The sequence below is a fragment of the Halichoerus grypus genome, chromosome 1 (genome assembly GCF_964656455.1).
Source record: "Halichoerus grypus chromosome 1, mHalGry1.hap1.1, whole genome shotgun sequence".
NCBI lineage: Eukaryota > Metazoa > Chordata > Mammalia > Carnivora > Phocidae > Halichoerus > Halichoerus grypus.
This window is the reverse complement of record NC_135712.1, coordinates 35,327,557-35,471,735: the sequence shown is the minus strand read 5'-3', so window position 1 is coordinate 35,471,735 and position 144,179 is coordinate 35,327,557.

The following is a 144,179-nucleotide window of genomic DNA, read 5'->3' as shown; positions in this document are numbered from 1 at the left end:
ATTTAAAAGTGTGTGGTTATTTCTGAAGTATTTGGAGATTTCCATGTTATCTTTTATTGATTTCTAGTTAGAATTCATGTGGACAGACAACACAGTCTGTATGATATCAATATTTTAAATTATTGGTTATATGGCCCACAGTATGGTCTCTCTTGCAATACAAATACCTCAAAAGAATGTGCATTTTTCTATTGTTGGGTGTTCAAAAATATTGATTAGATACTATTATGATGATATTGAGATATCTAGCTGTAAATGTGGATTTGTGTATTTCTCATTTAGTTTTTACATCATGTCTTTTGAAGTTGTGTTGTTCAGTGCATATATATTTAGGATTGTTATGGGGAAATTCGCTCTTTTTCAACAATATATAATATCTCTTTCCATTTCTGGTAATTTTCTTTGCTCCACAGTCTACTTTATCTGATATTAATAAGGCCACTCCTGGTTTATTTTGGTGGTTTGCATGGAATGTAATTTCCCTTCTTTGACTTTTAACCTGGCTATGTCATTAAAAGTAAAGTGAGTTTCTTGCAGATAGCATTTCCTGCTTAGGATTTGTTCAGCTCTGAATCTGTAAATTCAAAACTTTTGCCAAACTCACGATCATGTTTTCAGTCACTATAATTTGTAGTAATTGTTCAGTCCCATTCTCTTTCTCCGCTCCTCCCAGAACTTCACTGACTCAAATGTGAGATCTTTAGCCGTAGTCCCACAAGTCTCTGAGACTCCATTTTTTTGTTTTGTTTTGTTTGTTGTTGTTGTTTGCTGCTCTGATTGGGTAATTTCCCCTGGTCTATTTCAAATTTATTATTTTTTCCAGTTCCCTCCATTCTCTTGTTCAGCACATCCATAGAGCTGTTTATCAATGTTGTATTTTTCAGCTCTGAAACTTTCATTCGGTTCTCCGTTATGTATTCTATGTATATTCTATCTCTTTGCTGAGAGTTTTTTTTTTTTTTTTTTTTCTGAGACAGGGTCTTTTATTTCCAAGCACATTCATAATTGGTGGTCAAAGCATTTTTTATTTTTAAAAATATCTTTGTCAGATAATTCTAACATCTCTATCATCTTGATATTGTAACTATCAATTGTCTTTCCATATTCAGTTAGGTCTTTCTGGTTCCTAGGATGAGGAGTGATTTTTTTCTTATTGAAACCTGGACATGTAGGTATAATAACGTGTGCCTCTGGATTTTATATAAACTTTCTATTTTAGATGGCTTTCTCTAACCCTGGTCAGGCAGGGAAAGGGAATAGCATCTAGTTGCTGCCCAGTGGCGATAGAAGCCCAACTTTCTCACTCAGCTACCACTGAGAGGAAGTCCTCAGCATTGCTGGGTGGGAATGGTATTTTCAGTTCCCCAGTAGCTCCTTCACTGATAGCCCCTGGCTTGGAGAGTCAGGAATGCCTTGTTAGTACTCCCCAGTGCAGCCTCCTCTGACAAATGTGAGGGAGAATGTTCCAGGTGGAGGGGAAAGTCCAGACTCCTTGTTCAGTCTTCTATGATACTATTCTTGGAGGATGGGAGGGTGGAGAGTAACTCTTGCCTAGGAAGAGTAGAAGTCTATGCTCCCCACTTAGGCACTGGTAGTTTGGGTGGCCTGCCATAGTTTTGTTTTGGTATTTGGTTGCAATGGAGTTGTTTTTCTAAAGGTTTTCTGTCTGGCTAAGTTTCTTATTTCTTGGCCCTTTGGCTATAAAGAAAATGCTTCTGTTGGGCCTTTTTTGGTCTGTATCTATTGGCATTTCCAGATAACTGGATTCTCCAGCATCCAATCAGGTTAAATAAGGGGGAAAAAAAGCTAGAAAATTCAAAACCATGTTGGTCTAGTGTCCAGAGGTCACTAGTTTTTCCATCTGCTTCTCTACAGGTTTCTGTGTCTTATGTTTGTTTTATATATAATATCCGGGCATATTGTACTAGCAGGCAAGGTTCTTTGTTTTACTAACAGGCAGAATAAAAAAAATGTATCTACTCCTTTTTGGAAGCAGTCAATAAATGGTATTTTTAAGTCAAAATGATTAAAACAGTGCAATTGTATTTAAATATAATTCACTCTTTTGAATGAAAAGTTCAATATCTTCATTTTATACGTGTTTGAAAGTCTCCAAAATCTTTAGGGTTATTCCAAATGCATATAATAAAAACTAACAATTCTGAAAAGTATTTCACTCTTTATGTGTTTGTGTGTATCTTTACAGAATATTTTAAAATTCTTTTATTTCTCTATGTACTTTACAAGAGAAAAAAGAAAACTTTTGTTTCCTTACTTGCACTGATATTGACAATGAGAATAAAGGATTTCATCAGCATTTGCTGGTCTAATTTAGAAGGTGAAGTACTCATCACTTCCATTTAGAATTATCTCACAACTAATCAGGTAAAAAATTGGAAATCCATTATGGAACTGAGCCAAATTCTTCTATTCATAGTTTTCTTCTGCTTGAGAACACATAAATCTTCTCCCTACTTTCTGCTTCCACTATTCAATTATAAGTGTAGTGACTTTCACCTTTTAAAATAAGAAATAAGGAAAACACTGCCACTTCAACAACAAGAAAAAATGTTACTGTTGCTTTAATTCAGCAACATGATATAAATAACAGGTGCATCTAATTTGATTCAATTCATAATAACTATAACATTAGAAAATAAATGGAAGTTTTAGAAATCAAATCCAAATGAAATGATAATATTATGTAAAAGTATTTTACCCTTCATATATGAACACATGATTTCCACTTTTGTTTGGTATTTATTTGATACTTCATTTCTTCGATCAGAACACAGAAATGTGTGTTTAACTTGATCATACATTTGAAAATCATTTCCAATTTGTTTTACGTGCAACTGGTAGAGTTTATTATGTACTTGTGAATGTAAATCAAAATCTTTAAAGCTAATAACTGTAATAACAATTATTATGCCTTTGACTTATCATAGTAATCATGGGTATTTTTGGCATTACCAGCACATAATATAGAGAAGAAAAAATGTACAAATGCATAAAGACCTACTGCAGTGAAACACGTAAACATCTAAAGCCTGGGCAGGAGTGTAAATCATACAAAACTCCATTTAGGCAAGATTTTCCCACCCCAGGTCCTTATCTGTAAAATATGTTTATGATTTACCACATCTATAAAACAAGTTAATGATCTACAGTGGTTTGTATATTTCTATTTAAGTTGAAAACTCTAAATTTAAGAGATAGTTTCTATTCCTATCACTATCCTAACTTGCTGTGTCACTACTGGGGCGGGGCAGAAGCTTTCTAGGACTCAAGAGTCCTCTGTAAATGAGAGTTTGATGTAACAGGTGATCTCTTCTTACTCTGCCTGTCAGTCTGTGATACCTATGGAACACGATGGAGGTAAGGATTTTTTTTTTCTCTCTCCACAGGTAGCACTTTCCTATCCTGTAAGACTTTTCACTCCCTTTGTATAACAAATATTTTGTAACATCCTTTTTCTATCCTGAAATAAAAGTCATAAATACCATAATCAAACTGAACAAATAATTTCAAAAAATCCACATCACTATAACACTGTGCCAATAAGATAAATATATAGAAGGAATGTAATTGAGAATAAAACAATATAAATTCTAATAAGCAACTGCTCAAACATACTACAATAGAAAATATAATGACACAGTGAAATGCTCACAACTAATGCTACAGGTACCAATGCAGACAGATGCGGTGTTCTGATGATTCAAATATCATGAACATAGTTTCTGTTATGACAGGACTCTACAAAATAGTGATAAACTCAGAACAAATTGAACAAAATCAAGTAGAAGCTACCCTTAATTTTAGCTGATTCTTGGAAAATTCCATTTATTAAAATATTACAAAAAATACTTGACTTTTAAGTAGGAAATATTGTTATTTTCTAGTCTTATTAAGCAACATCTTTACAGATGATTGATGGTTCTTTGTTAAGATAGTCTACCATGATCATTGCAAGGTGTCTAGCAATGTTGCCCTCCAAATGATAATCAGAAACATGCTCACAAATTCTAAAATATCCTTTAGGTAGTTGTCCTAGCTCCATTTGATGCTATTATTCTAAAAGGACACACAACCCTTGCAAGTCATAGAGATTCTGGGCAACATGTATAGAAAAGCAGAATAAAAAAATAAAATTTTCTAACTGAAGATTTATCTATTTGGGGGTGGGGAGAGGGCAGAGGGAGAGGATCTCAAGCAGCCTCCCTGCTGAGCACGGAGCCCAGTGCGGGGCTTGATCTCACAACCCTGAGATCATCACCTGAGCCTAAATCAAGAGTCAGACACTTAACCAACTGAGCCACCCTGGTGTCCCTAGTTAGAAAATTTTAAATGAGACTGCACATTCTGGTAAGCAGTGTTTTTATATTCCACCTTGTCTGGGTTATCCATTTTGGTGCGGACTTCCGTGCATCAGTATTTCCTAAATTGAATATTCTCAATCTTCACTACATATGGTAATTGCTTATATATTGTGTTGAATGATCCCCTGGCCATCCAAGTGTTCAAAGCCCTTATAGGATTTCTCCAAGCCACTGAGGACTCTTCTGCATTCATTACATTTCTAGGATGGAATTTTAAAAATCTTCTTATATCCAACTTATTGTTTATCATCCAACATAAAAGCAGCCTCTGCTTGGAAACACATGCTTGGGAAAAATTAAATAAGAGGAGGAGAAAATAAAGAAGGAGAAGAAAAGGGAGGAGGAAGAAGAGTTGTCATCAAAGAAGGAGGAGAAATAACATAATGTGTGCATGTGTATTTTGTATTACCGTTTTCAAAAAAAAAAAAAAAAACAAAAAACTGATAACAAAAGATTACTCTTCCCCATAAAGGCTTATGGACAAATAAGTTTAGGAAATACAGAATATTAAGTGTTACAGTTTACCAAGTTTATAATAATGAATCTGAAGACTGTCATACTCAACACACTCATACTTCTTTTCACCCTTACAATCTACTGGCTCTCTCCATTTTATGCATTCCTGTTTGCTGCAATGTAACACCCCACTATATGAGGTCAGGGAATTATGTTTTATATTCAGCAAGTACTTAATATATTCTAGATGTACAGTGATTCAGAAAATGTCAGATTCAGCATCTTCCACTTTGCTAAAAATGTAGAACACCTATGCCGACTCTTTCCTCTCACCATGTGCCCCACTGATTAATACAGGAGCTCTTGACAATGGCCAACATGAAAAATTACAATACCTTTGGGACCAACATATATGGTGAATGGAGCTCCTAATTTATGCAGTCTGCCTTTTTAAAAATATGTTTTTAATATTTTAATTAGATTAAGTTGCTTAACAAAGAGCTCATTAATCATAGTATGCCTATTTAAACAGAGCAGTTGAGGGACAGAGTAAGCAGATTTTAAAAAATCTATAAAGAGGAAACCATAGGAACAAGGTAGTGTGACATTTTAAATTCTCCATAGCAAACATTAGAAAATAGTGCATTTCAAAGAGACTGCAGATTTTCTAACATAGATACACAGATACGGGGCGCCTGGGTGGCTCAGTTGGTTAAGCGACTGCCTTCGGCTCAGGTCATGATCCTGGAGTCCCGGGATCGAGTCCCGCATCAGGCTCCCTGCTCAGCGGGGAGTCTGCTTCACCCTCTGACTGTCTCCCCTCTCATGCTCTCTCAAATAAATAAATAAAATCTTTAAAAAAAAAAAAACAAACAAAAAAAAAATTAAAAAAAATAGATACACAGATACTCTCAATAAGATGGTATGGTCTTAAACCTCATATGTTAATTTTTGTAACTGCATTATTCCTAATAGTCAAAAGGTAGAATCAATTCAAATGTCCATCAGCTGGATGGATAATCAAAATGTATATCCACACAATGGAATATTATTCAGTCATAAGAAGGAATGAAGTACTCACTCATGCTACAACATAGATGAGCTTTGAAAAGATTATGCTAAGTGAAAGAAACCAGTCACAAAGGACCACACAGGAATAACTCCATCTGTATGAACTGTTCAGAATAGGAAAATCTATACAGATTAAGTGGTTGCCTCAGAGCTGGGGTGGGGGTGCAGGGACAGTGGAGGAAATGGGGAGTGACTGCTAACAGGTTCAAGGTTTTAAGAGTGAAAGAAATACTAATAATATTGACCATACTAAAAACTATTGTATACTTTAAATGGGTAAATTGTGTGGTATATAAAATAGCTCTCAACCAAGCTGTTGTTTAAAAGAAGAAAAATGTGTGAGTCACTACCACCTGTTACAGAGTTACCAGGCTGCCTATAATAAGAATCCATCAGTATTAAAGAGGCACGTATTGAATGGAGCACTGGGTGTTATACGCAAACAATGAATCAGGGAACACTACATCAAAAACTAATGATATAATGTATGGTGATTAACATAACATAATAAAATAAAATTTAAAAAAATATTTACACCATAGATACAATAGATTTATCTCAAGAACTGAGATAATAATGTCATAAAATAATTAGAAAGTGAAAAAAAAAAAAAAAAAAAAAAAAAGAATCCATCAGAATCTTCCTCAGTGGGCAGGACCCAAGGATACATTTCCCCCAGAACACACTGAATGAAGTTCAAAGTTATGCAGCACCTTAGAAGACAGTGACTCAGAGCCTTGTAGTCCCCAGGCTTCCTGAGATAAATAAAATGGAAGGTTCGTAACTAACTCTGAGAGGGCAGTGGCCCAGGCATGGGTGTGTCCCCTCCCTGAGGTTCTTTATCAATAGCTTCTTTCCCTCAGTCTGGATTCATTAGAGTCAGATAAATCTGCCATCAGAGAGGGGAAGAAGGCATTGGGAAGAGAAGGGGAAGACTTCTCTCTTCCTTAGCATATTGCTGCTCACAGATGCTGCCGTGGGATGCTCTTGAAATGAGCTTTGTTTTTGTGTCTGCAACAGAAACATTTGCACTTCATTTACAGTTTTTCAAGAACCTGGGAGCTGAATGTTTGAACTATTTCTGGAGATCACTTATGTTCTCCTTTGATATCAGTAGGTAATGGAGTTGTGAGTCAGCATGTATTACCCCTGAGACCAGGAAGTTGGAACTAAGACATCCAGTTTGATGATCTAAGGATTGATTTATACTTGAACGTGCTGTTCTTCCTATTTGCATCATCACTGATGGAGGAATGAAGTGTAAACATGAAACCAAAATTTCACCTAGCCTAATGCTCAAGTGAAAGATTTTTCTGGGGTGGGTTTAGAAACTATTGGCTGAAATGGTGTTGGAGTTGTCTATGCACCTCATTTCTCAATGTTGTTAATAACTCAGAACCTTTCCACTTTCCCTCCACATTCTTACACATTTATATAATAGAGTCTACTGAGCTTGACTTGCAAGGATAAGTGGCTGAGAAGTAATAAGAAACTTGAAAGCACTTTCTGCTTTGTGTTGAAATTTCTTTCAGTAATTTTGCAACTCGAAGAAAACAAAAACTCTTGATTACAGAGAGAGATTTTCTTTCGGCAAGAACCTACTTTTTAACACATATTTTTGGTTTTGCTTTTTTGTCACACTTTTTCTTAAGGAACTCAAGATATTGTATAAAATATATAAGTAAGTCTAATAACATTCCTATTGGATATGTGGTAGGAGTGGTTGTGGTGGTGGTATATCTGTGTATGTGTATATTCAACATAGAAGATTTGGCCTTAGCCACATCGATTAAATATTACTAAGCAAATGATCCTATGTCTGTAAGTCTAAGACCTTCACAGAGGTGCCCACTTCATTAAATTGCCAAGGAAAGTCCATATGCCAGTGTGAAGAATTGGACTTTTTTTCCATGCTTCACTTCTCTTTCCATATTGATTTATTTATAGTATTGCTTGGGGAAAGCAAGATACTTGGGATCTAAAAAGCCTCTCAAATAGATGTCATCCCTTTTGCCAAATAAGCAAAATAAGAATCGATTTTTACTAATCATGTTGAAAGCCAAATTGGCATGTTACAAATTTTACTTGTTTTTTTTCCTCATATATTCTCCTTGTACAAGGATTCAAGTCTCTTGTCCTCTTTCTTAACAATATCCCCACTAATTCACACAGCTTTCTCAAGTAAATCTTCCTGTATGTGTTGCTGACTCATGTTTTCTAATTATAAATATAAATATTTTTATTTATTATGTCTATCCATCCTAGGGCAATTCACATGCTTTAATATAATAATAACCAAATAGAGAAAAGGATAAAGATATACACAAATTGTTTTAATGGCTATGTGAAAGCTCACAGAGTTACTCAGAATATAATTAAAAATGTGTTGTTACAACATGCATAAAATGTTGCAATGGGAGTCTGTAGGTTCTTTGATACTGGTTTTAAAGGCATAGCTTTATATGTCCCTCTAATCAAAGAAGTTTAGGAAATACAAAATACCAGTTTATCTGGTATCGATATTTTAAAAAAGCAGTTAATTAATTTGACAGACCTTATGACGTCACCTAAATGGAGTCTAGGGAATAGGTAGTAATTATATTGTATCATAATCAAGTATAAGTGGAAAAGAAAATCAGATATGGGTTGATCTGCATTATGTGTTCTTGACTTTGGTCTACTGCAGTAGGGAAAGGAATAAAGTTTCAGATAAGGCCTGGTGAAATTTGAATGTTTTTTCTTATGGTCCTAAGTGCCATTCCACTCCAAATAACAAAACAATATTTTCAAAACAGATTCACCCATAATTCAGAATTTCATTTGTGTGCACAACACATGTGAATGTGTGTGGTTTTCTTATCATTAATGTAGTGACTGCCCACCTTAATCTGACATCAGACTAGACACTTTAGTATATGTTTGATATAATATAAAACATGACACTCTCATAAAATATATGAAACTAACCTGAAAACTGTGGTCCTCCCTATTTTTTTTAGTAGTTGTATATAATCCATAACTATCCTAAATTATTATGATTATGAATAGAAAGTATTTTTAAATGGTTGAACCAGGTATAAGATAAAGGCTGCCTGATGACATAAAAACACAATGACAGTATGTATTACAGAGACTGAATTTACTAAACACAGAAAATATAAATGGATAATTTATATTTTCCCTTCCCTTATAGGTTAAGGGAAACCAAGACATAGTATATTTAATGTCATAAAGGAAACCCAGGTTCAGAGTGGATCTTTTCTTAAAATAGTCCCCATTGAGATCCCCTAACGCCAGCCAAGTGCCTTATACATTGAAGGTGCAATGTAAGTAGGAATGGATACAATCCATGATAGCACTTGGCATATTACTCATGCCCATACATAACTGCTTCAAGGCACAGGGCATGTTAACTTTGAATGCACTGTGAAGATTCAGAAAAGATTGGAATTTGAAATTCATGTTAAAGACTTTATTTTCAGGAAAAAGTAAGTGTTTGAACCCAAACCTAAAGGCATATAAAAAGTTGGGTTCTTCAAGCACAAACAAGAAAATTGCATGTGAATTGGCTTCCTACAGAGAATGATATACCTGAAGAAAATTTAGAGTATAGACTTTGGATCCGGTAAATGCTGTACCAGTTGTATTATTTAGATAAATAGAGGGCTAAGATAAATAGAACATAAGTGCACAAAGGAAATATTTGTATGCGTGTTAAGAATATCCTGCACAAACAGTTATAAAACCCCACTGAGTTGCATCTTCCAACACTGGCTAATTTAAAATACCCCGGGAGTCACAGGGATATCACCTAATCTACCAGTGGTCAGAACAATTTTCAATTCATTGATTCCTTGCCTAAGAAGAAAAAGTCAAAGTATCTACTTTCTTACGTAAAACAAAATAAAAATCAAAGAACTCTGTAGGGGGGAAACGTTTTATGTTGACAGTTCTAGGACATGCTTGATTTTCTTTCAACCTTTAATAAGAAGAGATCCCGTAATTTGAGACAGCTGTAACTCAGCTAATTAAATGATTTAATCCTACATCTCATAAATCAATATTCAGAAAATGTTAGATTTTATTTGAGAAATCTATTAATAAGGCCAACTGATATTTTGCTTGCAAACTAAATTTAACCAGTATTTCTTTTTTGTGTGTGTTGAAAAACTGCATGCTAAAAAAAATGATGTTTTACTCAAAATCATCAAAGGTAAGCACATCTAGATACTTTATTTTCTTGGCTAGTAGGAAGGTGAATTTATTTTGTCTGGAGAAGATTGAATAACTATTGTAATAGGTTATATAGAAATACTGAAAAACCCTAGACCAGGGGTCAGCAAACATCTTCTGCGAAGAGTCAGAGAGTCAACACTTTAGGCTTTGCAGGCCAAGATGGGTAAGTTGAAGCTATTTTATAGGCACTCACACAACAAGAGATAAACAAATTTATTTTTTTCCCCAACAATATAGAATATCTGTTTTTAGCTATTTTTTTCCTAGACTTAACTACCCAGTTTACAGTTCAAAATATGCATTTTTTGCATTGGCATTACTAGCTTTCCTATGTTTATACAGCTTATTTATTTCGAGAAATTAGCGTTTAGATTTTTTTTTTCTCTTTACCCCAATGGTATATATCCTCCCCCTCCCTTCCCCATATAATTGGGTTTTTGTGTACTCGAACATCATTCTGTGGTTTTTCTGTATACATTAGGACTAAAGAAATATATGTATGTTATATACATATATTTTAATTTACAGTTGATAACTATTTTTCCCCTAACTGTAGTTACTAGCGCCAGAGCTCCTTATGTCATGCTTCTGATAGACTACATCAGAGAAATCGTTACTGAAGTAAACGCTATTTTTTATTTATTTTTATTTTTTTTTTTTAAAGATTTTATTTATTTATTTGACAGAGAGAGAGACAGCGAGAGAGGGAACACAAGCAGGGGGAGTGGGAAAGGGAGAAGCAGGCTTCCTGCCGAGCCGGGAGCCCGATGTGGGACTCGATCCTGGGACTCCAGGATCGTGACCTGAGCCGAAGGCAGTTGCTTAACCAACTGAGCCACCCAGGCGCCCCTGAAGTAAACGCTATTTTAATGATAGACGTTATTAGTAGCTATCCTATGAAAAGGTTACAATAATTTCTTTAAAATTTATTTTTCAAAATATATTTTGGATCTCATCTGTATTAAAAAAAATAATAAGTAGACCACAGTAATGAAATGGGTATCTGCATTTGAATTGTTCAAATATTTTTGATATTTTGAAACCCAACAAATCTTTAAAGGTTAACATTTTATTGTGGTTGAAATGTGCAACACTTCTTATTCACTTAAGCCACATGGAATATTTGGAATGGATTTATTCTACGGCCCAAATTCTAAAATACTCAGATTTGCCAGTTGAATGATCTTCAAAGTTTTAACATGCTTTATTCCATGTAGTTGTCTCAATTACATTTGAAATTATACAGTAGGTGAAAAGATAAGTTCTTACAGCATTCAATTTATTTTTAAAAAAATGACATTGTGAGATTAATTGCTTGGCTACCATGGTGAACAATTAGCCTTCCTAAACAACAAGTTTTCTTTCCAGAAATATTTCAAATTACTGGAATAAACTTCCTGAAGCTTGGGATTGAAAATATGTAATTAAAGTTATAATTCAAAAAAAAAATTAAGTTTTTTGTGGTCAGACAAATGCAGAGCACAGTAGGGAAAAAAAGTGTTTATGACTAGGATTTTCCTAACTCAGAACCTCAGATGTTCTGTTTACCTTTAATAGTATGTGTCCTTTCTACCTTTTAAAATTTTTACACAATGTCTAGAACAATGCCTAACATACAGAGGTTGTTAAATGGACATGGGTAATTGCAAATAGAAATTATGAGCTGTTAAGGCCCCAGCGAGTGATTGTGATAATAAGTAATGATAATATTTACAAAGCTCCCCCCAAAATAAATATTTTTTTATTTAAGGCACAATTTAAAATATATTGCCTTTCCTTGAGTTTAAATTAATCTCCTCTCTTACAATTCCAAATATCTTTTATGCTTTTTATTAGACTGTAAGACCTAAAGACATGTGCATGTATTTTTCCTGTGCTTTGCTTGGCTTGCTAGGAAGTATAGTGCCTCATGCCTCCAGTCTTTTTATCCTTGGCATGTTAATGGGTCATTCTCAGAATTTCTGAAAAATCAGGCTTCTTGTTGGTGTCTGCACACCTAACCCCGCTAGGGTTTGTAGAGAAGATTGCAGAGCACATAGAAAGGGCTTAATAAATTATTTATTATGGGGCAGGGAGGCTAAATGAGTGAGTAAATGATAAAAAGTTAAATTTCAAAGTGAGGCAACAATAATGCAGAGAGGAGGCAGTATGTGGGAAAAACATAAATAAGATGTTGCTGCAGATCATACTATGTCATTTCTAGATTTATTCAGCCATTTTGGCATCTTTTCAGGGAAATAGGAAGGTGATAAAGATATAGATTGTCTTAACAGACTCCAGGGAGAGAAGCCTGCTGGGTGCACTGTGAATTCCTTCGCTCTCCAGGGCGTACTCCTTACCCAGCTCACACCTAAACCTCACTCACAGACTGAACTCCCGTCACAGACGGGCTTATGGAATTATACAGTCTACAGTAGGGACATTTGTAAGACTTCTTGGATATTTGGTTGTCTAGTTAGCATCTTCACTTGGATATACGAAAGGTATTTCAAATTTCACGTCATAAGAAATTCTCACTACCTCACATGGACAGCAAACTCACTCCTTCTTTGTTCTGCCATATCCCAGTTGCTAGCAACTCCATTTTCCAGTTGTCACATCAAAAACATTAGATATATCTTTGACAATGAATATCTATTCCATCAGCAAATCTTATGTTTGCTCTAATATTTTTTCCTGAATCTGACTACTTATCATTTCCTCCACTACCACCACGACCACCTAAGGCTATGATGTTACGTGCTGAACTATGTCCCTTCCAAAGTCGTATGTCCCTGTACCTCAGAATGTAACTGTATTTGGAAATAGGGCCTTTAAAGGTGTGATAGTTAAAATGAGACTATTAGGACGGGCCCAAATCCAATCTGAAGTGTGTCCTTACAAGAAGAGGAGATTAGGACACAGAGACACCAGGACCGTGCAAGCATGGGGTAAAGGCCATGTGAGGACACAGCTAGAAGGCAGCCATGTGCAAGCTAAGGGGAAAGGCTTCAGAAGAAACCAAGTCTGCTGACAACTTATGCTTAGACTTCTAGCTTTCAGAACTCAGAAAATGGGACGCCTGGGTGGCTCAGATGGTTAAGCATCTGCCTTCGGCTCCGGTCATGATCCCAGGGTCCTGGGATCGAGCCCCACATCGGGCTCTGTGCTCAGCAGGAAGCTTGCTTCTCCCTCTCCCTCTGCCTGTCTGCCTACTTGTGATCTCTCTCTCTCTCTGTCAAATAAATAAAATCTTTTAAAAAATAAAAATAAAATAAAAAAATAAAAAAGAACTCAGAAAATTACTTTTTTGTTTTTGAAGCTAGCCAGTCTGTAGTATTTTGTTATGGAAGCCCTAGCAAACTAAATACAGACACCATTATCTCCCACCTATACGGCTGCTTTTCTTTCCAAGTTTTTACTTAAATTCCAGTTAACATAAAGTGCAACATTAGTTTCAGGTGTAGAATCTAGTGATTCTTCACTTACATACAATACCTGGTGCTCTTCACTGCAGGTGCCCTCCTTAATTCCTGTCACCTATTTAACCCAACCCCCTCCCTTCCTCCAGCAACCCTCAGTTTGTTCTCTATAGTTAAGAGTCTCTCTTATGGTTTGCCTCTCTTTTTTTTCACCCCCTATGTTTATCTGTTTTGTTTCTTAAATTCCACAATGAGTGAAATCATATGATATTTGTGTTTGACTGACTTATTTTGCTTAGCATCATACTCTGTAGTTCCATCTGTGTTATTGCAAATGGCAAGATTTCATTCTTTGTAATGGCTCTGTAATATTCCATTGTACATATACACCACATCTTCTTTATCTATTCATCAGTTGATGAACATTTGGGCTCTTTCTATAATTTGGCTATTGTTGATAATGGTGCTATAAACATTGGGGTGCATGCATCCCTGAGAATCAGTATTTTTGTACCCTTCCACCCATACTCTTTCAATGTTGCCACCTGATTTTGTTTTTACCCGGACTGTCTGTATCTATTCACCACACAGTATCTAATATTATTCTTTCAAAACAAATGTTACTACATGACATTTTTTGCTCATGGGGAGTCCAACTATATCCTATCTCATTCAGAATAAACCACACAGTTTATTCCTTTGAACTGCTGGAGGGTACAATCTTTCCCAAAGCTACCTCTTCGACCTCCGATCATTCCACAAGCCACCTCCTCTCTCTATTCTAAGCACACTGGAGACCTAGCCGTTCAACATACCTAATGTGCTCCTGCCTCAGGGCCTTTGCACAAATGGTTCTAGCTGCTTTGAATTCTTTCTCCAAGGTTTTTCATGCCCTGAATATTAACCTTCAAATTCTTTCATATTTCTGTTCTAATAGAAACTTATCAGAGAGGCCTTTCCTGACAACTCTCTTTAAAATAATAAATCGCTCCCTATACCTTCTATGAGATATATATAAAGAAGTCTCTGCCCTCTTCCTGGCAAAGAGCTCCTGAAGTCCTTGTAATTTCCTGGGTGAACAATGTGTTTTTCTGCTCTACTGAGGCAACTCTGGGTGGGTTCCTGGATGAGCTAGTCATGGGAAAGACTAAGCCATATTTAGAAGCTTGAAATTTTCAACCCTTCCCCTCATTCCCTTGAGAGGGGTGAAGAGCTGGAAATGGAGTTAATGATTGATCCTGCCTATATGCTGAAGCCTCCATAAAATCCCAAAGGTATGGGTTTAGAGAGCTTCTGGGTTGGTGAGCTTGTAGAGATGCTGCGAGAGTGGTGTACCCGCAGAGGCTGGAAGCTCCACACCCCTTCCCATATGCCCTGTCCTCTTCCATCTGGAGGTCCATCTGTATTCTTAATCACATCCTTTATAAACTGATAAACTTAAGTGTTGCCCTGAGTTCTGTGAGACACTCTCACAAATTAATAAAAGCCAAGGAGGGGGTCTTTGAAACCACTGATCTAAAGCTGGTTGGTCAGAAGCACAAGTGATGGATGACCCGGGCTTGGAACCAGAAGCTGAAGTTGGGGGTGGGAGTAGGGGAAAAGGACGGTAGTCGTCTTGTGGGACTGAGCCCTTAACCTGTGGGATTGGTTGCTATCTCCAGGTAGAGAGTGTCAGAATTGAGTTCAATTGTAGGACACTCAGCTTGGGTCTGAGAGAATAGCTTGGTGTGGGGAAAATCCTCCACACATTTGGTGACCAGAAGTGTCAGAAGTGAAGTGTTCTGTGTAAGTAGTAAAGGAGACATTCAGGGAAGAACTGGGTTTCCCTACATATAAAGGAAAAAGCAAATCTAAAATACCTGAGGTTCTCCCATTTACCCATATAGTTCATATATCATACTCCTGCTTCATTTTCTTCAGAACATATATTATTTACATATTAACATATTTCTGGACTCTTTTCTATCACCAAAAAAGCTGTATAAGAGCAGGGATCCTGTTTATTTCACTTATACTGATTCCCAATGTTTAGAATAGTTCATAGCATATATTTGATAATAAACATTATTAAATGCACGGATTATCCAAAAAAGGTTTTTTAAAAATAAAATAGGTATCATTATAGATCACCTCATTTATCAATGGCTCAGCTTCATTTTCATTAATGTTTCCTGCCCTTTTCAGTCTGCTTAGGCAGCTTTTTTCCTTCTATTTCTCATCTACTTTGTATAGAACTGAGTTTCATGCTTTTGCCTAGGCTTTTTTTTTTCTTTTCTTTTTTGTGCTTCTGTCTCAATTTAGAATCTATTTCTGGTATGGCTCGTCTCCTCGGTTACAATTATTTGTAATTGTAAAATACAATTTTAATTCCTATCAAGTTAATCTAAAATTTATTTTGTGGCAATGTTCAATATCAATAAGTAGTTTTTCCTTTTTTTTTTCTTCTATTTTTGTTGCTGTCATTGTTGCCTGCTTGTTTTTTGTTTTCTGCAAAAAGACCAAAGTATTTGATTGGAAAGAAAATGTACAGAGACTGGAGATAGCTAACTAAAATACAATAAATATATCTTTTTTTTCCCCCCTCTTCATCCAATATAACCTATCTTTCAAACATTTCAATTTCCTCATGCTGTTTCCTAGCTCAAGATTGTTTCCAACATCCATCACTGTTGGCACACGTCTCCTCACTCATATTTAGTATCCTTAAAAGGAAATATAAAAGTGTTGCACATACAAAAGCTGTGTCTATTCCTAAGAAGAAATCAGAGAAGTGACTATTTAGCTTAAAGATAACAATTGTGAAATATCTGGTGTAAATAAGTATACTGTGCAATGTAGGTCTGACCCGAGGCTGACACCTTTTTCCTATTTACATTTCAATATCTCCTGAAATTGAGATTTTATTACAAAACAAAAGTGAAACTTGGGAATGTACTTTTGCTGCAAATTTAATTCTTAGCCTGTCGCAAGTAGCCAATATTTACTAGTATTACTATATGATCTCCTGCTTTCATAATAACAAATATGAATCATTTTTATCTAATTTATTTGGTTTCACATTTCAAATAATGTTGCATCATTGTAGCTACATTATATCACTGAGTTTTACATATAGATGAGAAGAAATAAAATCACCTCTACAAGCAGCATGTTCAAAATATCACCAAAGTTAAAATTTAAATTTTCAGAAAGTTCAGCAACATCAAACACTATATGACACATGAGTTTCATAATTAATCACCCACGAAATTATGACAACAGTAGCACCAAAATATCTATACCATTCCTAGGAAAATGACTCCTAAAGTAATGCGAGGCAAGGTTGATTTTATATATTGTGTTAGTTCCTACTGCTACTGCAACAAATTACCACAAACCTAATGACTTAAAATGACACAGATTTATTTTCTTACAGTTCTGAAGATCAGAAGTCTAAATTCTCCATGTCAGTAGGGCTGCATTCTTTCTAGAGGCTTCAGGAAAATATTCTTCGTTTTTTTCAGCTTTTAGAGGCCACCTGTATTCCTTTGCTCTTGGCTCCTTCCTCACTCCCTCCTGAGTCCTATCTCCTATTACTGACTGACCCTCCTGGCTCCCTCTTATAAGGACGCTTGTGATTACATTGAGCCCACCTGGATAATCCTGGAAAATCTCCTTATCGCAAATCCTTACCATAATCACACCTGCAAAATCCCTTTTACCTTGGTAAGGGAATATTCAGGCTTCAGGCAGTAGGATGAAGCTACTTTGGGCGGGGTGGGGGGGGGTATTTTCAGCCTACCACACATGTGAATAAAGTTTGAATATATATACATGCATGCATATGTGTAATTGTTTATATATATATATATATATATATATATATGTATCAAATTGCTCAAATAAAGTACCAGATAGATGCGATTGATTCAGTTGCACTATGTAGTACTAGTAGATAAAAATGCCAAACATAGACAATCTTTTTTGGGAGTGTACATCCTGTGCTGTTCTCAGAATTAGCCAGTCTGTAACTGATTTTCTCTTTTCCTCTTTTTGCCTCTGACAGCCACACTGACAATTTTCTTATTTGTGCTAGAAGAATTTTAGTGTTGCACGCTAGGCACATTGGGTAGTCAGACACATTGGTCACTTTCTGATATCGATTTAATTTCACTCTATCAAAACTCACAGTATATCTCAGCCCTTAGAGTTCAGCACATCACCATGTTAAAGCTACTTCAACAATCTTGTCATTTCAATTTTTCACACTTTTTCATTTGTTTGTTATTTTGACAATCATATATCACAACACATAGCAATAGTAATACCGTAGAAAAGTATGAAAAACTTCAGTATCAAAATTGTCAAACTTCTTGTCATAGGAAATTCACTTTAAAATAACATTGATCCAGGAATAATTCACACTCATATATTTAATAAACCTCTCTTAAACTACCATACTAACTTTCTACTACTTTTCCCAAATTTTTTTAATAAAGAAGGACACTTTAAACCCCAATAGTAACGTTTCTTCCTTCTAGTCCATCCTATGTTTATTTAAAAGTTCTATGGTTTGGCAACCTGCAGCCAGGCCAATTCTGCCCATGACCATTTATTTAAATATCGACTGTGACTAATTTTGTACTATAGTAACAGTGTTGAGTAGTTGTAACAGAGACTCTGTACCTAAAGCTGAAAACATTTACTCGCTGGTCCTTTACAGAAACGCTTCTGACTCTTGCTCAAAAGGACTGAATCTCATCAGTTAGTAGGCAGTGATATTTTTAAGGCACTTAAGCTGTATTTCTTATATATACACACATATGTGTACTTGTGAATCTCTATGTCTTATATTTGATGCCAAATTATAATTTATTAGTACAACCACTTGATACCAAGTAAGAAAAACAGTTTAATGTAGTTTAATATGGTCAGTCCAAGTTGTTCATCGAGGAAACTTGGGGCCAATTGTTACCTATTCTTGTGTGCACCACTGAATTCTATCGTCTTTTCGACTCTCAAGTTCTGCTCTGATTCACTAGGGGCTGACTGGGAAACAGACTTATTTTTAACATTTCTTTTTGTTTCACCTTCTATATCACCCACTCTGCTGATTCATCCAGTCATGTGTGATGTGTATATATATATATATATACATATACATATACATGTATATGTATATATATATATATATATATATATATATATTCTGCATTACTCTCCATTTCCATGGCCACCTCTCAGGTTTAAACCAACATTGTCTTTCAGTTGTACTATCGCCTATCCACTCAGTGCTCCTATCCTCTGATTGCTGCCATAGAAGGCCAATATAAACTTTGTAAAACTTACAAATTTGATGTGTTCTCTTCTGTTTGCTTAAAATTCTTCACTGGTTCTTCTTGTTCCTAGGATAAAATACAAAATTATTAGAATGACTTATAAGCCCCTGAATCTGAGAGCTGTTCATTCTGCCTCCTCACATTTCGCTTTCCCATGCTCACTATGGTGAAGGTAACACCACCCATCTATTATTTTCTAGAATGACCTAATATCTTTCCACTCCTGTGAGCCTTCCTTTTGCTAGTGCTTCGAGTCTCAGCTTAAATTTCAGTGAGGGAAAGGTGCTTTCTTTTATTCCCAAAATACATTAAATCATTCCATCGAGTTTTCTCATAATACTATGTTTTTTTCTTCAGAGCACTTAAAATAATTTTTACTATTATTTATATGTGTATGTTTCTTGAATGTGACTATTCCCCAGTAGAATATGGACTTAACAAGAAGAAATTAAGTCTGGTCTACTTTATCCCCCACTCCACGCCAAGACCTAGGATGAGGCACAACAGCTGGTAGACGTTCAAAATAATTGTTGAATATTCCTTTCACTTGTAGTAATTATCTAGTTCTCTTCTGGTTTTACTTTTATACATGACATTTTGGAAATTATTTGCAATTCTCAGCAAACCCAGCAAAATTCTTTATTATATTTTTAGAATTTGTCCTCTGCTCAGCTGCTAGCATGGCATTCTTATCCCCTGTGAACCACTGGCTACCTTGGAAACCCTTACCACTATTTGGTTTCCTGTGTCTATGTTTGTCAGGTGTCCTAGCACTAACTAGTTTGAAATAAATTTGTTCTGGCAGAAATATATGGTGGACTAAGATATATATTTCCACTCTCCTCTCATTGAAGCAAATGGAATCACACCTAAACAACACAACATAAATTATTTTTCAATTGACTTTTTTTTTAAAAAAAAAAAAGCAAACCAACAAAAAACAGGTCCCCCGGACCAGTGTAAAACAATTGCCTCTCTAATACTTGTAGGTATAGACCAGACACATATAGTAATTATATCGCTCCAAAGTAATTCACCCTCATTCACAAAGAAATCATAGATTTTTAAATGATCCACATAACAAGCTATGGAATTTTATGATTTATATTTATTTATTTATTTTATGCCAGAGAGCAAACCTTATTAGGCGAAGGTTTTTGTTTTGTGTACTATTATGTCTAAGGCCAATGGAACAATAACGGGCACAGAGTGGATACTCAGTAAATTTTTGTTGAGTTGTTGAATTAATGTTAATTTTGTCACATTTAGTATTTTGTCTCTTTCATAGGAGAAATCTTTTTTAGCCAGGAGAAAAATTAAGCCTCATAAAGGTCAATAAACACATTTATAAACTCCTTTTTTCACAACTCTTTCTATCACAGGTTTTTCTCATACAATTAATTACAATTTTAGGGCCTCTTAAAACAAATTGCAAATGTGATTTATGAGCCTGTGACACTTACAAAGGATTCCTTTGTTTCTACAAAGTAAAGATGCCTAAATCTATCTGTATGAATTAAAGATTCAATTATCTAAGAAGAGTGTCAACTTTTCTCAAAACTATGAACTTTGAGGAGTGGGTTGACTCCCCCTTTTTCACTGAGCTCTGATATCTTCTTCTAGATCGGGGGGACCTGAAGACAAAGAGGAGGCATTTTCACATCTCCTCTCCTTTTAAAATGCTTCCCCAAATCCCTGGAGCAATGGCATTTCAAGTGAAATTCTTACCCACACAAGCTCTATAAATAAACTATGCCTATAAAGTGCCAATATGACTTGATGAATAGTAAAAAGATGAATGTTTTGTTTGTATGACACCTATATCACCAATTTTGAAAAGTGGAAAAATAAATACTTTGCTGTCCTGAGATTCTATTAATTCTCTATTAATGACCCAGAAAGCATTCAAATGACAAGAATCCGTTAAAAACGGGGCCTTTTTTCGTTCACATGGAATAGGAGAGAGTTTTAGCAGTCAAACATGAACAAAGAAAATGTATTTTAAAATAACAGAAGATAACAATGTCCCAGATCTAAGAATAGGATGAGTATACTACAAGGAGTACACAGAGCAGGTATTCCTGAGTTCCTATCTCACCTCTCTGGCCTAACTCCTGGACAGCCAGAGAGACCCTCTTGGTTTCAGAGAGAAGCTTCAGGCCGTAATGCAGATACGGGTGTGGAAAAGTGGTAAAGTCCAAAGGGGTGGGTGAAGAACTAGGGTCTGCTATTCTATATTACTAGCAATTCTTAAAAACAAACAAACAAAAACAACAATAAATTTTAATGAGTGCACAATATTTCATGATTTGGTTAAACCAATGCCTTATTTTCTTTCATAAGACCAACAATATCTGTGAAAGTGTTAATGCTCAGTGTTGCCTAATAGGAAAAAAGCTTTCTATCAGAATTAATGAGTCAATATTTAAAAGAAACAGCATTCTTAAATCTTTTGAGATGCACTGCAAAATTGTCTTCCAGAATGTTTGTACCGAACAGTCCCTATACATGCAATCGTAACACATGAGAATATGGCTTTTCCAATGTACACAGTGGGCTATATATTTTATCCTTGCCAAACTGAGAAAATTTATCTGATCAATGTTTTAATTTGATTTCATTTGATTACTTGTGTCTCCTGTTGCGGCTGTAACAAATTGCCACAGATTTGAAAGCTTAAGATAGTAGAAAGTTATTATCTTATAATTCTGGCAGTCAGAAGTTTTGAAATAGGTCTCAACGGGCTTAAATCAAGATGCCAAAGGGCTGCACTCCTCTGGAGGCTCCAGGTAGAAGAGAATCGGTTTCTTTGCCTTTTCCAGTTCTAAACACGACCCACTTTGCTAGCCTCATGTACACTTCCACCCTCAAATCCTTTCAGTCTCTCGGAGAGCACATCACTCTGACTCTCTGCCTTTCTCTTTCGTCTTTTAAAGACCCTTACAATTACATTGGGTCCACTCACAGAACCCAGGGTAATCTTACTTTAAAGTCAGCTAATTAGGAACCTTAGCTTCTCCTTGCCATTGGAGTGGAGGCAAAACTTTACCTCTAACCTCTTAGCATCTTTGGCTGGGCCTGAGAATTAAGCTGACATAAGACTGGTTAATAGAAGAGAAGCATATACGTTATTCAGCATAAGTATTATGTAACATGAGAGCCTTCATAAGGAAACAAAAACTCAAAGAAGAAGCAGAACTAAGTGCTTATATATTAGGCTGAACAAAGAGAGGCAGTTGTGGAAAAACAAACATATGGAGAGACTAAAGGTACATAAAAGTTATTTTAACAAGGTGTGTTTGTGCAGAATTTTCTTGGTCATTTCTCCCCATCTCTGGTGATAATGTCTCTTTCCTCCTGGAATAGGGAGGCCATCTTTCACATGGTAGTTCTATATCCTGCTTTCGGGAAGAAGATGGGGGCTCAGAGTGCTCTCCTTGTACCTGCTGTTTTTGAAATAATCCTTATCCTAATATAGGGTACATTTTGAAATATACCTTGTTTTTGAAATAAATATTTCAAAATAAATATATATTTTGAAAAAAAAATACCTGTTTTTGAAATAAACCTTATCCTAATATAGGGTATATTTTAGAGTAACAAGGTGGATTGCTCTTCACCACACAACATAATGCACAGGCTCCAGCAATTATAATGTGGACACTGTGGGGGAGGACTGTGATTTTGCTCACCAAAACTAGTAAAGCTAAGTATTTAGCACACTTTCCTATCAATCTGAACATTTTTTTCTGTGAATGCTTTATTGATAGTTTTTGCTCTTTTGTTAGGGAGTTTATATTTTTTAATTGATTTCTAAATGTATCTTTACATTTCACATATATAGTAACCTTGTTAAATATCTTTTTCTCCAAATTTTGTATTTCCCTTTAAATTTTGTCCCATTTGCATTCTGATAAATATAATTCTTTATCTTAAAGCCCAGTGCTTTAAACCATACTTTTAGTCTTTACTTTTTCCTTTATTTTCATGCATAATATCACAATTCTTATTTCCATTTTACTTTTTCTATTGTTCCTTCTAACTTCTATTAATTCTATCTAGATAGTCTTAATCCAGGCCACAAATTTATCATATGTTTCCAGAGGTTGCACAACAATGTTTTCTCTACTGAATAAAGCATTTGTATCTGTAGATCATATTCATTTTAAGGATATATTGTTCTCGGTTTTTTTTTTTTTTTTTTTTTTTTTTTTTTTTAAAGATTTTATTTATTTATTTGACAGAGAGAGACACAGCGAGAGAGGGAACACAAGCAGGGGGAGTGGGAGAAGGAGAAGCAGGCTCCCTGCGGAGCAGAGAGCCCGATGTGGGGCTCGATCCCAGGACGCTGGGATCATGACCTGAGCCGAAGGCAGACGCTTAACGACTGAGCCACCCAGGCGCCCCAGCCACCCAGGCGCCCCTTGCTCCAATTTTTATTATGGTCATTTTGTCTGATACATAATTTTGTTCTCCTTTCATTTAGTTTGCAATTTCATTAAGGATATATAATGTTCTTCTATATTGTTTGTATTCCCTCTACTACTTGATAAACAGAGGTCACATAAAAAATTGTGTTGATAAATTGAAAAACATTAGCAGAGTCACAGAATTTCTTAGTTAAAATGTGGTAACGATTCTCACACCTACTGTTAAAAGTAATACCACATCACACAAACTATGTGGTGTGGTATCATTGTGTCTGTTGTGATTATGTAAACAAGACACAGTGAGAGTAAATTTAAATAACATTTATTTAAGGTTTAAGCTGAGAAATTGAAATGCAAATGAATTATACATTATCAAAAATAGGTGGTCTTTTGAAGTGAATATTGTCATTCTTAGTTAATTTTACTTTAATTTGAAATTAATGCAGTTCCATAAGAACTTATTTTAGGAATTATAACAACGAGCAAATTAATTTAATACATACACATTTGCAGTTAGAATTCGAGTTTTAGAAAGTAGTCTGTTGTACAAAGAGCAGTCATACTAAAACTACAACTTTATTGAGATCTCAACATTTTGCAAGCTCATGTGTTCTTAGTTTAGCTTTGTCCCTTTTGTTTCCAGTATGACTTGTAAATCCCATTCATTAAATGGTTCAGTTTCTCCTCATGGCTAGTAAAATTGGTCAAGAGTTTAAAGCTATACTAGCTATCCTCTACTTTTTAGCACTTTTTGAGTTCATTTTTAACTTTGTTAATCTCAGTATATTTGTTCTCTGTGTGGTTTAAGGGAATAGTTATAATTATCCTCTGACTTGAAAATGAGAGATGGGAGAATTATTTTCAGCCCAAAATAATAAATTTCAATGAGTACTGTGGCATGCTCAAAGCACAATCTATGTGATATTTATTTTTGGAATATGAAAATGGCAGATGTTTCAGAAAATGTCCCTGAATGAAAAGTTAAATGTGATTTTAACCAGATTTGTGTATGTGTGTGTGTGTGTGTGTGTGTATGCAAAAAAAAAAAAAATCTGTGTGTGGGTATAATGCATTTTCATGATAAATTTAAAATCATGAATGAATAAATGAATGAATAAATTCATTTAATAAAATTTTATTCATGCAACTGATGACATAGCTCATATTCTAGTGAAAAGAGCAACATAAATATTTAGAATATAATTTGGAAAATTAATGTTATGTACAAAATTCTATGAGTATGAGAACTGTTTTTTTTTTTAACTTATTATTGCAGGAATAAAAGCACATAGCATGAAATCTAACCTGTTGACAAATTTTCAAGTGTACAGCACAGTATTGTTAACTACATACATGTTTTACAGATCTCTAGACTTTTTCATCTTGCATGACTGAAAATTCTACAACCATTGAACCACAATCCTCCTCCTCCCAACTCTTACCAAGCACCCTTCTATTCTCTGCTTCTATGACTATTTTAGATACCTCACATGAATGGAATCATACAGTATTTATTTTTCTGTGATTGGCTTATTTCACTTAGAATAATGTCCTTCAGGTTTACTCATGTTTGATTTGGAAATCAAGAAAGGCTTTTGTGTCAGTCTGGGACCTCACAAAAGTAAATACCAAGATATAGTTAAGTTAGAAGCCCAAGAGTGTACTGGGGATAACACCGGTGAATGTTAAGGAGTAGAAGGAGCAGGAGTAGTCGGAGAGAGCTTCAGATACTGATGGTGATCTGACTTCTCTGAAAGCAGAGGAGAAAGAAAAGAATATTGGATGGGAGCGTTCATACTTTAGTGTAGCTCTGAGAAGGCTGCAACCAACCCCAAGAGGTTGCTCCAAGGCAAAGGTTGCCTATGCGTGTCCTGTAGTGGGCAAAATGTCCCGGCACTGGTATGTCCGCTGTGTGTCGTCATTGAGTAGAAAGCACTCAGGGAAGGGTGGTCTTACCTCAAGGGCTGTGGTAGATTCCTAAAGTACTACAGCTGGAGGCTCTTGGCTAATTTCAGTCCATGTGGCAGGTTATCTCTTGAAGGGAGTTTTGTGTGGTGCAGCTCTATGGCTGCCAGAACTTTATAGAAAATATGGAAAATATCTAATTTTAATATTTTTGCATCAGTAAATATTTGTTGAATGTCTGCAGTATGTCAGATAAGAGAACTCTTAAGTAGTTCTTCATCAGGTCTACAAGGGGCACAAAAGTGCTTACGAAGAGAAAGCATGTACATCATCAGTTTTACTGAAGGCCTTATATGCTATCATGTGGTCTATAATTTTGTGTGGCAGGAGGAAGCATGGGATAAGAAGTTATGAATGTAGTTTGGCTCTCGTAATCTAAGACAAGAGCTTTGTTTTTATATTGAAGGAAACAGTAAACCATTTCAAGAAAAGTATGACAAAATAGGGTTTGGTTTTAATGCTGTATTAGTGGCTGTCTGGAGAATTATACAGAGAGGACAAGGGTTGTTTGTGAATATCAGTTAAAGTTGTTATTCCAGGAACAAGATAAAACAGCGCACTCATAAGGGAATATCTGAGAAGAAGAAACGACACAGACTAGAGAAATATACAGGACTTAGTAAATGAAGAGATGGTAATACTGCTAATTAAAGAGAAGATCTAGAAGGAATGGCAGATCTGTTTTGAGTCTTCATCATTGTCAGTATCAGCATCTTCATCATCATCATTATCATCAATAATGTTTGACTGAGAAGTGGGCCAAATGGAGGAAATTAGTTTTTTGATGCACTGAGTTTGAATGATCAGCTAGACATTTAGGTGATGTTAATTAGGCAGGGGAAATACAGCCTGTGTCTTAAAGTAAGCATCCAATAATATATCTGGCAATGTTTTGAGTATAATTATAATTAAATAACACTTTGGAAATAAATATAATTAACTACGGAATCTAGGCAGAAGAAATGAGTGTTAGAAACAGAACTCTTTAGAATTCTTAAGTATGTAGAAATGCAAGATGGGGGTCATAGTGGAGGATAGCACCGGTGAGCTCTTTCAGAGCTCACTCTCCCCGGCATTGTAGGGAACATCAACAATTGACAGATTAGGTCCTGAACATCAACAGTTGTGAGATTCAGAGTGCAAAATCATGATCCTTTTTTGAAATTTTAACAAGAATAAAAAATTAAATAATGATAATTTGGTGTACACTGCTGTAGAGACAAAATTAAATGTAAGCATTATTATTATTATTAATTATGTTAGCAACCTGATAAAGAGGAATTAATGAAGAAGGACGGACTGTAGATACAAAAAAGAGGAATGACTAACAAATTAAGTTCCAAAGGAGACAACACTGAGGTGATCAAAATTTATTTTCCAGTTTCACAATTATAAATGAAATTTGTCCTCATGTTTTAAGCTTTTTTTTTCCAGTGATCATCTCACATGAAGAAAAGGTTTGGATTTCTGTTCTTGATAAAAACCAATATTAGAGCACGTACTGCATGGAGCACTGGGTGTTATACGCAAACAATGAATCATGGAACACTACATCAAAAACTAATGATGTAATGTATGGTGACTAACATAACATAATAAAATAAAATTAAAAAAAACTAAAAATAGATTATGTCAAAACATCTTGAAATTTTACTATGTGAGTTTATATGATAGCAATCTTTGTATAATAACAGGCATTGCTATGAAGAAACTGTTTCAGGTTCCTCAGGTACAAATTGGGCTAAGAATATAACACCAGATAAATTATTAAAATATCTTATAACTTTACTGTATACATATATATTAAATAATACATAACAAAGCATTGCTATTGGACACTGTGCCCCAGGCTATGTGAGGATTAAATGAATTAATACATATATAGAGATTAAAACAATGACTGGCACATAGCAAATAGCAGATAGTTTATTGCTGATTGTATTGACTAGTGTACTTAACATAGAATTCAACAGTTACTCTTCTAAGTATTTACCGAGAGAAATGAAAACACATGTCCACACAAAGTTTTGCACACAAATGTTCAGAGTAGATTTATTAATAAAATTCCCAAACTAAAATCAAAAGATAATGGGCAAACAAACGTAGCATAACCATCAGTGTAATACTGTTCAGCAACATAAAACAGCAAGTAGCAATGCACACAGTATGGATGAACCTCAAACACATTATACTGAACAAAAGAAGCTAGAAACAAAAGAGTACATCCACTATGGTTTCATGCTTATGACATTCTAGAAAATACAAATCCAGTCTTATAATGTAAGAAAGATCAGGGATAGCCTGGGGTAAGGTGAGAGCGTGGCTGAAGGAAATATTTTGGAAATACACCATCTCATTTATATAGTAGCATTACTGAGATATAATTCCCATCTTACACAATTTATGTATTCCAAGTGTATAATCCATTATTTTTTAGTATATTCACAGATATGTACAATCATGATAGTCATCTTTAGAACATTTCATCACATCAAAAGGCAACCATGTACACTTTAGCTATTGCTTGCTTCCCACCTTCTCATTCCTTTGACACCTGCCCCCTTCATCTCTACCTCGCAAGTCCTAGCAACTGCTAATCTACTATCTCTATATATTTGCCCATACCAGACATTTCATAAAAAATGAAATCAGATATGATCTTTTGTGACCACTTTGTTTCACCTAGCATAATGCTTTCAAAGTTCATTCATGTTGTAGCACATAATAGTGCTTCATCTCTTTTTTTATGGCTAAATATCACTGCTATGGACTGAATTGTCCGTATGTTTAACCTAATCCTCAATGTGACCATGCTTGGAGACAGGACTTTTCAGAGATAATTAAGGTTAACCGAGGTTATAAAAGTGGTATCCTAATCTGATAGGATTGGTAGTTCTATAAGAAGAGTAAAAGAGAGGGGTGCCTGGGGGGCTCAGTCGATTGGGTGTCTGCCTTCGGCTCACGTCATGATCCCGGAGTGCAGGGATTGAGCCCCGCATCCAGCCCATATCTGGCCCCACATCAGGTCCCCCACAGCCGGTCCCCACATCCCGTCCCCTGCATCCCCCTCATGGGCTCCCTGCTCAGCAGAGAGTCTGCTTCTTCCTCTCCATCTGTTCCTCCCTCCCCTTTGTACTCCCTCTCTCTCACTCTCTCAAATAAATAAATAAAATCTTAAAAAAATTAAGAGTAAAAGAGAGAGATTTCTCTCCAAGGGCATGCACAGAGGCCATTTGAACACACAGTAGGAGGGTGGTTGTCTGCAAGCTATATGTATATATATATATATATATATATATATATATATATATATATATATATGGCTGCCTAAGTAGGCTATGACACCCCCTTTTGTTTATCCATTCATCACTTGATGGAAATTGGATTGTTTCCACATTTAGCTGTTATGTGTAATGCTGCTGTACAAGTTTAGCACAGACATGTGTTTTAATATTTCTTAGGTATATACCTCAGAGTGGAATTGTTGGGATAACTTGTTGGGATAACCCTATGTTTGATTGCTTGAGGAATTGCCAGACTGTTTTCCAAAGTTGTCACTCCCTTTTATCTTGCCACCAGCAGTATATGAGTGTCCCAATTTCTCCATATCCTCACCAATGCTTGTCATTATCTGACTTTTCTTTTATCATAGTCATTCTAGTGATTGTGAAGTGGTACCTCACCATGGCTTTGATTCTCATTTCCCTGATAATTAATGATACTGAGTACGTTTTCTTGTGTTTATTATCTATTTGCATATTATCATTGGATAAGTGTCCACTAAAATTTATTAACCATTTTTTAATTGGGCTCTTCATCTTTTTATGGTTGAGTTGTAAACATTGCATATATATTCTGGATACAGGTCCCTTATTAGATATATAATTTGTAATTATTTTCCCTCATTCTGTGGGGTTGCTCTTTCATGTTCCTGATAGTGTCCTTTGAAGCACAAAAGATTTTAATTTTTATGAAGTCCCATTTATCTATTTTTTTTCTCATGCTTTTGGTGTTATATCTAAGAATCCATTGCCAAATTTGAGATCTTGAAGATTTATACTTGTTTTTTTTCTAAATGTTTTATACTTTTAGCTCTTACATTTACTCATGATACATTTTGAGGTATTTTTGTATATAGTATAAATTAAGGTCCAACTTTATCATTTTATTTATGGTTATCCAGTTGTTCCCATTACCATTTACTGAAAGCTCTATTGTTTCCTCATTGAATGATCTTGGTATGTTTGTTAAAAATCAGTTGACCATAAAGCCGAGAGTTATTTCTGGAGTCTCACTTCTATCCTGTTGATCAATCATGCCAATACCTCATGCCAATACCACACTGTTATAAATTACTGTTTTGTAGTGAGTTTTAACATCAGGAAGTGTCAGTCCTCCAAACTGTTCTTTTTCAAGATTGTTTTGGATATTCTGGGTCCCTTGCATTTCCATATAAATTTTAGGAACAGCTTGTCAATTTCTATAAAGAAGCCAGCTGGGATTCTGATAGGGATTGGGTTAAATACATAGATCAATTTGGGCATGTTGCCATCTTAAAAATATGTCTTCTCATCCATTACTGGTTTTTTAAATAAATTTAGGAAGATTTTCATTATTTTTCTTTCTTCTTTTTCTCTCTCCTCTCCTCTGGTATTCCCAATATGTATGTGTTGGTGTGCAAATGGTGTCCCATAATTTTCTGAGACTCTATTTATCTTTTCTTCATTCTTTTGTCTGTTCTTTGACCTCATGTGCCCTATTTACACATCTTCAAGTTTATGTCAAGGAGTCAAGTATAGAACCAGAATTTGTGGGGTTGAATTTTGTACAACTTGAGAGCATTCTTTAAGAAAACAATCCAAGAAGTATCATACATTGTAAACTGCAAATATGTTTTTGGTAGTTATTTGTTAGGAATATATGATCATGTAACACAACTGACGCTTGAGCTCCATGTCATATCTGCTGCTGCCAGAAATGATTCCTGTGGTTATCTTTTGTCCCAGGATTCCTTTCTAATGCTATGTATTTTCCCAAAATGTTGACCACTTGGAACAGCTGATATTGTGATTTGCAGCCTTGCTCTGGGTAAAGATATAAACAAGAAACATAATTCTGTGACATCTTTAACTTACTACTATTCTAGTATTGTATTTCATAAGGATATAAATAAGAAACTTATTTATGTGACATCTTTGATTTGCCACCATTTAAGTGATTCATTTGAAGAATATTATTGGTATATATGGAATAAATAATTTTCAATTTTACTGTGGTAGTAGGGATGTCATTCAACTTGATTTATTTTTAACCAACCTAATGTGTCATACTTTTCCAGGGGAAATAAAGCATTTATTAAATATTTAGAATTCTTAGTGTAATATATCTCCTTTTAATATGGATGAAATCACTTAAATGAAAGTATATACCATTTAAAATTGTTGAGAGCCATAGGGCTAAGACCAAACCATAAGAATATTTAGAGAATGGTAGGATAACTTTCCAAAAGAGGTAGAAGAATGACCTATATAACACAAGAAAGAGTTTGATAGATGCAAAATCAGAAGTTTAAAGAATTCTATAACAGAAAAATAGGGTCTATTGTTTTTCTATGTTCCAGGGGAATAAAGAAAGGAAAACTGATAAAAGGATACTTTCTTCATTTTTAATAACACAAAAAAAAAACAGATGCTGCTGAGCAAATACCATTCATATATGACCAGAGACATCAAATAAATAAACCTGAAGACATGAAATAAAGTAAAATTCTATTTATAAATATATTGCTACTTATTTTCTGCCAGACTCTCTGCTAGTTGTGGTTTGCTCATAGTAAAATCCTATAAGGCAAAGGTTAACCTTTTCCTCTGATAGGAATATTAGGATATAGTTCTATTCTAAGAGATTCATATGTGATTTCTTAAAAGGACTAATGAATGACTTCTACAGAAATATCAGTAGGCAATTACACTGTTACTATTTATTTTTTTATTTCTGTTTCCACTTCTGCCTTTTTCACTGAAGAGCATAAAATAAAACAGCAACGGTTCTCCATTATAAAATTCATAGATCGTATTTTTCCACTGGACCAGCTATTAGGTTATTAAATCTATATACTCTCTAGGGCAAGGTAGTTTAAATAGATAATTTGATTATACTTCCCCTTGTCTTTTTTTAATCAAATGCCCCCAGCAGGAAAGACACATTCAAATAGTGTGTGTATGATAAATTATAATATTCACTGTTAGATATGTATAAATTACTTTTATATTTTCATTTAAGTCTTGCTAGGCACTTGCTGTGTGACCTTAGGCAAGGTACTTAACCATTCCAAACCTCATTTTTTCTTTAAATAAGAAAAAAAAAATTCTATATATTTGCCAATATGTTTGAGCACCTTTATTTATTTTTTATTTTTATATTTTTTGGTGGAATGCAATTTGGTACTTAAGTGTAAATGCTATTTATTTCTGTGGAACCATGGAGTTGCACTATTATATAAGCTCTTAGGAGACTAAATAGCATGGTAATGAGCACAGGCTTTTATGTTAAGTTGCCTTGGGTTTGAAATGTAGCTTTAATATTTATTAAATTTGTGATTTGGGGAAATTAATTAACTTCAATGAAGAATATGTTTTATATGAAATACAGGCATAATAACAGGTGTTGAAGGATTAAATAGGCTTAAGTATGAGAGTTCAATTCAGCTAAAAGTCAATAGGTCTTATTGTTGTCATTACATCCTATACTCCATATAAAATATGCTTTATGAAGAAAAATATGGATTTTTGTCTTTGATTTTAGACCATATTGATTATAGAGAAGAACAAAGAGTTGGAGGATGAAAAGGTAATTTTTTTTCCTCCAGAACTTCCTGTCTCATCTTTCTTACCTAGAAGATGTTGCATGGGATATTTTCTTGGTACAACAAGCAAGCCTGCTACGATACCTCAGAGTATATTTATAGGCTCCCAAATTCAGTATCTCTTTGGAAGTAAAAATGAGTTGGAATATAATCACCTATTGTTTAGGAGAGAGATGCTACATAGATTTTTCTCTCCCTCATTTTTTCTTTTCTATAAGACATTATAGAAACATACTTTTTCCATATAAGTACACATTATTAGAACTAATAAGACAATCAATAGGGTCATTGACTTATTTAAAGATAACTGCTAAAAATTAGAATGCATTTGTCATCATTAACTTAATAGTATCTGCCTCTAACTCCTCAGTGTTCACCATGGAAATTTACCAGCTCGGAACAGTAGGAAACTGCTTTTTAGCTTTGGAAATAAAATAACTATTCTTAGAATTTTAAAGAAAGATGTCACTCAATTCTGTATGTCATATTTGTTCTCAGTCACAGAATTCTTTAGTAACTTGTATTTGGCTCATACTGCTTCTATTTCACATCTTGCATATTTACTTTAACTTTAAACTCCAATGCAAAGCAATGCTACATCAATATTTAGAGTGATGATGATTGGTGATGGCCATACTCAATCTTATGTCAAGAAGATATGTCATTTGATGGGAATCAATTAAGATCAATGTCAACACATGGCTTTCCAACAAATGACATGGTAAATCCTTGGCAGAATAATAAGCAATACTTCCCATTCATCACTGAAAAGACATATATTTCCTTGCAAGTTGTTTTGGGTAGGAATCTAATAATGTATTATCTAGGTCCTTCTGTAGTTAATTTCCAGTCAATGATAAGAGAGATAATTAAAAGGAATGTGCTATTGCCTGAATTAGATGAAGGACTAACTTAATTTTCATATTCTAAGCTAATTTGAATTCCTAAGGAAACATTGTATGTTAAAAAAAAAATTAAGCTCTTTGAACTTAAACAGACATGTTTATGAACACAATTATGGGAAAGCAACAATGACATCAAAACAGACTAAGATTAAAGAAGTTTTTCCTGAGCAGGAAAATGCATGGATATTTTACAGGAATGGTGATTGAAGATAGTTATGAAAGAGAGAGGAAAAGGAAGAAATCTTTCTGAAAATAGAGCAAGGTAACCAACTCCATTTCACTAGGAATCCCTTTCCTCATTCAATCCAATATTCATGTAGCATACCTGTACCCTGACTCCTTTTATAACCCGCTTCTAAGGTTCCAAGAATTGGAGCTGTAAAAAGAAATGAGATGTATGAAATGCATATAGAAATAAGAAGTGCAAAAGGGTAAAGAAATTAAATCATTTTAAGGCTTATTCCATTTTTAAAGCCAGGTAAAATTGCCTCTCTGGACTCTGATTTCTGCTCTTTCCCTTTCCTTTAGAAGGCCTGAAGTTTTCATAGTAATTTAAAATATTTTCCCTTAACACTTTTATAAAAAGTTTTTTATTAAATTGAATGTTTCTTTTAATTTTCATCTCATATTTGTTCTCTTTAATTCTGCAATGTATGTTTAATTTCACCTTTTATAGTCAGAATATTTTTTTCACAATCTAGGAAAAATTATACCACTGCTGAAAATAGTAGTAAGACCACTGTACTATTAGTAAACTTCAACATGTTAGTTCATGTATTAAGGACAGTTATCTGTGCTTTTCTGCCAACACTTAATTTTCCAGAAGTACACAAGAGGGTTACTATTACATGATATCTATTTGAGATATGATTTACTATATTAATATACTACTCTAAGAAATGTTTTTCCCTCATACAAAGATAAATCCATGTTAATATATAATTTCAGCAAAAGCAAAAATGAATGGTAAACCAAGTGGTTACTAAGTAAGCCAAAATATCGTAATACCTTAAGATCAGGACTAGACTTCTGTGCTTTGTTTGCATGGAATTATCTCCAATATGAAGATAATATTGAGTAGCTCAAAATAGATTTGTGCTGAAAATTTAAGAGTGACAAATATGAAATAATCATATAATATTGGTAAATTATATTACAAAAGGTATACATAAAATGTGATTAAGTGATTTGTGAACCAGGCATTTGGTTTTTTATCCAAAAATTTTAACAATGACTAAGATGAATTACTTATTGAATTGTATGATAATTATAGTACAGTTCTTTTTTCTACTTGGATTAAATGTAGGTCCTTATCTAAGCATGTTTGCAATAAAGCAGTATATTTTTATATGCAGCCCACACTCTAATTAGCACACTCTAATTTCTAGCTTAAAAGAAAACCACAAGTAGCATATGGCTTAAAATGTTTTATTGTTAACCACTAAGTTGTATGCCTCACTGTAAAAAAAATATTAAATCTTTCTTGGCTTTGATTCAGCCTCGCTCCTGGACTTTTTATTTCTATCAGATAATTAAATAACGAAACAAGATGAAATGAGTTACTTAATTTTGTTAGAAATTAGAGGTAATTTAGGTTTGAGAAACTACTTTCCTGAGTATTGATTGGAATGTTGTCCTCATGTCAACCCTACTTAACCTCCTAGTACCTAATTTCTCTTTATCTCTGACATCTGTAAGAAATATATATATATAATGTATATGCTTATAGTAAATAAGTACATTTGTGTGTAGATTTCTTTTAAAGATATATTTAATGGACTTTCTGTCTCACTTAAAAAATTTGATAATTTGATGTACTATGATCCTCAAATATGCAGAATAAGCCTGAAAGATATTTCATCTTTACAGCATGCCTTTTGTAAAACAAAAACAATTTCAAAACAATAATTTCATACATTAGTGTTGCATAAGTATGGGCATGTCATTTTGCCCTGAAGTGACTGAAAGGATGTACTGATGTAGGTACAATCTATGATCAGAAATAAACAAGTTGTACAGAGAGCCAACTATAGACACCATGGAAATGCCTTTTATTTTAGTTTCTTTTCTATTTTCTTTTCTACTTTGCTATGCTCTGCTTAGATTACTGACAATTTATCCTACCACTTTCCTTTCCAACCATGGGGAGATCAGGCCCATTCCCTTTCCCAAATTTGAAAGGCAGTTATTGACTGTTACATGGTTCCAGACGGGAGTGTCTTTGAAAATAACCCAACTTTTCACTTGCTAATATGGATCACCAATCCTCACGTTATTGAAGAAAAAAAGGTCTCCTCCCCACCAGAACTGAAGGTACTGATGGTACAGCCATTTTGAAAGACAGATTGGCAGTGTCTCACAAACTAAAGATACTCTTTTCCATACAATCATGCTCCTTGGTATTTACCCAAATAAATTGGAAACTTATGTCCACACAAATACCTGCACACAGATGTTTATAGCAGCTTTATTCAAAATTGCCAAAATTTGGCAACAACCAAGATGTCCTTTAATGGATAAATGAACTAGTTCATGCAGACAGTATAGAATATTATTCAGTGCTAAAAAGAAATGAGCTATCCAAGCATCAAAAGACACTGAAGAAACTTAAATGCCTACTAGTAAGTAAGAAAAGCTGATCTAAAAAGGCTACATAATATATGACTTCAACTATATGACATTCTGGAAAAGACAAAACTAGAGGCAGAGGCAGTGAAAGGATCCATGGTTGCCAGAGGTTAGGGGGGAGAGATCAATTAGCAGAGAATTTTTAAGACAGTGAAACTATTCTTTATCATACTAAAGTAGTAGATACATGTCATTATACATTTGTTCAACTCATAGAATATACAACACCATGAATGAACCCTAACATAGATGATGGACTTTGAGTGATAATGATGTGTCAAATAGTTTATGGATTACATCAAATTATAGCACTGTGGAGTGGGATATTGATAGTGAGGGAGACTGTGCATATGTAAGGGTAGGAAGTATTGGGGTTTTCTGTACTTTCTGCTCAATTTTGCTGTAAACCTAACATTTCTCTAAAAATAAAGTTTATTATTTTTTAAATGAATTGCTTATATACACAACGTGAATTGTTCTCACAATTTTATGCTGAGTGGAAAAAGACAAAGAAGAGTACACACATATGATTTCATTTATATAAAGCTCTAGAAGAACAAATTAATCCATAGGGAGAGAGAGCACATCTATGTTTATCTAGAGATGAGGGAAGAAGTGGGAGGAATTACACAAGGGTACAAGAAAACTTTTAGGGCAATGAATACGCTCACTTTCTTGTCTGTGATGATGATTTTATAGATGCCTGAAAATATCAAATCTTAAAGCTTAAATATGTATGGTTTATTTTTTTGTCAATTATACTTCAGTAAACCTGTAAAAAAAAAAAGGTGTTGAAAGCACACTCTGGAGTGTCAGATAGTAACAAAAGTAAAGTGGCTGGATCTTAAAACCAATGCTGAAAAATAAAGAAACAATATGAAAAAAATAATTGATGGAATTAAAATACAAAACAATAGAAACAGCTACATCACCAGAAGGATACAAGTTACATTATTCTAGTTTATACACATTTCTAGGAAGAAAGCAAAGATTAATTATTTAGGAAATAAGCATGTTGTTATTTATTGAAAACCTTAAGAAATATAAGAAGGGGGGAATGGAAAAGATTGCTAAAAAATAATCCAAAACAAAGCACATCTTTAGTTTGTGCTCCCACAAAGCAGATAATGAAAAAAGGATTTGGGTGAAAGTGGTTCACTGGGAAGGTGAGCTGAGGACACTCTATAGGAAGGTGGAAGTGTAGGTTAAGAGTTGCTACTGGGGTGTTAATTCCCCTGTCCTTCTCACCTTCCCTGTTGAGTGGAGAATGAGCACCCAGGTGAAGAAAACATCTTCAGACAAAGATTAAAAAAAAAAAAAAAAAAGCTTTCAAGTGACTTTTTGGACTCTTCTAGAAAACTATGGACATAATTTTTTTTTAAATAATTTTATTTCCAATTAAAATTGCTTTGTTCTTTCCTATATGCATTTTATAAAAATAGTTCTAATTTCTCCAAAATGCCTGCAGAAATTTTTTATTAGATTTGCATTTTATCTATAGTTCTATTTGGATAGATTTGGTACTTAAATAATATTGACTATAAGGTTATTTAAATTAGGAAAACAATTACTGTAATTCAATAAATTGGCAGATTAAAATAACCAAATAATTACATTGATAGCATCAGAAAAGGGTTAGATAAATCCAAAATATTTAAGATAAAGATCCATAGAAAACTTAGAAAATTATCTGCTAATGATTATCTATGAAAAACTTACAGCAAATATACTTTTGATGGACCATTGAAAAAGTCAGGAACATGACAAGAATGCCTACTTCCACTGCTTCTATTCAGCACTTCACTGGAGATCCTAGGCAGTAAAGTAAGGCAAGAAAATAAAATTAGAAGTACAAGAAATTGCAGGGAATAAATAAAACTGTCATTATTTGTAGATGATATGATTGTGTACAGAGAAATTCCAAGAATCCATAGATACATTATAAGAATAATAAGAAAGTTTATCAAGGATGCTGGATACAAAATCAATGTAGAGATCTATTTATTTTCTACTTACTAGCAATAAGCAGTTTACAAATGAAATTTTGAATGATACTGTTTACAATACTATAAAAAAAAGATATAAATTGTCCAGAAAGAGATCTCACAAGATATGTAGGTGTCCCCTACGGGAAAAATCACAAAACTTTAAACTTTATTGAGAAACATTTAAAAAGATGCAGTTAAATAGACAAACATGCTTATGGATTGGAAAGTGTAATATAATGAAGATGAAATTTTTTCCAAACTGATTTATAGATCCAATGCAATTACAGCCAAAATTCAAAAAAGTTTTTTTTTAAGAATATCCAATATTTTCTCTTGAAGAACAACATGGAAGCATTCATTTTCTTCACAGATAAAAGATTTAATCTTCAGCTACAACAATTGAAACGGTATAGTATTGGTTTTAGGGAAAAACAAATAGAATAAAATAGACTAAAAAGCCCAGATGCAGGCCCCCATGTATATGGAAACAATATATGACATAGGCCACACTGCAAACCAGAGAGGAAATAATAACTTTTTCAATAAGTGGAATGATGAAAATTGGTTTTTCTTATGGGATAATATGAAACTTGACTACTATGGCACATCATAAATAGCAACAACAATGGAAACAATGACAGATATTGATAAGGACACAAGTATCTCTTATAGCATTCCCTGAATAAAGAGTCGGCCTATAGTTTTTTATTTGCTTGTTTGTTTTTTCATTTTTTTAGGCTATTAACAAACACTGGATTTTCAATCCATTCACAAAAGTTGGCTACCTACACGGTTTTTGGGCAGACAGTGCAAAACTCCGTACTTCACCTTCTTCTGGTAGCTCATCCCAGTCCATATATGTAAGAATCTTAATAATTCTATTATAATTGGATGCCAGGGATTATCACTGTCTTAGTCCATTTGGGCTACTGTAATAAAAGACCACAGACTGAGTGGCTTACAAATAATAGAAATTTATTTCTCAAACTTCCAGAGGCTAGAAGTCCAGATCAGGGTGTCAGCATGGTCAGGTGAGGACTCTCTTCTGGGTCACAGACTTCTTGTTGTATCTGTAGATAAGAGAGGGGGAAGTGGGAGCTCCCTGGGCCCTCAGCTGCAAGGGAACTAGTCCTATTCAAGAGGGTTCTGCTCTCATTACCTAAATACCTCCCCAAAGCCTCACCTTGCTTATTACTATCAACTTGGGCATTAAGTTTTCCACATATAAATTTTGTGGATACCCAAACATTCAATCTGTAGCAATCACCAGTCCACTTCCCACCAGCAATAGGGTACTAATTGTTGCTTCCCAGTGAGTGATCTAGTTCCAGAATCCCATTGGAGGGTGTGCTTTCAACAGTTAATTTTTATGGTTTTTCTCAAAGTAATCCATCTCTGTGTGCTGTTGCTTTATTTGGGGAACTTTTATTTTTTATTTCCTCAGGAATGGGAATAAGGAACTGACCAGCATAAAACTAGAGACAGATGAGCATTAAAAATTGTGTTATCAAATGGCCACTGCTGTGGGCAACTGGGACTTTCTCCATTGGGGATCCTCTAAGGAACCATTTAGAAAGAGTCTTAGAATTGCCCTCTCAAGTGAGATCAGGAGATAAAATATAAAACACACAATTAACTTTGAACTTCAGATAAACAACATTTTTCATGTAAGTCCCAAATATCGCATGCAATTTATTTATAGTAAAATTTCATTTTTGTCTGAAATTAAAATGATTGGTGTCTGGTATTCTTATTTGCTAAATCTTGCACACTTGCCTATAAAGAAAATAAGAGTATTTATATATTAGCTTTTCCTCTCATGGTCATTGGTAGCCCCTTATGGTGTTAATCCCACTGAATTTTCAGACTTTCGGATGAGTCAGAATGCTCCTTGAGTAAGTTCTCACACGTATTCCATGTAGAAAAGTCCACACAGAAAGCAAGACGCACAAAACATAGCTGAGGTCAAGTGTACTCAAATTATACCTGCACACAACTCAAGCCCTAGCCTAGTAGTAGCAATGGAGGCCAAAAACCATGTGAGTTTAGGCACAAAGCTCTACCACTCACAGGTACTTAAAATTCAGAATTTATTAGAAAGAGCATGGTTACATGGGTCAGATTTCTAGCAAGAGGTTTTTCCTCTCATGGCCCAGCCAGGTGGCATACTTCTGTGATATATTCCCTAACATAATCATAAAGTTTTCTAGGTCCACTGATGGACTGTACAATTTCCACAGTTACCAGCCTTATGAAGGGACCTCTATTCCAGATCCCTGAATCTATGGGGCTGCTTTCTGACTTCCAACCCCCTGAAAACATGGAGGAGATAGCTAGATGATTATCAGTTCTGTGTGCCTGTTGCCATCCGTTCTCCTGCACTGCTCTGACTTGGAGTTAATTTTTTGGTTTTTTTCAACCAGGATTTTTATTCTCACTATGGAGATTGACCAAATATTTTTATATATGCAGTGTTTTCCTGGTAGTGGCTTTTTGTTTTTCCCCTAGCAATTCTGTGGTTCGAATGGGAGAATGGCCTTTCCATTTTAGCTTAGTCTTTTATACTAACAGGAAACTCATCTAGTCTTTGTCCTCCAAGAGCAAGGCCTAGAGCTGCCAAGTGGTGTTTTGTTGGAGTAGTTTTGGAGAACATGCATGAATTTAGACTGTTGTGTCTGATGGCCCAGCCACACTAATCCTGGAGCCCAAGACCATTTCCTGATAGTTCTAGTACTCTCAGTGTCTCTCACAACACAGAAAAGTATGCAATGACAGAATATATCCCTCTTACCTCTTTTGGCTACAGATATTTGGGTGTAATTGCCAAGGATATTTACTCCACCTAAAAGTGTCAGAGCAAGGGAAAAAAGTACCTGCTCAGAAAATGATGAAATACACCTTTTGGTTTACATAGAGTCTCACCTGGGGCCTCTCGAGTTTCTTTACCAACCCTCCACCCTTTACAGCCTCATTGTCCACCCTATTATAGCCAGATTGGATAGTTAACTGTGGATCATTAGATTCTTTAGGGTGACTATAAAAAGACAGTGACATTTATCTTGCTAATACTAGTAGTCATTCCTGATATAATTAGTTGGTGATTATCTTACTAAAATCGACCTCCTGCTAGAGGATGATGGAATGGTACAGAAATTCTAACAGCACCAAGTATTCCACATATGTGTAAGCATATGGTTCTGTATGTATTCACACGTACACCCACATATGTACTTATACATACATATTATTCATATAGATATGTAGTTAATGCATGTATAAGTGATATAGAGACAGCCTCTTGAAATACACTCTCTTTATCATTTGGAATTTGCCATCTCTGTATCATTTGTTTACAACACAGAAATAGTATTTAAATTTCTTAAATGCTTTTCCTTACCATAAAAATCTATTTTACCCAAATTATTGCTGAACTATAAAAATTCTAGATTTTTATCATTATATGTGATGTAATTTTAATGTTGGAAAGAGTACTAAGAACCTAAACTCTAAAAAGAAGGATATGTTCTCCTTTAGCACTTGATCTGGGACCTGTAACAGGAACCTGACTGATGGCAGTGGCTGGAATATTATCTAAAATAAGAATTGAAGAGATTGATGATTTTTATAGACTTCATTGTGTCATAATCATTCTAAGGTTTTTGAGAATCAAGGAATGGCAACCCTTATGAAACATTAGAGGTGAGAGGCAGCAAGAGCTTCTGTCCTTATAAATGTATCACACATGAAGCTGGGAATATATCTATGCTGTTTCTCTTTAGTTACACACACACATACACACATACACACACACACACACAGAGTATAGAAAAAGGTAAATAAAATTGCCATTTCCACATCTCAAGCTATGGAAAGTAAGGCCTGAACTATAGAAGTTGAAGTAGAAATGAGTCTAAAATATGAGGTTTGGAATTGGAGTAGAAAGGATTGTTAACAGATTGGATGTCATGCTGAGGGAAAAAGAGAAGTTGAAGATAAATTCTGTATTTTGAATTTGGGGAAGAAACAATCCAGTGATGCCTTTATCTAGGATTGAGTGCATGAGAGAAGGATGTTGAGAAGATTAACAAAGTTAGTTTTTAATACTGAAAAACACTCATAAAATAAAAAGTAAATAAGTCATGGGAATGTAATGTACAGCATGGCAACCATAGTTAATAATACTGTGTTGCATATTTGAAAGATGCTAAAGAGAGATCTTAAAGGTTCTTATCATAAAAAAAAATTCTGTAATTATGTATGGTGATGGATGTTAGCTAGATTTATTTTTTTGGTGTTTATTTCTTACTGTATATAAATATTGAATCATTATGTTATACACCTGAAACTAATATAATGTTAAATATCAACTACACTTCAACATAAACAAAAGAGGAAAAAAAACTAAAAAAGTAATAACTAGGTTCTGTCCTGCATAAGGCTGCATCATGCTGAGGGATTACAGCAGAGTATTTATAGCTCCCTTAAGAAAACAAGACTCAGGAATAAAATTATGTACTATAAAAGAAGCACTGAAATTTAGACAACTAGAGGAAACTCTGCTACCATTTGATTACTAATCTGAAACTATCTGCTAACGCTTAAAATGTTATCTATAAAAACATAATTATGTTGTTTTCCAGTGCATAAGTCAGAAGCAAGTAAAGTTTTTTAGGTGATGGAAGTATTGTTAAATATACAGAACCAAAATAAGTAGTAACTAATTATTAATAATTATAAATAACAGTGAGTTTGACTGGTTAATATGAGACATGCATTAAATGTTTAATATAAAACTTCACCGATCTAAGTACTCACATGTATTCATAGATTTAATTCTCAAAACTCTATAAAGTAGTTAATCATATCCCCTTTACAAAAAGGGGAACTGAGGTAAAGGATGCTAAACAAGTAATCAAAATCTTATAGATAAGACATAGTGTGTAAAGCCTCACAAAACAAATCCAGAAATAATTAAAAAACAAAATGTTTTTTGTTTTCTACCTATGCTAGCCCTTGAAAGCACTGCATTTCTATAAAATATAAGCATCAATATGCATAGTAAGTTATAAAATTAAGATTTTTAAATGTTAGAATATTGTTTAACAAGTGAAAATAAAATGATGACAATTAAAGAGCAGATAAATAGACTAAAAAAATATTGCCATAAAGGGGAAATAATTCAAAAAGATCTAGCAACTCAGGGTCACTTGGAGTAGGGACCAACAGCTCTATCAACAACTACAGTCACTGACAGAATCATTATCTTTACAAAATATAAAATTAAAGTTTATAAAGGTTATCCAGAGTTAAGAAAAGCCTAAATTATATCCACAATATTCTATTTAAGGAAATAGAGGCGAAGTTTATATCCACAATATTCTATTTAAGGAAATAGAGGCAAAGTTTATATACCTAAAACATATTTAATGAAAACACCTGCTCCTCACTATTGGGGGGGGGGGATCCTTAGTATTTCTATTAGTTTCTTAGAGCTGCTATAACAAACTCTCAAAATTTTGATGACTTAAAAGAACAGAAATGTATTGTCTCACAACTCTGGAGGTCTGAAGTTCAAAGTCAAGTTATCCACAGGGCTGCACTTCCTCCAAGGGGAAGAATCTCTAGGGCAGAATCCTTTCTTGCTTCTTCCAATTTGTGGTGACCCCCAATGTTCCTGGTGGCTGAACCACTCCAATCTCCGCCTCTGTCTTCACATGGCCTTCCCCTCTGTGTCTGTTATCTTCTATCTCTTATAAAAACAATTGTCATTAGATTGGAAGCCCACTAGGATAATGCAGGATGATATCATCTTGAGATCTTTAAATTCATTCATCTGCAAGGCCCTTTTCCCAAATAAAATCACATGCACAGTTTCTGTGGACAATCTTTTGGGGGGCCATCAAGCCACTACGTATTTAAAAGTATAGTTTAGATAAAATCCATTGTTGATTGCAACGAGCAGAGATACAGTCAAACTAATTCAAGTAGAAGATATTGTTATAATGATGGATGTGAATGTATGAGAGTCCTTTCATGAAGATTTATGAAAACAGGATATAGTAGGACAGGCCAAAGAGAGTCTGGAGCAAGAGGACAGTTTTAGATTCATGCAGGCTGAAGGCAATCTAGAGAGAGTTCACCAATCTTTACTCTAGTCCTCTGCTGGTACACGATTCCACTGACATTGTGTGTCTGCTTTATTTATCACTCTGTGAATTGACTTGCTCTGCCTACTCATTAGTTTGGCTCCTACATGACATACACTCTGCTTAATCATGTGTCTATACATGTTATTTTTTCCTCTTACTTCTAACTAGACAATTCTTCCTTAGATTTTGAATTTAAATTTCTGAATTGGAGAATTGGATTGGCTCAGCTTAATTTTACTTGTCAAGTGACACAGAGATGGCTAGTCTATAGGTCAGGTTTTCTCCTCTAGTACAATTAGCTAGAGTAAAGGGGTGGATTTGATGATTTTATGGTATAAGACCTTTATATTGCAAGAAGCAAGAACTGTGAATCTGGAATTGGAGTATGGCCAGGACAGGTACTAGTACTTTGACATCTATAGTAAAAAGGGTAGGAAATAAGTTTTCTGAATATTTTATGGAACCTCAAATTCTCTTATGATATTATATAGATATTAATTTATTTTGGCATAATGGAAATATATTTTCCAGTATAATAGTAACTTTTACCTTTTCAAAATTTGATAGAGGAAAGAGAAAAATTTAATTTCTAGTACATAACATTATCTAAGTTTCAAATCTTTAAATATAAAATAAAATGCCTATATTATAGACCATTAGGAAACTATTCAACACAAATTTTTTTTTTGTTTTTAGTTTGAGCTTACTTTTATAGCCATGATAAGGATAATAACAATACAAATTGGCCTCAAAATCGTATTTTAAATTGAAAGTAATTTAAAACACAAACTGACATTTACCTTTAGGTTTGAGTGTATAAAAGGGATTATTTTAATCATTTTGGTTAATGTTATTGCTAAGAATTTGTTTCTAGTGCAGTTTTGATTGTTGCTTTGGTCATAAAATAAAATTCAATGAAAATCTTAATATAGAGTATGTTGATGGATTTTCAGGAAAAAACATTATAAAAGAGATTTAATTCCAAAAATATATAAAATCATTTGGGGGAAATATGAAATGTTCTATATGATTTTTTGTCATGAAATTTAGGCTTATGGGTTTTTTTCCCATATTGTAGTATTTTTCTATTTTTGATACAATTTTTAAATTTCTGTTTTATTTTACGTTAATACAATCCATAATATATAAGGTACGTACTAAATTCCTGATTAATCAATGCTATTCTTTATCTAATCCTCATCCTCCCTATCTTATGAAAAGTTGTATATCAACCCTATATCCTAATTCTCTCAACCATTTTCTTAAACATTCTTCTCAATGTGCTCCCTTTCTTATGCTTTAAATGTTAGATATTTCAAAAATTGGAATAAATAAGTTAATATAATACTAAATATGGGTCAATTGAAATAGTTTGACACTAAATTTGCTATATGGAGTTTCCTTATGTACCATGGACTCTTTCATTTTTGTTTGTTCCCCTTTCTCTCTCTTAATTGAGAGGATTACACAGAGTTCTATGTCTTTAGTTCCTACCATTAGTTCTTTTCAACATTGTATGTTTTCAAATACTGTCATACAAATTATTTTATTTGACATCTACAAGACCCCATATCTCCAAGAATTTTGATAATTAAATCAGCTATAATGGATCATATCAAATAATTATTAAGCTATCTGAAAAAGATAAAATTCTTCCAATTAATAGCTAAATCTGTGATGCTAACATTACAAAAATTGATTCAATGAAATGGATATAACCATCAAGGAGAAAGGAGAATAAGAGAGAAAACAAGTTTTTGGAAAAGGGCTTCCAAAACTCCTTAACAAAAAACACATTGACTTCAACAGAATAAACAATCAGATTCTTAGAGACATGGTAAGGTCCAGGGATGCTTTATTAGACTTACTACCTCATTGTTTAAGTGTATTTAATCACTTTCCACCTCCCTTGTTCTTTCAAAGTAACTTTCCATTCAACAATTCTTCCTTTCAAATAAATTAGTTGAATTCAAACAAACAAACAAGAAAGCATGTATTAAGAGCTTACTATGACCTGAATGATGTTCAAGCAGTGTGCTACATTCTTGCCCTCATGAAGTTTGCATTCTAGCATGAGAATATAGGTAATAACAATTAAGAAACACATTAGTAAAGTATATACTATGTTAAGAAATAAGTATTATGGAAAAATTATATCTGAGTAAGGGAACATCTGGAGTATAGGGTAAATAAAGAGTTGCAATTTAAAATGGAATGAGCAGGATAGTCTCACTAAGAAGGTACATTTTAAGCAAAGTCCTGAAACAAGGGGGAAAGGAAGCTCTGTGGGTGTTGGAAAGAAGAGTGGGCAAAACAAACAGAAAAAGGTTGGAGATCAGGAGAATGTCTGGTGTGTTCTACAAACAATAGCTATGAAGCTAATGCAACAAGAAAGGAGAGTGTGAGGGTAAGCAGGGAGAGTCTTAGCAGATGGGGTCAGGAGGGTAAATGAGAGACAGGTCATGAAGAGCCTCAGAGCCATCATGAGGTACACTGGCTTTTACTCTGAGAGGAATAGGAGGCTACAGAGGACTTTATGTAGAGAAATGACATATTCTGTGCTAGGTTTTAATTTATTAATAAGGAAGAGGGTGGCTTATAGAATAGTATTCTGGATTCTTATGCCAGTTTGTTTGCTTGATTAAGTTTAGGTTAGTATATCTAGATGACTAAAATCTCTGAGGTCACTGACAAGACTGAGTTTTTGGATTTGAAATTTTGAGTCAGACTCTGCACCCTAGATAATGCTCGCTGCATTGCTACTCAAAATATGATGAGTGGAACTTCAACCTTGGCAATAACTTGGAGCTTATTAGAAAAGTAGAATTTCAGATGCCACCCTAGACCTTCAAAATCAAATTCTGCTTTTTATCAAGATCCCTGGGGAATTCTTTTTGCACAGTACATTTTAGGAGTCCTGCTCTGAGATACTACTACTCTTTGAAATTTTTTGGCAGGCATCCGGCTTGTCATGGAAAGATAGTCTAACTTATCACAAAATCTCAAAAGCAGAGAACTGGTTCATTGAGACATCTCAACACTGTGCCATGCTCTTAGCCTCCATAATACATACTTAAAAAAAAATCTCTCATCATGCTTAAGCCACCTGGTAATAATAGAATAAAACTGAAATAAAATAAGTAAAACAAATATTCATCCAGGAAACAAGATGCCTATCACCCAGGTCGCCATATTCAGATTGCCATAGTTAGCAATGTTTGGAATACAAAAATTTTGTTGTCTATGTGAAATTCATATTTAACTAGCTTCCTATATTTTATGTGACAACCCTATTATAATCTTTTCTCCAGGCCTTTCTAATTTCTGCAAATGATGTTCTTGGTTCCTCCTTCACTTGGCTAAGGTAGAAAAGCTGACACGAGACAAGGGAATAATATATTAATAATATATATATATATAATAATAATATATTTTGTGGAATATCAGCATCCTCCAAAACACAACCACACTGTTTACTTTTTCACTCCTTATTTCCTGGGCAGAGGTTTAAGGATATGGCAAATAATGGGGCTATTTCTGTTAGCTCTCAGTAAGGCCCATAAGGGGGTAACTGACTCCAACTGCTGGCAACTTTTTTTTTTTTTTTTGGAAAAAGAACACTTCAAGATGTTTGCCCTTTGCATTGTGCCTTAGTTGCAATTTAACTGGACAACACACACTCATATCCCACTAGACAACCTATTCTACATACAGATCTCCCCCTTCCGAAGCATTCAGTAGTTTAGGAAATATCTCAGTCCCTAATTCATACAGACAGCAGCTAATTCATTTCTGGTATAATTTTTTTTCCCAAACTCATAATTAATGATATTTCTATTCAGTAAGAAAGCAAGTAAATATTATTCTCTTTCCTTTGCTTTTCAGAGTGGCTTCAAGTCTTGCCAAAACTTTCTCCTTAATTTTTTACAAAACTGCCATTAGTTTGTGTTGCTTCAGCCATAAACCAGAGCCCTCGTCCAGCCAAACTCAGCCTGATTCTAAATGTCTATAAAGTGCTTCCTTTCTAACCTCTCCAGAACCAGCTTCTGCTACTCTGATCTATCACACCCAGCAACACCAAGAATCATCTTTTGAAAGTGTCATTTGGTAATGTCACTCCTTTCCTCAGATTCTGAAGTACGTGAGGGCAGACTTTGAGGCAAAGGAACATAACTTTGAACAATGATAAGCTCTGTAAATTTTATCTTCTGTACTGAAATAACTTGCTGGTGTGCAATCCGAAAGTATCTTTGATCAATTATTGTCATTGAGAGCCATTAGTCAGTTATAAGGCTCCTCTAGTAAAAATCCATAATCAGCTTCCTAAGGCACTCCAAGTAACTACTAAATGTGTCTTTACAAGCAAAGACTGAGTTACCTCTTCCAAACTGGTTTTAAACAAATATTTATACGATATGGTCACAGTTCAAGCATTTGTTTTTCTGTCACTGTCATGAAAAGTAAAAGATGATTCTGTCACTAACAGTAAAATAGTTTGTCATGTCCCTAAAAAAAAAATCTATCATCAGGGAATATTCCAGTAGTCAGTTTTCATTCTCACTGACAAGAATTAGGTGACTATTAACCAACTCCAATTTGATGTATGTAGTCAAGATATTTCACAGAGATTTATCCATAATAGCACTGCCTGGGTAAAAAAATGTTTCCTTTAATATTACATATTACAATTACATATCGTACCAGATAATTCATAGATAACATATGCAGAAACCAGTTCACCTACTGAGAACCTTGGAGGACTGAGGTATTCTATAGAAGTGCTTTTCCAGGCAATAGAAGCTGACTGACTTAAGTCCCAATTTGTGTTTAAGTGTAAGTGTAGTAAGTATTGTGGTTGTTCTAAAATACATTAGACACAACCCTGCCTTAATATATTTAATGTACCAGACATAGTTTTGTGCTTTTGTATTTTCATGACTTGAGCTTATAATTACACACCTCAATTATTACATTCTATGGAAATACATAATTTTTTAAAGATTTTATTGATTTATTAGAGACAGAGAGAGAATGAGATGGGGGAGGGGCAGAGGAAGAGAGAGAAACAGACTCCCTGCGGAGCAGGGTGCCTGACTTGGGGCTTGATCCCAGAACCCTAAGACCTCGACCTAAGCCAAAGGCAGATGCTTAACCCAATGAGCCACCCAGGTGACCCTGGAAATACATAAATTACTGCAGGGTTTATATAACAGACATGTAAGACTGTGAGCCCACTAACTAAAAGTTGGCAGATTGGCAAGATTTTAAGTTATTTGCAACAGCTTTTGTTTTTTCCCTGTCTTCTGTATTTCTTTCAGCTTTTACTCATTTTGTTAATATGTCTACCTCTGGAATTATTACCATCACACTTTTTTTTTTTTTTTTTACTCTCACTATATACATATAAGATGAATACACAATGACCTTCATGTTTGGCCTGGGGAGATGGCTGGTTAAGTCCATACAATTGTTGAATTAGTAGCATTCTTGGACGGCTCTTTTTTAGGGATGAAAAAAAGTTTAACTGGTTAGTAGAGAGGGTCTAGCTAGTTTAGCTGCTTCCTCCAAATTATATGAAGAACTTCTGGTTTCACTTGCAACATGTAAAGTCAGAGCTCAGAAGTCATCACTTCTGCCTTTATAATAAGAAAAAAAGCTAACAAATTATAAATCAATTAATTTTCTTGGATTCATCAGACTGCCAAACTGCCACCCCAAAATCTAGAGTGGTAAGTAAATTCAGAGAATCACAACCGAGATCTGCTTACCTGGAACAGCAGCTGCTGTAACAGCTTTAATGGTAGGAACATTTAAATTCTAACTTTGACAAATTGCTAGAGGCTGAGTGTGAACTAGTATGAGAATGAGAAAAACTTGAGGGCCTCGATGTTGGGGAACTTCCACATATTCATGAGTCCTATCTCCAGGAACTCCACCAGGTTCTCATGGTGAAGAATCAAAAAAATACCCTCCTGTTTCTGCCAGAGTAGGGAAACCATTTAAAAATATACCCAGTTCATTCCCCATAACAAAGCCCTACTTTGCAGGCAAGATTATATCAGAGCCTTATTCATCTGGAAATTAGTGAAGTTAGTAAGAACAAAGGCATAGGGACAGCACCTAAGCCTGGTACTCTAGCAGATGAATTGTTTTCCACAAGGGTAATGGTTGACAATTCTCAGACTGATATGTGTGTATACTGGAAGGTAGACTCAAGTAAATGGATGGCAGATTATGGGAGGCAGGCTTCTCAGTGTTGGAGTGGGAATTTACAGATAAGCCAAGGAGTAGGCTAAAATGATCCATGTAGTACTGGATTAATGTTGGAGGCATCATTAAGAATTCATGTTTAGCTTAATACAGATATGGCTGATAATATATAAAAATATGTATAGATAAGTGAACATACAGCTTAGTATACATAGATATATTTTCTTACGGTGTCAATGGAGAGGACCTAAAAGGAATAAATATCCACTAGTAATGATCATACCTAGTACCCAAATCTTGGTTTTTAGTGCTATTCTCCAATAAAAAGAAGCAGGCTCCTTGGAGAAATTGTTGATTCTAGGGCTTATGCAAGAAATATACAAGATGAGCCTGGAACATCTTGTGTCAGAAAATAAAGATGTGCCTATAACAAAACAAACCAAAACAACTACATACCACACACACACACACACACACACACACACACACAATAATAGGAGTATGACAAAGGAGCCCAGATCCGATTGAAAGAGTTCCCAGTGGCCAAAGCTGATACAATTTGAATAACAACACCAAAAAGTAGTAATATATTATAACCATAGGATAACATAAATACCTACTAGCCCATAGTGCTATAAATAGATGATTAAACAAATTAATAAACGAGGGAGAAAAGACAAATTCCCCATACAGAGGAATTCCAAATAATTTATATAGATAATCTGCCCTCAAGTAAGGAACATAACTCCTGACTTTGTAAGTGGGGGTAGAACACATTTAATTTCTTCCAAAGAGCACAGTATGGAAAAGATGTGGGTGAAGTAAGTTTGCAGTGGAGAATCCTGGCAAACACCACATCAGCCAGGGGATCAAGGTTGACATCAATAGTCATATAACATGGTGATTTATTTACCTTTGACACCATATGAGGAAATGGCACTTTGCCTCTCTGGTCTTCCTCCAATAACCCACAACCCTAGACTTCTCATGAGAAAAACAGCAGACAAATTTGAATAGTGAAACATCCTAAAAAATACTGACCAGTACTTCTTAGAACTATAAAGGTTCTAAAAACAAGGAAAGTTTGAGAAACTGTTCCAGTCAAAAATAGCCTTAGGAGACATGACTAAACTAAACTATATGTAATGTGATATCCTGGATGGAATTCTAAAACAGAAAAAGGACAGTGGGTAAAAACCAAGGAAATCTAAACTATGAGCTTAATAATAATGTATTAAAATTGGTTCACTAATTGTAACAAAAGCACCATATTAAAGTGTTAACAATAAGGTAAACTGAGTGTTCTGATTATGGAAATTCTACTATTTTTTTTTATTTTCCTCTAAATCTAAAACTGTACTAAAAATTTAGTCTATGGATATATTATATATGCATACATAAATATATGTGTATTCATGTGTGTATATGTGTATGTACACAAGTGGATATTCTAGGGTCTGCTTGGTAGGGTGAAGGATTTATCAAACTTAATATGCTATTGCCATAAGTCAATAGATGTACTGAAAGAAAGAAGAAATATAAGATGCTTTGGGAACAGATGAAAGAGGCACTCGACTCCAATTGGATGAGGGTTGGGAGGTCAGGATATCAAAACTAAGACCTGCCTACAGCCTGGGTAGAAGTTCACCAGACAGAAGAACATGGAAGCAGAACAGAAAGATAGAACCATAAAAGGATGGGAAAGATATGAGTTTCAGTTTGATGGAAGAAATTTGAAGGTTCTGTTTGATTACTTTCCTACTGTCTTTGAATTAAGAATACAAATCATTGACTGAGAATCAATAAGGATATCATAGGGTCAGAAGTTTGGAAAAGTGAAAAATGATTTAATAAGATAGTAGTGCTGTCAAGGGACTGGAGAAGATTATTAGGTAGAAGGAAAGGTGAAAAGAGTAACTGAGTTAAGGGAGCCAAAGAATGTGGGATGTGAGTTAGAGTGGGATTCTGACACTAAATCCAGCATTGTTGTTATTATTGTTATTGTTATTGTTATTGTTGTTGTTTTTCCATACCAAACAATTCTTAGGCACCAGCTGGGTGTCCTATAATGCAACTCAATTCTGATACTCCTATCTGGAGATAGTTACAGATCCCACAATTTAAGGCCTTAGTCCCACAAGATTGGCCCCCTCATTCCCACTTCAAACGCTGATAGTAAGTCCAGATTGTCACCTGTGCTTTTAACCAACTGCCAATAGATTGAAGTTCTAAAACACCCCTTCTTCGGGTTCAGTTAATTTGCCCAAGTGGCTCACAGAACTCAGAGAAACATTTTACTTATTTGATTACCAGTTTATTATAAAAGGATATAACTCAGGAACAGCCAAATGGAAGAGATGCATAGCGCAAGGTATGGGGACGGGGCTCAGAACTTCCATGCTGTTTCTGAGTGTGCCACTCTCCCCAAATCACATATTCACTAACCCATAGGCCTCTGTATTCAGTCCTTTGGGTTTTCATGAGGGCTTCATTACAGAGTGATGATTTCATTAAATCTTTGGGCATTGTTGATTAAACTCAAGCTCCAGCAGTCTCCCCTCCTGGGAGGTGGGTAAAGGGGTGGGACTGAAGGTTCCAATCCTCTAATTACAAGGGACCTTCACTGGCAACCAGCCCCAATCCTTAGGTGGGGTCCAAAAGTCACCTCATTAACATAACAAAAGACACACCCTTAAGACTCTTGTCACAGGAAATTCCAAGGGTTTTAGGAGCTCTATGCCAGAAACAGGACTAAATATATATTTCTTATTATAAATCACTTCATATATGTTTATTATTTCAGAGGTATAATAGTTTGAGGGAAATGACAAAATCTTAGTTTGTGGGCACAGAGGTTGTGGCTGAAGCAATGTGGAAGGGGAAATTTTACTCAAGTGGATGATATACCGTGTCTGGATCACCTGTGGGGAAAATAATGTCATCCAGATGATACAGGTGGTGAGATAAATAAGAAGACAGACAACACATTTCTAAAACTGAAAGGGAGTGATTTGGAGGTTAGTAGCTAACACTGGGTGGAGGGAGGGTACTGGGTTGTAGAGCTGGACAGATTAAGACTCAGAACAGATAGGACTTTATATAAGAATGGTAGAGTAATGGAAGGGGCAAGGGAAAGTCAGAGGAATACTCAAATGTTCTCCCAATTTAAATTACATGAATTTGAGAGAATGTACATCCCTCATTACTGTACAGGAAGTGATAGATCCCAGGGGAAACCAAAAAGATGGAGAAAATACTTTGTGGATGTAGAGGGGCTACAGTGTGGATATTTTTTGTGTTTGTGTTTGTGTGTATGTGGTGGGGAGGAGTCTAGCTACCCATCTTTTTGCCTATTTATGTTTCACAAAGACATTAAACTTAATTGTATGAAATATACTTTAAAAATTGTAACGTAATATATTTTTATTATTCTAGGTATTTAATATTTCTGAAAAATAACAGGAAACTTGGGAAAATATATTTTCTGTTTATCTTTAGAACATTGTTTTATTTCATAGACTCAAATATATATAAAGCTGCTTCTACCATGCTTAATATAAATTAATATAAAGCTATAATTTTGGAGGGCTTATAGTGTGATTAAATTATTTTCAAAACTCTCTTTTTGAAAATGGCCATAGACTTTATTCCTAAGAGCGAGTCTTCCTGTTATAGAAAGGATGTCAATGAAGGCAAACTTGGAGACCCATCATCAGAAAGGATACTTTTTTTCCAATATTACCCATAATATATTCAGCGTGACTTTTAAAGTGTTATTAAATTTTTTATCTGCAGTGAACAAAGATCATCTGATTAAAAAAATAAAAAAGATGCCTTTGGGTAATTAAGAATTCAATAAGTCTGTGCATACCTACAGAGCTGGCAAGCCCTTTCTATTCTTGTTTTACCATACTTCATAGAAAAGTTCCCAAGATGTTTTAAGCTATTACCTTAGTTCTTGACTGGGTAAACTGGCATGTCAACTGGATTTAAATCTTTCACACTCTCCTCTTTGACTTACATCTCCTTGTTTCTTAAGCATTTTGACTTTTCTGGTGGTTAATAATTCTTCAAAGTTAAACCAGCTTGTCTTCATTGATTCTTTTCCCCATCAGATGCTCTTGTTGCTCTCCTGTGCTTTTGGGTTGTTTCTGTGAACCATTATGGCCTTAAGGTGATCAACTTAAAAGGAAGGGGAAATGAATGCTTGAATTTTCTACTAAATAAAAATGAATTTGGCTTTTCTACTGTGCTGTGCCTGTCTTTTGTTTTCCACAGGGTTTTACTTTTTAACTTGGTCTTTACATCCTTTCTAGGTTTCAGTTTTCATTTTTTTTTCTTCTCCTCCTGTAAGTTTTATCTGTTCCAGAAAGAATTGTACAGTGATCTGACTGACATGCGTAGCTTTCCTTCACTGCAATGCTGAGGCAGGTCAACCATTTATTTTATGTTTGTCTTTTTGCTTTCAAAAGCTTGTAGCCAATGCAGCCTTGTTTGATTTGATAACTGCTTTCAGAAGTATATCTAGTAGAGAGCAATTTTGCAAAATCAGCCCAGACCCCAGACTCTTGAGGGTTCCATGTTGTTGAATCCTATTTAGTCATTGAAGGAGTTGAACAATGAGGGCTTTGCAAACCGAAACTAAAAAAATCAGGTATATGATACCTGAATCTTTTAAAAGTCAGTCCAGAAACTCTGCCATCATTACTAAAACGAAAAAATTATTCCTCCTTAATACATGTGTATCAGGTTTCACTTTTAGTGCATTATTTTCTTTTTTATGGCCATTAATATTGTTAATTTTAATTTTATTGATATTGAAATGGCAGGGTGAAAGGAATTATCAGCAGAGTCACAGTGTGATCTGCTTCAGTTTCTGTCAGTCTTAAAGCTGATACTTAATCTTGACCATATTATTGTTTTCCTGTGAGTTAAATATTTTCATTTTCTCTATTCCCACCATATTTGAATATATAACATCATCACCTTTAACATAAATAGGTACCACAAATGCATAGCTAATTTTCTCAATTCTAACTTCTCTTCTCCTCATTGCTAGACCATTTCTTTAAAAAAAAGCCAGAACAATTTTTTAAAAAATTCTTACATAATTTCCGTGCTCAAAAACTGTAATTTAATTTGTATTTTCCATCCCACTCAATTCAGTATATCTTTTAAAATCTTCTCCTAAACTGTTTTTATCTTACCTATCCAAAGATATTTCAAACATTTATTTTTTTATATCAGCTGAATATAATTTTTGTTCTAGAAAGCAAAGTCCATTTTTTTTTCTCAATCATTTTGGATTTATGAATTCATGAATGCTACTCCATTTATCTGTGAGCTTCTCCATCCAACATTCTGCTTATCTGAATCCTATATATCTCCAAGCCTCCCAGAAAACCTCTGTGTAGTCCTTCCCACTACTTTATTTTTTATTGATCTTAACCTCCCTGAATACCCAACTATAATAATTGAACCATAATATTTAACAAATATATTTCAGTATATTCTGTTCTTATATATTATGTATTCTGTTCTGTTCTTGTATACTGGATCGACAATTATATTCTTGGATCTTGGATCCACAATTATAACTTGTGCTCTTAGACATAATAGTCCTATGTCTTAATTTTTGAGGGTAAGATTTTCTGTATATGTTCTACAGATCTTGCTGAAGATGAAACATATACCAGTTATAATATATTCTACTTCTTTAAAAAATGTTTCCCTATATATTATCTTCATTACTGTTCACAGACTTTGGGACCGGTAAATACTACCAGTCCCCTTTCACAACTTAGAAGATGGAGTCTAAAAGAAGAGTGAATTGCCCAAAGCCCAGGGTTAATACTTAGCTAGTAATACTTAAATTCTAAGTAATTTTCTTGGAAAAAGAAAGGCCACTGGGCCCAATAGAGCAAAAATAAATAAACCATGGCTAGTTTTACTTAGGACATCATTTTAGTCCTTTAGTCACTTTAATCATTAATATTAACATCTTAAAAATTCAAATGTATCAAGTGCAAAACATATCATCCCTTTTCCTCTTTGTCACAGATTCTGAAGCCCTTTTTTCCTCTTTGTGTTCTGCAATGTCTGGCTTAATAAAATGGAATGACAAATGTGAAATATTAAAGGAAGACAGCCTCCCAGTAAGACTTGAACATTTAATGTTCTCCAATTGTCTGATATCAGGGAATTTTAGCCCTGGGCATAGGAAGTGAGAATACACCAAGTGGCAGCATCTCAGCATCAGTGAGCAAACTAGCAATGAAACTTACAAGGAAATTTGAAGAGCTGTTCAGCTGACACAGAGTTCAATGGGAGCTTGACATTGAACTGAAAAGGTATGTGTATCAACTCAGCTGGAGAGAGTTGTGTGGGAAGCGCTTTTGATAGCCTCCTACTCCCTTAGGGAATGACATAGGGATTATCCATTTTTACAGCATAAAGCTACAAAAAGCAGGAGATTTCCTTTCCCCTGTAACATCTGACTAAATAAAGTATTCAATAGAGTTTCTAGAGGATAACTGTAAATGCTATGGGAATGCTTAAGTTTGGAAGACATGACCTCAACAGTTTTTCTCAGTTCCTCAGAGACTTTTTCTTATTTGTTCCTTACAGAATACATTTTTAACAATAGTATACTGTATGTATCTATAGGTTCATGGTCTATAAAGTGCTTTCATATGCACCCTTCTTTATGAGGTAGATAGGGCAGGGATTATTAACCATGTTATTATATATATATATGTAATATACATATATACATATACATACAATATAATACACACACACACACACACACACACAAACACACACACACATACACACACAGGGTGATTGAATTTGTTCCAGGATCACAAAGATACAATTTAGCCCATATCCTCTGATTTCCAAATCCAAAATTCAATACTTTTGCCCCCATAAAGAGAATGTTTCTAATGAAATTCTGCCACTAACTCTTGCTGAGGTAAAATTCTGGCTTGAATACAATAAAAGTATTTTAAATTTCACTTATTGGGAATTCGTTTTGATGAAAATCCCATTGTGTCCCTAAATTGAATGTGAAAATACGCCTAGAAACTCAATAATTGATCACGGAGTTTTTTTTAAAAAACCATATAAAAATAGAGAATTCAAGGTCAGGTGAAAAAGTTGAAATGTCTAATTAGTGGGCCTATTTAGGTTTAATGTTGGAAGGCCAGAAATAGAGAGGAAATGCCCCTAACACAGTCCATAAAAAATTACCTAGCCATCCAAAAAAGTATGTGAATATATTAGGGGAAAAAAAAGGAGAATCAGAGGAAATTACCTTACTTTGACAGGTAAGGAGAAACACTGATCATAGCCAGCAATAAAGCTTTTAATGTTGGAAGAAATCTGTTACCTGGAGCATGGAATGAGAATCAGGCTGAAATGAGAACTATCTCCCAGAAAAATTGGAAGAATTCAAATCAGAACATCCTCCTGTCATGTGCCCTGAGGGTAATTAAGGAAATGTCAGATGTCATTGATGAACCATTTGCCATTATCTTGAGGAAATCATGCAGGACAAGGAGTCCCAAAGGATTGGAAAAAGGAAAATGTTGTGGCCATTTTTATTTTTCTTTAATGACTTTGTTTATATATTGGTCAGTTGAAAATCCATTCTAGAATAAATCATTAATCCTGAAGAGTCAGAGTTAAATTTTCCTGGAAAACTATATATAATATGTCTAACTTTAAAGCTAAACAACAACAACAAAAAAATTGTGTTATTTGATATTCTGTGCAAAAGCATGGCCTGCAAAACAAATGTATTCTAAAGTAATTTTTGAAAACAACTTATTAAGGGATACTTATATCTGTAATAAGTATCCTCAAGAGGAATAGATTATGCTACCTCAAAATATGCCACTTTGGCATATTGATTATTTTGAGTTAAAGTTACTTAAGAAAGAGCCAGGGCAAGGACACTCTGACCCTCCTTTGTCTCCAAAAGCAGGAAATGAACCTCCTGTATGAAAGGTACACTCCTTGTGCCATGAGGGTAGAAAACATCGTTATCACCAGAGACAGGAAATTTTAGCGCCAAGAAGGCTGTATAACAAGCCCTGTTACTTCTTTACTAATTTACTAACCCAAGCCCAAACCCCTTTGTCTTATCAATTTTATACAAATTTATTGTTTCTTTGTCTAAAGGTATGAAAGATGCCTGCTTTGGTCACTTCTTTGAGTCATATTTTTATGGGTTCCTGTATATATGAAATTAAATTTGTTTTTCTCCTTTTGATCTGTTTCATGTCAATTTAATTATTAGGTCAGCCAAAGAACCTAGAAGGGAAGAAGAGAAAAGTTCTCCTCCCCCTACAATTCTATCAAATAATTTGAACATTAAAATAAAGTATATAAAATACATCAAAAGGTTTTATAGGTTAATTAATGAGCAGACAATTCTTACATCATGAGGAACATTTTAAAAACACTTAAAGGTAACACATGTTTTAGTTATAAATTATATTAACTAAAAATGAATTGAAAAACCAATTGAAAATAATAATAATACAAAGTTACAATAAGCTAAAAAGAATGTCCAAACCTAAATGCTGCAATAATTAAAATAAATTTATAAGAGCTGTTAAAGATAACTAAATACATTTCTATAAGGGCAATTAAAATGAAACATCTGTGAATCCCCTATATTATCTAAGTATGTGTATAGATACACATAAAAATGACAGTAATATAAATCTGTAATATCTTCATGTGTATTAAAGACTGCAGCAAAAATAATATGGTCTTAGGAAATTCATATTACAAAAATGAACTTTTAAAAAAATGTATAAAAAAAGTCAAATAGAATCTAGAAGGCAAAGTTACATTCAGATAATACTGATGGAATCAGTTAAAGGAACTACAACTACAGCTTAACTCTCTAAATTAAAAAAAAGTTTATTTATTGTAATTATGATTTTTGTCATTGAATAAAATACGTAAAAGAATTGAAGTTTTTATTGAACATAGTACCTACTCAATAAATTGTGGTGATCCTTACTATCATTCATTTTCCTTTATGATAACTGTCATATAACACACAGAAGAGCAAAGTAATCAGTTTAACTGAATTCTTAAAGTTGGCTTATTTTGATGCTCTCAGTAACTTTCATGCTAACTTTTGTTTCTGGTTGTGTCGTTTTATTAACAGGTTTTTGTCCTACCTCCTAAATCTGCTCACTAAAAATATGGAGACATTTGATGATGAATTATGATGCATTCTTGCTTCTTAGATGTTCTGACATGTACTCCTAAGCTTCCTTCATAAACAGAGAACCATACACCTACCACATTCAGTCTTGCACTTAAAATATGAGAATCACATTTTAGAATCTTCTAGGTCCCCACATTGATTTAGTTCCTTACTACCACATTCAATCTTGCACTTGAAATATGAGAATCACATTTTAGAATCTTCTAGGTCCCCACATTGGTTTAGTCCCTTACTTGGAAGGCTATGAGAATTTCTGTATTGCTAATCAAAGATCAATGTGTAAATGTGTGCCATATTACAATAAGGTTGTTAATGACTGCTGATCAAACTCTAGAAAATACCTTTGGCCTCCATCTTTCCTTCTTACTAGATCTGTATATATCGACTCTGGTGGTTAGAGTAGTAATGGGCTTGGGGCTGAACTGCAAGAGAGCTACCAGTAGCTAAGCATGGGTGGGATCTTGTGCAGTAACCAACAGGAAACATTCTTTATTTCTGTTCATTCAATAAAAATATCTGGATGATCTGGACAAAGGAATTGCCAATATGCTTTCTCAATTCACAGGCAATAATAATGTGTTAGGTAGCTAATACTGCCAAGGGTAATAACAAAATCTACATCACCTTTAAGATTTAGTCAACTGTCCAAAAGAAATATGAAATCCAATAGGGATAAAGGCAAGGTCACGCACTAAAAAATAGCATATAATATTGCCTAGAAGAAGACTGGTGGAGCTTACATACAGATTAAAGTAAGAAATTGTCAAAACTGATTACAAATTATAAACAATGTAGAAATTTTTATAACTAGGAAACAAAATGAAGATTCAGAAAAATATGGAGAATAAAATAAATAGCAGTGCAATTTGACTAAAGATTAACAAACAAAATTTTGTCATATTCACTTTATATAATTTTAGTACTAAAAAATAAAACATTAGAGATAAAGATGAAATCAAATTGGTAACTACCCCATTTCCTTTTTCTCTATCCCTTCACCACTATAGTTTAGCTCTATTATGAATTTCGTTTGTGAAGTCTATGCTCTGTATAATATATTACACACCCACACATACACACACCCCATACATACACATCACACACACACACATGCACAAAACTCAAAAGCCTTTATACCACTCTGTGTTGTACAAATTTTCCATAAATTTTATGATACTGTACATATCTTTCTGAAAGTTGCTTTTCACTGATATTATGATTTTGATATTTATCTCTACTATTCATATAAATATAATATATTTTAACAGCAATATTTCTGTATGTACACTCCCATTTTTCCAAACCTTTTCTGTTTTAAGATTTTTTTCAAGTTTTCTTTATTACAAAACTATTGAAAGAAGCATTATTATTCTCTTATGTATATGTGCATAATTCCTCTAGAAGAGATATCTAGAAGATAATTTTATGGGTCTCCAGAAAATTAGTATCTCTACTAATTTAAACTCATGTTATCAGAATATTAGATTATTTTTCTCCACATTCATCTTAATGTTTGATATATATATTTATAAATAATTTTTTATAACACAGTTTATATAATAGCACTTGATTTATCTTATTTTGGTAATATATTCTTATTAGAACATTAGTTTTTAATATTGATCATATTTCAAGATAGACATAAAAAATGAGAAAGTCCAGATAAAATAAAATAGGTGGTTAATTTTTATTAATAAATATATTTTACAAGCATAATCTGTTCATGCTGGAATATGTAATACAAATATTTTATTAGACATGCTAAATTTTAGGGCATGCATTTAGTCATATCCCTTCATATTCATGAAAAAAACAGGCAAAAGACCTGAATTAAAAGCAGAATTGGAATTTGCTTCTGCTTGGGATGTAGAAAGCTAAAAAGAACATTGCCCCCATCTTTATTATAAAGAAAAGCCAGAAAAGATACAAAGTCATAACTTTTTTTTTTTTTTTAATCAAGTAGTATTAATTCAAGGAAGACTAGCCCCTCCTAGGAGAAACAGAACATAAACAGTGGCCCATCTGTGGAAAAGTATGGGAGGAACAGCCTCTGGTTACCACATAGAATAAGAATAATACAGCTAAAAAATTTAACTAGTAGTCAAATGTCAAGTATGTGCTAAGCATGAAAGCATAGAAGACCTTAAGCTAAGATAAAAAGGGAGTTTGTGTTGGCATGCACATTTTTCTCCTCTACAGGGGACTCATGAAAAAATTTGAGGAAGGGAGGAAAATTGGAGAGCCCCTCTTTATGGTTCTAGCTTGAAGGAGGGCGCCAATTACTGAGATATAGGAAAGGTTTAAAAAAGGACATAGACCCTTCTCTCCTAAAGAGCAGAAACCTCAAGGGGGAGGGACAGCTGACTTTTTTTCCTTCAGAGCATAGTTGACTAGTTGCCACGGGGGGAAGAGTAAAAAGAAAACAAATAAAAAGCATCTACATTTGAGTGGTGCCTAGGTGGCTCAATCAGTTAAGCAACAAACTCTTGATTTCAGCTCAGGGCATGATCTTGTGGTCATGATCTCAGGGTTGTGAGATCAAGCCCCACATAGGGCTGTGCGCTGGGCATGGAGCTAGCTCAAGATTCTCTCTCTCCCTCTCTTTCTGTGCTCTCTCTCTCTCTCTCTCTCTCTCTAAAACAAAACAAAACAAAACAAACAAAACAAAAAACTGTCTACATTTGGGACAGTAGTAGGGACAGGAAACAATTATGGGCCCAGAATTCTATATTGGATAACTTTCCTTTTGCTACTGTAAGAAATTATCACACACTTTGCATTTTAAGCAATACAAATCAATTTGATTACATATGTGTGGGTCAGAATTCCTATACATATCTCACTGAACAAAAATTACAGGGTCAGTAGGGCTGTGTGTCTCTTGGAAGCTATAGGAAATAATCTATTTCCTTGTCTTTTTCAGCTTTTAGAAGCCAACCACGCTTGTTGTGAACAAGCCCCACATCAGGCTCCCCACTCAGCAGGGAGTCTGCTTCTCTCTCTTTCTCCCTCTCCCTAGGCCCCTTCCCCTTGTGTAGAAGCCAATGACTCTCGTTAAGTCGTTAAGCGTCTGCCTTCACTCAGGTCCCTTGGCTTTTGCCCCTTTCACCCATCTTCAGAGACAAAATGTCAAATCTCTCTCTGACCCATGTTCAGTTGTCATATCTCTGACCATAGCCAGGAAAAGCTCTTCACTTTAAAGACTCATGTGAGCAAGTTAGACCCACCTGGATAATCCAGGATAATCTCTCCATTGCATCTATAATGTCCTTCTTAACATTTAAGGTAACATATTCACAGTTCCAGGGACTAAGACATGGACATCGTCTTATCAGCTAGGGCTGCTATAACAAAATACATAAACTGGGTGGCTTAAACAGCAGAAATTTATTTTCTCACAGTTCCAGAGCCTTGAAGTCTGGGATCAGGGTGCCAGCATGGTCAAGTTCTGTTGACACCCCCTTTTTGGCTAGTAGAAGACCACTTTTTTGCTGTGTCCTCAAGTGATGGAAGAAGAGATCTCTCTCTCTCTCTCTCTCTCTTTCTGTTCTTATTATTTATAGTACTTATATATATACTTATATATATATATATAATACTATATACTTATATAGTATTATCAGTTTAGCATGAATCCTAATGACCTCGTTTAAGCTTGATCACATCCTCAATTTCTTATCTCCAGATATAATCACATTGGGCGTCAGAGCTTCAACATATCCAATATATTTGGACAGACAATTCAGTCCATAGAAGACATCTCTGGATGGTCTTTTTTCTACTTACTATATACAGTTGACTCTTGAACAACACAGGGGTTAGGGGTACAGACCCCCTGCACAGTCAAAAAATTGTGTATAACTTTTGATTCCCTCAAAACTTAACTGCTTATAGCCTACGGCTGACCAGAAGCCTTACTGATAACATAAATAATTGATTAACACATACTTTATATGCTATATGTATTATATATTGTATCCTTACAATAAAGTAAGCTCTAGAAAATAAAATATTATTAAGAAAATCCTAAAGAAGGGCACCTGGATGGCTCAATTAGTTAAGCATCTGATTCTTGATTTCAGCTCAGGTCATGATTTCAGGATGGTGAGACTGAGCCCCACATCAGGCTCCCCACTCAGCAGGGAGTCTGCTTCTCTCTCTTTCTCCCTCTCCCTCTGCCCCTTCCCCTTTCTAAAATAATAAATAAATCTTTTTTTTAAAGAAAATAATAAAGAAGAGAAAATACATTTATAGTACTGTACTATAAAAAATCCATGGGGACCTGGGTGGCTCAGTCGTTAAGCGTCTGCCTTCGCTCAGGTCATGATCCCAGGGTCCTGGGATGGAGCCCAGCATCAGGCTCCCTGCTTGGTGGGAAGCCTGCTCCTCCCTCTCCCACTCCCCCTTCTTGTGTTCCCTCTCTTGCTGTGCCTCTCTCTGTCAAATAAATAAATAAAATCTTTAAAAAAATCCATGTATAAATAGACTTGCATAGTTCAAACCCATGTGTTCAAGGGTCAACTGTATACAAATACCATTAGAAATCTCTCACAGCTGACAGAGGAGATGGAAATGCTCCTGCACAAGTCCCCAAAATTTACAAGATAGATTTTGATGACAACAGGGAGAAGGAACAGGATCGTCCCTGAAAACCCCACACTGAGATGCAGGCAAACATACCTTGCCTGACTGGGATGACTATGACATCAGATAACTACCTGCATGACCACCAAGCTAGTAAGCATGAAGTAAGCATCAGCAAAAAGGAACTGCTGGGAGCAGGGCAAGGACATGAAGAAAGAGTCCCTTAATGTCACAGGTGCTCAAGAAAGGCTGAAAGTTGAGGGGAGAATGATAACATTGATTAAAACTCTCAGGCAAAAGAGCAATCATCCTATGTCTTCCAAAGCTAGAGGAATTTTAAGCTTTTGGCATTAATGAAGAGCAACACAAATATTCAACCCCAGCTTAATTCTTGGGTAGATTGACATAGCCTCCCTCAATAATGGCCTAGCAAAAGACATGTCCATTTCTAGGTATAAATATTCTTTACCTTGGTCTCTGCCATTCTATGCATGATTTGGGGCATTCAATTAAAAAATCAAGCCTGTGACACACAAAGAAAGAAATAAAATATAACCCACTGTCAATATAAAACCAACAGAAACAGACTCAGAGATAACCCAGATATTAGAATTAACAGACAGAATTTAAATATCATTATCATCATCTTCATCATCACCATCTCCGTAATTGTTTAATAGGTTAAAAGTTCTAGTGGAAATGACAAAATGCATGATCAGGTTAGCAATTCTGAGTAAAGAAATGAAGAATTCCTTTAAAGTGTTCATTAGTAGTATCAATACAAATGAGGGGAGAATTACTGAACTCAAAGGTAATTCAATAGAAATTACCAAAGTGAGAAAAAAAAAAGCACTGAAAAACATCAAATGATGTAATTTAATATACATGTAAATGGAATCCTAGAAAGTGAAAACTGAGAAAGAACAGTACAAAAAGTAATACTTGAAGAGATTATGTCTGAGAATTGTCCAAAATTAATGAATGACATCAGAGAATTATATTTTGTAGAAGTACCAAAACAAACATCAGCACACATCCAAACACATCATATTCAAAATGGAAAGCAAAATTAAAGAGAAAATTATGAAGGCAGCTAGAGAAAATAAGATATTCCTTGCAGAGAAATAAGGATGAGAATTCTAGCAGATATCTCATGAAATCAGAGACAATGGTGTAACATTTATAAAATACAGAAAGGACAAAAAAATATTCTGTGATCAATTCTAACGTGTGGGTTCTTTCCCCACATCAAGCTATTGTCCAACACAAGCTGGACAGCCTATAATTCAACTGAATTCTGACACTATCTACTGAGAGCATCAGATCTCACAGGTGAGGGGCACAGTCCCTTAAGACCGTTTCCTCCACCACCCCCTTTATTACTTGAGACCCCAAAGCAAGGTCAGGTTGTTACCTGCGCTTCTGACTGCTGGCTATAAACTGGTAGAACCAACAACTCTCTTCATGGTTTCAATTAATTTGCTAGAGTGTCTCACAGAGCTCAAAGAAACATTTTATAAAATAGCTCAGTGGTTTATTATAAAATAATATAACTCCGGAATAGCCAGATGGAAGAGATGCACAGGGCAAGGTATAGGGAAGGGGCTTGAAGATTCCAGGCCTTCTCTTATCATGATACTCTCCCCAAATTTCTACATGTTCACCAAGCCAGAAGCTCTCTCAACAAAGTCCTTTTGTGTTTTTATAGAGGCCTCATTAAACAGACATGATTGATTAAATCATTGGCCATTGGTAATTGATTCAACCTCCAGCCCCTCTCCCTTTCCTCAAGGGGATTGAAAGTTCCAACTCACCACTTACATAGTTGATGCCTCTGGCAACTAGTGCCTATCCTTAGGCAGGGTCCAAAAGTCACCTCATTAACATAAACAGATTGAAAGGGGATTGTTATGAATATCAAGACACCTCTATGGTTTTTATCACTTAAGAAATTCTGAGAGGTTTAGGAGCTCTGTGCCAGGAACTGGGAGGAAAACCAAATATATGTTTCTAATTATAAATCACAACATCACATCTATCAATCCCTGAAGTCTTTGATCTGAGACTTTTTTTAATGATATAGGCCTTTTGTTCTCTAAGTTTCTCTTAAAGTACTGCTTTAGCAACTTTCCACATAGTTTGATATGATGAGTTATTGTTCCCATTCAGTATAAATACTTTCAAATTTTCATTTTCATTGCATCTTTGTCATTTAGAAGTGTACTATTTGGTTTCCAAATATTTGGAAATTTTCCAGATATAATTATATTATGGAATTCTAATTTAATTTCACTGGGGTTAGAGAGCATACTTCGTATAATGGATAATATTAAATTTATTTAGACTCCTTTCACGTCCCAGAATATGCTCTATCTTTGTAAATGTTCTTTGGTGTAATTGAAAATATATTCTCCTGTTTTTAAATGAAGTGTTCTATAAATTTCAATTAGGATAAGTTGGTTGCTGTTAAGTCCTCTAAACCCGTACAGATTTTCTCTTTACTTTTTCTATCATTTATTTAGAGAAGAATAGTCAACTCTCTAGCTATAATTATGGATATATCTATTTCCTCTTGAGTCTGTTTTGAATATCTGTTAATAAGTAACATTATTTTTTAGAGTTGCTATGTGCACTTGATGTATTTACCCCTTTATGATTATAAACCAAAATTCTTTATTATTAGTAATATGCTACTTTGTCTGAAATCTACTTTGCTTGATGTTAATATAGCTATCCCAGCTTCTTTTGTTTAGTGTTAGCAGTTTTATACTGTTTTAAATCCTTTTACTTTTAATGTATTTGTTCTTTGTATTTAAAATATGTTGCTTATTGACAACACATACAGTGAACTATTTTTTTTATTCTGATAATCTCAGCTTTTAAGTTGGGGTGGCTAGATCATTTATATGTAATATGATTATTGCTATATGAATTAAAATTAAAATCATGTTGTCTTTGTTCCCCTTTCCACTTTTCCTACCTTTTTAATATTAATTGGATTATTTTTATTTCTTATTATTCCATTTCATTTTCTTTATTAATTAATTATACGTTTTTGTTTTTTTAGTCATTGCTTTAGATTTTTTTTTAATTTTTTTTTTTGTTCCACCCGCCCCCCCGTCATTGCTTTAGATTTTAAAGCATACATTTTAAACATACCACAGTCCATCCTTAAGTAAGTTCATGTGACTACATGACTATAGTTTAAAATCCTTACAAAATTGTTTTCCATTTTTCTTCTCCTGAACTAATTATTGTTATATATTTTATTTCTATGTATGTTAAATAATCAAAAGCACTTTACTAACATTTTTATTTAAATGGTCAATTATCTTTTTACAAGATATCTTTTATAGTTATCCCACGGCATTTCTGGTGCTAATTCTTCTTTGTGTAGATATAGATTTCTGAGTGTATTATGTTTCTTTTGCCTAAAGGATTATCTTTCACAATTTTTGCATGGCAGGTCAGCTAGTGATCAATTCTTTCAGCTTTTATATGTCTGTAAAAGTATTTATTCCATCTATATTTTTGAAGGATATTTTCACTATATATAGAATTCTAAGTTATCTTTCTTTTTTCTTTCAGTTCTTTAATGATGTTGCCCCATTTTCTTTTGCATTGCTTTCAATGATAAAACATTGCGATCATTCTTATCTTTGTTCTTTTGTATATAATTTATATTTTGCCCTGCGGACAATTTTATGATTTTGTATTAATTATTGGGCTTAAACAATTTGATTATGATATGTCTGTGTGTTTTTTTTTTTTTTTTTTTAAGGTTTCTTATACCTGGAGTTCATTGAGCTACTTGACACTGAGGAATTATAGTTTTTTATAAAATTTGGGTAATTTTCTGCCATTATTTCTTTCTTCTATTTTCATAATCCAATTAACTTATATTCAGATGCTTGAAATTATTACATAACACATTAGTGTTCTATTTTTTTCAGTATTTTTTTTCGGTATTTTATTTTTTTGAAGCTTCCTTTTATATTTTTTATATAAAAGTTTCCTTTTATATTTTATTTTATTTTATTTTTTTTAAGATTATTTATTTATTTATTTGAGAGAGAGAGAATGAGAGATAGAGAGCATGAGAGGGAGGAGGGTCAGAGGGAGAAGCAGACTCCCTGCCGAGCAGGGAGCCCGATGCGGGACTCGATCCCGGGACTCCAGGATCATGACCTGAGCCGAAGGCAGTCGCTTAACCAACTGAGCCACCCAGGTGCCCTTTTATATTTTATTAGACTGGAGTGAAAGAGCTTTATTCTAAGGTTCATTTTGCTCCACTGTTTAGGCAGTACCTCTAAATTCTCTATTCAGTGCCCCGTGAATTGTGGGAATAGTGAGCACCGGAACCATTCCTGGTCCTATGTGAGCCAGGTGATTGTTCCATCTGTTTCTTTTGAGTGGTTATTTCCCTGGGATTGGGTTATGTTCTTACCTGCATGTGGTGATACTATTTATCTGAACACTTGAAGAGGTCTCTTGAGATCTTCAGAACTCTTTCTGGAGCAATCTCCCCTCCTCTCTCATTCTCTACCTTGCAAACTTTATCTGTGTGTCCTTCCTGATTTTTCCATTCCATTCCCTCAACACATAAATCCTGGCAGGCTTCTCCAGCTTCCCTTGCCCTACACTATGACTTGGGGACTATGTCCATTCAGTATTTTGGGTTAGTCATTAGCACTTATTTTATTTGTTTCTCCTTTCTCATAGAGTCCTGCACTGCCTGATGAATAGTACCTAAATACCATTGTGTCCTCCCCCCTCACCCCGATTTTAAGTTATTTTAGGCAAAAAAAGCAAATTTGGTCCCTGTTACTCTGTGTTGACCAGAAAAATCCCCCAGGTGGTGAGATTTACTATAGGTAAATCATACCTCAGTAGACATAACTTTAAAAAATAAATAGGTAAATAGCTTTTAATGGGAGGGTGGGAAGGAAGAGATTAGTTGCTTTGTTGTTGCTGTGAAGAAGAATTTCTTGAACATCTAGGTGAAAACTCTGGAATAAGACAATGTATATGTCTTAAGGAGCAATCTATGTGAAAAGACCCATATGGCCTAGATGGTTTGACTCAGCTGTCCCTAGTTTTTAGAAATGAATTTTAATAGCACAAAGACAATTAGATAGAGAGCAAACTCAGGGACCCACAGAAATAAAAGATTCAATAGATCCAATAAAAGATTATTTGGGCCAGAAATAATAAGCTTTTCATTAAGTAAGCAAACACATCCCAGATGTTTAAGCCTATCATTCATTGCTACTAAGTAGGAATTATTTACTCCATATAAAAATATTGACTTTTCTGCAAATTAATTTAATGTAGTACTAAATGAAGTGAATTTTATCTAGGAGAGAGGCAGCAGAGATTGGGTTGTCTTTGTAAAGCAACCAAAACAATGGGGTGGGCTTGGGTAGGCAGAGGGAGGAATTAGAGAAGTTGGACAGAGATACACTAAAGGGGTTAAAGTCTATGTTAAGCCCCTGCAATTTTTCCAGGAGTTTTTGACAGTAAGAATTTGTCTACTGAGTTGTTTCTAAACAATCCACAACACTATAAACAAATTGTTTACTAGAATAAGGTTTGAACTCATGGAGTCTGTACCTACCCTGACCCTCTTGTTTATGTCCTTTTAAAAATTAAGTAAATCACAACTGTTGTTCTTTCCCCTGGCTATGCAAGGAAGATATGTTCATCGTTAAAAATATATCATGACAAGTGTATAAATAAAAAAAATTAAAGTCACCTACAACCTCCTCTCTTTGCCAGCACAGAAATAGTAGTTATTGCATCTATTTATTCTAGCATAAATAATTGGTGCACTTATATTGTAAATTCAGTTCATGTCCTGATTTTTGCAATTATTATAACAATTTCTTACAGCATATATATGTTTCATAAGCATTTGAATGAGTACATAATTATCCATCCCCTATTTCTGGACATTTAGATCATTTTCATTTTTCACTGTTATTAATAAAACTGTGATAACCTATAAATCTTCATTTCTTCCTCCCTTTCTTAATAGGAAAATTTGTACATGGTGGTTCAAAGTTAGAATCTTACAGAATTTCTGAGATAATTTGCAGGTTTATTGTTCTGCTATCCTCAAGTATTCCTATCATTTATGATTATATGTGATTTACTTGTATATATTTAATGAGATTATTTTTTTTAATTTTATTGTTATGTTAATCACCATACATTACATCATTAGTTTTTGATGTAGTGTTCCTTGATTCATTGTGCATAACACCCAGTGCTCCATGCAGAACGTGCCCTCTTTAATACCCATCACCAGGCTAAACCATCCTCCCACCCCCCTCCCATCTAGAACCCTCAGTTTGAGATTATTTTAAAAATAATTTGCATGGAACTTTCTTACAAATTAAAAAATCTACAACACTACATATAATTTACCTTTAATGTATGGGATCACCTTTATTAGAATTGCAATGTCACTCTAAAATCACTGACAATTAACAGTATACAGAACTTCTGACCCACACAGGTAAATTAATCTCATAACTTCAGAGCCACTGCTTTTGATTTGGAAGAGGGCTGTAGATTTTGGTAAGAATTTTTATCTATTTCAGAAAGTGAAAGTTATCTTTTAAATATACAGAGCTGGTTGTAACCAAAAGAACATTCTGGCAGGTTCTGGTAAAAAAAAAAAAAAAAAAATGCCAAAGAAAAGTTTCAAAAATAGCTTGAGAATTTTTTTAAAAAAGATTTTATTTATTTATTTGACAGAGACACAGCGAGAGAGGGAAGACAAGCAGCAGGAGTAGAAGAGGGAGAAGCAGGCTTCCTGCCGAGCAAGGAGCCCGATGTGGGGCTCTATCCCAGGGCCCTGGGATCATGACCTGAACCACCCAGGCACCTCTAGCTTGAGAAATTTAGCGTACTAACAACTCCCAAAACAATTACTCAAAGGGTAAAAAGCTTACATGAATATATGGAATTTTGAGTGTTTGGTCACTCCTTTATAATATTATAATGTTAAGCAATGTTACAAGCTAGAAGAATTAAGAATATTTGGGTTAAGAATATTTGACTTAATCTCTTGAAAATTGTAGACACTTGCAATATTCCAGATTGCTTAGTGCTTATTTTCAGAGATTTGTTTTCCTGGACCTCATTAAATAAATTACTGTTTTGTAGCCTACACATTGTTTCATTGTGCTTACCCAGCTACCTTTGGAGAGACAACTCCCAAAGAAAGCAGGACAATTGTGTAGCTCAATGAGCGGTGAGAACAAGTAACTCCCAGTGAATCATTTAACAAAGCATCATTACACATTTGGCTACAGAAGAGGGAACAAATCCATGTTGGATATCTAATTTTCCTACTCTTACTTTGTTCAGTTTCTTGTGTACTTGTTCTTTTTTAACTAAATTTTAAATAACATATTCAGATATTCTTAATAGTATATTTTAATATACTTTATTGCACTCTACTTTTTTAAAATCGTTGTAAGTCTTATGTATTCAGAGAAAACTTTTCCAACATAAATAGCAACAGGGAATGAAGAAACAAAAAGACTTTGTGGCACTTTTCTGAATGTGAAATGGTTCTTTTTTTCATTGTTTTTCACAAGGGGTATAGATGTTTATCAATCATTTAGGATTATAAAAATCAAGATGTATGCATATTCCTAGCAAGAAAAAGAGACAAATAGGCTTGCTTCTGCCAATTCATCTATAGGTGATTATTATTCTATATTTAAATGCATGCAATATTATTTTCCACTTTTATGTCTAATTTGATGTCCTGTGAGTATTACACAACTGGGATTGGTTAAATACAACTAATAACAAAAACTCCAAGTTGAAATTGTGTTTCAGATTGTCTTGTGTCAAAAGGAGGTATCTCATGTATATATATGGTAAAATGTTCCCGTTCTTTGCCTATCATGAAACCTTACCAGTATCACCTCTCCAAATTTGATAACCTACAGTAGTACAACTTTAGAAGATTTCAGAGAAACTAGAAAAAGTCTTTATGGCATTTTACTTGGTAATTTAATCTATTTTAAAGTAAATCTATTTCATTTGGGTAATCTCTGTCCTGTCCTTTAATAAACCGAAATATAACCAGAGGCTTAAAATATAAATGTGATCATATCAAAAAATGCCTTTATGGTATAAATATAGCATGGAAATAGCATAAGGAATAAATATTTACGTAATAAAAACCTACATATGAATGAAGTGTTTTCTGTAGATTAAACATAACTGTTCCTTTAAGCCACTATTTCCAATCCACAGTATTTCAGGTTTGTCTTCAAGCAGGTCACCTACTAATTTACTTGATTTCTTGTTTTTAAACTACTCTGTGACTTGATGCTCCCCAAAAAACTGAAAATGAGGAGTATAGTTTTGGTTTAACCCTCACCTCATGTGACTTTTCTGTGTTTAACCCTCAATAACAAAAGACTCAGTGTGAAATATGGAGTTCCCTCTTCATTTATTTGGTCTACATTTTTGTTCCTGTTAGCCTTTGTGACACACATGATATAGCTTAAAAAAGTCCTGTGATTCAAAGACGGGCTCCAACAATACTATGACTTCAGGTGAGTTTATATTTCAGTCACAACTTCCTCATCTACAATGTGAGAGATTGCAGTGAACATTCTCTAAGCTTCCTCTCATTTCTAGTATTCTAAGATTTACTCTTCTCTCTCATAAAACCATGGAAATGCCTATGGAAAATTTCAGGAAGCTGTAGTTAAAATTATTTCCCAAATCATATTGCCTTTGTAATGAGAACGATTTAAGCACAAGGACACATGCTTCTTCTATTTTCTAGCCTTCTCTAGGTAATAGCATAACAGATACTGTCAGGGTGAACATTACCAAATTTACCACTATTGTTTCATCTTTTAAAAGTATATGTTAGCATAAGTGAATTTCAATCATATATTCTGGCTGTGGTTCCTGTGTAATTAATAATAACCATTCTTAGCCTTCTTTTAAGAGAGTCATAATTGGGGGGGGCACCTGGGTGGCTAAGTCAGTTAAGCAACCAACTCTTGATTTTGGCTCAGGTCATGATCTCAAGGACGTGGGATCTCAGGGTTGTGGGATCAAGCCTCGCATCAAGCTGTCTGCTCAGTGGGGAGTCTGCTTGAGATTCTCCCCTTCTCCCTCTGCCCTTCCCCCTGCTCCCTCTCTTTCTCAGTCTCTAAAATAAGTAAATAAAATCTTTTTAAAATAAATAAGTACATAAATAAATAAAGAAATAAATCCTAGTTGGGACAATAAATTATATAACCACCTTAACCCTTAACCCATAGATTTTTAAAATTGCAAATAATCTTAAAACCTTAAAATATATCTCACCTCTAGTAGGAAGTATCATTTAAAACATATGTAGCTTCATCTTGACTATCTTCATCAAGCAAAAGCAACTCCTGGGAAGAGAAAGAAGAATTTAGAAATGGAAGATTTTTGTCCTGATGGAAAGGAAATTGTTGTTGTTTTTTTTTTTTTTAAGATTCATTTATTTGAGAGAGAGAGAGATATCACGAGTGGAGGGAGGGGCTGAGGGAAAGAATCTTCAAGCAGAGTCTCCGTTGAGCACTGGGCTCAATGCCAAGCTCAACGTGGGCCTCAGTCCTATGATCCATAAGATCATGACCTGAGCTGAAACCAAGAGTCAGATGCTTAACCAACTGAGCCACCCAGGTGTACCCCTAATAGTTGAAGCTTTCTAAAGATGGATAACAACATCAACAGTAGCAACAATGACAGCGACAACAACTAACAATTGTCCCATGCCCGTGCCATGTTAAGTACTTTCCAATTATTATATCATTTAACCCTAAAAATAACTATGCAGTAAGTACTACATTTATTTTAGAGAGAAAGGAACTGCATCTTGAAGAAGTTAAACTCTCAAACTTGCCAGGTCAGAAAGGATAGAACATGAGTTTGAAGGTACGTTATCTGTCTCCTTAATGAGGACTCTAGTACATTGAAAGTTTTCAGGAAAATTTACACATTTGCTAAGATAATTATTAATATTCATAAATTCTGATGTTATTATTAACTCCTGAGTTTGTTTGGGAGATAGAAATTTTATTGTAAAGACAAATCATGGATGTCTTGGTTTTCCCTCACTCTACTTGTAGGGCACTTCTAGATGTTAAAATCCCCTTTCCTTTACTAGAAAAATAGTAAACTCTTATTATATTTCAATCAAATGGTTACATAGTAATTGGTGACTACTGAAATATAAACTTAATTGAGAATGAGGCTAAACAGTTAAGCTAGAAACAAACCATTTATGATAATATAAAATAATAAAATAATCATAGTAACCAAATAGCACACCTTATTATATATATTTATTCTGTTCTCTATTTTCTCTTGCCATTAACTGGAATTTTAAGAAATTTTAATTTGAACACATAGTATATGATAGTAATAAAATATTAAGTGGTAATAATGAAATTATTCCTTGAAATGTCAAGTGTTGCATGAATATGATTGGAAAGAGGACAATAATAAGGTTTTCTTGTGGGTAACAGGAAGGGCAGGAAATTTCTCATAGGGGATGCTGGAAAATCTCCAATAGCTCCTCAGTGCCCTCTCTGCACAAGCCATCAGCATCAAGAGAAGGTAAACATTCTGCACTATTTAGTACCAAAGAAACAGAGAACCTAAAGCCCTTTCACAATGTCCAGTAAGTGAGGCCATTGTAACTGATGCCCTTTGATCATCCATGGGACTCCTATCCCAGGAAAAGATAGAAAAAAGTAACATGAGGGATATAGCATACATACACATTCACACGTATGTACATATCTGTGCAGACACTGGATACCTATTAGTAAGTTTATTCTTTCAGAGTACTTAATTTGGTTAAACTCATGCACATGAGCTCATGCATATGAAGGAGGGAGTCTAAAATCAGAGTACATGCTTGGTACATTTATAGTCATGTCTTATCCAAACAGGCTCATGCATATCAGAGAAAAACATGCATTTATGACTTTAATTGACAGTCTTTGTTTTAAGCATTGGACTTTAGACTTTCTAACATTGTTATCATCAAAAGCTAAAAAATAAAAAGGATTTGTTTTCTAACCAATAAATACAAATAAACTAGATTTGAGGATACATTTAACTAGGAAGTTAGTGAAGACTAATTAGGCCAATATACATGATAATAATTTATGAAAATAAAAACAGTTTATGAGAAAAGTGCCTGAACCTTTGATTCGCTTTTATTTTGGATAGAGTTTCATTTAAACTTATTGGTATATATATATATATGTACACACACACACATACGTATGTATGTGTGTATGCATGTAGATATGTATGTATTCATTCATTCATTTAGTGGATGATGAGTTACAAGTGCAAGGATCTAGTCTGAAGTATCTGCAGACTCAATTTAGTGTTTAAAACATCTTATTCACATAACGGGTTTGCTTATGAATTCTTGCCAAAATAGCATGTGGGATAAAGAGGTAGCTTCATTGCAGTATGTCCAGGTTCTATTTCCATATATTTTGAAGTACTCTTGTATTTAATCTCTTCTCACCCAACCCCACCCTACTCTCACTTATAGATGTTTTGGCATTATGTATTTATTTTTAAAAGCAGTTTGAATATAAGATACCTATAAACTTCAAGGCATAAATGTTGCCTGCCTGAAAATTGTTCATCTGATTCTCTATCACCTTCCAAGGAATGGCTCTCTCACAGCCCTCCTTCATCAAATCAGTATTAAGTTCTTCTTTGGTTGCAAAATGCCATAAAGACTCATTATATAACATTTTTGCAATAGATTTATATACTTTCAACTTGTTTATTGCCTATATAAAAGTCGTTTTCTTGGTTCAGCTGATTTTATTGGTAAAATTATTGGTAGAAATTATTTGGATATTTTGGGTTTGATATTTTGGGAAAGTGAGAAAGGCCTTTGTTTTGTTCCTCCCCTTAAAATTTATGGAAATATCTTATTCATTTAATGTATTTTAATTTGTGGCAGGTATTTCAGAAACAAAGTAAAAAAGTGAGAGATAGGGGCACCTGGCTGGCTCAGTCAGAAGAGCATGCAACTCTTGATTTCGGGGTAATGAGTTCAAGTCCCACATTGGGTCTAGAGATTACTAAAAAATAAATAAACTTTTTAAAAACATAGTGAAAGAGAGTCATCATTTACAGCACAAAATACAGAATTAAAACTACCAAGGAAAGGGTACACTTATGATAGGCAGGCTTGAGAGGAAACAATGCTATATTCTTGAGGGCAAAAATCCAGAAAAATTAACACAAATACAGCTTTTATATTTATATGAATAAATATTCAGTTACATTCAGAAGAATAACAGAAAGAATGAAAAGTCAATTACCTAACACAATGAACTACTGAAGTCTTCAGTTTATAAAATCCAAAGTCCATTGATAATATACATAATGCCTTGGGTACATATTGAAATTCATAGCAATATTCATTGCATCCTGCTCCAACAAGGTTCCTAGCTATTCCTTGAACATATCAGTTGGGAGACACATTACTGCTTTTGTGTCTTTGTTTACAATTCCCTCCTTTACCAAATATCCATTTGATTTTTTCCATCACCTCCCTCAGGTCTTTGCTCAGATATTAACTTTTAAGTAAGGCTTAAGCAGACCATCAGTTAATATTTCAACTTGCCCTTCTCCTACCATGTCTAGCATTTCTAAACCCTCGTTCCTCTTCTACATTTTATTTTTCAATAGAATACATCACCATCTTACATATTATATAAATTATAGTTAAAGCATATGATGGCTTATATAAAATAGTTATTATGATTAATAATAAGGCCTAATAATAATGGCTTCCTCATTGGATGTACTCTCACTGAGAGTAGAAATCCTTGCCTTTTTGTGAACTCACATAGTTCAAGCACTCAAAGAATAGTTATTGACACAATGAATGAATACACTATTCAGATTATTGGGTAATTAGACTTCATTTAATGATATTTTTAATCAAATCCATCCCTGTTGTTTAGGATATAATAAGTAATAATTAGAACAAAAACTAAGATAAGAAAGAAACTATAGACCCCAGGGTAATAGTAGACAAAATATATACTTGTTTTATTTGAAACAAAAAGTGAATTTGGATTTCCAAATTAACATAGGGAATTGAACACATATTTTAGATCTATTCCCTCTTGAAACTCAGGTTGAGAGAAAAAAATATTATTCTACTTCAAAAAAGCATAAAAGGATAAAACAATAGATGACTAATATTTTGAAGGGTGATAATAATATGAAGAAATTAGCAGAGAAAAAAACCTGAACACCAGACCAGAACAACTGAATTCTAATAAGAAGCAACTTGAGTTTCTCTGCTGAAGCCCCCAAATCCCCAGGCTTTGGATGTGCCTCATAACTAGGAAGGAGAAGATGGAGGTATGACTGAAACAGAGGATTTGTTAGAAAGTCTATGAAAGGAACAGACCATGTTATCTTCCCCCTGTCAACCCCATGCTGTCTTCTAACTATGGAGCAAATTGACTATTTACTCTCAATGCCTGGCATATTCTATAAAGAAACTTAGCTAGAGGGGTCCAGACTCAGGGATCTCAATCACAGAGGAACAGGGAAATAGCAAGTTCTGAAAGAGTGGGGTTAAATGAAAATCTTTACATGGAATGATTAAAATCTCCAACTTCCCTGGGGCTGCTCAGTTTTAGGATGATGATAGTCACATATCAACATCCACTCCCTTCCATCACTTCACATCAGTCAGCAACTAAATGGTCCCAGAGAAAAAACTAACACATGCTCACATTGGGGAATCCCCTGTCCAGAAATCCTAACAATTGCCAAGTCCCTGGCCCACCCCCATTTTTCCATAAAGTTTATGATTAGCTATTTAGTGCCTCAGAATCTCATATGAATGGACATTCAAAAATATTTGGAGATTTGAGGAATGACAGTGAGAAACAATATCAAACAGAAAAAAAAGTTCTTGAATAAAAAGATAGAGATAATATCTGAGAATATTATATACTCAAAATGGTGAGATATTTTTATTCATGAAACAATAATTAGCTATTTAAAAAGACAGAGGACATAAAAGAAACCTCTTTAAAATTAAAATATGAGTCAAAATATAAAAATCTTGTTTTTTTGTGTCTCTAAAAACATTAAATACAAGTCATACTGTAGAAATTATAGCAACCCCAACAGCCAGAAACAAAACAACACAAAACAAAAACAAACAAACAAAAAAAACATAAGAAAAAAGTGCAAAATTGGAAAGAAAAATAATAAAAGTAGAGTATGGTCTAACATACAACTAATAAGAATCACAGAAAGAGAGAACAGAGAAAACAGAGGAAAGAGAATCATCAAAAGCCAATACAAGGAAGTGTCTTAGACTAAATGAAATAGATTTCTAGATTGAGAGTATCCAGAACAAATAATGAACAAGTGACTCACGTTGAGCATGTTGCTGCACCTGAAATCGTGAAGGTCTGAGATTTTAGCCGCTTAAGTGTTGGTCTGCCTGCAGATCTCCAGGTGAGGGATTGAACCTTCTATTACTCATGGCAGCAGCCAGAGTAGCATCAAAATACCAGGTCCCCAAACCCCAATTCCCTGAAGAATGATTCAAGGGACAGGGCCTGCTCTAATCTGCATGTGCAGTAGTGTTGTACCACAAGGGAGAAAAAAAAAAAAACCTCCAAATTCTTATAGCTTGTATGAGGAGGATGAGACATCTGGCCCTCCTACATCTTGGGAGATTGAGAGAGAGAGAGAGGAAAGTGAGAAAGGCCTTTGTTTTGGAAAATAAACCAATCCTCTCTAGAAAAAGGAGAAAATCTACCTTTACTTCATCTCTTTGTAATCCAAAGAAATGGCTTCAGGAAAGAGAAGACTGTAAATCCCCCCAGAGAAATAGACATTTTCTGATGTCCAATGCATGTTTGCCATTCAAGCATACCTTTAACCTTGTTTGTTAGTAATCCTTGTTCAGTAAATCTTGATCGATGTAAAAATATTCATGGAGCATTGTCTTCTAACACATATTTTCAAACTTCTGAAAAGTGAAGATAGAGTGAAGAGGCTAATAAAGAGTGGGGGAAAGAGATAAATACATGTAAACAATTGTGTTAACATGGCATTTGATTCCCCAACAAAACCATCAGAAGTGAGACATCAAAGGCACAATGCCTTCAAAATTTTAAAGAAAACAATTTTCAACTGGGATTCTTTATTCACTAAAAACTTCAATAAAAAATGATGGTAAAATAGAAAGTTTTCAAGCTTATAATATCTCAAAAATGTACCATTTATGCAAATCAGTATCAATACTTTTCTGGAAGCCACTTTCTAGCAAAATGAAGGAGAAAACTGATCCAAAGAAGAAGATCAGTAAGAGGAAGAGCCAGCTGTGCTGCTGGCCTACAGAACTAGAATACAAATAGGGGCAAAAGAGTAGAGCGCCAAAGAGGACCGTCTCCAGGAAAGAAAATTAATTGGAACTGATACATCACCTGATGTGCTTCACCATGTGGGAAATTGTATTCTGATAGAAAGTTTGGAAGAATTATAAATAGCAATATAAAATACCCAAGAAATGAAAATTGAAGCAAATAACTCTAGGAAAAAAAATATGTACAGAAAGAAAATGGTGTCATGGTGCACTATTCGGTACAACACTAAAAATGTCTAAAGACACATCAGCATTTGTTGAATTCTGATTCCACTACTCATTCATAACATTGAGCAGTTTCATTAAATTCCCTGGTAAATTGTCTAATATAAAAAATGAGGAAAATAATTTGCCTAACATATATGAATATTGTCAACATTAATGATACAATGCATACTAAGTGTTTAAGAATGTTGTAAGTGTTCAATAAATATTAGGTTAATTAGTAGAAGAAGTGGCAGCAGTAGCAGTTAATTTTTTAACCAGAACCAACTTTTTTCTCTTATTTAAATATTAGAATTGTCACCTGAAATTTACTCCAATGACATAGCTAATCAATAGAAGATGCTTATATGACCATTTCCTTATTTATATGAATAACCACAAGTATGGTTTCGATGGCATTTGGATGTGATAATAATCATATATCAAAGTTTTCATGGTTTTGTACAAATTATTTATGGAAAAATGTAAAAATTATATTAATATAATTGATCTCTTCCTTTTTGTCAGCAATACCACTAATTCTCTAATATAGTAATTAGTTGTGCTGTTTATCATAAAGTAAGAAAAGCTCAAATGATAACTCTTTTTGAAGACTGCTGGATAAGGATGATATTTTCAAAGTTCTGGAGACATTAAATCAATTTTTTAGAGAATTACATATATAGCATTTCTGAATTTGGAAATTTTTTTCCTTGATATGATTTGACATAGCATTTCATTCCCTTCAAAACCTCAGTAATGGTAGTTCCATCCATCCAAACTCCTTTTTAGTAAAAAGCTGCATTCTCTAAGGAACTTCTTCCAATTAAGCATTATGGAAAGATTAAACACATATTTTTTTTCACAAATATAAGAACAAAACAAATTACTTCCCTGTGAAATCTATAATACATTTTAATTGGATACAAAAAATGAAGCATAAATATGCATCAAGATCACAAAGATGAGCTGTCCTTGTCTCCAGGGAAGGCACAAATATAGATGGATGTATAAAGTGCAATGCCATGGATTCACTCAAAGGGTAAAAACACATCTTATTTTGATTGTTTTTCAGTGAATTTGGGAAGATTAAACTAGCAAAGTATAGAGAATGTGCTTGGATCACTCAGATCAAAAATAGTTGCAGTATATTACAGTCAACAATATAATTGATAGATTTAATGTGTTTTAAACCTCCTCTCATAATATTCTGCACTCTACACTAAAATAAGTAACTTTTAAGGTGAAGTTAACACCAACTACTTTATTAATGTAGCTCTAATCTTTCCTTGTGAATGCCAAAAGACAGAGTAGGAAATGCAGTAATACTGATTTTTTTTTACCAAGTAATTTACCAGATTCAGCTTCTAGGGACCAGCAAGAAGGAGCAACCATTTGAAAAGTACTCCTTTAATTGTAATTCAAGGGTTGGCATATTATTTAGTGTTTGGGTTCAAATGTACATTCACCAAAATCCCAAACAGAATTTTGTACAACTTTATTAACATTTGTATTTTAGCGCTTATGAAATGTTATTATTTTACAGTTTGTTACAGACTTTTCAATTTCTTCCACTTACCTTCTATTCTGAGGTTATGAAACACATCCCCAACTTCTTTTTATCCACAAAATTAGATGAGTTATTATATACAATAGATGTAAAATAAACGCTTGGTTAAAGTTGAAAAGTATATAGAGAAGGATATTTTAGAGGAGGAGTACCTCCACTCATCTTAATATATTAGAGAGTTTCTGGTGCTTGAATCCCCAACAGATAGCAATATAAACATTATTTAAACAAACCTGGATTTCAGTCACAAAATAGCTGGAGATTGGGTTTGAGTTTTTCACTTAATACCTTTGAAGAGCTCTTTTTCTCAATGTGAACTCCATTTAGCCAAGTCAGATGAATATATTTCTATCTTGAATCTACTGTAAGTCTCAGCAGTATATTCAAAAATAGGTGATCTTACTCTTTAGAAAACATTCTTCTATCTTACCTTCTGTGACCTAATTGCCTTAGTCATCAAACTTTTGATTTTCTCTACGTAAGTTCTTTTTCTTTGTGATATTTTCCCTGGTCTTGCTCTAAACATCACTCTCATTGATGACTCTCATCCTATTTTCATGGGTGAGAATCAATCATTGATCTGACATCTCCATTTTGAAATCTAGCAGACTTCTGAAACTTATGATGAAAATAGATCATTTGATCATCAATACCTACTCTTGAGTTTTTCTTTATACATTCTCATTAATCTTAGGGAATTCCATCACTATATACCAGTCACTTGAGTCCAAAACCTAAGAGTTCTTAATTTATACCATTTCTCATCCTTCATATTGAATCTATTAACAAGTCTTCTGGGTTCCATCGGAAATGTCAAATTCAAATCCATCCACTTCTCTATGCATACCACCATCCTTGAATTCAAGTCAAGATTTTCTCCCCTGAACCTTGAAAATAATCTCCTAAGCATGTTCCCTGTTTTAATTTTTGCCCCCATCTTCAACCTCTTTTTTATACAGAAGTCAGAGGGTTCTTTTTAAAGCATAAGTCAGTCATTGCCTTTCTAATTTGCAACCTCTTCAGAGATATGTGATATACTAAGAATATAGTCCTCGTCCCTTACCTAGAGGACTCTATATTATCTGGCTTCTGCTTACCCCTCCAACCTCATCTTGAACAGTTATCATCCTCACTCACCAAAATCAAGACCCACTGGCTTCTTTGGGTTTTTCAAGAACTTTCTGGATTCAGAATTTAGCTGATTTTCTATTGGAATGTTCTTTGAATCTTTGTATAGTTAGCGCTTTAGTTTTATTCAGATCTTAGGTCAAATGTCACTTCTGAAAGAAGCTTGCCAGGGTAAAACACTGGATACTCAGTTGAATCTGAACTTCAGTTAAACAATATTTTTTAGTGTTACAAATATTGCATAGAACATAAACATACAAATAGTAAATGTTGGTTATTTGAAATTTAGATTTAATTGGTATCTTTTATTTTTGTTTTTGTTTTTTCTCAATCTGGCAACCCTATGGCCACTCCATCTTTGGTGTCCTATAACTCACACTCTGTATTGCTTTTATTGCACTTAACACATCGTGTGATTACTTCATCTATTTGTATAATTGTTTCATTAGGTTACAGAGCTCAGGAAGGAAATGACCTTTTCTATCATTTTTAGCAGAATAGCCCTTCTTGACACATAGTAGGCACTCAACACATAACTCACTACTAATGAATTAAATCAATATATTGTTTTTAAAAGTGTGCCAGAGTAGAGCCCAGAGGCCCAAGTTCTGGCCTGGCCTCCTGCTAATAAGCTTATACAAATTGCACAATTTTTCTTAGGGTCAGATTTTCATCTCTATATTGAGAAAAACAAAACCAGTTCTTCCCACTTCACAGAGTGATTGAAAAGACTGAATACTATGTTTGTAATTTTTTTTTATATTTTCTACAGTGTTAAAAGTAAAAATGTAGCATTATGAAAACACAATGCATATACAATATTAATTTTTAAATGCCCAATTTGTCTGCTGATTTGTGATAAATGAGACCAGGTAAGGTACACCTGAATGCAAAGACTAAAGATATGGCTTTACTAGGTGAATCTGTAAAATACTATTTAAAGAAAATGTAGACTATGTATTTCATTTACTTTAACTTCTCTGCTCTCATCTTGAAAATAATCAACCCAAGGTTGTCTGGAACTGAATTGAATGTGGTATGTTTTTCTGACTCTTCATTAGTCATTGAGGGAAAAAGTGTCACACTAAAATTTTAGTTCAGTAAGTAGAAAAACTAACTGCTGTCGGTGTGTGAGCATCACAGATCTGCACTGAAGAGGAAAGGTACTGTTGTAAAACCCTTTGGAGCCCAGAAAGGATGAGTCTATAGGAAAGATATACAGTCATATATTGCCATATTCTCTGGGCTATTTTCAACTAAACTTATGGAATGAGACAGCTGTGCCCTTTAATCTGTTCCCTATTGCCTCTTTATGTGGTTAGTTCCAAATAAGATATTTTGCCTGGTGCTTCTATTGTCACTTTATGAATTCATGTCTAGTTTTGTGGAAGCACAATGTGTTGGTTTAATATTATTGATGTCACACAATATGTTAGGAGTGATACAGAAAATACACACAACATGGTCCTCAATTTCTAGGAATTTATATTTTAAAGTCAAGTACTACACATATCTGCTACAAATATATATTACATACACAAACACACTCTAATATTTTGTTAGTGACTATTTTTAAACTGTATTTGTCTGATATGACAAATCAGCATAAGCACTTTGGAAGACATGGGTGATCAATATTTTTAATGAAACCAATCTCTTTAGCCAATGTGTTTAGATTTTTTGATGGCTTGCTGTCAGAAGTTTCTTGATGGAATTGCTATTAGACAACATACATTTGGTAAACACCTTATCGAAAAGAAATAAACCGAATGTGCTTCCTTCGATATCTTTGGAAGCTAGACAATTTTTCTCTTAAGGAATTTATTCCCAAGGTGCAGTGTTTACAAAGAAAAATAGAAACAGTTTCTTAACTGATGTCATTAACAATTGAAATGTGAGAGAACAGAAAATTAAATGGGAAAAAGGGAAAAATATCCATGTCTCAACATTATGGTTAAGACATTAATTAATCTATCTCTTCCCTCTGAGGTAAGTATGATTATCACCTTTTTCAGAAAAGATAGCTGAAATTTCTGAAAATTAAATTATTCAAATTCTCACATCAAGTAAGTCACCTAGCCAGAAATCAAAACCTGTCTTGCTGACTCCAAACTGAAAATTCTTCAGGAGTATTTTCCTAAAGAAATGTGAGAGAAAAGATCTGATGACATATTGGATTGAAAGCTAGATTTGAATGAGTAATGTACTTCTGTAGTTTAAAAAGTAAGTGAGCAGTTAGGGAAAAATGGTCATTCATTTGTGTTTCTAAATTTCTCCAAATCTCCCCACAGAAACAGACAGACCAATTAAGATGGCAATAGAGAAAAAAAATATATTTCAATAAAACTAGGGACATACTATGCTCAAGTACCTCAGAATATAAGTGGATTTTCCAAACTATTTTATTACAAAGTGATCCACAAGATCCACAGTGGTGGAGAGGATGGTGAAGAGAAGATTAAGAGCCCTGAATTCAGGCAGTAGGAAATGACATCAAATGCTAGACAGTGGTTCAAGGCCATACCCCAGCCACACAAGGGGCTGTTTCCTGACTGGTACCAGCACTGAGCTGTCAGCAGACCTTTCCACTACTCTGTCAACAAAGGTATTTCTGGATGTGGGAGCATGTGCTAGGAGCAGTGAATTCTATGAACTCAATTTCATTGCTGCCTTCTTTCTTTTAAGTGTTCTTTGGTCAGAGGTAATGTTGTATGGAACACAATGGCTATGAATTAGGCATTTCTGTTAAGTCTATACAAAGTGATGCTGGAGAAAGAACTGAAAACCACAAAGAAAAATTCATAACTGGGATAAATTTCTAATCCCGTATGGAAAAAAAATGCCCTCACCGGGTTGGTGATTTCTAAAACAATCCATAGTAACTAAAAGTCGAAAGTAAATTGAAACCAACAAATGTAACTTTTCAATCAGAAAATCGGACACTATGGACCACCTGATTTGCTGTAGCATAACATACCCAGAACTGTTAACACGAAGTATTTTTACCCCCCAAAAAATGTAATATTAATAAGGCCTCTATATTAAACAACCAGCTTATTAGAAATATAAACGGTAGAGGTACATGTTAGAAAATACCATAAAGTTGAAATTAGCCAGATGCTACAGGACAAATTGTCCAGCTTCTTCAACAATAAATAACATAAAAGCTTAGGGGAGGGAAATCTGTTTTAGAATAAAGGAGATAAGAAATATATCAAACAGCCTTGGGTGGATCCAAAGAAGAGCTATAAATGGCCAACAGGTACTTGAGAAGATGCTCAATATCACTAATTGTCAGGAAAATCATCACAATATCACCTCAAACCTGTTAGAAGGACTACTATTGAAAAGACAAGAGATAAAGGCTGGGATTATGTGGAGAAAAGGAAACTCTTGTGTACTGTTGGTAGGAATGTAAATTGGTGCAGTCACTATAAAAAAAAAAAAAACAGTATGGAGGTTCATCTCATATTAAAAGGAAACAAAACCATTATGTCAAAGATATATCTGAACGCCCATATTCATTGCAGCATTTTTCATAATAGCCAAGTCATGAAAGCAAACTAAGTGGCCATTGATAAATAAAAGGATCAAAAAAGTGATTATCTCTCTATATATCCACATTTCATATACATTATAGTAACATTATTAATATATTATAATATAATATATATGAAATGTGAATACATAAAAATGTGCTATACACATATTCTCTATGTAAAAATGGAATGTATATACACATTGAATATATATTAATATTAATTATATATTGTATATAATAAACATATAAGTGTGATATACATATAGTCTCTATGTATATAATGGCATATTGTTCAGCCTTTAAAATGAGGAAATCTTGTCACTTGCAACAATATAGATAAAAGTGGAGGACATTATGTTAAGTGAAATAAGCCAGGGAGAGAAAGACAAATACCACATGCTGTCACTTATATGTGGAATCTAAAAAAAAAAAAAAAAAAAGTTTGAACTCCTAGAAATAGAGTAGAAAAGTGATCGCCAGGTACTGGAGGGTGGGGAATAGGAGGTGGTTGCTAAAAGGGAACATGCTTTCAGTTATAAGATGAATAAATTCTGAGGATCTAATGTATAACACAATCACTATAGTTGATAACACCCTATTTTATAATTAAAATTTGCTAAGAGAGTAGAACTTAAATGCTGTCACTAAAAAAAGAAAAAAAGTAAATGTGTGAGATGATGATGTGTTAATTAACTCAAGGCGGGGAATCCTGTCATAATGTACATGTATATTAAATCACCACCTGGTACATTTTAAATATCTTACAATTTTGTTAGTTATATCTCAATAAGCTGAAAAAAACTCAATAAAGGACATATTAAGCTAATGTAAATTTGTTCAGGTTTTCATTCAAATATCAAATACAAAAAATAAATTTTTGCAAACAAAATAAATACAGAAATTTTAACAGAATCAAAACCTTAGATAGCATTGGATAAATATTGATAATTATACTAAATGCAGTAACTTGTGAGACTGTTATTAAAAAGTTTTTGTTGGAGGTGAAAGCTGTAATATGTATGGGCAAAATTAAACCATATCTAGGATTTATTTTAGGAGTAAAACAGCAAAAAATAAAAAAATAATAGTAGTAACTGAAGGAAAATTTTCAAAATACTGGTAATTGTGAAAGCTGAGTGATGAGGGCTTATGACACTATTGTCTAATTTACAAATTTTTAAAATATACAAAATATAATGGGAAATTTACAACATACCAAAAATAGGAATTCCAGAGCTCCTGTCTATGGGTGAGTCCTTCTAAAGCTACACCTTGATAATGCTATTCCATTTAATGTGGAACCCCCAAATTGAAAGATTATTATATGGAGTTCAGGCAAGAAAATAAATATTTAGGGAAACCTGTGGAACAATTCATTATAAATGAGAGTTTATAAAAATTAAAAAAATATATAATGTTAAAAAAATAGAGATGTAATGTCTTTACATATATACATTCTGATTGTTTGGTCTAATTATTGTTATTGGTCATACCATCTGTGAATAGAGAACTAATGAAACCATTCCTGACTGGGTGCTACGTAGCCAATGCATCTTGTGTATTTGCTTTGTTTTTGGGAGTTATACTTTGACCTCTCACTCATAAAGCTGATTTCCTCTCTCAATTATCTTTGTCCCTCTTTTCTTCAAGTTTAAGACTTGTCATCTCCATGAAATATTTCCTGACCAGTACAGTTGCCATTACTCTCCATTTTCTTTGACCTCCTTATACAAGTAATTATACAACTATTTACTACTAGATTTACTACAATATCACTATTTAATTATAAATTGCCTTGTGCTATTTTAATAACTCATGCATTATACTTGTCTCCTACTTCTCTAAGAACCGTAAATGTAGTGTTTAGTCTTGTATTGCTTGCTTTGTGTTAACATTGTGTGTACAGTAGTTTGTCTCCATACATTTATTTGGATCTATTTTATCATCTAGCTTTGTATTAGGTTTTCAATGGGTATTTACACAAGGAGTAATTTTCTACATCGCTTCTCGGCCTTTTGGCTAAGATCAAGTGTAAGGAGTAATTTTCTACAATTTCAAAGAAAGGAAACCCAAAATAACGGAACCCTAGTAGGCCAAACACCATGCTTGATTCTTTACTTATGATGAGTATTATTACATCATTTTCCCAGGTTTAGAGAAGAGGAAACTTATGATCTGAAAATCCATGGAATTTTCTCACTGTTACTATTAAATGGAGAAGCTGAGATTTGAATCTCATAGTTGGGTTTATTTTATTGTTTTTGTTGTCTTTGTATGTGTGGAAGTAAAAAGAAACAGAAAAATATAAGGATAATGATGACAGTAACACTTCCATGGTTTTTATTAAGATTTTATTTATTTAGTTGAGAGAGAGAGAGAGAGAGAGACAGAGCACAAGAGGAGGGGAGGGGCAGAAGCAGACACCCTGCTCAGCAGGGAGCCTGATGCGGGGCTAGATCCTATCCCAGGACCCTGAGATCATGACCCAAGCCGAAGGCAGACGCTTAACCAGCTGAGCCACCCAGGCACCCCTACTTCTTTTCTTATTTAAGAATGTTTTGTTATATTTTCACACAAAATTCTTTTTTCTCTTCGAGTTTTATGCCCTTTTTGTCACTTTCTCTCTAAAACCTACTTGCCACCTTATTCATATATATTTAGCCTTGCGTCTGGATCAGTGACTCATCCCAGGAATATACGGGTATGAGATATTTGAATTTTTAATTAAAAATTGTAGTTGCTGGGGCTCCTGGGTGGCTCAGTCATTAAGCGTCTGCCTTCAGCTCAGGTCATGATCCCAGGGTCCGGGAATCGAGCCCCACATCGGGCTCCGTGCTCAGCAGGGAGCCTGCTTCTCCCTCTCCCTCTGCCTGCCTGTCTGCCTACTTGTGATCTCTCTCTCTCTGTCAAATAAATAAATAAAATCTTAAAAAAAAATTGTAGTTGCAGTCAAGCTTTAAGAGATTAACACTGTCATTCTAAGACCCAGAACCGTGTGAATATCACCAGTATTTTCTTTTCTGTTAATGTGTCCACTAAGTTATCTGTAATGTTCTCACCCAATTCAAAGAGTCTCTGTAAGAAAGCACCTCTGGTTTCCTTGCCATCAGGAAAATGAATAATGTGTAGCAAAATAAATATAAAATAAATAAATAAATAAATAATAAAATAAAATAAAATAAAATAAAAAATTTGCTTCATGAGAAAGACACTCATAAACCCTAGATTTTCCTCTGGGATTGTCCAGTAATCAGAAGAGAGAACTCTGCTTATGCAGTCCAAGAAATATATCCAACCTGTCTCGGTTCCTCTCCTGCCAAGCCTATTTTACCTTTGATATAAAGTTGTGCCATAGTCTCCATTAGTTGCTCCACCCTTGGTTCAGTGGGAAAAGGCTATTATTACTCCCACTTCTCTCCTTTGCTTTCCCTCTCTGCTCAGTACTGCTGGCCCCAAACAGTGCAGGAATTACTGTCATTAAGTGGAGTATGTAATAACAGACCAGGAGGAATGACAGGCTATACCTGGAAAACCAGAGGTGATGCTCCTCCACTCGTATCTTTTTATTTTTTATTGAGAACTTCAGACGCTTAAAGTTTATTTTCTCCTATATTTCATTCATAATCTCCTATAGCTTCTCCATTGTGTTTATTTCCCTGAACCCCAATCTTTGGATATTTTGTTCTGACAATTAATAGAAGCACACAATTTTCCTTTACCTTTTATGTTCCAAATCAACACCTGGAAATGAAAATAAAAGACTCATTTTGCCATTTTAAATCAGCCCACACTAAATTAATATCATCCAGCTACTGTAGGAGAGCCATGGAAGAACAGAATATAACTAATACAGAGCTTTAATTATCAGTGTATCAACAATTTTGAAACGTCATCTCACAAATTGAGTAAGTTTTAATTGTTTACCTTTCCCCCAGAATCAGAATTCATGAAGTTTCCTCTTTGTTTTCCACTGAACTAATGGGTTTGCAGAGAAAATAAAATACGGTATCAGTTTCAACCTTTATACTTTTATAAGTAATTCCCTAAGTCCATTTACAAAAGAACAATCTCCATGTACCACCTTATCAAACACACTACTGTAGAGTCTCAGGATCGCCCTTCTTTATCATTCTCCTCATGTCAAGGCTTGACAAATTTGGCTTTCTAATTGAAGCAGTTAAGTCTCTCATTTTACCCACGATGTATAGAAAATACCTTAAAACATAGTAGAGTTTAGTAAATATTAAATTAGTATATAATATCCATGCTTTAAATATCTGTTGACAATAAGAATATTAATTTTACTGCATTTGCAATTCATTATGTAGTTAGAAATTAGACATTAAGATCTGAAAAATGAAGAGTGTTAGGGAAATTAGCATTTTGGACCATCTCTGGAACATGGTGTTTTCATATTGAACAAATACTCTACTTCTCTTTTCTATAATAAAACTATGACACTAACAAACTGACGAAATTTGTTCCCAGAAATAACATAGATTCTGTCTCAGTTACTTAATGTATTTTGATTTTTTTTTCTTATATGAGATTTTTGCATCTTGAGAATAGTTAAGATATCTAACGTATATTTATATACCCTCCATCACCTAGTTTCATGTAATGAACAAGGAAGACAATATTTATTGACTAAATGTATGTATTTAAAAAGTCAAGTAAATATATTGTCAAATGTTCTGATAATCTAAAAAATATCTTCTGTAGTAGGATGTTTAATATTATACTGCTTTATAGTAAATGTCTATAACATGCTTAGCTGATGAAATATATAGGACATTTATATCTAAAGTATTAGTGCTCTAAATAGTCCACTGATGGCTAGCTTCCTGCTCTACCATCAAGATTCAAGTTATCTTAATGATGGAATCTATTTTGTATATTTGTAATGCTGTGAGGATAATTCTAATATTGCTTGAATTTATGGGGCTTCTCTCTTATGCTTATATTTCATCTTCACAGGATAAAAAGCAAATATTACTGTTGGTTTTGGGTATTATTAACTATTAAAATATCCATATGAGAACCTAAGAACCTTTTTCTATACATTTAAAGTACAGAATTTCAAATTCTGATTTCAAAATTATTTAATGATCTCTATAAAGATGTCTATGACTAGTATAGCATACTATTTTCTGTTTTACTCACACTTGCATCGTAAATCCTTATACTTCCTTGAATTATAAAATGGGGTGATCAGTTCAAGATTCACTTTTCCTTATAAACTGTCATTTTAGAAAATATCATTTTAGCTTATTAGCTATAATAACTGAAATTTGAAACAAACATTACATAGTGTTAATACTGTACATTTCAACAGTACAAATGCAGTGTATCTGTGACACCCATAGGTTTGGAAAAACTTAGGTATAGAGCAAATTTTTCCATGTGAATTTAAAACCAGCTCCAAAGGATACTTTGACTATGGTTTCTTTATTAGATAATGTTATCGAATCAATGATAAATTTCCTGGGTCTTCTTATAAAGTAGTGTATAATTTAAAAGTTGCAGTATTTGGGAGTGAGGTCATAGGATGTTTGAAAAAGGCTTCAAATGATTCAGCAAACAGAGAAGAGAGCAAGAGGAAAAATGTGTGAATGTGAGTGAAGGTGTATCTATACATCTTTTTTCATCAAATTGGCAGGATTGGGAATTTATAAAGTAAAATTCTAGGTAGAAAAGTTTAAACTAAATATCCAGAATGATGTGTAAAAATGAAACCACTGTTAATTTTTTCCATCTGTTTGGAAACATTTCCTAACTGCACATCACAGAATTTGATAATGACAAGTGCCAGTGAAATTTCTCATAATATACATTGAATTAGCACAATACAGTTATCACAAACAGTAAGCAGTGAGTTTTCTACAAGCTCTGGGTGTAAATATCTTGCATTTTTCAAATATCTTTTTTCTGATATTGAAGAGCTAATGTTAGACAAACCACTTTTCATAATTCCCCACTGTGTTTTACATAAATCAGTCTAAATAAACTGGGGACTCTTATTTATATTGTTATAGATTATATTATATGCAAATGGATATTTGACATGTGGCCACATTATAATGAAAGCATTTAAATCTAGTTAATAAATCAGATTTTCTTGAAGTACGACATTGGAATAAGAAGGAACAACCAAAAAAACAGGCTGGTAGTATTGTCTTATGTTTAGCTGGAGTGTAGGACCTAATATTTCAAAAAGCATTGCAAAGCATTTATTCGTTCTTTTTTTTTTTTTTTTTTTAAAGATTTTATTTATTTATTTGACACAGAGAGAGAGAGAGAGAACACAAGCAGGCAGAGGCAGAGGGAGAAGCAGGCTCACCGCAGAGCAAGGGGAGCCTGAGGTGGGACTCGATCCCAGGACCCTGGGATCATGACCTGAGCCGAAGGCAGTCGCTTAACCAACTGAGCCACCCAGGCGCCCCTTTATTCATTCTTTATAGGCACTCTGTACATGGTATTCTTTTTCAGAGGGAATCTCAGATGTCTGCCATTGAATCTCAATGCTCACATTTGTAAATTAAATACATTCGACCAAATGATTCCTTATTTAAAAAGAAAGAGAAAAACAGAAAACTTCTATTTCTAGTATCTTTAATCCTATGAATTATAGTAAGCATAGTAGGCATGTATTTGCTGTATGTGGACATATTTATTAAAGATAAACTAAGCATAGGGCCACCTGGGTGGCTCAATGGGTTAAGTGTCTGCCTTCAGCTCAGGTCATGATCCCAGAGTCCTAGCTGGCTCCCTGCTCAGCAGAGGAGTCTGCTTCTCCCTCTCACTCTGCCCCTTCTCCTCCCCCTCCCCATGCTCGTGCTCTCTCACTCTCTTTCTCAAATAAATAAATAAACTCTTTAAAAAAAATTAAAAAGAGATAAACTAAGCATATATTCCTTGAATGCCTACTATGTGCTACACCATTAAAGCATTTTTCTTATTTCCTCTTTATAACAGCTTTGTGAGGACTGTTTTATTCTCTCCGTTTTCCAGTTTAGAAACTTAAACTCAAACAGAAAGAATAATTGGCATAAAATCTCACAGTACATTAATGGAGGGCCTGTGATTTAAATCGATATATATCTGGTTGCAATAATAATAATATATCTGGTTTCTATAAAACCATCCCTCCCTCTAGGTCTTATTGCATCCACTGTATTTACTTCACAATTAGAAATTCATTCTTCTCTATCTAGTTCTGGAAGCATTTAATGTGTTTACTTGGAAATTACAGCAATAGCTTAACTTCTTTTCCAGCTCATAACACCTAACACAGTTTTGTAGTAAGGGCAGCCATTAAATAAACAATTGATGATTAAAATAATTGTTTCCATTTCTATTTACCACAGGAGGTGGTGACCCCTTGATTATGTTTTAATGTTAACATTCAGGTAGTTTTAGATATAAGATGCCATTACTTTTTTACAGTTCAGAGATTTGAGTTTTTAAATAACAAATTGTCAGCCAGTCACCAATCAACAAGTATACATTGAGCAACCTCAGGGTACATTATCAGAATCTTCAACAGTAATTTACATAAAAATGTAAGTTTCTCCAAAAATAGATGAAAATTTACTTACTGGTCTAAACCTGCCTTTTCCAACAGATCAGCATTTTTCATATGTACTTATGTAGATGTTTATTTGAAATAACTACATCATTTCTAAATCACGTTACCCCAGTTCTCTGCATGTCCTTGAGATTCCTTTATCATCCTCATCATTGTGCTGCATGTTCAGCCCTATTAGTTTTGAGCTTAATGCTGTGCAGTTTAGCTGGCTGATAAAAGCCTTATTGTAGTGTTTTTAATACCTACAGCGCCTCTGTGATTTTGCACAAATTAATTGTTCTTTTGTAGCTATTTTAGCTTTTTAGTACTTTGAAGCTGTTACTGAGGAGATAGACAAGGGGGAACTGTGGTTTACAGCACGACAGCTTAATTTACATAGGCAATGTGAAGTGGAATGATGAGGAAATTAAATCGAGAAAGAAAAAAAAAAAAAACCTGCATGATTGAAAAACATTTGTATTTGACCTGAATGATCCAGCTTGAAAAACTACCTAAATGGAACTATCCAGATGATTGCTGTGGCTTTCGCTTAAGTTTATTTGAATAATAGACTAAAAGACTGAAAACTTATATTTCTTTAAAAAGCAAAAACAAACAAGATTTATGATTAACACTCCATTTATGATTAACACTCAATTTGCAGTAAAGGATAGGGAGATAATTGATAATATTTGAATATTTTCCAGAAAGTGATAAAAGAAATATCCTAGTCTAGGGGCGCCTGGGTGGCTCAATCGTTAAGCGTCTGCCTTCGGCTCAAGTCATGATCCCAGAGTCCTGGGATCGAGCCCCGCATCAGGCTCCCTGCTCAGCGGGAAGCCTGCTTCTCCCTCTCCCACTCCCCCTGCTTGTGTTCCCTCTCTCGCTGTGTCTCTCTCTGTCAAATAAATAAAATCTTTAAAAAAAAAAAAAGAAATATCCTAGTCTATGTGCCAATCCATGTACAAGGGAATATAGAAAGGGACATCTCTTCCAATCCATTCTTCCTTGGGCACCTCTGATGAACACCTCATATGCTCACCCCCTGATGTATGTGTCCCCAAAGTCATCCTTTTCAGATTTCACCATTTGTGCTTTCACATCCCTTATGTTATCATAAGGGATCGTATATTCTGTCATGTGGAATGTTTTAATACTCTTTCCATATCATTAAGAACTCTTGTAATGCATTTTTTAAATTAAACAAATCATTTAGGTCATTGAACTTGGAGCTAGGGACAAAGGCATGAGCAAAAGAGACACAACAGTTGCCTTATAGGAGCTTATATAGTATATGAACATAAAATAATGAAAGTATGGATACACAGTTGTAAATTAAAAACACAAATCAAGATATAAAGATTCATATCGATATTAAATGATATAATTAATATTATGAAAGGCATTGGCTATGCAGCTTATAGAATCAAGAAAGAAGTTAGGGTAAGAATGAACTTAATGGTGGAGGTTGTGGTTTCCTATGTGTGATTTGGAGGTGGATGGGAGTAGAGAGGTGACTAGGCTATGGATACGTTTCAGTGAGAATCATTTTCCATTTTCTTACTAAAATGTTTTGTATGTTTTTTTTTCTACTTTTTGGGGAAGGGGAGGGAACCCTAATATCGCAGAAATGGCTGGGATCAATCAGTTTAATTCATATTCAGTGTCATTATCATGAGGACTACAGTTTGAAGCATGATTACTTCTTAGTTATCTTTTGTTTCTAGAATGCTGGGGTTCCTGTGGCACAGGTTCCATTACTTCCAGGATTAGCAAAGAAGGTGAAGAAAGAGATAGTGTTAGAAAAGAGAAAGAAATGGTGGCAAGATAGAGAAGGGAAAAAAGATGAGAGGCAGCAGAATGAGATGGAGAAACAGGAAAGGAGAAAAGGAAGAAGGGGGAGAAGGATGGAGTGAAAGAAAGAAATAGAGATAAAGAGACAGAGAGAGAGAGAAAATTTACAGAAAGATTGGCAGTGATTTGGATCAGGTTGACAAGAAGATTCTGATACAGAGGATGCTACGTTACCTCATATATAGGTTTTCACAGTTTAATCTTAAATGATAATCTTACTGCTTACTATTTTTTTGGCTCTTATTACCCAAGGTTAGTCATTCTAAAGAGCAGTTAGCAGCAGAGCAGGTTTACTGAACCAAATATGAAATTAAAGAAAGAAAAGTTGTCTAAACATCTATGACTATCAAAAGTATGGGTTTTAATGAACATTTGCTCTTAGGAGAAAGAAACTCTTTTGATATTAATGGTTAGCCATTCAATTTTTCTAGGCCTGGACATGGGACAAGTCTGCTAAGTACTATGAAGTAGTTAAAGAATTGATTTAAAAATGGATTTTGATTGTGATGTGATTCTGTTTTTTTTTTCCTTTAAACTACAAGATGTATTTTACTAGCAGAATTCCCTGAACATTCTAATGTGAAATTCCTACATTTATTTACACAACTTTTACAAAGTTATGAGTTCTTTAATATTCTGTATGTCATGGTGATTATACCTATACACCATTATGAATTAATGGCAAATATCAAATTAATAAAACAAGATTAGGAGTAGGCAAACTTTTTCTATGACGTGCCAGATAGTAAATATTTTAAACTTTGAACATCATGAGGTCTCTGTCATAACCGTCCAGCTGCATGATTGTAGCACAAAAGTAGCCACAGGCAATACCTCAACAAATGGGCTTATCTGTGTTTTATTATAAATTTATTTACAAAAACAGGAGGCATATTGGATTTAACCCTCAGGCCCTATTTTGGTGACTTCTTTGCCAACTATCTGTAAAATTTTCTGAAAATTTTACATATCTATAAATGCATGTATTAATTTACTTTTATATTTTTTTTCATTTGAGAGGCGCTAGAGGTTACCATTTGGATATCGGGTGTTAAAGAGAAAAAAATTTTAAAAAATAATTGGACAATCCTGAATTGTTAAAAATGCACACCAGTTTGAAACATGCAAACACTAAGCAGTTTTATTCATTAACCCAAACTACTAGCATTCCTAGCATTCCATTTTATTTGCAATATTTTTATGTAACAAATAGTTTTTCATTCATTACTCTGAAGTACTTATAAATCTTTTATGTTTTAATACTTTTTAGGATATTATGTTGATAAAGTATTTTATACCTGCTTTGAAATTAAATTGATTTCCTGTAATAAAGAACATTACTCTGTCATTGATGTTTAACCCTAACTAGGCTCCCTGTCTCCCTCTTCACTCCTAACACTCCGTCACCTCACCACCTTTGTGACTTAGAAAGACCACCCACCCATGAGTGCTCTCTGCCTATGCAGGCTGGTGGGAATTTCAAACAGCACAGCCTCTAGTCCACACAAGAAACCCCATTCTAATTTCATCCCCTACTCACAGTAAAAATCTGAAACTACCCCTCACCCCCTTTGCTCTTCAGACTCCTATGTGAGCTCTTCCCTTCCCGAAAATCTTCAACTTGATGTGAGCACTAAATGTACTTTATTTATACTTACTGGTGAGTGATTTGAATCATCTGATTCCACATCTAAATAAATTTTAGGTTGGGTGACCATGCCAGCCTGTGGGCTGACTTATCAAAACTCTTTTATCAAACGATCTCCTTATATCAAAGAATCTTTGCACATGATTTTCCATCTGACTGGGGCACTTTTGCATCTGAGACTCAAATATCTTCTACCTCTTACTTCAGGGCTCTGCTCAGTCATCCCCTTATTAGGGAACATCTCTGATCACCCTCTATTAGACGGTAATTTCCAAAGAAGCTCCCTTGCCCTTTCTTTATTTTTCATCAGAGCTTTTGCCATCTTCTAATATATATTCTATATTTATTTATTTGTTTATTGACGGTTTTAGAATACAGGCTTCATAAGGACAGACATTTTCATCTGTTTTGTTTGTTGCTAAATCTCCAGCACCTAGAACACAATACATAATAAATCCTAAAATGTCCTTTGTAAGTGAATAAGTCAATATGTTAGTGTTGATGTTACATATATTTTTTCTTATATATCTCTCCAATCCCCCTGTGGCATTCTAATATTATTCTGTATATTAAAAAAAATAAATACAAGGAAAGAAACACAAGATAGCTTTTAGATTTATGAGAAATTAAATTTAGCAATTCCCATCAATGTCACATCTATTTATTCTCTTCTTAGTAATGCAGGCATTTTTTTTACATTTGGTTCCATAAATTATTTTCCTGTCATATATACTTTTTTTAAATATAAAAGCACTCAACTACTCCCAACATACCCTGTTGACTCCAATATCCTGTTTCATCTTCATATTAGCTTATTATTTTTGTTTCTGAGTGATGCTGAAGCAAAATACTGTTAGTAATAATAATAATACCAAGGCTCTTTACATATATCACCTTAATTTATAATGTAATTTTATTGTATTTTACAAAATCAAAGATGCCATCAGTTGTAAAATATACCATTATTACATATCCACTCTAAAAGAAAAAAATAGTTCTGTCAATTAAAACATGACATACACTTTTATTAGGAAGTAATTATACTTACAATATTTTATATTTGTCAAGAAAGCTCTTTTAGTTGAATTTGCATAAATTTAGGCATAGATATAAATATACACTATTGATATAGATATTAGCAAATACACTGGATAAGGGATCCCTAAAATATTTTCTTTGGAATCTAATTCTTCTAAATTACTTTTCTACTTAGAGTCATCTTATTTATATTTCTTTAGAAGATATTCTCTGTGCAATTGAGATGCAAAATTTCTACAAAAGTATTTTTCATTATTGTCAACCGGAAATTTTTTCCAAGCTGTTAGCTCTCATTCTGCAAAATTTGAAGACGATAATTTATTTATTAGACCAGAAATTTTCATCAGAAGGTATTTAAATAACAGTCAAGATTCATGTTTCTTCTTCAAATGGTTCTTAAATTATGTGTTGACTAAAAGTTAAAGGTTTTCATTTGTCCATTTGTGACAAGAAAAGTACCTTCCTTTTAGCATGTACAAACAATCACAATTACAAAATGGCTGCTCCTGGACAAAAGCAAGGGAAATTCAGAGATGTCAAAATGAGAAGTCTTTGAATGGACCATCTATATCATACCACGTGTCATTAATTTTAAGAACCCAAAAGATCATATACTAAAACCCATGTAGGTAAGGAAATTAGGGCCTGCCCAAATTCAAATTCATTTGCCTAGTAAGTAACTGACTGAGGACTAATTTTAAATCCAGTACTCCTACCCTGGTAATTTGGAATAAATTGTGACTATGCCTAAATTATTTAAGTTATAATTATTATACAAAGATTTCTTTATATTTGTTCTCTTGTTAGATTTACAGAGACATGTGGTCCCAATGATTCTTCTATCTTTGAAATTCCACATTTCCTACTGATGTAGGTTTTTTTTAAAAGCACAAAGTATAAAATACAAATTTAACTTTTGTTTATTACTTGTTTGTGTTTTAAATCTCAGTTAAAAATATATTTGACTTGGAAAAATGGAAACCCCTTACATATTATTAATCTAGATGATTCATTTATTGGTAAGATGCAATCTTATCAAAATATCAACTTTTGTTAAGCTGTTACCTAAGTAGAGACAATTTTGTATGTCTTTATTCAATATTAAAATTTTAAAACTTTAAAAATAGAAGGGATCTTTCAGATATATAATCTCTAGTATAATTTACCATTTTTTCAGGACAGAATCCGTGAACAAGAAATGTTAATTAACTCTCTCAATGTTACACTGATGGCTAGTGTCTGCATCCAAACAAAATCAGAGTCCTTGATACAAAGTTCACTTGTTCTCTCTACTACTTTGTATTGGATGGATTATATCTGTGGATTTTTATTTCTGTGAGGGCAAGTATTTTGTATTCTTCCTCTATATATCCCTAGTGCCTAGCACAATGTACTATCACACAATAGGTATTCTCTAGATTGCCAAATAAATGAACATTATGACCATCTGATCCCAAGCTAGAGTTTAAATAGGACAAAACCTTTAGAAACACCAACAAATTTTGCCTAGAACAGAATAGCACCTGTATATTTTTAAAAACATAGGGTTTTTTTTTGTCTCTGCCTAAGTATAATCATAGTCAAACCAGTTATGTATGTTATATATGGTGTCTATCTATCATCTATCTATCTATCTATCTATCTATCTATCATCTATCTATCACCTATCATCTATCTATATACACAGTGTGTGTACATACACACAAATACACACACACAATGAAATGTGGTGGAAGAGATGCAAGGCTGGCTCCTAGAATCTGAAAGTTCCTACATAAACCTCCAGATGCCTTAGAATATGGTGAAACAACAGAGTGGATGGAGTCTGAGACCTATATAGAGTACTCCCCATGCCCTCCTTATCAGCAGAGGATGTAACACACTGTTAGGTTACCATTGACCTTCTGACCATACATCAGAAGGAGGGTCATCTGCTTCTGGACCAGAGTTGACAATGGATAACTAAAACTGTGGAAAGTAAAATCGTGGAGAAAGGGGGACTACTATATAAGATATATAAGACAGATAGATATAGAGATGCTTGCTCTCTTTATATAGCATATATATGTTAGAACATATATAATATATAACATATATACATGCATATAACTAGCTTGATTATTATTATGGTTAGGCAATTAAAAAAATTAAAACATTTTTAAATGATAAATATGCTATTCCAATTTTAGTGATTGAAGTGGCTGATATATATATTTATACACATAACACTATTTATGTGCAGTATTGGTTTTCTTTTCTTTATGCCACTATTGGCTCATTGACTTGAACATTTTAGAATGGTATATATTTTACTAAAAAGCAAATAAAAAGTGATTCTTTCCCCTGAAATAATATTAAATCAAGACCATGATTTAATTTTGTGTACTGTGTTTATGCACTATTCAACTTCCAAAGTTATTATCAATGTTTTTAGCCCATATCAGTTAAGGAATCAAATCCCATTGCACAAGTATATATAATGGTTTTCTGCAATATAGTAGAATTAAAATTGCAGTGCCTTCCAATCAGACCATAAGCAATGTGGTAATCAAGCATTAATTTAGCAAGTTCATTTTTCTATTACACTGTTTTCAACACAAAGTTACTACATTAGTATTTCCATAGCTCTGAGGTCAAATTGAAAGAGAGTTTGCAAGAATAACTATAAAAAACACCTTGAGCTAAGTGTAATGGAGGTTGACTTTGAGACTCCTTTGGTCAAGCTTAAAATTGGTCTCTTATTTAATCACAGTCAAAAGAAGAGATAACAGTATTTTATTGAAAAATCTAAAGCATTAACATTTTAAAAATTTATAGCAGAGTCAGATGTTCAGGGAAAAAATTAAAACTCACTCTAACATTTTCAACAGTTCTTAGTCTCTCCATTGACTTATTTCTCCTAAGTTTTATGGTAAAATAATTTTAAAAATATACTTTTCTTAAATATTAAAGCAATCTTAAGGTAATATGCTATTTCAGTCTGATTATTCCTATCAGAGTATGAAGTATGTTGCATTTTCTTAAATATGAATTTTTAGGCCAGTTATCAAATTCTATGTTAAACGTAAAATAATTTGCTAGATTGTTTGAGAAGTATGACAGGGAATAAAAAAGAAAAAGATATTAGAACTCAGTGCATCCTGTAGATGTTGCTATAAAGGAGGAGGGGAAAAACTATAGTCTGCAGTCCAAATCTGGCCCTCTGCCTATTTTGCTAAATTAAGTTTTTTTGGAACACAGCCATGCCCATTCTTTTTGGTATTTGTCTACAGCTGCTTCCACAGTATAATGACAAAGTTGAGTAGTTAAGACACACATTGTATGTAGTCCACGAAAACTAACAGTTCTTGACAGAAATATTTTACCAAGCCCATGGTAAGACCTTGAGAAAAAGAGATCTAAGGACTATAAGTTTTTTGGACTTGAAATGCCTGTCTCAAAGTACAGCCATTTTATTTTTACTAGAACACAACTCATGACTTCCCTCTATCGAGTTATTATGGACTGCTCTTCCTCCAGTTCTTTGTATAGCTTACTTACTCTCCTTATCCAAGTCTCTACACAAAAGTCTTCCAGTCAGGCTTTCCTTACAGATCATACTTAAAATATTGTCTACACACTTACCACATTAATCTCTATCATACTGATTGACTTTATTTGTGTTTATAGCAACTGTCACCATGTGGTTGAATGGAGTCAGATGCTCACCAGATCTATTTTCTGTTCCCCTGGGTATGAAGATCATATTTTTCAGTCTTTCTTGTACTTAATGAGTCCTTGAGTTCTGGTTAATGAAATATAGGGGATAAAGCATAATGTATGGACTTGTCAAATCACTATGCTGTATACCTGAAACTAATGTAACATTGTGTGTCAACTCTACTTCAATAAAAAAAAAAGCAATAACTTTATTACAGTGGGGACATTACCCACTTTCTAACTGTAAACTTAGTCAAAGCAGGTTTCTTTTAATGAATTCAGGTATCTTTCTTAATCTGACCATCTCCAAAAGATTTGATCAAGTATCTAGGAGGTAACTACCCACATTCAAATCTTGTCTGGATTTCCTACCCTTGCTATTACACTCTTCTGCTCCACTGGTTAATAGTTACTGGTATGTATCCTCTGATTTCCTTGAAGTATCCTCATTCCTATCTGGTCAAGAGCTCACACATGTCACTCAGGATCCTCTTTATCCTGACTATAGACCTCTTAAAATCTATAGACATTCTCCATGTATTTCTGTGACTCTTTTGGAGAACACAGAGAATTCTGGAACACTTTCACATAACTATGGGTCTACACTAAATTCAGAAGGGTTGTTTCAGGGCCTCTGTACATGGATAGACCATGCCAACTTCATATCTAGTTGATTGTTAATGAATCATGTAAATCATGAATTAATGAATCATGGCAAGATGTGAGAGAATTCTAGAAACTTGCTGATTTTCTCTGTCCCATCTGAAAAACAATGTTCTGGATTCCTCTACTCAGATTCCAAAATTCAGTTGAGAATTTATCCTTCTTTTGAGGTTTTGACCTCATAGTGGGTGAGAAATACATTTCCAGAACTTCTGATGAATCTTCCTGAGCATCTGTCTGATTCTTGTCCTCTGCTTTTACCATATAGAATCTGATTTCCTCTGTGGCAGGAAAAACTTGCCTTATGTTTAGAACTTGAAGGTCAAAATCCAACATTACCTTCTATTTTTCTCTATATTTCTGTGTACCAAACATACTTTCAGTGCAGCGAACACAGAACACTCTTTCCTCTCACCTTCCTAAATGGGAATCCATTCTCAGAATGGGGTCCATTCTCAGAACATCTCTGAGACAAAAAGAAATGTTAATATTTCAAAATAGTATCAAAACAAGAACAAAGAGTATATGGCATTCAACTGACTAATATGAAAATCTCATCCCTTAGGAAAGAGTTCCATTAATCCATTGGGATTAACCTTAGTGTGAATTCTGTTCAGGATTTTAAAAACAAATAATAGCTCTAAATAACTTCCATAAGCCTTTCCATATGTAAATAAATATAGTATATATAGAGAGAGGAGAGAGAGAAACAGAGAGAGACAGAGACAAACAGAGAGGAACCCTGTGAATATGAAATAGAAATCAAGGAGGACAAACATTTGCAGAGCTATCAGGCCCACAACTAAGCACTTTTATATGGTATATCATCTATACCTTAAAACCATCCTTTGCAGTAGATTCTATTGTCCTCAAATAACATGTAAGAATAAAAGATGGATTTGGAATTGCAACCAGGCCTGCCTGAATGTAAACACTGAGCTTATATTACCTCCAAATAACCAATTAAAAATTAATCAAAAATGACAAATTTTGTTCAATGTAATTTCTTAAAATTATAAAATAATATTACCTTTTAGGTTTAAGAAAATCAAACAAAAAGCAATCATTTCATTTTGGAGGAATATATCAAAATTTAACATGCATTTAAAATAAAATATAGTATTGAGGTTAAGAACTTTGGCCCAGCTGATCCAAATCTTCACATTACCATTTGTGTGACCTTGGGGAATCACCCAAGCTCCAAAATTTACTCTCCTTTTTGATACATGGGAATAATAATTTTGAAATATCTGCATGAGATATTGAGTGTACATATTTAAGGTGTCTGGCACATAGAAAACACTCTATCAATATTAACTACTGATATTATTTAGCTCAAGTAACAAACCCTAAAAGTTAATCTATTCAGTCATACCAGTAATTAGCTTCTTACTCTGTCCAGTGATACTTCCAACCATGTAGCCCCTCTAATAGACAGATGCTTCATCTCTAGATGGTGGTGACCACAGCGAGTGACGTGGATCTGAACAATGGCATCATCCCATGTCACGTATGTCTTCAGAGCTCTCCTCTGACCCAGACTGAATCAGCTTCAGCTGATTATATGTTCAACTCTAGGACCTCTGTGTATTTTTTTGCTTTTGTTTGCACCTTGTTTTTTTCCTTTAGTCTACATCAGTTCAGCATGCATTTACCCTTTCTCCAGGACACTTGCTTGGCCCTTGGTCAAATTTCTACAACATGTAGAGTATTCCTATAATAAGTAAAATTTAAATATATTTTTAAAAAGATTTTCAAACTCCCTTAAAGGAGGGAACTATCTTTCTCATCAGGATACATAAATCAGATAAAAGCAGCACTTCTGTGGTTGCAGTGCAAGTGGCAGAGCTTCAGCCTGCCTGGTTTGTTTTTTTTAAAATTTTATTGTTATGTTAATCACCATACATTACGTCATTAGTTTTTGATGTGGTGTTCCATGATTCATTGTTTGCATATAACACCCAGTGCTCCATGCAGTATGTGCCCTCTTTAATACCCATCACCAGGCTAACCCATCCCCCCCCCCAGAACCCTCAATTTGTTTCTCAGAGTCCATCGTCTCTCATGGTTCGTCTCCCCCTCCGATTTACCCCTTTCTGTACCTCTGAAACAAATAATACAATATATGTTAAAAAAAAAAAAAGAAGAAGAAGAAGAAGATAGCAGGAGGGGAAGAATGAAGGAGGGGGCGGAAATCAGCCTGCCTGTTTTGTTGCTCCTTTCCCTCCCTGTCTGGCAGCTGCGTCACCCAAGAGACACAGTCTAAAAACCCCTGCTCTCAGCCTACTTCTGCCTTTCCTCCTAGCTTTCTGCTCTCTGTTCCTTCAATTTCTTTCATATTATCACGAAGAACAAAGAACTCTTAAACTGCCTCTGATTAATTCAAATGTAAAGGAATGGAGACATAAAAATGCTGACCTTATGCATTGACTAAAATCAATTTTTTAGTTTAAGTTATCATCATCAATTATATACTCATATGTGTATTTATCTTAATATTTTTTTGTTAGGGGCAGGTAATTTTATATTCCACAAAAAAATGCATCACTTTGCAAATGTTTTTTTCTCAATTGATCATCATCCTATAATTTTTGAAGCATGTGTTATGACTGAAGGCAACTTGTAAAACATGTCAACTCAACTTCCCCTGCTGATATTCAGAAAAGAAATGCTTCTCCAAGAACAGGAAAATAATTCTCTCCATTCTGAAGAGTTTGCCTTATAAGGTAAAAAGTTTACAACAGTATGATGATTCATTAATTATTTTCATCTGCAACGGTGAGAAAATGCTAATAAATAGAGATTTCTGAAACCTGCACTCTATCTCAATGCCGAAAAGCAAGCATGCTGCTTTACACATCCCAGTAAGTAGATAGCATGGTTAAGCAGAGCTAATGTGTTCATAACATTTTACATTCATCAGTGCTTTGTTTACAGTGCCTAATTTTATCTTTAATAAAACCCTTTGATATAGATAGGACATACATTAATATTCCAATCTGAGAAATAATGAAATTGAAGTCCAGACAGTTTAAGTGACATGCCTAAATCTATGCACCTGCTAAGGTAGACACTTCGGTTACCTGAATCTGTATCCTTGTTCCTTCTACTAAGCACTCTGCCAATTAAATCTTACACATTCAGCTAAATATAGATGAGCTTGCAAGGTCAAAAAAGGAGGAGATGATTTAGTATAATATTTAACAGTCCATTTAAGGGAAATATGTTTTCTTACTTGGTTAAAAACAAGAGTAGCTGATTGAGACTGAGAAGAATGGGCATTAGAATAGAAAACCGACTTCATTAATAATATCAAATCATTAGAGTAGAGAAATATTTTTCTTAAACAAAGGGTTTTACCAGAGCTTTATATGGAAAGCCATATATCTGTTCAGGTTTTTTTTTTTTTTTTTTTTTTTTTTTTTTTAAGAAACAATGAAATATCTGTTTCATTCATTTCATTTCACCAGAATTTATTTACATCCTCCTCTAAGCCAAGTACTAAGTTAGGGGCTTTGGATTAAAGATTAATAAATTCTAGCCTTTTGTGGAGGATTTTGTGAATGGATTGTCAACAGTCAAATCTATAATCTTCCTCCTTCTCTTAACCACAGAGCAAGGTATATCTGAGCTTTCTTGCCTTTAGCTGGGGGCCATGTGGCTAAGTTCTCCACGGTGCAATGTGAGTGGAAATAGTGGGACTAACCATTTCTATCCACAACTAAGGGGATTCACACACTGTGGGAATTTCAGTGCTAAAATCAGGAAAGACCCAGGCAAACTGAATTGAATTAGTCACCTTAAATGGAAATGGTGTTCCTGTTTTCAAGCCTGGTCTCTAAGAACATCACATATGAACTTCTCCATGCTCTTTTCTGTTTCTAGCAGCCTCTCATGGACATAGCTATGGTGACCTAAAGAGCCACAGCTTTGCAATGCTAAAACCTCTGTCAGCCTGGGTCCCTGTGTGATCACATGGAGCAAAACAAGCACAGATGAGGGGCCTCAAATTTAGAATCCCCAACCTAGATTTTTTTTTTTTAAGATTTTATTTATTTATTTGAAAGAGAGAGAGCAAGAGCAGGGGAAGGGGCAGAGGGAGAATCAGGCTCCCCACTGAGCAGGGAGCCCAACTCGGCTCGATCCCAGGTTCCATCCTGGGCTCCATCCCAGGCTCCATCCCAGGACCCTTGGATCATGACCTGAGTTAAAGGTAAATGTTTAACCAACTGAGCCACCCAGGTGCCCCTCCAGCCTAGATTTGTTATAAATGATGGCAATGAACTTACTTTTTACAAAGCCCCTAACTTCTGTGTGTCTACTTTTTACCATGTCTTATCTTTTCATAATAAGATAAAACTCCTGATCTTAAATTACTTAAAGTCATAATATAAAAAACAAATCCCAGAGGAAAGGAGAGTAGTCTGTTATAAAAAGAGAATTAAAGGAGTAACAAGTTGAACTTTGTATTTAGTGATATTTAAAATTGAAATAGAAACTTTTTTATGGCATATTCAAAGTACATTTCTAGATACACATGAGAAATATAAAATGGATATAGCTAATGATTACTCCTTGACCCAATATATCAGGGGGATTATCACCAAAAAAGTACATTTTTTGTTTAGATTTTTCTTTAATAAGTGGAAAAATGGAACTGGAGTTGAAAGGACCCTCTACAGTGAAGATATATTATTGAATTCTTAACATTAAAGCACTGTTAAAACGAAAAAGGTTTATTTAAACAAAAATTCATTTAATAAAAACTCCTGTTCTTTGTGATCTATGGGTCTTTTATTGGCAGCACAAATAAAAGGAGAGTATTATTACTTTAAAAAATCATTAATCTTGCAGTTTTTTCAACAAACTAGGTAATGATTTTGTGAGTCCAACTTATTTTTCCTAATTCTATCCATCCCTTCACAGTAAGAACTATATAATTCTCATATTACTTGTCTCATAAAGCAAAAGCTGTCTCTAGATATGTTGGATATCAGGATATGCTTCTTATAATTACAAAGATTGAGAAACTTTAATTCCTCCAATTATATTCATAACCAAGAGAATTTGATTTATTTTATTTTCAGACAATATGGGTATTGTCAGTAAAATGTTGGATTTCTCTTCTGTGACCAGATATAACCCTACACAATTTGATTTTTTTTTTTTTAAGAAGAGACTTTCATAAAGACCTATTATCAAAAAATGATTAAAAGTGACCTAGGAATAAGACTGCATGGACTTCTGACAATTTAAAACACTTATTAATTAAGAATTGATCCACCATTACCTCATACAGTCACTTTCCGATCAATTTTTGGTCAGGATACAACAAATAATGCTGATATCTCTTAAACAGTGTGCTACTAATGGTTGATTTCCTCTGTCAAACTCCAGATAATTTGTTTTCCTCATAATGAGGAGCTGTGGACTATGAAATTATTAATATATGAGTGTTTTCTTGGAATGCTAACTGCATTAGAGATTTATGTAAAAATAAAACAAAGAAAACTGTATGGAGAAATCTCTTGGAACAAATAGTAACTGATATGCTTTCTTCATCATCAATAATCGAAATAGAATCCTTCAGTGAAATCAATTTCATAAAATATGTTTGCTCTTCAAACACAGTTTCTCTCAATATATATGAGTAAAACTTGTATGAGTCCAGGTAGTGCATAAGAGTGAGCCACGTTGGGGCACCTGGGTGGCTCAGTTGTTTAGGTGACTGCCTTTGGCTCAGGTCATGATCCTGAAGTCCCGGGATCGAGTCCCACATCGGGCTCCCTGCTCAGCGTGGGGTCTGCTTCTCCCTCTGACCCTCTTCCCTCTCGTGCTTTCTGTCTCTCATTCTCTCTCTCTTTCAAATAAATAAATAAAATCTTTAAAAAAAAAAAAAAAAAGAGTGAGCCAGGTTTTTATGTGTATTACTTATGTCCCTGGTGGTTTTCTCTGAATTGATTATATCCATGTACATGCTACACAGTATATCAGGATATAAATAATAGAGCAAAATGCTTTGAACTGTTTTCAAGTTGTAGAAATTATTTAAGAAGCAGAAACTAAAAATAAGGGTAGCATATCAAGATATGTGGAAGCTTAAAAATTTCAAAAGAATAACACTGATAACCTGAAAAATAAACCACTGTTATCAATTAAAATAGTGAGAAAATATAAAAAATTCATTAAATTGCGATCATAAGTTCAATACAAAAATGATTACATACATTAAGACATTAAAATCTACTTAGTTTGGGGCTGATGAAAATAGTTTATTATAATTAGTTTGGATCTATCAAGTATACTTACTAAAATAAATTAGCATTAGAAAATATAAAAGTAGACATTGTAACTTTATAGAGAACACAAATTTCTCTTTCTTTCTCCCCCTTCCCCCCATATATACCATGATAAGAATGTAAAATTCAGAAAGATTAACTAGAATAAAGAGCTCCCAGCTAGCAAAAACATATCACCACATACTTGAAAAGCAGTATTCCATATTTGCTAAGAAATTGTAGATGTTTTAGGTAGAAATTCATAATTTCATCTAAAACGAATATATGTTAGAAAAACTAATTCATAATCTGAGAAATGATTATTTTATTATACATTTTTAAGTAAAATAGACTGTGTTTATGAGGCCTCTTAAATTCCAATTTCCTTTTTGTTATTTAATTCTTACTAACAAAATCAACCAACATAGATATAAAAACATCTCTACAATAGGAAAAATTGAATGGTCTCTGAAACAATTGTAAAATTCCCCTGCATATTTGCCTTATAAAATGACTGATCACAATAGTTATTTCTTATGGATATGATTTAGAGTGCCGTATCATTTAGTAAACCTCATCTTAAGCGCTAACAAATATATTTCACTGGGTTTAGGTTCATTATGTCTAAGTTGATTCTCCATAAATTAAAATACAACCAAATTACAGATAATTCTAATAATATATATGATAATCAAGATCAAATATATAATATCATTATTAATAAATAAACAATGATATTTTGTGGAAAAAAGTGTGAAATGAAGCTTCTTTTATTATGAAGAGGTGTTTCTGTAAATTAACTGGTTAAATTATATGTAAACTCAATAGAACTCGCTTTCATGGTTGAAGTGTGAAATATTGGCATAAGCTTGTTACTTAGCAATGTGAATTTACACATTTTCTCTCTTAACATCATGTCATATTTTGCTACAAGAAAATTGCATTTAAAACTAAAATACCAACATAAATATTGAAAAAGATGAAAGCTGTGGGCATTTTTCTGAAAAATTTGTTGATAGTCAAGCAGGATAACAGAAACCTAAGAAACCATTTTCATCTTAAAAAACAATGTGATAGAGGATGAGCAAGATGACAGAGGAGTAGGAGACCTAAATTTTGTCTGGTCCCAGGAATTTAGCTAGATAGGTATCAAACCATTCTGAACACCTACAAACTCAACAGGCAATCGAAGAAAGTAAGAGCAGCAACTCTCTGAACAGAAAAGCGACCACTTTCTGGAAGGTAGGACGTTCAGAGAAGTGAATCCGAGGAGATATTCAGGAAGATAGATGGCGGGGGAGGGGGCCTTTGTCAGCCACTGCTGGCAAGTGATAGAGCAGTGGAGCACAAAATTGGAACTTTTAAGAAGTCCGCTCTGCTGACGGATGTCGCTCCAGTGGCTAAGCAGGGTGTGGAACCCTCACTGGGACAGTGTGGTCTCAGGACCCTCGGGGTCACAGAAAGACCAGGGGTGCCTGAGTGAGGCAGAGCAACCAGGTATCGGAGCGGGGAAGCCCGCTGCAGAGATGGAGCCGAGGCACGGGCTCTCAGCTCGGGGTTGCCATAAACCGTGATCCATGGCACAGTCAGGCCACTGCTCCTCCAGCAGGGACCCAACAAGCAGCAGATCTGGGGAGATTCTCCTTCCTTCCCCCCCCCCCACCCCAGATGGAGCGGCCTGGGAAAGCACTGCAGGAATCCGCTGGGTTTGGAGACTCTAAATGGGGTCGGGTGCCAGAGATAGAAATGCTCAGTCATAGGCAAGGTGAGCACGGAGTGTGGCTGGAGACCAAGAGATGGGAGTGATTGACTGCTTTTCTCTGGGGGCACACTGAGGAATGGGGCCCCGAGTTCTCGGCTCCTCCAGAGCTGAGATTGGGAGGCCACCATTTTCACTCTCGTCCTCCAAAGCTGTACGGAAAGCTTGCAGAGAACAAAACCTCCTGAGAGCAAACCCGAGCAGATTACTTAGCCCGGACCTGCAAGGGTGGGGCAGTTCTGCCTCCCGCAAAGACACTTGGGAACCACAGCAACAGGCCCCTCCCCCAGAAGATCAGCAAGAACAGCCAGCCAAGACCAAGTTTACTGATCAATGAGAACGGCAGAACTCCAGCACTAGGGGAATGCAGCACATAGAATTCATGGCGTTTTTCCCCATGATTTTTTAGTCTTTCAAAGTTAATTTTTTTTAATTTTCTTTTTTTCTTTTTCTATTTTTTTGATTTTTTTTCCCTTTTTCAACCAATATGATATCAATCCCTTTTTTAAAAATCTTTTTTATTTTTCATTTTTAGAGTCATATTCTATCCTTTCATAGTAGTTAACCTTATTTTTGGTATGTATATATATATATATATATATATATATATATATATAAGTTGTACTCTCTTTAAAATTTTGAGATACAGTTGCTTCTAACAGACCAAAACATACTCTAAATCTCTAGTGTATGGCTTTGTTCTAGTCTCCTGCCTGATCACATTCTCTCCACCCTTTTTTTAAATTTCTATTCTTTCTTTTTTCACCCAAATTCTTATCAATTCCTTTTATAAAATCTTTTATAATTTTCATCTTTACAGTCATATTCCATCCCTTCATTGTATTTACCCTTATTTTTGTACATATATAAGTTTTTCTTTCTTTAAAATTTTGGGAGGCACTTTCTTCTAACAGACCAAAATACACCCAAAATCTAGTGTGTGGCACTGATCTATTCACCAGCCTGATCATATTTTATCATATTCTTTTTTTTTAATCTTTTCTTTTTCTTTTTTCTTTCTTTCCCTTTCTTTTCCCCTGGTTTCAGGTCTCTTCTGATATGTTCAGTGTATATTTTTCTGGGGTCATTGTTACCCTGTTAGCATTTTGTTTTCTCATTCATCTATTATCCTCTGGACAAAAAGACAAGATGGAAAAAATCACCTCAAAAAAAAAAGAACAAGAGGCAGTACCGACTGCGAGGAACTTAATCAACATGGACATTAGTAAGAAGTTGGAACTAGAGTTCAGAATGACAATTATAAAGATACTAGCTGGGCTTGAAAAAAGCATGGAAGATACTAGAAAAACACTTTCTGGAGAAATGAAAGAACTAAAATCTAACCAAGTCAAAATCAAAAAGGCTATTAATGAGGTGCAATAAAAAATGGAGGTGCTAGGATAAATGAGGCAGAAGAGAGAATTAATAATATAGAAGACCAATGATGGAAAATAAAGAAGCTGAGAAAAAGAGAGAGAAACAACTACTGGATCATGAGGGCAGAATTCGAGAGATAAGTGATACCATAAGATGAAACAATATAAGAATAATTGGGATCACAGGAGAAGAAAGAGAGAGTAGAAGGTATATTGGAGCAAATTATAGCAGATAACTTCCCTAATTTGGGGAAGGAAACAGGCATCAAAATCAGAAGGCACAGAGAACCCCCCTCAAAATCAATAAAAATAGGTCAACACCTGACATCTAATAGTAAAACTTATGAGTCTCAGAGACAAGGAGAAAATCCTGAAAGCAGCTCAGGAGAAGAGATCTGTAACCTGCAATGGTAGAAACATTAGATTGGCAACAGACCTATCCACAGAGACCTGGCAGGCCAGAAAGGACAGGCATCATATATTCAGAGCACTAAATGAGAAAAATATGCAGCCAAGAATACTATATCCAGCTAGGCTGTCATTGAAAATTGAAGGAGAGATAAAAAGCTTCCAGGACAAACAAAAACTAAAGGAATTTGTAAACATGAAACCAACCCTACAAGAAACATTGAAAAGGGTCCTCTAAGCAAAGAGAGAGCTTAAAAGCAACATAGACCAGAAAGGAACACAGACAATATACAGTAACAGTCACCTTACAGGCAATACAATTGCACTAAATTCATATCTTTCAATAGTTACCCTGAATGTAAATGGGCTAAATGCCCCAATCAAAAGACACAGGGTATCAGATTGGATTAAAAAACAAGACCCATTAATATGCCGTCTGCAAGAGACTCATTTTAGACCCAAAGACACCTTTGGATTGAAAGTGAGGGGGTGGAAAACCATGTACCATGCTAATGGACACCAAAAGAAAGCAGGGGTGGCAATCCTTATATCAGATAAATTAGATTCTAAACCAAAAACTGTAATAAGAGAAGAGGAAGGACACTCTATCCTACTTCAAGGGTCTATCCAATAAGAAGATCTAACAATTGTAAATATCTATGCCCCTACAATGGGAGCAGCCAATTATATAAGCCAATTAATAACAAAATCAAAGAAACTCATTGACAACAATACAATAATAGTGGGGGACTTTAACACCCCCCCTCACTGAAATGGACAGACCTTCTAAGCAAAAGATCAACAAGGAAATAAAGCCTTTAAATGACACACTGGACCAAAGGGACTTCACAGATATATTCAGAACATTCCATCCCAAAGCAACAGAATACACGTTCTTCTCTAGTGCCCTTGGAACATTCTCCAGAATAGATCACATCCTAGGTCACAAATCAGGTCTCAACCAGTACCAAAAGATTGGGATCATTCCCTACCTATTTTCAGACAACAATGCTTTGAAACTAGAACTCAATCACAAGAAGAAAGAACTCAAAAATACATGGAGGCTAAAGAGCATCCTACTAAAGAATGAATGGGTCAACCAGAAAATTAAAGAAGAATTTAAGGGGCGCCTGGGTGGCTCAGTCGTTAAGCGTCTGCCTTCGGCTCAGGTCATGATCCCAGGGTCCTGGGATCGAGCCCCACATCGGGCTCTCTGCTCCGCGGGAAGCCTGCTTCTCCCTCTCCCACTCCCCCTGCTTGTGTTCCCTCTCTGGCTGTGTCTCTCTCTGTCAAATAAATAAAATCTTTAAAAAAAAAAAAAAAAAAAAAAAAAAAAAGAAGAATTTAAAAAATTCATGGAAACCAATAAAAATGAAAACAGAACTGTTCAAAATCTTTGGGATGCAGCAAAGGCAGTCCTAAGAGGAAAGTATAAATACAAGTCTTTCTCAAGAAACAAGAAAGGTCTCAAATACACAACCTAACCCTACACTTAAAGGAGCTGGAGAAAGAACAGCAAATAAAGCCTAAACCCAGCAGGAGAAGAGAAATCATAAAGATCAGAGCAGAAATCAATGAAATAGAAACCAAAAGAACAGTAGAAGAGATCAATGAAACTAGGAGCTGGTTCTTTGAAATAATTAACAAGATTGATAAACCCCTGGCCAGACTTATCAAAAAGAAAAGAGAAATGACCCAAATAAATAAAATCATGACTGAAAGAGGAGAGATCACAACCAACACCAAAGAAATACAAACAATTATAACAACATATTATGAGCAAATATATGCCATCAAATTAGATAATCTGGAAGAAATGGATGCATTCCTAGAGATGTATCAACGACCAAAACTGAACAAGGAAGACATAGAAAACCTGAACATACCTATAACCCACTAAGGAAATTGAAGCAGTAATCAAAAATCTCCCAAGAAACAAGAGCCTAGCGCCAGATGGCTTCCCAGGGGAATTCTACCAAACATATAAAGAAATAATACCTATTCTTCTGAAATTGTTCCAAAAAATAGAAATGGAAGGAAAACTTCCAAACTCATTTTATGAGGCCAGCATTACCTTGATTTGAAAACCAAAGACCCCATCAAAAAGGAGAATTACAAAGCAATATCCCTAATGAACATGGATGCAAAAATTCTCACCAAAATACTAGCCAATAAGATCCAACAGTATATTAAAAGGATTATTCACCATTACCAAGTGGAATTTATTCCTGGGCTGCAAGGTTGGTTCAACATCTGCAAATCAATCAATGTGATACAATACACAAATAAAAGAAATAACAAGAACCATATGATCCTCTCAATAGGTGCAGAAAAAGCATTTGACAAAGGACAGCATTCTTTCTTGATCAAAACTCTTCAGAGTATAGGGATAGAGGGTACATACCTCAATATCATAAAAGCCATCTATGAAAAACCCACAGCAAATATCATTCTCAATGGGGAAAAACTGAGAGCTTTCCCCCTAAGGTCAGGAATATGGCAGGGATGTCCACTATCACCACTGTTATTTAATATAGTACTAGAAGTCCTAGCCACAGCAATCAGACAACAAAAAGAAATCAAAGGCATCCGAATCAGCAAAGAAGAAGTCAAACTCTCACTCTTTGCAGATGATATGATACTTTATGTGGAAAACCCAAAAGACTCCACCCCAAAACTGCTAGAACTCATACAGGAATTCAGTAAAGTGGCAGGATAGAAAATCAATGCACAGAAATCAGTGGCATTCCTATACCCCAACAACAAGACAGAAGAAAGAGAAATTAAGGAGTCAATCCCATTTACAATTGCACCCAAAACCATAAGATACCTAGGAATAAATCTAACCAAAGAGGCAAAGAATCTGTACTCAGAAAACTATAAAATACTCATGAAAGAAATTGAGGAAGACACAAAGAAATGGAAAAACGTTCCATGCTCATGGATTGGAAGAACAAATATTGTGAAGATGTCAATGCTACCTAGAGCAATCTACACATTTAATGCAATCCCTATCAAAATACCATCAACTTTTTTCGAAGAAATGGAACAAATAATCCTAAAATTTGTATGGAACAAGAAAAGACCCCAAATAGCCAGAGGAATGTTGAAAAAGAAAAACAGAGCTGGCAACATCACAATTCCGGACTTCAAACTCTATTACAAAGCTGGAATCATCAAGACAGTATGGTACTGACACAAAAACAGACATATAGATCAATGGAACAGAATAGAGAGCCCAGAAATGCACCCTCAACTCTATGGTCAACTAATCTTTGACAAAGCAGGAAAGAATGTCCAGTGGAAAAGAGACAGTCTCTTCAACAAATGGTGCTGGGAAAATTGGACAGCCACATGCAGAAGAATGAAATTGGACCATTTCCTTACACCACACACAAAAATAGACTCAAAATGGTTGAAAGACCTAAATGTGAGACAGGAGTCCATCAAAATCCTAGAGGAGAACACAGGCAGCTACCTCTTCGACCTGAGCCCCAGCAACTTCTTCCTAGAAACATCACCAAAGGCAAGGGAAGCAAGGGCAAAACTGAACTATTGGGACTTCATCAAGATAAAAAGCTTTTGCACAGCAAAGGAAACCGTCAACAAAACCAAAAGACAACCGTCAGAATGGGAGAAGATATTTGCAAATGACATATCAGATAAAGGGCTAGTATCCAAAATCTATAAAGAACTTATCAAACTCAACACCCAAAGAACAAATAATCCAATCAAGAAATGGGCAGAAGACATGTAGAGACATTTTTCCAAAGAAGACATCCAAATGGCCAACAGACACAGGAAAAAGTGCTCAACATTGCTTGGCATCAGGGAAATCCAAATCAAAACCTCAATGAGATACCACCTCACACCAGTCAGAATGGCTAAAATTAACAAGTCAGGAAACAACAGATGTTGGCGGGGATGTGGAGAAAGGGGAACCCTCCTACACTGTTGGTGGGATTGCAAGCTGGTGCAGCCACTCTGGAAAACAGCATGGAGGTTCCTCAAAAAGTTGAAAATAGAGCTACCCTACGACCCAGCAATTGCACTACTGGGTATTTACCCCAAAGATACAAATGTAGTGATCCGAAGGGGTACGTGAACCCCGATGTTTATAGCAGCAATGTCCACAATAGCCAAACTATGGAAAGAGCCAAGATGTCCATCAACAGATGAATGGATAAAGAAGTGGTATATATATACAATGGAATACTATGCAGCCATCAAAAAAAAAAATCCTAAATCTAGCCATTTGCAACAACATGGATGGAACTAGAGGGTATTATGCTAAGTGAAATAAGTCAATCAGAGAAAGACATGTATATTATGATCTCACTGATATGAGGAATTCTTAATCTCAGGAAACAAACTGAGGGTTGCTGGAGTGGTCGGGGGTAGGAGGGATGGGGTGGCTGGGTGACGGACATTGGGGAGGGTATGGGGTATGGTGAGCGCTGTGAATTGTGTAGGACTGTTGAATCACGGACCTGTACCTCTGAAACAAATAATACATTATATGTTAAAAAAGAAGTAGAAGACAATAGTAAGAAGGGAAAAATGAAGGGGTTGGAATCGGAGAGGGGGACTAACCATGAGAGACTATGGACTCTGAGAAACAAACTGAGTGTTCTAAGGTGGGGGGGATGGGTTAGCCTGGTGATGGGTATTAAAGAGGGCATGTTCTGCATGGAGCACTCGGTGTTATACGCAAACAATGAATCATGGAACACTACATCAAAAACTAATGATGTAAAGTATGGTGATTAACATAACATAATAAAAAAATTTAAAAAATTAAAAAAACAGGTAATAAAATAAAATTAAAAAAAGAAAACAATGTGTTTTCCTGAATTAGTCTGGATAATTGCCTTAATTTTACTCCGATTTTGTAGAAATATGATGGAATTTTGTGAATCATTTATGCACATAAATTAATTTTAAAGGAAAAACAGACCTTTTTAAATTCAATGTAATTCTTTAATTTAGAATGGTTCTAAATACTTTATCTTTTTTTAATTTTTATTTATTTATTTGTCAGAGAGACAAAGAAAAAGAGAGAGCGTGCAGAAGCAGGTGGAGCAGCAGGTAGAGGGAGAAGCAGGCTCCCCACTGAGCAGAGAGCCCAACAGGGGACTCAATCACAGGACCCTGGGATCATGAGCTGAGCCCAAGGCAGACGCTTAACGAACTGAGCCACCCAGGCATCCCAAATATTTTATCTTTTTTAAAATATGTTTGGGTAGAAGAAAAGTATTTTTATCTAAATACATTTTTTGAACCAAACAGTCAATAAGAATATGAAACCTTCTGAATATTTGAACATTATGTTTTTGGATGGTAAATAATTATGGTTGTTAAATTATTATTTTAGGGGGAAAGAGCATTGCATTCTGGCTCTCATTTTTATTGCACTTTTTTTTTCTTTAAAATGAATTGTCTTTGATATAACCACAATTCCTCAACATTGATCAATCCCCTATTTTAAAAAAATATAGACATAGACAAAACAAAACCAAAATAAAATATCAACATTACCAGTAATATAATAAATTTGTTTTCTAGATATCTTATAATAAATAAACACATTTGAAACAAAGAAAACTTTCATAATATAGAGTCCATTTTGGGAGCAATGGCAAAATAAATAAGTGACTAAAATGATTTGTGTTTCTCATAAAACAAAAGAAGTGAATATGAAATGTGCATTGAACTGAGATCATTACCCAGTGGGTTCTTTTAGGGGTATGAGGGACCTCCCACTCACATCCTATTCTCTTAGTTTCTTAACCATCTATTTGTAAGCTGTATCGTTTCTAATACTGACCTCAGGAGTATTACCAGTTACTTAGAAATAGGAAAAATTTTATTCTCCTGCCCACCAGCTAAAGAGATAAATGGGCAGGTCTCTGGAGGATTTACCTTCTTGCTAACCATGCTTTGCTAGACTTTTTACCAAAATCCAGCAGTTTGTGTTTAGATGTCTATTTACTTCTTTATGGAGTAAATATACTTTTTCTTCTGCCTTCTTTGATACTAGTAGTAGATCTGATTAGTCATGCTCCTTTTAAAGGCAAAGAAACTTTGCCTTTGATGGCTAGAAACTCAAGACAGGTATCTTTCAATGCAGAGCATCATAGAATGGAGATGACAAATCTTGAGTGCTATGGCACAGGTGGCAGGGAGGATATACAGATCCTGGATGCTCTGTGCCTAGGATAAAAGATTAGTGAGGGAGGTAGTGTGCTACAGCTTCAAGAGCACAGGGAAAGGAAACACCAGTATCACATCACATGACCTTAAGAATAGTGAATAATTTTTCTGGGATTCTTCCAGTCAAACGAAAAATATATATATTCTGCTTATGATTATAAGCCCAAATTTCTAAGCCAGACTGTCTGGGTTCAAATGCCAGTCCTACTTTACTACCAGTAAGACCTGAGTCCCCTTACTTAAGCTCTCTGTACCTTAGTTTCCTTTTCCATGAAATAATAACAAAATATTTAATGAGTTGTTAAAAGATTAAACAAGTTAATCCATACAAAGTATTCAGAAGAGTAGCTGGCACACATTAACTACTCAATAAATATTAGCTCTTTTATTACTCATCTTGGTAAGGAAATTTCCTCAAATTCCTTTCAATTCATAATCAAAGTTTCTATGAGTCTGAGAAATTAATAAAATATCGGGGGCACTTCTGGGAGAGTCAAAGGGAGTGATCATCAAACAAGGAATTATTGTTCAAGTTTGTCTTCTCAGTTTTTTGTCTAGGCATAGTTTTGACTTTGAAGATGATGGAATGATATACTGACTTAAATTCTCCAGTATTGCTGTGTTCAAAATGACTTTATGCTCTAGAGATGAAAAATTCTACAGATGAGCTTTTGCTAAACTGTGATTTCAATGCAGTGCAGTTTCTTGGGTAGTTTCAGAAATCACAATAGGCTTCTATCCAGAGTCTCAAGGTTACGTACATACAAAAACTGAGATATAGAAAACTTATTTTATTTTCTTAAATTTCATTGATTTTGGTTTCTTATAATATCATACTGAGGTTTTAAGACATTATGTTATTTAGATAGCACTTAAGTTCATAACATGAATAGGGTGTTTTATTTCCTAGCCAATGGGCACAGTCAGTGCCTACATAGAATTTAACTTCCCCTAAGATATAATTTAAATTGTCTTTAACTATAATGCACATGTTTCTTTTCCTCATGGATTCCAGGAGATGTTGATTCAATAGGTTTGTAGTAGGATCTAAGCACACGAATTTTTTAGCAGCTCCCCAGAAATTTCTCATCTGTACCCCTGGTTTCTAACACTGACCTATTTGATTTGCTTCAAACCCACTGAGATCTTATTATATATAACTTACCCATGTCTGCATTAGAAGCATCTTAACTATTTTCAGTTCTATTATACATACATCCAGTTGGTGGATAATCCCTATCACTTTTCTTCCCATAGCTCCTGTCTATTGACAAAGGAGACAGTGAGAAAATTTATTTTCCCCTTTTTGCTCTGCATGCCATTGTTTTGATATTCTGTAGCTACAGTCTGAGAGTTATAAATGTATGCCAGTGGGCAGAAGGACTAAAAATATTTGTTTATATTTTGTTTACAAGAAAAGCTCTTTTTGGAAAAAAAGCATTTCATATTTGAAATATATCAAGAAAGAAAAAGAGATTAAATACATCAAAAATACATTTTAAAGACAATGTGGGGGTGTATAAAACATCAGAAGCAACATTAATTTGAGACTAATTTCCAATCAAGTTGGTAAACCATTTGGTTAACATGGAGATGGAATCACCAAAATCTCTTAAATTTGCACTGTACTGATGTAAATGTACTTTGAAATTGCTAAAAATGTTTCAAGAACCAGAAATAGCAAAACAACTATTAGATACATTAGATGAAAACCACTGACTTGATTTAAAGTTACTATAGGACAGAAATCTGTTGTATTTCTATACACCAATACAGAAATAGCAGGAAGAGAAATTAAGGAATCAATCCCATTTACAATTGCACCAAAAACAGTAAGATACCTAGGAATAAACCTAATGAATGAGGTGAAAGACCTGTACTCTTAAAACTAAAGCACTGATGAAAGAAACTGAAGATGACACAAAGAAATGGAAAGAGATTCCATGCTCATGGATTTGAAGAACAAATGTTGTCAAATGTCTATGCTACCCAAAGCAATCTACAAATTTAATGCAATTCCTATCAAAATACCACCAGAATTTTTCACAGAATTAGAACAAACCATCTTAAAATTTGTGTGGAACCATGAAAGACTCCAAATAGCCAAAGCAATCTTGAAAAAGAAAACCAAAGCTGGAGGCATCACAACTCCAGACTTCAAGCTATATTACAAAGCTATAGTCATCAAGACAGTATGGTACTGGCACAAAAACAGACTCATAGATCCATGGAACAGAATAGAAAAATCAGAAATGGACCCACAACAGTATGGTCAGCTAATCTTCAACAAAGAAGGAAAGGATATCCAATGGAAAAAAGCCTCCTCAACAAATGGTGGGGGAAAATGGACAGCAAAATTCAGAAAAATGAAACTAGATTGCTTTCTTACACCATACACAAATATAAATTCAAAATGGATGGAAGACCTAAATGTGAGACAGGAAACCATCAAAATCCTAGAGGAGAACACAGGCAGCAACATCTTTGACCTGGGCCATAGCAACTTCTTACTAGACATGTCTCTAGAGGCAAGGGAAACAGAAGCAAAAATGAACTATTGGGACTTCAAGATAATAAGCTTCTGCAGAGTGAAGGAAACATTCAACAAAACTAGAAGGCAACCTATGGAATGGGAGAAGATATTTGCAAATGACATATCTGATAAAGGGTTAGTACTCAAAATCTATAGAGAACTTATCAAATCCAACACCCCAAAACCAAATAATCCAGTTAAAAAATGGGCAGAAGCCATGAATAGACATTTTTCCAAAGAAGACATCCAGATGGCCAACAGACACATGAAAAGATGGTCACTATCACTCATCATCAGGGAAATACAAATCAAAACTACAATAAGATATCACTTCACACCTGTCAGAATGGCTAAAATTAGCAACACAGTAAGCAATAGATGTTGATGAGGATGCATAGAAAGGGGAGCCCTCTCACACTGTTAGTGGGAATTCAAACTGATGCAGCCACTCTGGAGAACAGTATGGAGGTTCCTCAAAAAGTTAAAAATAGAACTATCTTATGATCTAGCAATTGCACTACTAGGTATTTACCCAAAGGATACAAAAATTCAGATTCGAAGGGACACATGCACCTCGATGTTTATAGCAGCATTATCAATAGCCAAATTATGGAAAGAGCCCAAATGTCCATCAACTGGTGAATGGATAAATAAGAGGTGGTATGTATATACAATGGGATACTACTTAGCAATCAAAAAGAATCAAATCTTGCCATTTGCAGTGAAGTGGATGGAGCTAGAGGGTATTGTGCTAAGCAAAATCAGTCAGGGAAAGACAAATACCATATGATTTCACTCATATGTGGAATTTCATAAAAAAACAAAGCAGATGAACATAAGGGAAAAAAGAGAGAGGCAAACCATAGAACAGACTTTTATAGTTAAGAGGACAAACTGAAGGTTGCTGGAGATGAGGTGGGTAAGGGGATGGGTTAAATGCGTAATGGGTATTAAGGGGGCCACTTGTGATAAGCATTGGGTATGTAAGAGTTGAATCACTAAATTCTACACCTGAAACTAATATTACACTGTATGTTAACTAACTGGAATTTAAATAAAAACTTGAAACTATAAAAAAATACTCAGTCTTAATTAGACATATATAATATACACTTTCCTTGGTAATATCAAACAACTTTTCACTCTTCTAATTCTCTGCACATTTAGCTGCTTTGCTTCATTATTCAATTCATGGACAGTGTGAAACTAAAATGGGCACGCATACAGAGCTTTAAAATACTATGGGTTTTCATTATAGTCCCTATTCTGTCCTTTACTAGCCATAGGAAATTGAGCAATTGGTTTAACCTAAAACCCAGTCACTTCATTTGTACAATTGGGCAGGAGTACTAATGGAGACCCAACTGCCGTATGTCTGATTTAAAAGTAGTAATTCAAACTAATAAATGGTTAAACAAAATATTTTATATCCTTCTACCATACATAAATACACTTCATCACAAGGTGATTTGAAAGGTCAGGTTTCAATTTAAAATTCTCAGGACTCTCAGAATTCTATGCCATATGCAGTGGGGCAGGGAAATTGGTCTTCAGCTCATCTCACTTTTCTTTGGACACCTAGCTCTGCCTTAGACCACATAGGGTCTTTCAAGGCATGTGAGGGAACCTCAGCCAGAACCTTCAACCTCTATCTACAGTTGTCTCAAGCAGCTACCCCTTGATCTTCATGTGGACCTAGAGTTGTGCACACCAACCCTGGCAACACAGTAAGCACTTGGGAGAATGAAACACAGTGAGAGGCCCACACAAGCCCTGGAAGTGGACATGGGCATTTTGGACAGACATTTTAGAGTCCAGATTCACTCAGAGCATAGTGTGGAGTGAGAAATGTGAGGGACAGGTAGTGACATACCAATGAGCCCTCAGACTCTGAACCTTGGAGAAGGGTGTGTCCAGAGGAGGAACAGAGTGGAACCTGGTAAAACACAGGTCCCAGATTATAGATTATAGGTTCCTCTAAAACTGTTAATAATCATACTTAACTCAAGTAATTTTTGAAATAACAAATGAGAATGAATGAAAAATGTTTATGATATTAAATATTTAATTAATATTTAATATTAAATACTTATCAAGCAGCAATTCATTTTAGCACCTGGTTTATGTAGGTGTGTGTCCTTCATCTTATTTCTGGATAACTATCTTTAAATATTCATATGTTTATTGTAATATGGTTTATCTTTATCCTCTAGTTATAAGAATCAGGACATGATGAAATAGAAAATGTCCGGATTTTGATTTTGTAAGAAAATAGGCATAAAAAATTAATACTTGAGAGAATTTTGTGAACAAAATACAGCTTCTTACATTACATTAAAATGTTCTTATTGCTTGTTTAAAGAAAATAAACCATTATTGTTTATTCTAACTATACAACTATGAGATCAAATTTGAAATACTACATCAGAGCATGAGAAATTGCATATTTATTTTTATTTTATGATATTTTCAATTGGCTAAGTATCTTTATAACAAATTGTTTTATTATTGCCAATTCTGCTTTCTCTATTATAAATTAATATAAATGATTGTAATCTTTTTCAGACTATACCACATTTTATTTTTCCACATTTAAATATTTTGCAAAGAAAAAAAAAACATCTTTTACCAGTTAGGATGGGCTTAAAGCAACAATATTTATTTCTCATTTCTGCCCAATGCTTATCTTGATTCTCCAGTGGTTTTGCTTTATTTTGTCTCCATTTATAGATTCAAATTGATGGTGCATACTTTCTCTAGAACACTTCTGCTGTTGTGACACAGAGAGATTTGCAAATTACATATCAGTTCCTAAAATCTCATAGGCAAACCAAGATACATGGCCATAGCTAGATTTAAAAGGGCATAGACATGTCATGACTATGTGGATTGGCTGGGTGATGGCTAATCTAGGCTGGGCTTGTCTGGATGGCTCTGCTGATTATGATTGGGTTTACTCATATCTCAGACCTAAGCTCTGCCTCACACCTCTCTCTTTCTCTTCAGGGACACAGCCTGTTCAACCATGTTCTGCTCTTAATAGTGGTAGAAGTGTAAGAAGGCAAGTAGATATATAAAAGTCCTTCTAACTTGAAACTGGCAAAATGACATTTCAATTTTATTCAAATGGTACAAGCAAGTCATATGGCTAAATACCAATCCAAAACGCAGGAAAATATATTTTGCCTCTTTAGTAGGAGAAACTGTGATATCACATGACAAAAGTCCTGATACATGAATGGATGAAAAGTGCCAACTGTTATTGCAATCTACCATATCTACCACCTGCTCAGTGGCAAAGAATGGAAATATTTGCTAATATCCCTTTACCTACTACAGTGCTCTTCTTTCATGTTAATTATAAATATTAAAATTAATTTACCAAGGTTTCAGCAAAAATCTTCCTAGTAAAATAAGTAGCAATACTTGAAGAATGATTCCTTGCATTTTGATAAATAACGTATGTATATAGAATGGAAGAAATATTACCTCATTTAGTACTCCTTAATTGCAAATGGCAGAAAAACTGACTTTCACAGGCTTCCAATCTATAATGACCAATTATTTTGTCCTCTGTGGTACTTTCTAAAATGGATAATGCAAAGAATGGCCTTTCAGAGACTTCTTTTGGGGTCCACTCTTCTTTAACACTTAGTATCAGTGGTGTGGAGATGCAGGACTTCTCATGCAATCTGAGCATCAATTAGCTTTGCTTTCCTCAGCTTGGGGGTCCCCTGGCAATATAATTCCATTAACTATCGCTTAGATACTTTTCAGTATTCATATCTACTCAATTTCTATTAAATTTCTAATCAAAGTTGGGTGAACTTGTCAAATCATGGACTGGACTGATTGTGGCCTGGAAATTTCAATCTAATAATACGTGCTCTTTCCATCTCTTGATCTCAGTGTTCTGATTTCTGCCCAAGGGAAATTTGACACCATGACCAAGGGATGGTTAGGCATAATTACTAATGCCTTGCCTAAAAGTATTTCATCAGCATTCTTCTTGGTAATTAAGGTAAACTTTGTAAGATATTTCAAATTTTATGGGCAGAAAGCTAGCTGGGAAAAATACCTGGCCCCACCAATGGCATAACCTCCAATGCTTGCTTCATTGTTGACCAAAGAAGAAAATGAAGAAAGAAAGAAAGAAAGAAAGAAAGAAAGAAAGAAAGAAAGAGAAAAGAAAGGAGAAAAAAGAAAAGAGAAAAGAAAAGAAAAGGAAGGAAAGGAAAGGAAAGAAAAAGGAAAGGAAAGGAAAGAAGGAAGGAAGGAAGGAAAGAAGAAAGAAAGAAAGAAAGAAAGAAAGAAAGAAAGAAAGAAAGAAAGAAAGAAAGAAAGAAAAAGAAAGAAGGAAAGAAAGAAAAAAGAAAGAAAGAAGGAAAGAAAGAAAGAAAGAGAGAAAGGAAGAAAGAAAAAAGAAAGGAGAAAAAAGAAAAGAAAAGAAAAGAGAAAAGAAAAGAAAAGGAAGGAAAGGAAAGGAAAGAAAAAGGAAAGGAAAGGAAAGAAGGAAGGAAGGAAGGAAAGAAGGAAAGAAGAAAGAAAGAAAAAGAAAGAAAGAAAGAAAGAAAAGAAGGAAAGAAGGAAGGAAGGAAGAAAAAGAAAGAAAGAGAGAAAGAAAAGAAGGAAAGAAGGAAGGAAGGAAGAAAAAGAAAGAAAGAGAGAAAGAAAGAAAGAAAAAGAAAGAACCCTCCAAAGGGCAAAGCCAGGAGCTAATCACAAGACATATAAGCTGGGTCACAGGAAGAAATATTTTAAACAACCTGGAGAAGGGGTCTTCAAAACATCTGCCCAACAGTATTTTAAATTTGCTATGAAGAAGTAACTATTGTGTACCTTTAACTAGAATAAATCATAGTATTTATGACAATTATTTATCCCTCTTGGACTACTCTATGTTCTCATATTTTAGTTCTTAGATATTCAGATCAAGAGCAGCCACCTCTAGACCAGATGTATAGACTATTGTGAAACCTGAGACTTTGAAGCTACATTTTGATCGGATGAAACTTTTAGAGTGTCTTCCCTGAATATGTGCAAATGTGTTTTGCATGCAGAGGTAGGAAATGAATATGAAAACAAGACAGTAGACAGTAGTTTGCATTATTGCTTACAGGTATTTACTTCCTTACCAATGAAGAGATTTTATATATACATATCCTGGCCATTCCCATCCCTAAGTAAGTAGTATATCTCCTTGCCTTGTGGTCATGTGACTTGATTTTCTGGCTAATGGAAAACAAGAAGTAGAAGTAAGGTATGCCACACCCAAGGAGTAGATTTAAAAGCCATTACATGTTTTATTCACATCTTTTTTTCCATATCCAAGGTAAAGACTACACCTCAAGTCTGGATCCCAACTTGAAGGAAAAATGAGTTAGAGCCACAAAGGTGCAGCCAACAAACAGCCAACATACCACATGAGGAAGCTGCAAATATTTGTTAATGTGTGGCACTGAAATTTAAGGGTTGTTTGTTACCATAATCTTACCTAAGAAAAAGAAATACTCCTTGCCTCTTTAAAAAAATAAAATCATCTATGCTAATAGGTACTACTTTGCAGGTAAGCTTGTCTCTTTCTATTAAGACCTCACAAAAAAATTACAAATTGAAACTAACACAAACTAATATCCTCACTTTTCTTACTGAGTTTTCTAATGTTACAGCTTTAATAGGTACAAGAGTCCAAGTCCTCTTAGCAAAATTATTTTTTCGTTAGTGTATGAAAATTTTTTTCTGTTATAGGAAGAACTTTGCTTCTTCAGCCCTACTTAATCTCAGCCAATTTCACATTTTGGCACATGTCATTTACAATTAAAATAATGTTAACTTACATACTTGGCTAATTGGTATAAAAATACATGATAAATAATCCTAGAGAACTTAGTGATAACTAAGAAAGCCAAATTATAAGTGATCTTAAAATACTCTTGATTTAGATGTCACATTCCTTCATATCTGTTAAAGTTCTTTCATTTTCTGGTTTCTTGTAATTACCCATATTTTTAATATCTAATCTCTTCATTCTACATTTCTGACTTAATAAATTCTTTCTGTTCTATTAGATCTTATAGTACATTGGCCATTCCATTTTTATGTTTGAACTACTGTATTAATTTTCTCATAGTTATCTATGATTTTTTTCCCTTTTTTGCCTATGATGGAAATCTAAGCATTCAAATTCAGGAGGAATGTTTCTATTTTAATTTGCTTAACAAATTACTTGACTTTAAAATATATAACTTGAGTTCAATTCTTATCTTGAATACTGGACAAGTGTAAGACAGTAACAGAAATTTTATTTGGAGATTTAGTCATTGTCTTTAAAATGGAGACATGAAAATCCAGTTCATAGGATGGTGCTATGAGAAGTCAATGAGATAATGTCTCTAATATACGATGAGTCTTCAAGTTTTGTAAGAACAAAATTATCCATTAAAAACAATAATGTAAGTGCAGTTCAGTTTGTGGTAGGAGGCCAACACCAGGGACTTTAAAGGTTAAGTCCAATTTTCAGAAATGGTTCAAGAGTTTCGGGAAGATCTGTACAGAGTTCAAACAAAGATATAAAGATAGGGAATTAGTTCCAGGAAAAACCAGCAGCTAGTACATGGGATACATGTATCACCAACAATCCAGAACTGCAGGAAGTACTTGAGAATAGTAGACTGGAAAACCAAGAGTGGTGAGGATTTGGGAAAAAAACTAAGGAACTAAGTAGATCTCAAAGGTAAGGACTGAGACACAAATTTAAATTCGAGTAAAGAAATAAGCAAATGAATCATGGAACACTATATCAAAAACTAATGATGTAATGAGTGATGACTAACATAACATAATAAAATTAAATTAGAAAAACAAAAAAGAAATAAGCAAATGAAAAACAAGTTTGCACATAGAAATCAGAAAGCAATAAATTGGTCTGATACTGGGGATCTTGACAAGAGCCTGTATATAAGAACCAGGTGAAAAGAGAAGTCCAAATCTGTAGTAAAACAGATTAGTTGGTAACATAAGCTACTGATCTAGAGGTCTTCTATTTTTACTGCTTAAAAATAGTTTCTTTTTCAAAGATTAAGCAGATCATTACAATAATCTCTTATGCACATACTTACTGTCAAATGTAATCACTGGATAATATGTCTTTGTTGATATACTCTATTGTAAATGTTTTTTTTTTCTCATCTGTTTCAAATAAAGATTGCTCCAAAAAACTTAGATATTTCTGTCTTTTCTTTTTACATAGACACACACAACAGGTGTGTGAATTTTTAAGTGTGTATGTGAATGGTTAGAGAATCTGTAAGAGAGATTGAAAGAATACATGTGTGTATGTCTATGCTCATGTGTGTATGAAAAAGAGAAACAGAGAGAGATGGGCTTTAAAAGTAGCCTGAGGTCACCCAGTTCACCCACCCACCCAGTGTATCAATCTATACCGCAACAATTCTGACAGTTCATTTGCCACCTCTAAGTTGAGTATAGTCAGGAAGAACAAGTTTAGGAGAAAGCTCTTCAATTTCTGAACAGTTCTAATTATTAAAAAACAGCTCTTTGGGGGCGCCTGGGTGGCTCAGTCGTCAGGCGTCTGCCTTCGGCTCAGGTCATGATCCCGGGGTGCTGGGATCAAGCCCCGCATTGGGCTCTCTGCTCCACTGGAATCCTGCTTCTTCCTCTCCCACTCCCCCTGCTTGTGTTCCCTCTCTCGCTGTGTCTCTCTCTGTCAAATAAATAAATAAGATATTTAAAAAAAAAAAAAGCTCTTATGTTATTACAGGAATTTCCTTCCTGCAATGTTCCAGAACGTCTTAGCTCTACACTTTGGAAGTACATGGATTTTTTTTAATGTGGCAATTCTTAAAATATTTGAAAATCATGTTCATTTACCCATGTATCCTCCATATTTATTTCTTTATATGAAACAGTCCCATTCTTTTCAACATATTTCAATGTCACAATGTCATCAATTTTTATTATCCTGAATACCGTTCCTCAAATTATCCTAGTTTTTTTTCTATCAATTTTTAAACATATTTTTTTTAATTGAGGTAGAGTTGACACACAATATTACATTAGTTTTAGGTGTACAATGTAGTGATTCAACACATTTATATGTTATACTATGCTCACCACAAATGTGACCATCTGTCACCATACAATACTAATATAACACCATTGACTGTTTCCCCTAAGCTGTACCTTTTATCCTTGTGACTTATCCATTCCATTACTGGAAGCCTATATATAATAGCTGTGTGACAGTCCAGATGTGGTCAAATTTTTACATTGTATTGTAACATGATTTTCTTCTTCATTTCTGGGCACTAAATATACACAAATCCAGGCTAAGTTTGTGTTTTCTTTTTTGGCAGCCATCACATTGTTGACTCATATTGAACTTATAATCAATACATCATGTCTGTCATTGAATACAATATGTTTCCCTCTGAAACATTGACATAAGCATCCTTTATAACACTTTTCATATTTTAGAGTAGTTATTTATTTATGTCTCCCCTACTAGACTGTGAGTTTCTCAAGGGTACAAACTATGTCCTATTCATTTTTGACTTAGTAATTTAATAAATTAATAAATGTTTGTTGAATAAATACAAAAATATGGAAATTTGAGGACCATGCTTTATGTATTTTTAATTCAAGATATTAATGAATACATTCACTATGATAGAGCAAATACATTTACCGGAGATCTCCTCTCAGGTTAATGTTAGATCCTTAAGAGTACTTTTTACATAAAGTCTTTTAACAAGTTAAGAGCATATTTAACTATTTATGCCTATGTACAGCATACATACTATGCACAAAAACAAAGATTTTTGAAACAGTTTTCCTAAATATAAAGTGTTCTCTTGAACTAAGGATCTGATAAAGCATTGAGCAATAAAAAAAGGAAAGGTGATAAAAGTTGCATGGCTTCTTTTGAGAAAGCATATAATCATTTCTAATTTTTCTTCTTTTCTATTTCCCATTTTTTTGCATGTCTCTCAATTTCTACATATCTTCCATTTAATAAGCAATTCTAGAATTTTGCTAGGGAATAATGACAAGTTAATCTGTATTTTACTAAATTCACTGTTTCCTTCTCTATGAAAATTATAGAATCTTTCCTTATTCTTCTGCATATTTTATTATTACATAAGAGAAAACACTATAGTTTGGTGGAAGGTAGTTGACATGAAGGGGAGAAGTACAAAATAAAGTCAGACAATATAGACTTTTTCTTTTTCTTTTTTTTTTTTCTTTTTAAATCAGGGAAGGATTTTGGTCTTTATATATTTCAAGGAAGCTCTAAGTCTCAATATCCTTCTGTGTCCATCTGTTTTACCATCTCAATCTAAGGATAATTTTGTGAAATAACCTCCCCAAACATAGGTGTTCTGTTTCTCTCAGCTGTCTCAGCATCTTACCCCATGTGCTTCTAAAGAAAGGATTTCTTCCTTAGTAATTCCTATTTATGTTCCAAACATAATCAAGGAGCCATTAGCATAATAATTACATTGATATTGCATTTGTATTTTATTCTTCTTTGAATTATTTCAAAGTTTCATGATTTTCTACAAACCATACAAGTGTATATCGGCTGGACCACTGTTTAACAGGTAAGCATTCGATGTTAGCTGTCACTGCTTTATGCTCTAGGAAAAGGGGCTTACTGTCATACTATGTTCAGAGGCTCTCCTTCACCCTCAAGAGTTGGGAAAGCAAGGTTCTGGGAGAAAGAAAAGGATTGTGATATGAAGATTGCCAAAATATCTCTTGCAGAGGTTGGGGATGGCAGTGCGGTCCCCAGAAATTAAGAGCAGAGAAGTTTGGCTGTGACCTTGCAGAAGCCCATAGATGACACAATCAAGGGACTGATTAATCATATCTTTATAAGAAAACCAGACTGAATCTGACCTTTTAGAAGGAAACTGATCATGTAGGGCACCCAATAAGTAATGGTGTCTAGGGAATATTGAAGTCATATTCGTAGACAACTTTGGGGATGTGGGGGGTGATATTTGCTGCTAGCAGATGTGCAGGTGTTGGGAATATTGTTTGTGATGTAGCTATTGGTACAGATACAGAATATTCGTCCTCACTGAAAGCCCATAAAGTATTAGTCATACACCAAATTAGATAGTGCTGCCTTCGAAAGATCAGGCTCCAGTGCTAGGAGAGTGTACCTGTAATTCCTTCTTGTGTAGCTCTCTTTCTTCAAACATTTGGGATAAATTTAAGGAACTTTGATCCTGTTCACATGTCTACAGCACCACAGGCCCCACTGCATACATCTTATGTGAGATTTTACTTATTATCATGGCTGTGAATAATCACTAAAATGACCAGCTTTTTGGACTTCTGGTCAATATTGACCATAATTTCTCTCCCAACTGGCCAGACCTAGAGCTGTCAATTCTCTCTCTTATATCTGTTGGCAATCTCCTATCAATAGAGATGGGAGATTTCTACTAAAGTTATTTATAATAATAATAATTATGATGATGATGATGATAATAATAATACTAAAGGGGCTTCAGACAATGTATTGTAGAAGATATATTCCCTAGCAAAAACAAACTAGCTACCCAGCTCTCTTAGTGTAAAATAGGCATGCTAATAATACCTGCTTTTTGTGTTTGCCATTATGAAGGTTTAATAGCATTTAATAAAGGCACAATAGATGGTAGCTATTGTTACTCTACGATCTTTGATGTTTCTTTTCAAAATTTAGGACTTTCTCCCATAGCTGAAGAATAAGGAGCAAAATAATGTATTTAATTTGATTCAAATTATTTGTTTAAGAATAGAAGAATGGAGGGAGGCTTTAAAAATATGTTTAAATCATTTTGCTCTTTTCTACTCATATTAATTTTGAAATATATGCACATATGTATATTTACTTAAATATCTTGAGTGCAAACACATTAATAAAGTACATTTTCTGTTTTAGTACACACGAGAATCTCCTCTTGTTTAAAGGGTAATACCTGCATTTGTCTCTAGGTGAGTTATTCCTTTAATAACTATTTATTTAACTCCTACTATGTGCTGAACAAAATAAACATGGTTTTCATAGACTGTGCTTTCTAATAGAGAAAACATGTGACAATTAAATAATCTCAAATAAAAACAAAATTACAAATTGATATAAATTATAGAGAAGGAATGATAGAGTGTTAAAAAATTACCTGAGTAAGAAACCATCTAATTTGGACTTGGGAAGGTCAGGAGATGAGGAGATGGAAGCTGAAAGATTATAGGCTGCAGTCTTGCTCCCTATTTATATACTGAGTTTTATAAAGTAATTCTGTGATGAGAAAAACTATCAAATTATTTATTTATATTTTTGGAGTCCAAGTTTGTGTGTTTTCTTATGTTATGAGGAAGTGAAGAAAAAAAAAAGGGGGGGAAGGCTTTAGTACTACCCAAAATTCAGAAACTACAGATTTAATAATATGAGTTGTTTCTTTCTGTGCCTTGGTAAATGAAAGCGTTATTTATCAACAGTGCAAGGATTAATTAGAAAATGTTTGTAAAATGTTTTGAATAGTTGATTAGTGTTAACACCATTATTTATAATATAGTCTTGCTAAAATTAACTTGAATTTTGTGCTTTGTTCCCAGTCGAGTTATTGGAGGATCTAAAACTTTCTTATAGTCTCTATGAACACACTGTACTTAGCTGACAGGTCACCTGTCATTTATAATTAATGTCAGAAAAGCAATAAAACAAAATGACGAGTTTTGCACCTGATATAACTTATCTTCTGTCAGGTCTCTCTTTAAATCTCTCATTGTTCTTTATCTTCACTGACATGTACTTTCTACATTTTGTTTCATATTGCGATGCTTTTATTTTCTTTTTAAATCTCTTCAGCCATTTGATTCTATTTTCTCATATTGTGCTTTGGTATCATGGCACAACATTTTCTTAATTAAGAAATAATTAAATTCAGATTTCACTTACAAATACCAACTTCCTATCACTTCTTGTACTTCACTGAAGAAGACAATCTGTTGGAACAGCTGCACAACCACAAAATAGTCTTTGTACTTAGAGGCTAATAACTGCAATAAAAGTTGCACTACAATTGCCAATACCCAGAAGGACATTTTGTTTCATGGCCTTATCTATTTTATATCTTTGAGTAGCAGGAGATCTCAACACCCCTCTGCCAGACCTCATTTCCATATTGCCGGCATTTCTTTTTTCTTTTTTTTTTTTTTTAAAGATTTTATTTATTTATTTGACAGAGAGAGAGAGAGCAAGAGAGGGAACACAAGCACGGGGAATGGGAGAGGGAGAAGCAGGCTTCCCGCGGAGCAGGGAGCCCGATGTGGGGCTCGATCTCAGGACCCTGGGATCATGACCTGAGCCAAAGGCAGACGCTTAACGACTGAGCCACCCAGGCGCCCCTATATTGCCAGCATTTCTTACAAGCTTTAGAAAATCAGCAAAGAGAGCTAAATTCAAAAGAACAAGGTGAAAATTTAATATAAAGGATAGGAAAAGATGCCTTTTAATAAATGGACCTGCCGAGGAGATAGCATATATCCAAAGAAAGCAATGGGGGAGAAAAGATGCTTAAGAACTGTTAAAAAATATGCCAATTCCTTGATATATTTTATGTAATTTTCATCTGTCAGTGGATGTCTACATCCTTCAAGTAGAATACAATATGCAAGAAGAAAAAGAAGAGACAAAAAGCAAGATGTCACAATCAGTAAAAATCAAATCCCAATCTCAAATTTAAGTAATGAAGAGATAGAGAAGAAAATAAAAACATCCAGAAAGAAAATTAGTTATGTATGTTAGCTTATTACAAATGAGATTTTATGCAAATCAAAGCCACACCTCACACCTGTTGGAATGAATATCACCAAAAAGACAAGAGATAACAAATGTTGGCAAGGATGTGGAGAAAAAAGCCTTGTGCACTGTGGGTGGGAATGTAAATTGGTGTAGTCATTATGAAAAATAGTATGAAGTTTCCTCAATCAATCAATTAATCAATAGTACTGCTATATGATTCAGCAATACCACTTCCGGGTATATATCCAAGGGAAACAAACCCATTATCTTGAAGGTATATCTGTACTCCCAGGTTCATTGTAGCATTGTTTATGATAGTCAAGGTATAGAAACAACCTAAATGTCTGTCAATGGATGAATGGATAAAGAAGATGTGAGATACGTACACGCAGTGGAGTATCATTAAGCCACAAGAAACAAGGAATTCCTGCCATTTGCGACAACATGGATGGATCTTGAAGGCATTATAGTGAATGAAATAATCCAGACAAAAAAAGACAAATACTATATGGTATCAGTTATATGTGGAATCTTTAAAAAAAAAAAAAAAAGTCAAACTCACAGTAACAGAGAGTAGAAAAGTGGTTGCCATGGGCTGGGAGTAGGGGAATTAGAGAAAGGTTGGTCAAAGGATACAAACTTTCAGTTATACGATGAATCAAGTCTAAGGATTTGATGTATAATGTGGTAACTATAGTTGATAACACCATAATGTATAATTAAAATTTGCTAAGAAAGTAGAACTTAAATGTTCTCACCAAAAAAAAAAAAAAAAGATATATATGTGAGGTCAGGGATGTGTTACTTAATTACATGGGAGAATCCTTGCAAAATGTATACATATATCAAATTATGATGTTCACTTTAAATATCTCACATCTTTGTCAATTATACTTCAATAAATCTGAAAAAAATGAAGATTTTTAAAAAATTCTTACAATGAGGTGTAGTAAGTTGCAGTTTATATTTTAATTTTAACAAGATTTTATATAAACTGTTTGAAATAGGCAGACTTGGATAAAATATTTATCCAGTACTCAGAAAGAAAAGAGATGTAGTAAATTATATAAGTTTAATACTTTTATACTTTTCTATGAGATTACCAAGGGTCAGAGCATACTGATTTCTTCTTAACACAAGTTTTTAGTGAGAAGAGTAGGAATTAATGTAAATAACTATTTTCCTTTTAAATAAATGACAGTCAAGTTCATGCAACTGCTAAGTCTAGTGGCTTCTAAAATTCTATGTGTAGGCTGTCTTTTTTTTTATTAATATCAGGTTTTATTTTTATTTTTTTATTATGTTAAGTTAGCCACCATACAATACATTATTAGTTTTTAACACTTTATTTTTTTTTAATTTTTTTTTAAAGATTTATTTATTTATTTGACAGAGAGAGACACAGCGAGAGAGGGTACACAAGTGGGGGGAGTGGGAGAGGGAGAAGCAGGCTTCCCACCAAGCAGGGAGCCCGATGTGGGGCTCGATCCCAGGACCCTGGGATCACGACCTGAGCCGAAGGCAGACGCTTAATGACTGAGCCGCCCAGGCCCTCCAATACATCATTAGTTTTTGATGTAGTTTTTAGTGATCCATTAGTTGTGTATAACATCCCGTGCTCATTACAACACGTGCTCTCTTTAATACCCATCAGCTGGTTACCCCATCCCCCTGCCCCCCCACCCTCTGAAGCCCTTAGTTTGTTTTCCAGAGTCCATAGTCTCTCATGGTTTGTCTCTCTCTCTCTCTCTCTGATTTCACCCCCTTCAGTTTTCCCTTCCTTCCCCTAATGTCCTCCGTGCTATTCCTTATGTTCCACATAAGAGTGAAACCATATGATAATTGTCTTTCTCTGCTTGACTTATTTCACTTAGCATAATTCCCTCCAGTTCCATCCATGTTGATGCAAATGGTGGGTATTCATCCTTTCTGATGGCTGAGTAATATTCCATTGTATATATGAACCACATCTTCTTTATCCATTTATCTGTTGAAGGGCATCCCTGCATATTAAAGTTATATCTAGGGGCACCTGGGTGGCTCAGTCAGTTGGGCATCTGCCTTCAGCTCAGGTCATGATCTTGGGGTCCTGAGATCGAGCCCTGTGTCTGCTCTCTGCTCAGTGGGGAGTCTGCTTCTCCCTCTTCCTCTCCCTCTGTGATCTCTCTCGCTCTTGCTCTCTCTCAAATAAATAAAAAATCTTTAAAGTTGTATCAAAATTAAGCCTTCCAGTCAAGAAAATCATATGTAACAATAGTGTTTAGAGAAGAAAGTCATAATTATTCATATGGTTTTAAGGTTTGTATTTAAGTTATCATTTCATTCTTTGTGCACTTCTCAATGAACTATTACAGATAATATTTGGTATATATTGAATATTATAATTTGAAATCACATATAACCCCAATTATCTGGTTCTCCAGCCACATTTAATTGCTTCCTTTCAAACACATACATTATGTATCCCAAACTTGTCTGTAAACATTTTAATATGAGCATCCATAAAATTTCTTTCTTATGTTCACCTTCAATAAAATATTTTGGAACTGGCATATTCATAGTACATATTATTGACTAAGAGAAATTATACATTAAATTTTTAAAAATTGTCACAAACTCTAAGCACAAATTTAATTAAGATGATATATAGTTGTTAGAGGAGGGAAGATCACCTAAAGATCACATCAGTGTCATTTCAGGACAAGAAATATGAATATTTTGTTTGAAAGAATTACTATAATTGTTTGAGGTTATTTAGACATGAATGTAATTCCTGCTTTGGAGGGAAGAAATAGTGATGGTTCTAACTGAGGGAGTAGAAAGAAAATTTGTATAGGACTAAGTTAAATGTTAAATTAAAAGTATACATCCTAAGTTGTAAACTCTCTCAGTTACTAACCTTATCTGGAAGACCCTATGTTATTTTTTTTAACAGTCAATTAAGAAATGCCTATCATAGCAATATCTCAGCAGAGTGCCAAATTTGGTCAGTGACCATCAATCTGAATTCTGCTATATAGCCAATTGAGTGTGTTCAGGGGTTACTCACTACCAATTGCCATCAGCCCTTTGAGTTATATCTCTCGAGGCATAATTTCTCAAGGCATAATTCTTCTGCCAGAGTTCCAGATGGGAGTCCATTTAATCATAATGTATCTTATAATTATCACAACTGACACTTTGACATTCCATTTTGGCCTGGAAGATTGACCCAGCTGTACAGTATATTATCTTTTCAGCATATCCTCTCTAATTTTTGTGGCATGAAAAAATAGCATCTCCAGATTCTTTATCTCACTGTGTGCTTGACAAATAATATTCTAACATCTGCAGTCTTGCTGTAAAAAACAGGTACATGGGTGACAGCAGGTTCAATCAAACCACCTACCAATTACTCTCAACTGGATGCTAGGTTCTAGAACAACTTTAGTGCTAATAAATGGCACAGACTGAAAAATTTGGAGGCTGAAGGTCTGCCCTGAACCCCAGGAACATCAAAAACCAAGCCTGCCCATCATCTGGGTAAAGTGCACGATATTCTCATTATAGATATGCTTTATTTTTGCTCAAGAGTCCACCATCTATCACATCATTCATCAAATGAAGTAATAAAGCTATTTGGCCACGTAGGACTGCACAGTTAATTGTTTCATTTCATTAAAAAGGACAATGGCCACTTATCTAATATCCCTACTGCATCTCTACAAGATCTTCATTGAAACCTTCCCCAAAAGAGAAGCAGTTCTCAGTCAGAAACTGTAAAGGGTTTGAGGCTTTAATTTTCCAAGCTAAAAATTTACCCTGCCACAGTGTCATAGATAATATCAGAGGACATGAAATTTCTCAGTCAGAGACAAAGGACTATTACCTATGGCATAACAAATAGGACAAGTCTTATGTTCTCACTGGTTCCCCTTGCTGGCCCAAGTCCCATAAGGGTGATGCAGAGCAAACAAGATGGATATTATACAAACATCCTTAAAAAGATATTCTAAGGCATATGTTATTACAAGATATGTAGAAATGCAATGAAGACTTGCCACCTCCTACCAGATACCTCTCTGTATTAAACATTTTCATTGGACATGAGATTTCAAAAAACTCTTCATATTAAGCAAATACAGTAGAATATTCCTCACATTTCCTTAGAACACTTAAAGGATTTTTTAAAACTTCTTTCCCTTTATTTCTTTCACTTTTCCTTCTCCTTTGCTTCCTTCCTTCCCTCTATCCTTCCTACCCACCTTCCTTCCATCCTTCCTTCTTTCTCTCCATCCTCCCTTGCTTGCTTCCTTCCCTCTCTCCTCCTCTGCTTCCTCCTTCTCTTCCCCTTCTCCTCTTTCTCCTCCTTCTTCTTCTTTCTTTGCATATGTGTAATATATATTAGATTAACTATATTACTTTGGATAAAAAGTGAGTTTAGATATATTAGAAAAAGCAGTAAAATGGAAATGTGGATTCAATAGATGGATAGATGATGTAGATGAATAGATAGAGATAATAGAGATAGATGATGATAGATAGATGATGATAGATAGATGATAGATGATAGATAGATAGGTAATAGATAGGTAGATACTGATATATAAGATATAGTTGTGTATATTTTTTTTAAATTTTAAGCTTTGTATTACATGAGTTTTCTTGGAAAAGATACAAATACTTACTCTAGGCTTCTTCTTTTTTTTAACCTATAATTCAAGATTGACCAGGTAATCTCTTCTATTTCTTCTAGCTCTAGAAATCTGAGAATTTTTCTTTTTCTTTTGTTAAATAGAGCATATGTTAGTAACAGATATTTTTTTAAAGAATTTATTTATTTATTTGACAGAGAGAGACACAGAGAGAGAGGGAACACAAGCAGGGGGAGTGGGGGAGGGAGAAGCAGGCTTCCCAAAGAGCAGGGAGCCGGATGCGGGGCTCAATCCCAGGACCCTGGGATCATGACCTGAGCCAAAGGCAGACACCTAACGACTGAGCCACCCAGGTGCCCCACTAACAGATATTTTTAATGAGGGATATTTCACTTTCTTTGTTGCAGTTTTAGAAAATTGCTTTGTGTATCTGAATAAGACAGATTTAGTACAGTGTGTTTAACTTAAGCATTAGAAGAATATAAATAATATCTCAACTAAAATTTCTCTGGTTATCTTACTCAGTACCTCTAATTTTGGTTGCTATATTTAAGAACTGCCTGGTTAGCTACAATAAATGGTTTTGACTTCTTATTAAAATGAATGGCAGAGGCGCCTGGGTGGCTCAGTCATTAAGCATCTGCCTTCAGCTCAGGTCATGTTCCCAGGGTCCTGGGATCGAGCCCCGCATCTGGCTCCCTGCTCCGTGGGAAGCCTGCTTCTCCCTCTCCCACTCCCCCTGCTTGTGTTCCCTCTCTCGCTGTATCTCTCTCTGTCAAATAAATAAGTAAAAATCTTTAAATAAATAAATAAATAAATAAATAAAATGAATGGCAAAGAGAAAAAAATAGGTTCATTCTTTTAACTTTTTTCCCTTAATTTCCCACTCTCCTACTTTTTGATTCTCAACACTTGTGAATTCTCAGTACCATAAAATAACATTTTGAGAAAGAAATAATTGTTTTAATGCTTTGAAATAAGAGACAAAAAGAGAAAAAAATATGAAGATGAAGCAATAGAGGAAGAAATGGGTCTACATAAAATAAGACGAAAGGAGCATTTTATTTCATTAACAATGTTAATATATGGAAATAGGGATATCTTTAAGTTTAGAAAGAAAGAAGGAACCTGAAGATACTCCTTATAATTGTCATGCTATCATCTTTTAATTTCAACTTTGGACAGAAAGAAGAACATTTAAAACCTGGTGGTGCAGTCAGAGGGTAAAATGACAGCAACTTCAGATTATTGGTGTTTTTCCTAACTAACGATAGGAATCCATATAGCAAATTTGGCAACATTCCAAGGCTCATTCCAACTCAACCAGCATTTCATGAAACAAAGTGAAAGAAGTCACCCTCCTATTCTGAAATACTTTGTGTGACAACATCTTTGTTTTCTCAGTTCTTAGAATCTATATTCTTTGTTTTTTTCCAGGATGACTTCATATCTTATTATCTAAAAGAAGCCTTAGAATAAAGAAGCAGTTAGATACATGTAGTCATGTCAGTTTTCTTATTTCTATAATCCTATTAAGTTTTCCCCCACATATTTGCACTCTATCCTATCTCCGAGATGTCCTCGCTTCTCATTCCAATCCCAGCAATCCTCCGGCATCCATTTCCTCCCTGAAGCCAATGCTTAGCACTCCTAGTCTTCAGCCTTTTACTTAGAGATCTGACTCTTCACTGAGTAGAAATATACTAGTTTATAGTAGTAGAGTATACTAGCACAGTGCTACACCGTATCAAAAATGCAGTTACTTGAATACACAATTTTAATTTATGTTTAATTTAGCCTATCTCTTCAAGTAGATTATAAATTAATGAATAGGAGATACTATGCTGGTTCTAGCACAATGCTGAGCACATTAGTATTAGTTTGTAGAGTAGTTTCTAATTTATGTAGTTCTAATGTTCTATGTGATATTTTATTCAATAGATATTAAATTTCCTAAACATGTTTTACTTATCTTCCAAATTCTTTTATTTTTACCTAAATATATTTATTAAAATAATATTAAAATTGAGAACACTGATGTCTTTGATAGAACAAAAATAACTCATCAACAAGAGTGCTTAATTAAGAGTCATTCCTGCCTTTTCTAGCTCTTCATTTATAAGACCCTAAAAAATTACATAAGGTTTTTTTTTTTAATATTTCTGCCTTACACCTAGTATGATAGATTTTATTTCATCTAAAGAGCAAATTCCAATTGATATACATGAATTAATTCAGGAGCATCTGCCTCTTTATAGATAACAAGTCTCTTTTATATCTCAGCATTATAAAAGTGTTGACTGGTGAAATGACATTATTTCTTAATATCAACTTAAATAGAAATTTTCTTTTAAAAAAATCTATTTCCTTTTCCATTTTATTTCAACTTGTACTTGAATATTTCAGCATGATTGAAATGCTTTTGATTAATTTCTAGAATTAAAACTGAAAAATAATTTTATAAGATTTGGCCATTTGTCTAGTACTTTTCAAAAATATTAGCACACATGACTTATATCACATTGACACTATTATAGTTACTTTAAATTATATAAACTCTAAATTTAAAAAAAAAGAATGGTTTCACTGTGACAAAGCAAAAAGAAAGATAAATCACTTTTAGAAATGTGCAATTTTATTGTTTCTATTTTTAAAATAATTCTCTCAATTTCTCAGTATATATTCAGAAACTGATTTGATGCTAAGAAAAATGGTTTTTGACTCAGCTTTCTCAAAGGTGAATCCTGCAATACATGTTAGGTATTGTCTTTTTAGAAAAGCAAAATCAGTAAGAAGTCCATACTTAAAATACATCTTAATTTTTAATTTAGTTTCCAACTTCATGCAAAATATATAATAAAATAAATCTATAATAAATGGGAAACAAGGAGCAAAAAAATAGATAAAAAGTGAATAAACTTTTAAAAAACTCTATAAAAAACAGAGTGTCCAGGTGTTCTTCTAATTATTTCTTTTCTTTTCTTTTTTTTTAAGATTTTATTTATTCATTTCACAGAGAGCGAGAGAGCACAAGCAGGGGGAGCTGCGGGCAGAGGGAGAGGGAGAAGCAGGCTCCCCGAGGAGCAGGGAGCCCAATGCGGGGCTCGATTCCAGGACCCCAGGATCATGACCTGACCCAAAGGCAGTCACTTAACCAACTGAGCCACCCAGGCGCCCCTAATTATTTCTTAGAGACATATCAATTTAAACCATATTATTATTCCATTGCTAATAAGCAATTGTGATGCAAGTATATAGCAAGTGTGTTTTTATTAAACCAATATTAATCCACTGAAATACCAAGAATGAAATGTCCTTTATTTGGGAAACTCTCTGTCACATGAGTGTTTTATTGAACTCATACTGAAAGGCTGATCAGTAAAACGTAGCCCATTTAGCCAGCTAAATCAAAATGCTCAGTCTAATAATGGTTTCTGTGTATTTGACATGCGGGCCATTATGTGCCAGGTTTATGTTTCCAGTCATTAAACCACCTTCAACAAGACAGAGGTGAAACATTCTTTTAAAAAGTGAACTTGACTTTCTTTAAATTATGGATTCAAACACAATGGGATGCTCTTTCTTTCACTTGGACTAAGTTTGACCCTTTTAAATGATTGCCACTAATTATTCCTCTTACAGAGAATAGTTGCAGTGTGCTTCTCCACAGTGTGGGCAGCTGAGACGTGTGTTCTGTCTGGACTGCTGTTTGCACTGAAAGCGAGCAGTTCATCAGCCAACAGCCGGGTGCTTGATACTGAATAGCTAAGAAGGGAAAGTAAATGCACCAGTGCACTACTTGACAGAAACTGAAGTAGTAATAGAGCCCTGTTGACAGACACATCTTTTCCCAATCCCACCTGTTTTGGTGGTAGAACTGGGAAGTTTTCCAAAATATCGTTCAAGAAACGAGGTGTTAAAACTATCTCACTGAGCAGGGATCTTCAGTTTGAAATGCTGCCACCAGCCCCATCAAAATAGGCTTCTAATACAAATGGTTGTGACATACGAAATAAGGAAGTAAAGAGAGATACCATTTGGATCTGAGTAAATCAGGTAAATATTGTAGTTTCCAAAAATATATTTACGAACATATACAAACATTGACTGAGTATTTTATAGGTCCAGGAACTGCAGATGTAGAAATGAATAAGCAAATAAAACACAAACACAAAATAGAGTTGGGGTTAATCCTATATAAAATAGTACGTACATACTGTGAATGCATGCACTAAGTTCTCATATTTGGGGATGATAATCTCCAAGTGATATGGAAAGCTGATCTGAACAGACTGACAGTATTTCCTTCCGGGCCAATGAGAAATTTCATACACTGACTTCATGATATACTACCTCAAATAACCACGCAGGTGTTCAGCATTTGGCAGCTTCTGCTAACACTTTGTATTTGGGATACAATGTTCCAATTTACAACTGGCAGTTATTATGTTCTCATGTTGGCTATATCTGTTTGGGAACTGGGGAGAAGGAAGTCATCAGGATATATGAGAATATTTGATTTACATTTACTATATAGATATATAATAATAACTCCCCTATACTACTGACACATTAACTATACAAGTCGGGTGTTTTGTCAGCCCAGGTGGTATCAAAAACACCTTTGTGATTGTTAAAAACACTGAGACACAGGTTACATCTGCACTGACTAAATTTACATTTTTGGGTGTGTGGAGACCTTCATTTTGAACAATGCCATGGGTAATGCCTGAAGGATGAGATTATAAATAGAGATTTAGTGTAATAACAGGGAGTCATATGAGGTTATTTAACTAAGTTTTAAATTTCTTCCTTCCTAATTTGAACCAAGAACATTTCATTAGCTGCCACAGGATTTCTTTTTCTGTATCAGAATAGAACTTATGTAACAGATTTCTTTATGAGGTAAAGCTAAATTGATCGGCTGTTGGAGAATGGATAGAGAAAGGATTAGACATGGTAAGAAAAGGAGGTGATTAAAATTCAGATTACATAGTGCCGGTGGTAGAAAGATGCCATTTCTGCAGCTTAAAAACGGGTGCTGATGGACTGTTCACTGGAGCTCCTGAAAGGGCTTCCTGAGAACTTGTGCAGAGCTGCAAGAAATATTTTTCCTTTGCCAAGTAATTTTAGAGATTCTCTTTAAGGCGCATATATGCCTATCATTGAGCTATTGGATTTCCTGCATTAGGATATGAAATGGGTGCAGCTATTAACATATTCTGACTGCTTGAATCTAACTGTTAAAGTGAAGATATGCAAATGAACAGCAGGCAGTGGGTTATTTCAGGTGAAGAGTTTTCTTTTTTATATGCAAAGTTCTCTAATTACCAGTTTTATATTCAAACAGAAATGCATTTCTGAGTATATTTTACTCTAATGGCATCTAGATTAATTTTTCACTCAAGAAAAATCAGCTGAGTGAATACTGCATAATTTTAAGAACGTTCCTGAGACTGAGGAAAAGACAGAAATCAATGCCCCACTCTCCCAGACCACTACCCTGGAGCATACAATCATTGGAATCCAAATTATAGGAAGTCTAAGTTGAGATAAGATCAGAGACCAATAACTCTCTTGGAAATGCTACTCCTGGGTACTGAAGGAAACCAGCTTAGCCCTGCTGCCAGAGCAAACCGGGAAGTATAAGGGAATTAACACCCATAAGTAACCCCTGAATAAAGGGGGTAGGAACTTCTGTTCCTTGTGCAGACGATTTTAAGGTTCATGCCCAGTTGCTCTGAAAGATCTGAATGGGACTGAGTCTGTGGTTCCTGGCAGTGACCAGCTCTTTCATATTTCTTTGTATTGGATTTCTCTACATGCAGCCTTCCTTCTTCATAGTCTTCCATACTTTTCTTTCTTCTGGTATTACTTTCCAAAAGAAACTAATCTCACGCATGATCTTACTGTTCTCAACCCACAAAACACCTACCTTT